General features: G+C 51.7%; 1 protein-coding gene across 4 annotated transcripts; it reads right to left on the reverse strand.

The window, feature by feature from the left end:
• Positions 1 to 11,128: 11,128 nt before the first annotated feature.
• LOC121151444 (huntingtin-interacting protein 1) lies at positions 11,129 to 111,940 on the reverse strand. Of its 4 annotated transcripts, none has more exons than XM_040972820.1 (31): positions 111,810 to 111,940; positions 40,186 to 40,249; positions 38,248 to 38,390; positions 38,017 to 38,073; positions 35,409 to 35,489; positions 34,552 to 34,628; positions 34,078 to 34,139; positions 33,067 to 33,207; positions 31,524 to 31,581; positions 27,570 to 27,645; positions 27,343 to 27,483; positions 26,910 to 27,007; positions 25,807 to 25,879; positions 24,863 to 25,046; positions 24,407 to 24,495; positions 23,629 to 23,721; positions 22,678 to 22,779; positions 22,355 to 22,498; positions 21,815 to 21,950; positions 20,845 to 20,931; positions 20,636 to 20,743; positions 20,419 to 20,555; positions 18,279 to 18,389; positions 17,529 to 17,587; positions 17,198 to 17,291; positions 15,904 to 16,004; positions 15,189 to 15,294; positions 14,468 to 14,591; positions 14,240 to 14,301; positions 13,334 to 13,442; positions 11,129 to 12,737 (listed from the first exon to the last, which is right to left on the reverse strand). In XM_040972820.1, exons 1-31 carry the CDS (start codon positions 111,927 to 111,929, stop codon positions 12,685 to 12,687), a joined length of 3,090 nt encoding a protein of 1,029 aa, XP_040828754.1. In that variant the 5' UTR covers positions 111,930 to 111,940; the 3' UTR covers positions 11,129 to 12,684. The 4 variants fall into 4 exon arrangements, with proteins under 4 accessions (XP_040828754.1, XP_040828753.1, XP_040828755.1 ...); XM_040972819.1 differs by having other exon boundaries at positions 23,605 to 23,721; XM_040972821.1 differs by lacking the exon at positions 111,810 to 111,940 and adding an exon at positions 44,498 to 44,515 and having other exon boundaries at positions 23,605 to 23,721.
• Between the last annotated feature and the right edge of the window lie 30,125 nt (positions 111,941 to 142,065).

A 142,065-nucleotide genomic window follows, 5' to 3' on the forward strand; every position in this document is an offset into this window, starting at 1 on the left:
CATCACTGCCCACATTCCACAAGCCTATTGATCACAGAGCGAGCGACCCGGCTCCAGCCGTAATGCAACGAGCGAGGGAGAATTTCTGGATGACCGTAAAATACCCACCCTCACTATCTACCCAAACAAACAAACAAACAAACAAACAACCAAAAAAAACCCCACCACACCCTACCTCCTGTCACAGGCCAAAAACTGACTTGAAGTGGAATATTCGTTAAAGCTCAAACTGTAGGGGCTGGCAAGGTGGAGTCAGGCTAATCCTATACCCGTGGTCACTGGTTCGCGTCACAGCTGCTCCACTTCTCATCCAGCGCTTTGTTAATAGACCGGGAAGGCAGTAGAGTATGAGCTAAGGCATTGGGCCCCTGCACCTGTGTGGAACACCCAGAAGGAGCTCCTGGCTCCTGGCTTCAGATCAGCTCAGCTCCAGCTGTCGTGGCCATTTGGGAAGTGAACAAATGGATGGAAGATTCTTCTCTGCCTCTCAAATAAACATAATTTTTTTTTTAAAAAAAAAGAGAAATAATTCATGACAAAGAACAGTCTGAAGGGATGGCATGGACTCAGCAATGGGGGTGGGTTACCAGCGAAGCTTTCCAGAAAGGCCTCTGTTGTTACTTGTATAACAGCAGGGCCAGAGAGCTGGCTTCCGCTCGTGGTCGGAACACAGACACGCGCCTTATTGTACCTGTTGCTTGTAACTGTGCTTCTACTACAACAGTGCAACTTAGTAGGTGTGTCAGGTGTGCCCCAGCAGGCAGTTGGGGCAGAGGGGTCGAGGAGCCAAGACTAACTCTTTGTTCTGGAGAAGCAGGTGGCTTATCGTTCAGAAGGACGCTATTGTGCCACTTGCCACTAGAGGGCAGCCTGTTCATAACGGCACGCAGGATACCTAGGCTCCAACAGCGGAATACCAGCAGCAGCCAAGCAGTGTCCTGGGCTACAGAACACCACACTGCCTAAGGCTTGTGTTTATTCTAAGATTGTTAACGCACTTGTGCAACGGGTTGAGCTTGTGTTTGGGCCTCCCAGACTCCTATTTCAGGCAATACTTCGTAAGTAGACAGTGTGGCAGGGCAAGCATTTGGGGTACAGCAGTTAAGACGCTGCTTTGTACATCCATGTCCTGTAAGGGTGCCTGGTTTGGTGTCCCTGGTTCTACACCCTGGTTCTACACCCAATTCCAGCAAGTGTGCTTCCTGTGAGACTGCAGGTAAATGTTTAAGCACGTGACTTTCTCAATGTGGAAGACCCGGATGGAGTTCCTGGCTTCTGGCTTCAGCTTAGCCCAGTCCCAGCTATTGGGGCCAGGGGAGGGGGTGGCATTTTGGATGTTATTGGACCCCAGGCATTTAGGGCTGAGATGATCTGAAACCAGGGGTCAGGAATCTCCTCAGGAACACGGAGGCAGGGTCCCAAGGCTTTGAGTTATCCTCAACTGCTTTCCTAGGCTACAAGCCGGGAGCTTGATGAGAACCAGGGCATCCAGGATGCAAACTGGCACTCACATGAGATGCCAGCACCACAGACAGAGGATTATTTACTATGCCACAGTGCCAGACCCAAGGCAGCTTAGCTTGAAGAGGAAGCAATGCAAGAGAAAGAGCTGGAAGGACATACATAGCTGTTCTTGATCCAGTCTGGGAATCTCACGGTGTCATTTCTCAGCTTACTGGTTAAAATCACAGAGTTGAACATGGGCTCAAGCAACAGGGATGCCCCACCCCCCCACTGCACGATGGAAGAAGCTTCCAGACCCTATCAACAAACATACAGGGCAGGGGGTTGCTGTGGTCAGTTTTAGAGGCTGCGTTGTGGGCGGTCATGAGAGACTGAGAAGTATAATTGACAGGTGTAAGGTGGGAGCCCGGGAAGAGGCTAGTGGGACCCAGTCACAGGGCACAAAGGACACATCATAGAGGAGGAGGAGAGGGAGGAGACAGAGGGGCTGATGCCCCAAACTCCAGGTCATGCCTGCCGTGCAGGCAGGAGCCCCCGAAGACAGCACAGCCTTCTGTCAGCAATGACTTAACATCGGGAAGACAGGAGTGATACTGGGCAAAGCCACTCTGAACCCAGCGTGAGCCATGAGAAACTTGTCCAGGCTGGCCCTTCCCTGGTGGCCCCAGGTCAGGAGACACACAAGATCAATCTGCCCGATCGATCTTCCTCTGGGTAAAGGACGGGGACAAGGGACATGGTGACTAGACCATGGCCACCTCTGCCTCTCATCAGAGTTCCAGGCAGCCGTGGGTACAGAGAAGGTGTGAGGAACAGCAACAACCCCACGGGGACCCAGCAGACCATGCAGGTGGATGGGATGATGTTTAGTCGCTGGCACTTGGGTATCACCACCCTCTCTCCCTCCATCCTCAGCTGGGATAGGGAGTGGGTGGAATTTCCGTTTTCAGGTTATACGTTGGGCTGAACCAGGCCCGGTGCAGTGGCCTAGCGGCTAAAGTCCTCACCTTGCATGCACCAGGATCCCATATGGGCACCAGTTTTAATCCTGGCAGCCCAGCTTCCCATCCAGCTCCCTGCTTGTGGCCTGGGAAAGCAATCGAGGACGGCCCAAAGCCTTGGGACCCTGCACCCATGTGGGAGACATGGGAGAAGCTCCTGGCTCCTGGCTTCGAATCATTTCAGCTCTGGCCATGGCAGCCACTTGGGGAATCTACTTGCACCTGGAAGGAAGGTCTTCCTTTCTGTCTCTCTGTAAATCTGCATTTGCTATAAAAAGACAAATCTTTTTAAAAATAATAAAAAGAACTTTTTTTTTTAGAAGTTTTCATCTTTAGAATTATTACAAATATCCAGACCTTGAGGGCTGGACTGGGGGGACTTCGCTGGGAGACCAGATGGCTGCAGGATCTTATCTCTTGGGATTACTGGGGTCACGTGCTTCTGTAGTCAGACAGACGACCCAGATTCTGGGGGGCCACTCAGCTGCCTGCCTGCCTGACTCGCGCACATCCTGCTTGCTCGCTCCTTGTCTTCTGAGACACAGCCTGATGCCGCCCCTCCGTGAAGCCAGACATGCTGGGTGCAGGATGCTGTCCTCGTGTTTGTATGACATTTGCAGCCACGGATTGAGTTCAATTATGCGTGAACTGCTGCCACTCCAGTCTAGGGCCTCTCTGAAAGTGTAGAGGGCAACCCCTTCTCTTCCTCCCTTTACCTGGGGGTGGTGGACAGGAAGCACTCAGTGTAGACTAGCTTCCATCTCGAGCAAGGAAGCCACAGGAGTCAGCTAGGAGACCCCTGATGGTCCGGGCAAAACTTGGCCAGAGACCAAGGCTGTGCCAGGGGGAGGGCTATAAAACATGCCAGGCTGGGCCTGGTGCAATAGCTCAATTGGCTATTCCTCCCCTTGCAAAGTGCCAAGATCCCATGTGGGTGCCAGTTTATGTTCTGGTTGCTCCGCTTCCATTCCAGCTCCCTGCTTGTGGCCTGGGAAAGCCCAAAGGAGGACGGGCCAAAGCCTTGGGACCCTGCACCCACATGGCAGATCTGGAAGAAGCTCCTGGTTCCTGGCTTCAGATCTGTTCAGTCTGATTGTGGTCATTTTAGAATGAACCAGTGGATGGAAGATCTTTTTGTCTCTTCTTCTCTCTATAAATCTGCTTTTCCAATAAACAAATGAAACAAAAACCAAAAATAGTATGCGATGTCCATCTACTATACAATGCCACTTTAATACAAGCCAGAGGCGGTACCCACTCGTCTATCCAATCTTCCCTGTAGTCCTGCAGCTAGCAAGCAAGGAGAGAAATGGCCTGAGGCTGGCTGCAGGGAGAACGTGGCCCAAGTGAAGGGCCTCGCCGAGGATCTGGTGAGGCAGATGGGGAGCCAGTTTGGGAATCAGAGGTGGCTAACCGGCAGGCAGGCTAACGGGCAGGCAGACATCTTCACTGCCTGATGTACGGCGGGACCATGAGGCAGGATGCATGAAAGAGGTGCCATGTTCATTACCCACATTTCAGATGGGTTGCTGCGAAGCTGATCAGCTTGTGGTCCAGCTTCCTGCCAATCTGTGTGTGTAGAGGCAGCAGGAGATGGCTGAAGTACTGGGTTCCTGTCACCCACGTGGGAGACATAGATTGAATTCTGGGCTCTTGGCATCAGCCGAGGCTAAGCTTGGTGGAAGTGAAACAGCAAACTGAAAAATCTCTCTATTGCTCTGGCTTTCGAATAAAAATAAATAAAAATTTAAAGCTCTCAGGCCTGGCGGTGTGGCCTAACGGCTAAAGTCCTTGCCTTGAACGCGCCCATATGGGATCCCATATGGGTGCCAGTTCTAATCCTGGCAGCTCCACTTCCCATCCAGCTCCCTGCTTGTGGCCTGGGAAAGCAGTCGAGGATGGCACAAAGCCTTGGGACCCTGCACCCATGTGGGATACCCGGAAGAAGTTCCTGGATCCTAGCTTCGGATCGGCATAGCATTGGCCATTGCGCTCACTTGGGGAGTGAATCATCAGACAGAAGATCTTCCTCTCTGTCTCTCCTCCTCTCTGTATATCTGACTGTCCAATAAATAAATAAATCTTTACAAATTAAAAAAAAATTTAAAGCTCTTTTGTTCATTTAAAACATTTTTTGGGCTATTTATTTTGGAAGGCCAAAATACATATCTCCCATTCACTTTTTTTTTTTTAAGATTTTATTTATTTTTATTGGAAAGGCAGATATACAGAGAGGAGAGACAGAGAGGAAGATCTTTTGTCCGATGGGTCACTCCCCAAGTGACCACAATGGCCGGTGCTGCCCCGATCTGAAGCCAAGAGCCAGGAGCCAGGAGCTCTTCTGGATCTCCCATGCACGGGTGCAGGGTTCCAAGGCTTTGGACCGTCCCCGACTGCTTTCCCAGGCCACAGGCAGGGAGCTGGATGGGAAGCGGGACTGACAGAAGGAGGGCTGCAAGCTGTGTGCTGAACTGAGCTTTAGTGAATTACAGCAGGCTGGGATAGTGCTGCGAGCATGTTAACAATGGACTTGATTCTCAAAGCAAAACCAACAAAAATGTCAATTCTGAATCGGAACAGTTGAGTGCCTGCTGAAAGAGATTTAAATGGGAAATGGCCCCTCACAGCATAATACTTACAGGGTTCAGGATAAAATTAAACAAACAAACACCCACATATACACACAAAAAAACATTCCTCATACGGGAAGAAACAGAAAAAAAAAAACTCAATTAAGCAAAGATAATCAGAAGACGCCAACACCAGGATAATAGAGATCTTGGAGTTATTGAATAAGGATTTTAGGGCATAAAAATGCCACTAAATACCTGTGCGCATCCTTACAGCCAACTGAAAACATACTTGCATAGAAGAAGACATAAAAAAAGAAGCAAAGCGACATTTCACAACTACTGATGATAAGTAACAGAGTAAGAAACTCTCTGGTAAGAAACTCAGCAGAGAATGCAGACACACACCCAAAGGGTCTTGAGACTTGAATACAGACCAGCGGAAATGATCCACTCCGAACGTCAAAGGAAAAACAAACAAACCAGAAAACGGAGGAGTCGGTGCTGGTGGGACGATAAGGCAGGTAGTTAGCAGGAAGCAGAGCAGGCATCCCTGGAGCAGCCTCCTTTGCTGCAGGCCACCGCAGCCCCTTGTTTGGTTACACTTTGTCTTTTTGTTAAATTTCATCATGATGGGGGAACACCCAAGGGGTACTTCAGAAAGTCTGTGGGGAAACTTTTTGTGGAAGCAAAGATATTTTGAGATCTGTTCAGTTTCCCCCTAAGACACAATTCCCAAAAGGGCTTACAACTTCTGTAACTGTCATTCTCTTCTGCTCATTCGGGTGTGTTTGATGGTGTGGATCTGACCTCACCAAGAGCTTGGATGCTGCTCGCCTCAGCTGAGCATTCCCACGCGGATGTCGCTGGGTGGGGGATGTCCCTCAGGTGTGTACTCTTTGTTGCTTTTCATCTACTGATTTTTCCGTTAACCTGTGCAGGTAATTTTTTGTTGTTGGTGTTGTTTCCTAGCAACCCTCCTGTTGCCCCTCATAGACCATTCCATGGACTGAGATCTTGCGTAGATTTTTTCAATTGTGTTAATGTACTTTTTGAGACTGACATTTCTGGCTTGATCCTCCTTCTATTTTTTTTTTTTTTGATTGGTATTCTCCTTTTGTTCACCTGTTCTTTTCCTGATTTTCCGGGAGTCTCTGTTCATGGTGGACAGATCTGAGAAGGGAGCTGGCATGGCGGCTCGCATCCCACACAGGGACCGATCGCTGTGCTGGCTGCTGTACTTCCCATCCGGTTCCCTGCTTATGGTCTGGGAGAAGCAGAAGAGATGACTCAAGTGCCTCCTAGGCCCTGTCACCCTGACGGGACATCCAGATGAAGCTCCTGCTGGATCAGCCCTGACTGTTGAAGCCACTTGGGAAGTGAAATTAGTGGATGCAAGACCCCTCCCTCTCTCTCCTCTCAGTCACTCTCTGATTTTCAAATACATCAGTTAAAAAAAAAAAAAAAAAAAAAGTGAAGCCTGGCTCAGTGGCCTAGTGGCTGAATTCCTCACCTTGAACACACCAGGATCCCATATGGGCGACAGTTATAATCCTGGCAGCCCTGCTTGCCATCCAGCTCCCTGGTTTTGGCCTTGGAAAGCAGTCGAGGATGGCCCAAAGCTTTGCGATCCTTGCACCCACGTGGGAGACCTGGAAGAGGATCTGGGCTCCTGGCTTTGGATCAGCTCAGCTCCGGCCATTGCGGCCGCTTGAGGAGTGAATCATCAAACGGAAGATCTGTCCGTCTGTCTCTTCTCCTTTCTGTATATCTGCTTTTTCAATTAAAATAAATCTTAAAAAAAAAATTGAAAGCAAGGATCAAGAACTTCACTGCCATTCTAACAAGTCTTTGGATGATAATTGGGAACTGGCGAAAGTTTTCCACCAAGTAAATAATCTATTTATAAATGTTTTGCGAAGATTGGGTTGATCAAAATCAGTCAACTGGAACTGGCCTGGTGTCATAGCACGCTAATCCACTGTATACAAGTGCTGGGATCCCATATGGGTGCAGGTTCGCATCCTGGCTGCTCCACTTTCTATCCAGCTTCTTGTTACTGCTCCTGGGAAAGCAGCAGTGGATGGTCCAAGTGTGCGGTGCTGAGCTGAGGGCCAGAAAGCAGGGAAAGAGAGTCCCAGCTCGGGTGGCAAAGTGAGTAGAGGGACTTGCTGGTTGGTGGGGCCTCCTGCTGGGACTGGTGTCCCTAATGGCAGCCTTGGCCTGACAGAACCAAACCCGGGCACCACGAGAGGCCTGGTGGGTCTCCCGCAGAGGGGAGGGCTCTTACCTGGACGCGGCCCCCGCAGGCGGTGCTGAGGGTGACAAGGTGGTCCTGAGCCCGAAGCCCCTGCCCCGGGCTCCCTGGGCAGCCCGGGCCGCGGATCTGATGGGTGCCAGGGCTTCAGAACCAACAGGAGGTGGTATCTGGTGCTGTGGGCGGCCGCGAGCGCGGGTGCCACGTCACTGAGGGTGCCACGTCACTGAGGGTGCCACGTCACTGAGGGCGTCTCATGGGAGGAGGCGCGCGAGCCCCCGGTTGCCGGGGAAACGGGGCGGGGCGCTTCCCTACACTAAGTTCTGTCCCAAGTGGAGCAGGTGCCCTTGGGGTCATGACTGCCAACAGGGTTCTGGCACTCACAGGTACCAGGATTTTGATGGGCCCTGTGGGGACAGAGCGGCCCCAAAAAGCCTTCCTCCCCGACCTCACGTACGTCCCTTCAAGATCTTCTTTAGCTCTGCAAGCTGCTGCCTCCGTCGTCTTTTATTTATTTACAAAAGATTATAGATAAGGGCCCAGCGCGGTAGCATGTTGGCTGAAGTCCCTGCCTTGCACGTGCCAGGATCCCATATGGGCACTAGTTCTAATCCTGGTAGAACTAGTTCTAATCCAACCAGCTCCCTGCTTGTGGCCTGGGAAAGCAGTATGAGGATGGCCCAAAGCTTTGGGGCCCTGCACCCACAAGGGGGACCTGGAAGAAGCTCTGGACTCCTGGCTTCAGATTGGTGAACCCTGACACTTAAGTTGAGCACTACTGCCCATCCTCCTGTCTAGGATGGTTCAAGCCTGCTTAGCTCAGTGAATCTCTGCTAATGCCTATTGAAGCCCTAATCCTCAGGGTGACGGCAGCCGGAGGTGTGGTCTGCGGAAGGCAATAGATCATAAGATGTAAGAGGATTAGTCCCTTTATTAAACCATGATACAGGCCTAGTGTGGTAACCTAATGCCTAAAGTCCTTGCCTTGTATGCGCCTGGATACCATATGGGCACTGGTTGGTGTCATGGTGGCCCCACTTCCCAGCCAGCTCCCTGCCTATAGCCTGGGAAAGCAGTAGAGGAAGACCCAAAGCCTTGGGACCCTGCACCCACGTGGGAGACCTGGAGTAAGTTCCTGGTTCCCAGCTTCGGATTGGCACAGCACTGGCTGTTGTGCTCACTTGGGGAGTGAATCATCGGACAGAAGATGTTCCTCTCTGACTTTGTAATAAAAATAAATCAATCTTTAAAAAAAGAAACCATGATAGGGGTATCATGGTATAGTGAGTTAGGCCTCTCTGCCTGCATTGCCAACATTCCAGATGGACACTAAGTCACATGCCAGCTGCTCTGCTTCCAATCCAGCTCCCTTCTAATGCAACTGGGGAAGCAGCTGAAGATGATCTGTTTGGGACCCTGCACCCATGTGACTACTGGGTTCAGATTGGCCCATCATTAGCCATTGTGGCCATGAGGAGAGAACCAGCAAGTGGACATCTGTCTCCTTTCTCCGTCCGTCTCTGCATTTCAAATAAAAATAAATCTTTTCTTTTTTTAGATTTACTTATTTTTATTGGAAAGTTAGATATATAGATAGGAGAGATAGGAAGATCTTCCGTCCAATGATTCATTCCTCAAGTGAGTGCAACGGCCGGTACTGCGCCTATCCAAAGCCAGGAGCCAGGAACTTCCTTCCGGATCTCCCATAGAGGAGCAGGGTCCCAAACAGGGAGCTGGATGGGAAGTGGAGCTTCCAGGATTAGAACTGGCGCGTTTAAGGCAAGGACCTTAACCATTACGCTATTGCGCTGGGCCCAAGTCTCAGTATTTTTATGCAGTTTTTCTGACTCACCAGGCTAGAACTGGGGCCCATATGTGATGCCAGTGCTGTAAGAAGGGGCGTTAGTCTGTTAAGCCCCGGTGCTTGCCCTTGTCATTCAGCTTTTTGAATCGATCTTCCAAGCACCAGTAAACGTTTCTGAGCTCTCTCCTCCCCAAGGAAGCCGAGCTAAGTGATCCCGTGAACCTTGGGGATATTAAATCAAGCCTTTGAGTCCCTCTGGCCAGTCAACTAGCAAGACTCTTCTCCATGGCCAGGCTGAGATATTTATTTGAAAAAAAAAAATTGAAAACACAGAAGCACTGTATTATATATACAAAGAGAAAGGTCCAACCACCGTAATAAAAGTTTTGTCAGAAGAAAGTGAAGGCCAGTGGCTACCTGTCTGTGAAGGCAGGTGCTGGGCAAGAAGTTGAAAACCATAGGAACTCTGGGAATGGAAGAGCGAGGGGCAGAAGGTGAACACTAGAACAGAAACCAAGGTAACCCCCACCGTGCAAGCCTCAGTGGCCAAGTCCGTGTTGTCTGTGTCATCCCCGGGGATCTTATCACGCCTCCTCGGCTGGCCCCCACGAGTGGTCACCAGATCAAGTTAGGGCCTTTAAGCCTGAGGTAGTTGAGGGTCACTTGAAAGACAAATCTAGAAAAATCTACTCTCTGAACTGGTGTCCACCCAAGTGTTCCACGGTGTCTCGGCTGCTGGGGTTGGGGGGCAGGCAGGCGGTGGGTGGCTGCCCCCCATGTCTGGTCCAGCTGTGACATCAAAGGACATAGTAGCACATGCCTGGCCCTGCTCACGGGGCCAAGGTTAGGTGAAGAAAGGGTGCCACCCCGCTGGCGAGCTGTTGGGGCTGAAGGCTGAGCCCGGGAAGCAGGCAGGGCTTCCAGAGACTTGGAGAGGTCACAGAAGGGGGTGGAGCGCTGAGCAGATAGTTCTCAATAGAGCAGCTTGAGGTGGAGCCAGTGGACCCTGGTCTTGCACCAAGCAACTAGCCAAAGGGTGGAAGTTTGCCAGGGTGCAGCTGGCAGCCAGCTGCCCCTCCTCTGCCTCCTTAGGCACAAAAGGCCAAGGTAGGTGGATCTGACACAACTTGCACCTGCCATCCCTGCATCACCTGGCATAAACCCCCACCAAAGTTGGTCTTCCTCCCCTCCTTGCCATACACACACACACAGCTATCCTTGCTCTAACAGAATAAAAAGTAACATGGTTTTTTAACTAAACTGTGAATTCTGTTGTTGCCCTCTTTTGTCACGACCCGTGCATGCCTTCGGTCACCAACGATGAGAGGCGTGAACTTTCTTCAGTCACCGTCCCTGCCTGGGGACCCGATGATAAAGCTGTTACATTTCTAGTTCCTACCATGCCATCTTCTGTTGTCATTCCAGGGATCCCACACGAATGATTACATGGGCAGTTTAGACACCAGCCAAGGCCCAGATGCTTGCATTCTGGGTTAAGAATGGAGAGGTGTCCGTCTCCTCTGAGCTGGCCACGAAGGCCACCCCCTCCTGCTGCCTTTGTGAGCAACTGTGTCTCCTTGCTCAGGCTAAGCCCAGGAAAAGTTTACTGAAGGGTATGTATGGGGGGGAGGGGATAATCTGGCTTCTAATTGGGAGTATTATTTCTTCAGAGACTCCATCTGGTTAAGATTCAACATGTTAGGTATCTGGCCCCGATCCCTCCTCACTGGTCACCATGGCCATGACTCATGTTGTGCGTTAATTGGCACGGCCAGGCCAAGGATGCCTCACGCTTCTCCTTGAGACAGACTCAGGCGAAGCTCAAAGACTGTCCAGAGTCTACACTGTGGACGCCTCCTCAGCCTGGTCTCCAGGGTTTCCATGTGTGCACACGGTCATCGGAGTTCCTGGGAGAAAGTTCTGCGGGTGCTTCACTTAGAAAATGCAGAGAGAGAGAGAGAGAGACAGAGAAAGTGGGAGTGGGGGTGAGAGGATGGGGGCAGGGGTAATCGATTCACAGTGATCAGACAGAAGTCTCCTAATGAGTTCTGTGGCGAGACGGACCACTGTTCCAGGAGAAGCTGGCTGCGGCCAGGAGCTGCTACTACAGATGGAGAAGGAAGACGCTGTTGGTTTGTTTCTGAGCTCAGAAGGGCACTTAAATGTTGGGGTCTGTCTCGGGAGAGTGGCAAAGTGCTGGCAAGGCTGCCTGTGTGAAGGAGGCTGCCCCTGTGCTCTCTGTCCTCTATCGGGTCTGCAGGATAGCGGCGTGCTGGGGACACGTAGCTGGAAGGTTTCAGAGCTGGGGTTCCCCCTTTCTCGTTTCTAACGTTGAGGGGCAGGGAGGCAGCAGCAAGTCTGGGAGTGGCGTCCAGGGCCTCATGCTGGAGTCTTGAAGCTGATGTCATGGGACTTAATGCCAACCTTCCATGGCCACATCTGAGCTCCCGAGGGCTCCCAGTGTCTTTGACGTTGCAAGGAGGTGTAGTCATCAGTGGGCCAGCCCTGCCCCGCTCGCTGTCCAGCACAGGGGCCCCTCTGGAAGCCTGGAGCTGTCCAGGTTTGTCCATGGAACTGTCTTCCTTGGAGGGCGTTCTCACACATGCGCAGGGGCCAGGGAAGTGGCAGTCTCTTGTCCAGCTTGGGCACAGCCCCTGAAGAAGGCCTGGGTCGGGTGTGTGGCTCCGTCTACCCCCGTCACTCAGAAAGTGGACAGGGTGGTGCGGAGGCTATGGGGACTCAAGGCACTCGCTCGCTCGGTTTCGGCCTTTTGCAGGAAGCTGCCGCCGACCCTCAGCGAGGGGCCTCGGCTGGCCGGTGCATGCTGGGCAGGACACCCAGCGTGGGAGGCCGCAGGGGAGCACCGAAGGGGACGCCCGGGCGCAGCACCGTGGCTGTTGACTGCTGTGGCCTTGGGAGGGAGGCTGTGGGGATACATCCTGGGTGAATCAGAGCTCCTGGGGTCAGGTGTGAGTGTGTGTGTGGGGGTGGGTAGTGTGGTTAGGGGGACACGTGGGTGAGTGAGCAATGTGTTTGACCCGGGCGAGGCCTTGGGAGCCATGGGGGTGAGGATGGCCATGGCCATGACTGCGGGCATGGGTGTTCTCAGCCAGGACACTCCCTGCTGTTCCCGACTGATTAGGTAGACTTGGCGCCCAGTGTGTCCTGGGTTGGGATCCACCAGCCCTCAGGAGCTCGCAAGTTTGTGCAAATGATGAAACGGAAAGGACTAAGAAGAAAAAAACCAAAAAACAAAAGAAAAAAAAAAAAAAAACCAGAAAAGGCATGAGCTCTTCCTGGCCATGCCATGCCATGCCACACCACTGCTGCTGCCACATCATCGAGGTCCAGGAGGACACCAGCCACTGTGGGGTTTGAACTCCGACCACAGTGGGGGCCCACGTGACCACCTCTTGTTCCCTGGCTGCCTTGGACAGTGGGGGAGCAGGGAGAGAAAGAAGAGGGTGCAGGGAGCCTTTTGAGGGACAGGGAGCAGACGTGGACTGGGGACAAGGGACAATGACACCCACACCCACACAGAGATGGGTCACAGGATTTACGCTCTGACGGATGGGGCACTGTGCAGGTCTAGGCTTTCTCGCTCCCGGCTTCTTGTAGGGAAGGTGGAGTTGCTTCCGATTCTAAAAGGACAGAGACAGATGATGTCGTATAACACTGCCTGTGTGGATGATAGCTTAGCTAAAGCTGCTTTCCAGATTTGGTCAAGTCCAATGAAAGCCAAGAAATTCTTGGACGTGTGGACAAGCAGCGTATGTGTATACACACACACACACACACAGAGAGCCTCTGGCTGATGGCAGGTGTAATAATCCACTCTAAGCCAAGCCTTTTGATTGGGTCCCGGGTGGCTTGAGACTGGCACAACTTTGTAATTCACCTGCCCATCCTTTAGACACATCACTGCTGCCTGCTACTCAGTCACAACTCAACTCCATGCTGGCCAGACAGCAGCCTTCCCCGGCAATGGCCAGGGTTGGGCGAGAGAACCAGCCAGGTGAACCAGGCCTTTGGGGGGAGCCCATGTAGTGGGGTGAAGGGCAAATCCATCACACGCTATCTATCTAGGTCTCACAGGTGACAGTGACAACTTTTGCCTTCCTCTTCATCTACCCAACAGCAACCCGTGGGTCCCTGGCTCTGTTCTGTTGGCAAAGTGCCTGGCCATGCCACTTCCTCTCCTGGCTGCAAGCTGAGCTGGCCCTTGGGGTCACCTTACCTTCTTCCCAGCCTTCAGTGACCCCTGCAAGTTCATAGTGCTTTTTCCGCAGCTCTCCCAGCCTCTGGCGTTCCTTCTGCAAGTCATTTTCTAGCTCCAGCACCCTGACCTGTTGGAGGGGAGGGGAAAGCGGAGATAGAATGTTCTATACATCAGCTCTCTGATGCTTTTACAAGGTCAAACCTAGGAGGTGACCAGCTCCTGGAACCTCCCAAATGCTGAGCTTTAGAAATCCTTTCTCTTTGTGGTGTCAGTTGCTCAGGCGTTTTGTCATTAATACAAAACAAGCTGACTGAGGTATGCCAAGGATGATGCAAATGGGACGGAGACATGAAATGGGCCTGAGACACAGACATCGTCAGGGCCCACAGGCCAGGTGTGAGGAGGTGATGGGGGTGTAGGCTGGGGAGAAGTACCTGCTGCTGCTTTCAGACAGGTAGTATTTAAAGCCAAGAGTGTTTGAAATGCCTATATCTCAAGTCAGCATGTTGGGTTTTTCCATTTTCCATCCAGCTTCCCGCCCTGCCCTAGGAGACAGCAGGCAATGGCTCAAGTACTTAGGTGAGACCTGGATGGAGTATCCTGGTTCCTGGCCTTAGCCCAGCACAGCCCTGGCTATTACGGACATTTGCAGCAGGGTAGTAAACAGGGAAGAACTCTGTCTCTTTGCTTTTCCAATCCCACTAAGTTCTTGGCTTGCTGGGATATCTTGATGACACTTAGAGCCCTGCTAGGACCCAGTCCTTTACCCAGCCTTCCACAATCAGTCCTGAGCTGCTGGGTGTTCTGGGCTCATCCCGGACCAAGGTCTCTCTCTCTCTCTCTGGCTTCCCTCACAAGAATCAGACTGGGGGCCTACGTCTAAGCCCTGGAGACCAGTAAGACCTCGAGGTGCACAGTCCTCACCTGTGAGTCCATCTCCTGGCGTTTGATTTGCGTCAGCGTCATGCAGGAGAAGTCCATGCTGTCTGCGAGGGGACAAAGGAGAAGACCTTGACCCAGAGTGTCCCGGGCAAGGGACCCGGCGGGAAGGAAGGAGGGAGTCAGAGCAGGGGTGGGGGTGTGGAAAGGGAGAGGCGGCTCCTCAAGTTGGTGTAGCTGTTTCTCTGGAGGGGGAACAGTGGGTGAGCCTACCTATTTCCTCGATTTGGGATTTGCCAGCGATGGTGGAGGCCACGACCCCAGCGGTAGCCTGGTTCACTCCCCGAGATGCCTGCTGCAGCTTGGCAAGGTTGGGGCTGTCCTTGTCGGCTTTTACCTGCCAGGATAGAGCAGACTTGGGTCTCCTGCCCTGGCCAGGGCAGCAACAGGGACGGAGGTGCTGTATTGGGTGGCTCTCGACAACCACGTGGGTTACCCACCAACATCTCAGACATGGCTGCCTATGGGATCAGCTCCTGGCATGTCTATAACCAAACCAACAGTCCTGGCTCATCTGCTGGGAGGTCCCCCCAATTTCAGCAGCGCTCTTTGCTCATCTGGAGCAGAGCACGAAAGGGCACTTGTCGTTGTCATTGGGGTGCAGTGTGGCTGTGGGCTTTGCTGGAGGCCACTGTTCAAGTTCCGAGACTCAGGAGGGAGGGGTAGATGCAGGCTGTGCAAGGGGAGCCAGGTTAGGTGACCTGGGGACCCAGCTCCACGAATCCCAACTGGTGAGGACGCTCTTTTCATGACGTCAATGTATGAGAAGACTTTTTTTTTTTTTAAATCCGGACCCAACCATCTTGTTGTCACTAGAAGTCCAATACGCTATCCATTGCGCCACAGAGCCACCTGACCCAACCATCTTGACCCTTGGCATCAGCTGGGCTGTCCCAGGTTACCCCAGCTCTTAGAGTCCAACACAAGGTCCTACCTTGGATGCAGCGACCAGCTGGGCTGTGCTAGCAGCAATTTCACGTGAACACACCATGAGCTCCTCAAATTTTCCTTTGCCTTGTACCACGAGATCGGCTGCATCCCTGACAGAAAAGGACACGGACAAGGTCAGACAAGTCATGAGCCAGTCCAGAACAAGATCATAACAGATCCCAATCTGAACAAGGTGTCATAGGCAGGTCATGACCTTGCTCCTGGGCCAGGTCACACACAGACCCCACTTTTATTTATTTAAAATTATTATTTTATTTTAAAATTATTATTTTATTTTATATTATTATTTTATTTTGATAACCTTTATATAGTTCATTAGGGCACAAAGGGGCAAGGGCTATAGGAAAGTGGGTAAGACCATTGTTTCCACATTCTTTCTTTTTTTCTGTATCTGGGGTAAGGGTGGAGGTAAAGGGAGAAGCCCCACCCAGCCTCCCACTCATCCCAGGGTCTCTGAGGTGGGGCTTGTTCCAAGGGAACTCTTCAAGTGGTAGACCCCACTTTTAGACCCTCCTGACGTCCCTGGAAGGTGACAACGCCTGTAGCATCTATGTCGCTGCAGCTTGGCTCTGGGACTTACAGACCTACTGACTTCCTTAGCAATTGTCCCTTTCTGGGGACTATACGGGGACGATGTCCCCCATAGCCACACCCTGGGGTGGGTGAAGGGAAGTGGGGTGAGGAAGGGGACCCCTTACACCATGACGGTGGCTCCCCAGCCTACAGCCTTGGAGGCGGAGATGAGACCTTCCGTCCAGCGGGAGTTCTTGGCGTAGAATTCCTTTGGGGAGGCGGTACCCTGGGAGGTGACAGGGAGGGGGCGATGGTCACCTTTCCCGGAGGGCTCTGGTCAAACCACAACATGAGCTCTCCCAGGAACTCTCAGGGGTCATGGGCACAACCAGCCCATTGCACAGCGGAGAAAGCGGCAGACATGCTGCCCCCGAGGTCGCACTCCAACTATAGGGCAGTCCATCCTAGGATTCTCCCTAAGCTTGGCAGCATTTTCTTTCTCTTAAAATATTTATTTAGAATGTAGTTATACACACACACACACACACACACACACACACAGGTATTCCACCCACTGTGTCACACCCTAAAATGGTGACAATGATGGCTGGTCTGAAGCCAGGAGCTGCTTCAGTACAGGAAGCCCAAGTCCTTGGGCCATCCTCCACTGTTCCCTCAGGCACATTAGCAGGGAGCTGGATCGGAGGTGGAGCAGCCAGGATTTGAACCACTGGCCCATACGGGATAGTGTTGTTGTGGGTTGCAGCTTTTCTTGCTACACCACAGCACTGGCCCAGGTTGGCAGTGTTTCTACTCCCCTAAAGCCTTCCCATAGTTAAGTCCTCCTTTTCTGGGCACTCCCCAAACTGTGTATTTAACAAATCCCTGTTCCACATTATTTTGGGGGGAGAATAAAACATACAGTAGGACAACTGCTTGCACTATCATTTGCACTGCATGTGGTATAAGCCACTGAGAAAAGATTTCAAGTTTATATGAGGCGATTGGCTTTGTGGAGCGACAGGTTAAGCTGTCGCCTGCAGCGCTCACATCCTGTTCTGCACACCCACGTGGGAGACCTGGATGGAGTTCTAGAATTCTGGCCTTGTCCTGACTCAACCCTGGCTGTTGAGGCCATTTAGGGAGGGAACCAGCAAAACAGAAGATTTCTTTCTCTCTCTTTCCCCATTTCTCTCCCTCTCTCTGTCACTCTGTTTTTCAAAAAATTTTTTTTTTCTTTCAATAATGGGCTGCTCAGCTGTGGTCATAGCGTGGTCCACTGGCCCCTGGGGAGTTAGTGGAGCTCAGTAGACCTGACAAGTGACAGAGGCAAAGGGCAGCTCATCCGTGGTGGGTGCCCAGGACCAGACACTATCTCTGCCAGAGCCTAGGGACATGGAGGGGACTCTCACGATCCGGGTGGGGCCTATACCCAATGTCCGTGGTTCCCACAGGCGGGTCCAGCCTGCGTGGGCTTACCCGGCCACTCTCCACGATCTCTCTCTGGAGGTCCTTTGAGGCCACAATCAGGACCTGGATGGCTTGCATGAGGCTGGTACAGGAGCCGAGGATCCTGCAGGGTGTGGGGTGGGGAGCAAAGGAGGTGGTCAGGGCTGCCAACACCCAGAGCCAGTGCTGTCGAATGTGATGGCGACCTCACTGTCACTATGGACACTGTCACCAGATGGTCACCCAGCCCTGGTCCTTCCCGGGTTCTGCTCTGACCCCCTGGGCGTGTGTGCACAGGACACAGCCCCAGGTCCAGAATATAGCTTATGCCCAAGCAGGTGCCACTGTGGCACAGACTAACCTCTCGTTCACCTCCAACTTGACCCCCGTGTCTCCCGCGCGGGATTTGCTGAGCATTTCCTGTTTGAAAAATACAACGAAACATAAAACGGTTTTCAAAATGCACTGAGAGGCCTGTATCTGTGTGGATGCATCAGGCAGGGGCGGCAGGTGGTAGTCTCTGCAGCCTCACTCCCTGGGCTTGTATGCCCAGTAGGAACCCCGACAGCTACAACCTGGTGGGGTCCCAGAGACAGCGATGTCTCGGGTCTTCTCGCCCCCCCAAAGGAGCACCCTGGGGCCTTTCCAGTGGTGACCACTGAGCCTTCTAGGCATGACCCACCATCATTGATGAGGGGCGTAGGGAAAATCAGAGGTGTGCACGGCCATGTTGGACCCTAGTGCCAGGCCTCTGGGGTGGGGTATGGCTGCCGCTACCACTGTGGAAGCAGCATCAGGATGGCATCCAAGTGAAGCCATTTTAGTGGCAGGGCCGGGGCTAAGACGGGGACTCCGAGCATGCCAACATCAGGAGGGGCTGATCCTGAGACCACTTATCTCCTTCTCTGAGGGTCCTTCCCTTTCCAGCCCCCTGAGAGGTGCTGCTGAGTTTGGGATTTGGTCTCATTTCTGGGGTTAGTGGGCAGTAAAGTGTAGGGGGTTGTCCTTAGCCTTGATAAATGACTGGGACAGGTGCAATGGGGTGTGTGGCCGCCCAAGCATAGCTCTAAGAACTGGTGGCAGTGTGCCAACCCCCACCCTGGCAGCCTACCTCTATTCTAGCCGTGGCTGCCTCAATGGCAGCGGAAGTGGTGGCCATCTCCTTGTCCACCAGGTCCCCGAGTTCCTCCTGCTTGATGTCCAGGCCCCTGGGGAGGAGCTCCTGTCAAGAGATTCACAAAGGTGGAATTGACCACTTGACCATCTGGCCCGGCCCTGTTGGTGCACCTGTTGCCCTTACAGGATGGCAAGCAGGAAAGGAGGAAGGCCCACATCACTCCTCGTCCTGCCCTCCTGGTTGCAGGAAGCCAAACCCTAACCCTCACCATAGCCTTAACCCTACCTCACTGCCTAACCTTGCCAGGTCACTGAGCCACAGCTGCTGGGACCCTAACCCCACATGTGTACCATGTTGGCTGCATTTGCTCCATGGAAAGCACTTTTAACAACTTGATCAAATACAGACAATGTTGTTTCCAGTAAGTTACTGCTCTGGCAGCATAGGTGAGGAGCTGTACTGCTGGTGCAGGCCACAGTGTGGTATTTGAACTTGGGTCTGATGGATGGCAAAGCTCATAGATTTAAAGATTTATTTTTTATTATTTTTTCATTGGAAAGGCGGATATACAGAGAGGAGAGACAGAGAGGAAGATCTTCCATCCGATGATTCACTCCCCAAGTGAGCGCAACGGGCCGATACTATGCCGATCCAAAGCCAGGAGCCTCTTCCGGGTCTCCCACGCGGGTGCAGGTTCCCAAAGCTTTAGGCCGTCCTCCACTGCTTTCCCAGGCCACAGGCAGGGAGCTGGAAGGGAAGCGGGGCTGCCGGGACTAGAACCGGCGCCCATATGGGATCCCGGGCGTGCAAGGCGAGGACCTTTAACCACTTGCGCCACCGCGCCGGGCCCAAAGCTCATAGATTTAAAAAAAAATGTTTTGGGCCTGGTGTGGTAGTCTAGTGGCTAAAGTCCTTGCCTTACACGTACTGAGATCCCATGTGGGTGCAGATTCTAATCCTGATGGCCCCACTTCCCATCCAGCTCCCTGCTTGCGATCTGGGAAAACAGCAGAGGCTGGCTCAGGGCCTTGGGACCCTACACCCACGTGGGAGATCCAGAAGAGGCTCCTGGCTTTGTATTAGTTCAGCTCTAGCCATTGAGGCCACTTGGGTAGTGAATCAGCCTACAGAAGATTTGTCTCTTTTTCTCCCTGTATATCTGACTTTCTAATAAAAATAAACCTTAAGAAAAAAAAAGGTTTGATTTCTTTGAAAGCCAGAGTGATACAGAAAGAGATGGTTCATCTGCTGGGTCACTCCCCAGATGACTGCCACAGTTGGGGCTGCGCCAGGCTGTCAGGAGCCTCGACCTGCATCTGCGTGTCCCACATGGGAGGCAGGGGCTCAAACGTATGTGCTGTCTTCCACTGCTTTTGCAGGTGCCGAGTCTGTGCTACCTGACAGGTATTCTCAGGGCTGTGATGTGCTGCAGTGGGTTAAGCTGCTAACTGGGAGGTCAGCATCCCACACAGGCACAGGTTTGAGTCCCGGCTGCTCTGCTTCTCAGCCTGCTTCTTGCTAATGCACCTGGGCAAGCAGTGGAAGATGGTCCAAGCCCTTGGGTTCCTGCCACTCCTGTGGGGACCCAGGGTAAGATCCTGGCTCTTGGCTTCAGCCTGGCCAAGACTTGACTGTGATAGCCACATGAAAGGTTAACCAGATAGAAGATCTCTCCCTCTCTGGTTTTCCTTCCTCACTGTAACTCTGCTTTTCAAATACATAAATAAATCTTACAGAAGAGGAGAAACCATTAGTCTTATTTGTCCTTCCCATAGATTACATGTGTTGGCTGTACCTAAATGATACCTAATCCAACTCTTATTCTATAGGATGCAATCACTGCATTTTTATTGAATGATGAAGTATTTGCTTATTTCCAGTTCTAGGTGTCATCCATCTAACCAGATTAAAAAGTCCCGGGAGACAAGAAGATGGTTTTCTTACCCTTATATCACCCCCAGTGTAGTGGAAAATGCACAGCCAGCCACTTTGCAATTAACTGTAGAATTAAGCAAACTGCAAACCCCTTCAGAAAAATCTGATTTTCACACTCCTCCCTCCCTGCCCCAGCTTTACTCTTCCTAAAATCAAGTTACAGCTTTCCAAAACAATCCCTTTCCTCAGCTGAACGCACCTCGCCAATGGCCTTGATCTTGTTCAGGCAGTTCCTCATGGCTGTGGGATCAGCGCTGTCAAGTGTTCCCTCCGCCTCTAGGGCGCCCAGGTACAGGAGGGTCTCCTTGCCATACTGTTTGCAGGCCTCGGTCAGCGCTGCAGGTGCAAGGAGATGGCGGTGTTGAGGGGTCACCTGCCACCCTCCTTTCTAACCTCCCCATGTCTGGTACACTCACAGTCAGCAGGTTCTGGCGGGGCGCGGAGGCAAGTGGTGCTACCGTGGGTGATGGTGTCGCTGGTCAAGTGTGCCAGCAGGGTGATGGAGTGCAGGAACCCACTGATATCTGCCAGGAGTTGAGAGAAGAGCTGCCATTATTTCTGCATCTGGACCCTGCCTGGCTGTCACTCATGCGTCACAGCCCATCCCTTCCTCCTCCTCCCTCACCTTCTGGGCAGGCCAGATACTGGCTCCGGCTTTTTTCCAGCTCTTCAGAGCAGCTGCAAGCAGACTTGACCGTGGACAGAAGGTGCTCTGGAAAGACAGGGTAGAGTCAGAGCCAGGGTCCTGTGGTTGGTGGAGCTGCCCCAGGTGGGAGGTGCTGACCTAATGAATTGTTTTTATTCCACAGGGAATTGTTTTTATTCGAGACTGGGACGGAATGTGGCTAACTCCATGGATGCTTCGATCAGGTCAGTCTGCTGCGTGGGTCTGCCTGTGGCCCACAGCCTCACTGCTCACGACTGCCCATGGCAGGACACCTGGGCTTCCCTGGGAAGTCCATTACTACCCTGGAACTCAGACCCTTGGCTCCCCTCAGCCTGCTCCCGCACCCCTGCTCTCTGCACACAGGTCAAACCCTGCGCGCTGTGCCCCTGTCTATAGGCGCTGAAGTCCCACTTGCCCTGCCCAGGTACGACCTGCTGTGGTGCCACTGCATGCCACTGTGCTGTATTATGTCTACTTCCTCATCACATAGCAGGGAATCATGGGTGACCCTCCCACTCCACCCCACTGTCCCCTCCCAACGTGGCATCGCTGTGTGGATGAGCTGGGTCAGACATTGGGCACCCTAGGAAGTACTGGTGGAGGTGAGGATTCCATTGTTTCTTCTTCTTGGTCCTGACCTTTCTCCCACACCCCCCAAGAGTTTGGAAGTGAGCCATCCCAAGCCATGTCCCCAAGTTTACAAACCCTCACAGCCTGGATGTTCTCCCACCTCCCAGTTCTTTCCATCACAGAACACTCCCGGGGTACCCGCTCACCTGCTCAGCACACCCCCATGCCTCTAGACTCACACACCCAGGATGGGGGGAAATGAACATGGCGATTTTTTTTTTCAGCCTCTCTCGGTGATTGTGTATTTGAGCTGCCTCCCTGCCGAGGTGTGCCTCTGCTCACACCTGGATGAGGGTACCTGCAGACCCGGCGCAGCTGACGAGCGTGGGTTCCTCGAGTTGGCTCAAGGCCTCCTGGATCACCTGCTCGGCAGCCTTCCGCGACCCTTCCAGAAGCATCCTCCGTTGGTCCTTGGCAAAATGGCACACGGCTTCCTGGGAAGGGATCCCCAGGCAGGTGACAGCTTGCTACAACCCCCACCCACCCAGGGAGTCCTGAATGGGGCTCCCTGTGACCCACCCTGAGCTGCACCTGTTGCTGAATAGTCCCAGGCTTTAACCTGAGGTCACCAGCTGCATGCTGCTCACCACCAGGAGGCCATGGGGCTGGGCCGTGATTACCCTGGGAGACAATGCCAGGGGCCGCCCTTGCTTTCTTCTTCTTGGCTTTATGGGTGAGGCAAAAGCAGCAGCCTGGCACTTGGAGTGTGGCTCATTGAATGCGCTAGGCCTCTAACCCTTCACTTCCATCCCCTTTTCTCCTGCCTCCACGTGGACCCTGAGTCCTATTGGGTGTGAGTTTGCACGGGGCTTAGAGGGTCTGGATGCCCACCACTTGCCTTTGCACTGGCCAGTTGGAGCTGGGTTTTTTCCAGCTGTTCCCTTAGTGCAGAGAATTCCTCCTCCCGCTGCATGGCGGCGCTTGCCAAGCTGTCCCGCTCCTCCTGCAGGTCTGCAATCTGCCCTACCCATTTGGCTTCTGACTGCAGTAGTGGGGAGAAAGAGGAAAAAGAAGGTGATGCTGGGGGACGGGGCAGAGCTGTACCCTCCCTAGAGCTCCAAACCCCACGCCCGGCTTGCAGAGGCCAGGAGCAGGTGCTGTCTCCCTGACCTTCCCCACTAGGGAGGTGTGATCCCAGCTGGGGGAAGTGTAGCTGCTCACCTGGGCTGCAGCCTCTAGGCTGCCTTGGAGGACTTGCAGCTCTTGCTTGCTGGTGGTGAGTTCCTGCTTCAAGTTCTCCAGAAGTTCCTGTTGCTCTTGCGTCTGAAGGAAGAAAAGTGGGAGGCCAGTGTCACAGGCATGCGAAAAACAGGTGCAAAAAGTCCCCTTGAGCATGGGGCCGGTTTGTGTCCTGGCTGTTCCACTTCCCATCCAGCTCCCTGCTTGTGGCCTGGGAGAGCAGTGGAGGATGGCCCAGGGCCTCGGGCTCCTGCAGCCACAGTGGGAGAAGTTCCTGGCTTCAGAATGGCTTAGTTCTGGACATTGTGACCATTAGGGAAGTGATCCTCCATCAACTGGTTCATCCCCCAAACATTCACAAAAGCCAGGAGCCTGAAACTCCACTGGAGCATCCTAGATGGGGTCAAAACACTTGAACCACCCTCTCTTGCTGCATCTCAGGATGAACTGCCAGGATTGGAAGTGGAGGAGCCAGGACTTGAACCAGTGCCTGGTGTGGGATGCAGCTTACCCTGCAGCTAAGCCATGCCCATCTGGTGACAGATGTACGTTTGATTCTGGATCAGAGACAAGTGCGACAGGTGCTCTGCCGAGTGTACGGCTTTCGCGGTGTCCTCGCCCAGCCTCCACCCTGCCCCGTCCCTACTGGCCACACGTCTATAGGTCACACAACCCTTCCGTTGCTGTCCATGTGTTTTATTCTTCTGCTTCAGCTCCCCTTGACACTCACTTCACCCATGGTTCCCCTCATGCCTTCCTGACCCCTAACTCGCGTGTGCACCTGCTGCTGGGTTCCAGGTACTCTTTTGGCCTGTGCCGGAGGAGGCGACAGAGGTCTTTGTGCCAGGCAGTGCCTGTGAACTGCTTCCAGTGGGTAACTCCCCTCGATGGGTTTCTCCTGCCACTCACCTTCTGCTGGGTCTGGTCACTGACGCGCTCAAAGGAATCCTCCAGTTCCTTCTTCTCTCGTTCCAGATCCACCTGTGCTTGTCTGGCCACAGACACCTGTTTGGTCACCTCTGCATTCTGGAAGAAGACAGCAGTATCTAGGATGGGATTCTCTCTGACGTAAAGGATACGTTGCTTCTCGAACAGGCAGCCTGCGTGTATGCCCCCCGGAGTCACACACAGGAATCACTTTCATTCTTAGAAGAAAGCTGGGATCACGTGCCAAAATTGTGATTCTTGAGTCTGGGAGTCTGTTAGGAAAATTCTAGGGACAGGGACTGACAATGTGGCAGAGAGTTAAACTGACCTATTATGACGCTAGCATCACACGGTACAGGTTCAAGTCCCGGTTGCTCCACTTTCCATCTAGCTCCCTGCTCATGCACTTGGGAAAGCGGCAGAATACAGCCCAAGTGCTTAGCTCTCTGTACCCATGAGGGAAACCCAGAGGAAGATCTAACCTCCTGGCTTTGGCCTGGCCCAGCCCTGGCCACCGTAGCCATTTGTGAAGTAAACGAGTGAACGGAAGATCTCTTTTCCCTTTTGCACTGTAACTTTCCAATAAATAAGTAAATCTCCAAAATACATACAATGAAACAGTAAGGATGGGGGGGATGATCTGCAATGGAACTCAAGCTAGAGGGGAAGGGGTGCCACAGGAAGAATCTGGAAAAGCAGGGGTTCCTAAAAAAATGGAGGCAACCCTCGGAGGCCGGGGCTGCCACTGCTGTGGTGATGTGGGGTTGAGGGTCTGGGGTCCTACCTTACGCAGCAGGTCAGCATGATTCTGAACCAGCTCGCTGTACTTCTCCTTGAGCTTGCTGTATCGCTGCTCATTGGCCTGGGCCTTCCCTGCATGGTCAAGGGTCAAGGTGAGGGGGTACACCCTGACTAGGACCCCCTGCCAACCCCTCCACCATGCCAGGGGCTCCAGAAGATTTTTGTTTATTTGTTCGTCCCTTCTTCCCTCCCTCCCTCCCTTCCCACAATTGCACAGATCTTCTCAATCAGAAACCCCACTTAGGAGCTGGCATGGCGGCAAAGCTAGTTAAGCTGCTGCTGCCAGAGCCATCATCCCATATAAGTGCACCAGTTGGTACCCTGCCTACTCTGCTTGCTTCTTATCAAGCTTCCTGCTAATGCGCCTGGGAAGGTGCTCCCTTGGCCCCGCAGGGCTTTGTGCCCGCCCCCATGGCCGCCGCCCTGGGAAGCCTCTCACTTTCAATCTCTGTCAGGCTGCGCTGGGCTTTCTCCGTGTCCTCACGCTGCTTCTTGAGCTCGTCCAGCTCGGCCCGGAGGAACTCGCTGTCGTCGGCTGCCTGCCGCCGCAGGTGCCGCTGCTCGGCCAGCTCGGCCTCTAGCTCGCTGACACGGCCCTTCAGCTGCAGCAGGGCCCGCTGGCTCTGCAGGTGGGGGATACACACAGGTGTCCAGCACAGCCTGGGGAGGTCTCTTACTGTCCCCAGCATGCCAGCTATCAGCACCTCATGACAGCTGAGCCTTGCTTTCTGGCCATAACAGAGGAGCAGCGCAGGAAGAGCCTGGTTCCAGTTCCAGTGGCCAGGATGGGGGTAGGCAATGGCTGGGCTGCAGGAAGCACGGGAGGCCATGAGGGGTGCCTGAACTGTGGGCCTCTGGTGAGCCATGGCACTAAGGACTGTGTGGTCCTGGGTATGGCCCCAGCTACTACCACCAGGGCCAGGAGCCATTCTTCTCAGGGCCGTGTCAGAAGTGGCCTCTCTCACCGTGACCCCAAACTAGCAGTGACCCTTGCTGGAGTCTGGCTGAGCTGCTTGGGGGAGGTAGATGCCATATAAACTCATTATAGGGGTCGGTGCTGTGGCACAGCCAGTAAAGCTGCTGCTAAATCACTAGCATCCCATACAGGTGTTGGTTCGAGTACCAGCTGCTCCACTTCTGATCTAGCTCCCTGCTAACGCTCCTGGCCTGGGACCACAGTGAAAGACGGTCCAAGTGTTTGGGCCCCCTGTGATCATGGAGGGTGTAAAGAAGCTCCTGGCTCCTGGCTTCAGCTCAGTCCATCCCTGGCTGCTGTGATCAGCTTCTTCTGGCATTGGCATTCCTATTCATTAACCTGCCTTCGGCCGTGAAGGCAATCCGACATCCCCATCCTGTGTCAGGGAAGTGAGTGCTGAGGCGTACCTCTGCCTTTGTGTTTTCCAGCTGGGCCTTGAGCCCGCTGATCTCTCGGTAGAGCCGCTCGATCAAGTGGTCCCTGTGAAGAGAAGCTGAGCAAGTTAATGAGCCATGGGTAACCTCTGGGACCCCCGTGGGAGGAAGTGAACACCTGGGTGGCGGGCAGGACAGGAAAGGGGGAGAACTGAGGCTAAGAGCAGACACTCGATCCCCCAGGGGATCCACATCACGGATTCACCCAACTGTGGGTCAAAATACTCAAAAAAAAAAAAAAAAGTTTCTATCCTATTGAACACGTGCAGGCCAATTTCTCATCATTTCCCAAACAATATGGCCAAACAGCTATGCACGTGGTATCAGTAGTGAGCCAGGGGCTGGCGTGTTTGCTCACTTGGCTACTCTTTTGCCTGCAAGCACAGACATCCCATGTGGGCACCAGTTCATGTCCCAGTTGTTCCATTTCTGATCCAGCTCCCCGTTTATGGCCTGGGAGGGCAATGGAGGGTAGCTCAAGTCCTAGACCCCAAAGAGGCTGTGTGGGAGACCCCAAAGAGGCCCCTGGCTTTGGTCAGTTCAGCTCTGGACATTGTGTTGCAGCTATTTTGGGAGGGAAGCAGTGGATGGAGAATCTTTCAAATTAAAAAAAAAAAATCTTAAAAAAAAAAAAAAGATCTAGACACAATTTAAAGTAGCCAGAAGAGTGTATATGAGTTGACTCTGGGGTCCTGCAGTGACTGTACCCTAAGTGTTCTCAGGCACTAAATCTTGAAGCAGCTACTACTTCCTGTCTGGGATATAAGAGGCCAGACATGGCTTTATCTAAGAAGCCCAAGCATCATCCAGAATGCCTGTGGGGGCTGAGCATTTGGCACAGCAGTTAAGTGGCAATACCCGCCCACACCCTCTCCCCACATCTAATGCCTGGTCCCAGTCCTGGCTTCATTTCTGACTTCAGCTTCCTGCCTTCGCATACCCCATGGGGTCAGCAGGTGTTAGGCTGCAGCCTGGACGACCTCACCGCCTTTCTACATTTCAAATGTAAGATGAAGATGAACACACTCATTCCTGCACTGTGGGGTGGAGCACAGCAGCCCTCAGTCGGGACTCACCTGTCATCCTTGCTCACGCCGTTCTGACTGTTGAAATTGAAGGGCCCACTGCTGAACGAGCTGCCGAAGATGTCATCGAACTTGTTGTCAAATAAATTCTGCAAGGGTCGGGGTGGGGGTGGGGGAAGGAAGTAACACGTGAAGGAGTGCAGGGAACACTACAAGAGGGTGCAGGGGACTGACAGGTGAGAAAGGCTGCCCCCCTCTTCATCTTGACCTGGCTCAGTCCCGTGTGTGTGTGTGTGTGTGTGTGTGTGTGCGCGCATGGGGCAGGAAGCATGGGGCAGGGTCCTGGGTCCAGGCTGGTGCTTTGTTAAGAGGAAGACGGAACTGCTTAGAGCCAGGATGCCCGGGCCTGGCCTCTTCCATGCTCTCCTCTGTAGCAGGGGAGGAGAACTGGGCTCTTCTTCCCAAGCCCTGCTGTGAGCCTCACCTGTTGGGAGGCATCCATGTCCATGAGGTCGTCCTTCTCCAACACAGGCTCGCTGTCGGGGGATGAGGCCTCGGCAGGGATGACCACCACGGGACTGATGTGTTCCGACAGGGCCGAGGCGCGTAGGAAATTGGGTGGGTTCTGGGGGAGAGCAGAGGGCCCATATCCTTACATGGTTACTGGGGACACCTGTGTGCGTGGGGCATGGTGCCCATGGGGCTTCTTACCTCGGGCAGCTGCGGGATCTGAATGAGCCTCTTGAAGTACTGCAGATTGCTGGAGCGGTAGAAGAGGTCTTTCAACCTACGGGTGGTGGTGGTGGTGGGATGGGAGCAGAGTCTGAGGGCCGCGAGGTGGTACCAGCCCCACAGTGGGGACAGAGCAGCCCACCACCTGCTTCCCACCCCCTATCCAGGGGGTGGCCCAAAGGTTCAGGTTGTCAAGGAGATGGCTGCCCAACCCTGCTGTGGCACTGGAGACTCCATTGTGATGCTGCAGACAAGTGTGGCTCAAAGCCAAGTGCCCAGTGTATCTGGTGGCGAGGAAGATCCGCTAATTCCCCATCACTGGATAACGATGTTATTGGGAGATTCATCTTTCTGTGGCAACCTTTTTTTTTGCCCCCTTTCAGTCAAGGGCTGTTTAGGTAAATAACACCATTTGTGGGCCATCCGATATGATCAACTGGGGAGAAAAAAAATGAACCTGCTGCTTCAGATTTATTGAAACAGACTGGAAGCTTCTGGAAGGCAGGGACTGAGTCTTGCCAAGCTTCAGGTACCATCAGACCAGGCACACAGGGATACCCAGTATCTGCTGGAGACTAAGAATCTACACTGTACCCTTCTCTTGTATGAACATAAGCAAGAAGGAACTAATGCTTTCTTTCCTCATTCCCTGAATCTTAACTTTGAACTGAAACCCGGAAGATCAAGAACGGTGATAATATTCAGATTACACAAGGGCTCTTCAAAATGTTCATAGAGGGTGCCCGACACTGTGGCACAGTAGCCTGAACCTCTGCCTGTGGTGCCAACATCTCATAAGGGAGCTGATGTTAGTAGTCTCAGCTGCTCCACTTCCCGTTCAGTTCCCTGCTAACGCGCCTGGGAAAGCAGCAGAGGACAGCCCATGTCCTGTGGCCCTGGCATCCCTGTGGGAGACCCAGAAGCAGTTCCAGGCTCCTGGCTTCAGACTGTCTCAGATCTGGCCGCTGTGGCCATTTGCAGAGTGAAGCAGTGGATGGAGGTTCTTTATGTCGGTCCTCTTTCTGCAAACAGAAAACTGAAGAAATCTTTAAAGCCACTGGGACAGTGAATCAGAGGATGGAAGATCTCTCTCTTTCCTCTTTGTTTTTTTTTTTTTTTTGTCTTTTTTTTAATTGCAAAGCCAGATATACAGAGAGGAGGAGAGACAGAAAGGAAGATCTTCTGCCCAATGATTCACTCCCTAAGTGAGCGCAACAGCTGGAGCTGAACTGATTTGAAGTTAGGAGCTAGGAATTTCTTCTGGGTCTCCCACACGGGTGCAGGGTCCCAAGGCTTTGGGCCCATCCTCAACTGCTTTCCCAGGCCACAAGCAGGGAGCTGAATGGGAAGTGGGGTAGTTGGGATTAGAACCGGCACCCATATGGGATTCTGGTGTGTTCAAGGTGAGGACTTTAGCCACTAAGCCACTGCGTCAGGCCCTAAAAGATTTATTTTTAAATTTTTATTAGAAAGTTGGGATCTATAGACAGGAGGAGAGACAGAGAGGAAGCTCTTCTGTCTACTGATTTACTCCTCAACTGGCTTCAACAACTGGAGCTGCGCTGATCCAAAGCCAGGAACCAGGAACTTCTTCTGGGTCTCTATGTGGGTGCAGGGTCCCAAGGCTTTGGGCCGTCCTCGACTATTTTCCCAGGCCACAAGTAGGGAGAGGGAAGGGAAGTGGAGCAGCTAAGACACGAACTGATGTCCATATAGGATCCCGGTGCAACAGGTGGAGGCTTAGCCTACTATGCCTGATGCTGGCCCTTGCATGAACTTTCCAAAGACCCCTTCAAATGCATGGATTGCAAAATTTTTTTTTTTGGTACCAAAATTAATTATCTTTTTGAAAAATAAATTTATTTATTTAAAATAAAGAGAAAGGGAAGAAAGATTTGCTGGCTTCCTTCTCAAGTGGCCCCAGGAGCTAGCCAGGAGCCCAGAGCTTTATATCCTGGTGGCTCACGTGGGTGGGAGGCAGGGACTCTGCTGGTTGGGCCATGCTCTGCTGCTTTCCCAGACCACAAGCAGGGAGCTGCAGTGGAGGTGGAGTTCAAACCAGCGCTGCATGATGAGATGCCGGTTTCACGAGCAGTGGTTTAACCTGCTCAGCCACAAAGCCTGGTCCAAATCCATCCATCCCTTAAATCTCGCTGTTCACAAACTTCCTGCAGCCGCTATGCATACTAGAGAAGGGAGAGCACTCCGCAATTTTACATCACCTCGTGGAAGGGCAGGATTTTCCGCACAAGTTTTGCTCAACAAGCCAAATAAATCCCCGAGGCTCAGGTCTGTGGCTGCAACAACGGGGCCACATTGCCTGACTCTGAGCAGAGGATGGGGTCTGGGGGTGGGAGGACAGCTGGATCTGCACGGAAGAGCAGGCAAGGCAAGCTACTTATGCATGGAAATGTTTTTATAAGCAAGAAGAGAACCCCAAACCCGGAAGGAAATACAATCAGCTGACTGTGCATTCTCCTCTGGGCCTGTGCCAAGGGCACCAGGCTCCACCACAACAGAAAGCCAACTGCAATTTAACATTCCAGGAAACTTGCCCCAGGGCCTGTCTCCTCAGATTTCATGGCCCATTGATCGCAGGATCGCCCTTGGGCTGCACAAGCAGAACTAGGCAATGGGGAGGTCAGCATCCCCCTGGCCTTGGTCCTGGGAAATGTTCCAGAACATTTTTCTTCTCAGCCACGCAGGCTTCTCCTCCTCTCCTGCCAGCAGACAGCTGACTTCTTTGGGCCAATCAGAATTTTCCCAGGTCCCTAGGTACAAGCCTTCCTTCCCTACACGCTGTCGCAGCTGAGGCACTCGGAAAGGTCTCATAATGGACAAGATAAGACTGGAAGGAATGGGTGCTCAGAACTCTGAATGAAACAAATGGGGTGCTGGGATCAAGGTTTCAGGGTGGGGGGTGGTGGTGAAGCAGGTTAAGTCACCACTTGGCGACACTGGTAACCCACATTGGTGCACACCAGTTCAAGTCCTGGCTGCTCTGCGTAGGATCCAGCTCCGTGTTAAGGCACTGGGGAGAGCAGTGGAGGATGACCCACATGGGAAGCCCGGATGCAGTTGCGGGCTCTTAGCTTTGACCTGGCTCAGACTGTTGTAGACGTTTGGGAAGTGAACCAGTGGGATGGAAGATGTCTCTCTCTCTCTCTCTCTCTCTCTCTCTCTCTCGTTTTCTGTAGCTCTATCTTTGAAATAAATTTTGGGGGAAAAAATTTCGGGGTTGGGATGCGGGCAGGAGGAACAGGAAGTGGAGAAAAAAGGCTTGGCTTCATGTGGGGCTGAGTCTGAATTTCTGACGCAGAAAGATGAGCTGGAGCTGGCTGCGCTGGAACAGTATCCAAAGGAGAGGGAAGAGCAAGTGTTAGGGGCCTGATGGAGGAAGGCGGTGGGTGCAATGCAGGCCCCAGAGACGACCCGTCAGTGATGGTGGTGAGGCTGGAGATAGTGGGCCAGCCAGGGGCACTTAGGGCCTTAAAGACCCCAGAAAAGAGCTTAGATTTAATCCTGAGCGTCTTCCAAGCTGGGGTGACTGGTCATCAGCTGGGACATTGGCAGCCCACACCAGGGTCACTGGATCCAAATCCTGACTCCTGCTCCCTGTTCATGTAAGCCTTGGGAGGCGGTAGGTAGCTGGGTCTCAGTACCATGAATTCCTGGCTCAGGGTGTTACCTTCAGCCCAGCCCTGGCTGTCTTGGGCAGTTGGGGAAAGAGGCAGTGGAAAGAGGGGAGCTCTCATCTGTCTGTTTCTCTGCCTCTGGAGTCTATGGAAACTTAAAAAGATTTTGAGCAATGGGTGTGTTGTACAAGGTTGCAGTATCTGCAGGGGCCTGTAGGGGGCAATAGTGGATGTCCGGAGATTCTGGTGAACCCTTGAAGGGTAGTGGGGCACCCCTTCTGTCACGTGAGCCACTTACTTTGTGAACTGCTCCATGAAGCGGTCCCGGTGGCCCTGAAGGGTGTCAGCTGGGAGACCTGGAAGGAAACAGGGGAAATAAAGTGAGCCAGGGGGCAGACCAGAGGGGCAGGCGTACAACAGGAAGCCACTGGAGGGGAGGAGACCAGATTTCCTGAGGCCTGTGGCCAGCCTACTAGGGGTCCTTGTTGGCCTACACTTGTCCTTTAAGACCTGGTAATCACTGAGCTGCACCCAACAGAAGGGTGGGAGTCCTAATATTTCCAGAACCTTCCATTTCCTCTCCTGGTTTTTGTTGTGGGGAAGGGGGCAGCATTGTGGTGCAGAAGATTAAGATGCTTTTTGGGATCCCATACTTGGATTAGGTGTCAGTTATTCCACTTTCCATGCAGCTCCCTATTAAGGCTCCTGGGAAGGCAGTGGAGAATGGCCCAGGCGCCTGAGTCCCTGCCATCCACCGGGAGACCCAGACGGAGTTCCGAGTTCCTGGTTTTGGCCTGATCTTAACCCAGGCTACTGTGGGCACTTAGGGGGAAGTGAACCAGCTGATGGAAGATCTCTCTCTCTCCCTCCCTTCCTCTCCATCGCTCTGCCTTTCCAATGAGTGGCTGCTTGTTCTCACCTTTAAACCCAGGCACACAATTACCTGCCTCTTGTCCTAACTCTAAGTGGCAGGTGCTGTTGACCTTGGTATCTTAAGACACAAGTATGTCCATGGCCAGTGCACCTGATTGGCGCAGCACCGGCCTGTTGCGCTCACTTGGGGAGTGAATTATCAGACGGAAGATCTTCCTCTCTATCTCTCCTCCTCTCTGTATCTGACTTTGTAATAAAAATAAAATAAATCTTTAAAAAATCCCATCTGGGGCCTGGCGTGGTGGCCTAGCAGCTAAACTCCTCACCTTGAAAGCACCAGGATCCCATATGGGTGCCAGTTCTCACACTGGCAGCTCCGTTTCCCACCCAGCTCCCTGCTTGTGGCCTGGGAAAGCAGCCAAGGACAGTCCAAGCCTTGGGACCCTGCACACACGTGGGAGACCTGGTGGAAGTTCCTGGCTCCTGATTTTGGATCGGCGCAGCACTGGCCGTTGCAGTCACTTGGGGAGTAAATCAGTGGACGGAAGATCTTCCTCTCTGTATATCTGACTTTGCAATAAAAATAAATAAATCTTTATAAAATCCCATGTGTACAAAGGGTCTGTGTTGAAAGATGGTCTGGAAAACTGTGTGAGCTGACATGGGGGTGTTCTCTGTGTGGTTTGGGAAACCTGCAATGAATGGTGGCTAGCTACAGCCAGCTGTGGGCGGACAGGGACAGCCTGGCACCTAGCCAGGACAAGCCAGGTGTCTAACTGGGCATGTGCAAGTGAGGCCCCTCGTCTCCTACATTCTCACCCCAGACCCTCCCCGGGGTCTTTTGCAACAGAAGCAGAAAGTCAAGCGCATGAGCAGGCCTGTGCCTTTCCAGAGCACCCAATTGGCCTGCGAGGCTCACGGATGAGGGGTCCCCCTTACACACACCGTGTCCGGCCCCTCACACTCACAGGAGTGGAGCTTGAAGAGCAGCTTGACCGTGTAGTCGTAGAGGTGGCTGCAGTCCAGGATGACCTGGATGAGTGGCGCAAGGCGGCACTGCCCGGCTGTTGTCACGGACACGGAGCGCGACATGTCCAAGGAGTTGAACACTGAGGAGAGAGGCAGAGAGGCTGGGCAGGGACAGGCAAGCCCTGGCCAAGGCTCCCCTGACCTGGGCGAGCACAGCCTCTTGAGAGACCTCCAATCCACAGGGAATGATGGTCCTGAAGAGGGAGTGGCTGGTCCAGCACACCGACACAGGATGCTAACATACTGGCACCTATTTCTCTAACAGACCCCATGCTCAACTGTTCGCTCAAAGCAGTAAGCAATGAACTTGTCACTCCAGAACATGCCTTGTCTGGGGGTTGGACCAGAACAGGCTGCACAAATGAACACAGCAAAAGAGGCTGCAGTCAAGGTCAAGGTCGCCGCCCCAAGGCCAGACCCTGCATAGCCCAGTGCTGAGAAGCCAAGAGCTTGTGTGTGAACCCATCCTGTGAGCACTCACTCCCCAGGCCTAATGGTAAGAAAGCTGCTTCTCACATGGCCCCTCAGGGAGGGTGTGGGGAGGCAGAGGGAGAGGAAGCTGGGGGCTTATCAGAGGGTCCGGTAGAGGAGAGGGGATGCTCTTTAACTCCCAGGAGAGGGGAGCCTGGCATGGGAAGCCAACCTGGACAGTGCAGCAGGATTTCATGGGCTACTCATGTGGACTTGGGAGCCAATCAAGTCTACCACCGGCCTTTCCCCAGCGAAGGGGATGTGCCAAAAGCCTGGCTGGGGGTCAGCAGGGACCACCAAAAATACCCAAGAGCTCCAGCCACTCCCTCAAGGTGGTAGCTGAAAGGGCCAAACCAGGGCACGGACATCTCCCAGCCCCTTGTGCCACCCAGTGTGTAGGCAGGGGAGGGCTGGACCAAATGTGAATCGCCCTGGGGACTGACCTGAGAGCCTGGTGAGAAGGGAGGGAAGCCACTCACCGGTTTGAAAGAGGTTGAGTTCACACTCCAGGTAGTCAAACATCTCCACTGTTAACTGGAAACTGCATCCAAGAGGAGACAGCTTACACATCACAGTCCACGGTTGGCTGCTCACTTGTCCCTGCCCACGCGCCAAACTGCGGATTCCTCCCCATGCACACACATGTGCATACGTGTGTGTCTAAATGCACAGTCACACTCACACATGCATGGGCGCCAGCCCCCACCCCAAATGCATATCTGAAGGCCAAGACGAAGCATCCTGAGTGGCAGGAGAAAGCCAAGCCCTGGGAGGGAGACTGAGGGTAGCCATGGGCATGGGACAGCTGGCCAAGGGTCTCGATGAGGCCCAGCATGAGGTGGCTCCTGGGCCAGCCCTTCAGAGGTTGTAGAGCAGTCCCCACCTCGGCCCTCGCCTTCCCAGCAAGCATTTCCTCCCCACCCTGCCTGGAGCACAGGGGCCAGTTCGCTCACAAGTTGTTCACGTCACTTTCTCCAGCCTCGTCCAGCTGCCGATCACTCATCTGAAGGTTGCCTGGGAACCTGGGATTCTGGAAGGGAGGTAGAGAAACGATGCATTTTTCTTAAGAGTTCAGCTAAGTCAACAGCAAGTATGCTGCCTGCTTGGGGCCCTGGGCCACTTCGAGCTGGATTTGCTTGGGCAGCTTCTACTCCTAGGAGCAGGCCCCCAGACCTCACACACTGCAGACCCTTGAGTGGGCCATAGGAACGACCCCCTGATGCCTGTCCCCTAATTTGAAGGCTCTGCTTCATCCCTGGAATGTTCCATAGCTGTTCTCCCCTGGTACAATGGGACCTGTGGGGGGCGATGCGGGGAGATAGCCAGCTTGGGGCTCTCTGCTGTCCCATCACTACCTCATCACTACCTAAAGCCACTACTGTGGATTCAAGAGGGCCAATCCATTCTCACATCAGCACCAAAAACTCAGTAACAGGAGACTACTGCACCCCGGGGCTGGGAGTCATTAACTCTCCATCCTCTGCTTTGTGTACAAGCAGAAGGAACCTGCCATAGGAGGTGGCCCAGGAGCCCCTTGTTTTTGCTGTAGCTTGCACCGACAGCAGCCGGTCTCCAGGTGGGATCCTGGCACCAGTTGTAGCAGTATACACCCCGCTCAGGAGCACCTGCTGGAAATGCACAGCCCCAGAGCCCACTTTCCAGTGTGAGGCTCTGCAGGCAGGGCCCGATGGGTGGCATTGTCCTAAGCTCCCCCTAGCAGGTGACTGTCACTGGGCGGGAAAGCGGGAAGCCGTGGGTGGACTATCTTTCTTAGGAAGCCTGCAGATCAACCCTGATGGGCAAGACTCACTTTGGTGTGAAACTCCATCTTGGTTCTCAGCAGTTTGAGGTAGACGCTGCACAGCTGTCCGTAGCCCTCACTCAGGTGGCCCTTACAGGAAGGGGGGGAGGGGAAGAGAGAGAGTCAGCACCAATGCCAGCCCGGGTGGTACCTGCTGCCACCACTCCTCCCATAAGAAATCTCTTCTGGGGGTACGGCGCCGTGGCCTAACGGCTAAAGTCCTCGCCTTGAACGCCCTGGGATCCCATATGGGCACTGGTTCTAATCATGGCAGCTCTACTTCCCATCCAGCTCCCTGCTTGTAGCCTGGGAAAGCAGTCAAGGACAGCCTAAAGCTTTGGGACCCTGCACCCGTGTGGGATGCCCGAAAGAAGTTTCTGGCTCCTGGCTTCGGATCAGCACAGCATCGGCCGTTGCGCTCACTTGGGGAGTGAATCATCGGATGGAAGATCTTCCTCTCTGTCTCTCCTCTCTGTATATCTGACTTTCCAATAAATAAATAAGTCTTTAAATAGATTTTCTTAAAAAGTTATTTTTTCCCTAGTGTTATAAAGCAGTATGATAAAAAAGAGAGAAGAAACAGAACAAGACCTGTGAGTTTACTACCCAAATGGCCACGAGCCAGGCTGAAGTCAGGAGCCAGGGGCTTATTCTAGTCACTCACGTGGGTGCAGGTGCCCAAAGACTTGAGCCATTCTCTACTGCTTTCCCAGGCCGTATGCAGGGAGCTGGGTGGGAAGTGGAGCAGGTGAAGGATTGAACCAACACCCACAGGGGATACTGGTGCCGCAGGTGGACTCATAGCTTGCTATGCCACAATGTCATCCCTGCTGGGTTATTTTTAAAGAGCAGTTTTATGGTCACAGCAAAACTGAAGGACAAAGAATCTCAAACACTAACTCTCCTGTACTCCCAACACCCTGTACCTTGGTGGTATACCTGTTATACCTGCTGTGCCTAAGCTGATGCCACACATCAACACCCACAGTGCCCAGCAGCGGTCGTTACTGGTGGTGCACATTCTGCAGGTTTTGACAAACACGTAACTATCGTATCACATGGGATAGCTGCACTGGCCCAAAAATCCACACTGCTCCATCTTTATTTTTACTCTAAAAATGTTTTTGAAAGGTAGTGGCACAGAAAGGCAGAACTAATTCTGCTTTCAAATAAACAAAAAGTAAACTTCAAAATACTCACGTAAAGAAAATAAAAAGATACATTTCCAGGAAAATACAGAAAAGTTAAAAGAGAAAGCTGTAACAGGTCATTAAAAAAAGAGAGATCTATACCTTTGAAAGGCAGAGTTGCAGAGAGAATCAGAGACAGAAAGGCAGAGTGTGCGAGCAAGCTTCCACCTGCCAGTTCACTCCCCAAAAGGCTACCATGGCCGGGGCTGGGCCAAGTGGAAGCCAGGAGCCAGGAACTCCATCCAAGCCTCCTTCGTGGGTGGCAGGTACTCAGGCACTTGGACCAATTTCCTCTACTGCTTTCCCAGTGGGAACAGAAATGGAGCAGCTAGGACTAGAACCAGCTGTCCTATGGGATGCTGGTATCACGGGTGGCTGCTTCACATGTGGTACCCTACAAACAGGTGATGGCTGCCAAAAGGGACAAACCCCTTCAGCAATCACAGAGAAAGCTTCCTGGGGTGCAGCTGGGAGGTTTTTCCAGCTTTGCCCACACCCTGAGGACGAGCTGCCTGTCTCCCAGTGAGCAGGCACTGCCTCACCTGAGGCAGGCAGAAGGGACCACAGCATTGCTACTGATCTGTGAGGACAGAATAAGGTGAGAGTTCCAGGAAGTAGGCTCACGTAGTGGTTCCCAACTGCTGGAGGCAAAAAGGGCCTATCAGACTCCACCTGAGCAGAGTCTTCAAAACGCAGATTCCCCGACCCATATCATGGCCATGGGAATCTAGAAAGGTTTGCAGACACCCTTTTTTGGGACTTGGGTGTTGCTCTCCATTTCTCATCTCTCCCTAAGGCAGAGGGCATCCCTAGCCAGGGAAGAAAAGGCACTGGCATTAAGAACTAAAGACATGAGGCTGGCACTGCAGTACAAGACACTGGTATCCCATTAGATCAGACAGGCGGCTTGAGTCTTAGCTGCTTCGCTCCTAATCTAGCTTCCTGCTGGTGCACCAGGGAAAGTCATCATAGGATGACAAGTGTGTGGGCCCCTGCACTCACATGGGAAGACCCAAACCATGGCTGTTTGGGGTGTGCACCAACAGATGTTTCTCCCTCTGGTGACAGCCTTTCATAAAAATAAGATAATCAGGAAATATATGAAAAAGGATGAATAAAATTATTTTTTTCTCCAAGAACTGGAAACGTTCATTCTTAGGGCAATCCCAGAGCTGCCTGGAGGAGGGGTGAAATGGAGATGGAGGCCATTCCTTGTGAGGGACCCCAGTGCCCCAGCATGAGGTTGGCTCCACACAGAAGCCTCTACGGCCTTGGACTGTCCCGTGGCTCCTGGGGGACCGAGGAAGGCAGGGTAGTGGATGTCATCCCATGGTGGCTGGGGGCTGGTGTGTGGGGTAGTATCTTTAGCCTCTCTGGGATGCTCGATCTCTGGTGGTGGTGGGGTATAGGGAGGAGCCCAAACTCACCCACATCCTGCTCATGTCACTCAGCTCATTCTTGTATCTCAGGGAGTCCTTGAGGACCTGCGGATGGACAGAGTAACTGGTAGGGCCACACGTCAGCTGAGCTTGGCGGGTGGTGGTAGTGGTGGTGGGGTGTGGGTGTGTTGTGGGGTGTCAGTCTCTTACTAGGAGCAAAGAGGTCAGGAGGACAGGTGGGGGATGGCCAGCAGCCACTGGGGCCAGGGTGGAACTCACGTGTGGGTGCCCGTCCCGTAGGAGTTTGTGGAATACATGGCAGAACTTCCAGCACAGCACGGCGTTGCTGGACAGTGGCAGGCGGTTCACGACAGACCAGAAGGCCTGTGCCCCCTTCTCGTGGTGGGTCCCCAGGATGCATGGTAAGCAGGGAGTCAAGGAAAACAGGGATCCCTGGGCCCGCCTCCCAGTCTGCACTGGGGCAGCCCACAGCTGGCCACCCATCATTTGCAGCTAAGAAAACCAAGAGTCCAGCCTTTGTTCTGGCAAATGCTACGGGGTGTCGGGGAGCAGACGGCAATGCAGTGCCACAATCTAATAAAACCTCCTTAACTGGCCCATTTCCCTGGGGATGGCACAGCCTCTGCAGCTTCTTCAGAGAGTGTGTGTGTGTGTGTGTGTGTGTGTGTGTGTGTGTGTGTGTGTGCGCCTGCACATGCTGCATGGGCAGGTCCTGCAGCTTTTTTTTTTTTAAGATTTATTTATTTTTATTAGAAAGCCAAATATATAGAGAGACAAAGGAGGAGAGACAGAGAGGAGTATCTTCCGTCTGCTGGTTCAATTCCCAGGTGGCTGCAATGGCTGGAACTGAGCCAATCCAAAGGTAGGAGCCCAGAGCTTCTACTGGGTCTCCCACACGGGTGCAGGGTCTCAAGGCTTTGGGCCATCCTCAAGTGCTTTCCCAGGTCACAAGCAGGGAGCTGGATGGGAAGCAGGACTGTCTGTTATTAAACATGGGAGGGCTGCTTCAGCCTGGGGACCCCAAAAGCCAACATGTTGACTCTCTGGTTTCCTCTCTTAGGGAACACTTTCTTTTATTAAAGATTTATTTCATGTCTTTGAAAGGCAGTGGCCGCAACATCCAGGACTAGGCCAGGAGCTTGGCGCTTTATCTGGGTTTCCCATGCAGGTGGCATGGGGCCCCAACACTTGGGCACAGCAGCAGAAAGCTGGACTAGAAACAGAGCAGCTGGGATTCAAACTGGCGCCTTCACTGGAGGCTGGAGTTGAAGGTAGCACTTTAACCTACTGAGCCACAGTGCTGGTCTGCCTCCAGCTCTCCAGCCCTGATGCTGTTGCTGTGACAGCAGCAACCTCGGGCTCCAAAGTCCTTTCCATAAACCCTAGGTGACGGCCCAGCGCGGTGGTCTAAAGTCCCATGGGGCACCAGTTCTAATCCCGGCAGCCCCACTTCCCATCCAGCTCCCTACTTATGGCTTGGGAAAGCAGTCAAGGACAGCACAACGCTTTGGGACTCTGTGGGAGACCCAGAAGAGCTCCTGGCTTTGGATTGGTGCAGCTCCGGCCATTGTGGTCACTTGGAGAGTGAATCATTGGACGGAAGATCTTCCTCTCCATCTTTCCTCCTCTCTGTATATATCCAATTTTGCAATTAAAAATAAACAAACAAACAAAACCTAGGTGACTTGGGCACCCACCAGTTTCCTGTGTACATCCTGGCCTTGTCAGGGTGCACCTTCCTTTTCCTGCACCTCAAACTCCATAGGCTCTGGGACCACATGGTGAACCCAGAGATGGGCCTTCTAGTTGGTGACTCTTGCCCTCCCTCATCCAGTCCAAGATCTGCATCCTCTCCTCTGGGATGCACGCTGCACCTGCTCACAGGTCATGGAGCACCTGCCAAGGCATGCGTGGAGACTTCTGTATTTATACTCAGAGAACGGGGAGATCTAGCTCATGCCCCCTGGGGTTAAGGATGGGGGACAGTATACCCCAGTGGGTTTGGCCAGCCCTGGTCTTGGAAGCCACGGTCAATGGAAGCTGCTCATAGACACCTGGTCCAGGTAGGTGGGCGTTCCACTTTCTACAGCTGAGCCAGGCAGCCTGGCTGTGACCTTTGTGTCTCCGTGTGTCCCCTACCACCCACGATGTGACCTCCCCCAGGGCCGGCTTTCTGAGCAGCACACGAAAGGATATTTCTGGCGTGTTTTTCCTTTACCGCCACTTCCTGTGCGTTAATGGCCTTATTGATGCTGACGGTCTGAAAAACAAGAGGTGGGGGGAGGGGCGGGAGGAAGAGATGAATGAGTCTCTGAGCCAAGGGGCCACCCCACACCCCCTTCCCCTCATCCAATGAACCTCAGGCTTGGCAACCCCCTCCACACCTCCGCAGTGACCCTAACTGGACGTGTGCCTCTGCCAGTGCCCAGCTGGGGGCAGAGGTGGGCAGTGCTGGGGGGCAGGGGCAGCTGGCCCAGGCTGCCTGGCAGTGTTTTTGCCCAGCTGCTGTGCCTGCCTGCCACTCATTCACTTGGCACAACAACACGGCAATTAAAGCCTGCACAAAGGGGCGCTTTTCAGCCCAGGGAAACATTATTCCTGGGCATGGAGGGCGGGGGAAGCAGGAGGAAGAGCTGCCTGGGGCGAGAGTTGCTGTGGGCCGAGGGCATGCGGCCCAGTCTCTGTTCTCTGGGACCCTTTCCCTGGGGGGCCTTTGGTGGGGGGTATGGAAGGGGTAGGGCTGGCCACAGTGGCTCTTCAATTCCAATTTCCCACTCACAAATCCCCCTTCACATCCGACGATGTGAAAAATATGCATGCCTTCTCAGTCATTCTGTTACAGCTCTCTTAATTCAGTAAGGTGTACACATACACACACACACACAGAATGCACAAACACACACACCCATGATCCTAATACATCAGCTGCTTGATCAAACACAGCTGCTTGCCGTTTCCCTTCCACTGATGTCATTGTACCCTTGTCCCATGCTAACAACCTGTTCATACTACACACACGCATGCACATGGAAGGGATTAATCTTGCCACTGCTCCACGGGATTGGCAGATACAGACATTTCCGCATACCAGTTTTTCTCACTTGATATATCACAGAATATTCTTCCAACACATTATAAAACTCTAGTTAATCCTTTAAAAAGACAGCATGCTATCTGATGGCGTGGGTGGACATGATTGACACAAGAATCCCTGCACTTACAGGCTACTGGTTTATTTCCAGGGTGCGTGTGTGTGTGATGTTTAAAGCCACCGTTTGAAAAAGCAAAGTGACAGAGAGAAAGAGAACATCATCTAATTGGTTCACTCCCCAACTGGAAGGCAGGAAGCTGGAATTCCAACCATGTCTCCCACATGGGTACCAGGAGCCTCAATACTTGGTCATCCTCCACTGCTCTCCCAGGTACATTAAGAGGGAGCTGGATGGGAAGTGGGGCAGCAGGGACTTGATCCAGTGCTCATATGGGATGCTGGCATGGCACTGTGGGCTGTGGCTTAACCTGCTGTACCACAAAGCTGGCTTCAACAAATGCTTGGTAGTGGATGCCTTCATTTTTTTATGATGGAAAAATGTCAACCAATAGGAAGATCCCCTGTACAGACTCAATGGTTCCGAGCATCAACAGTGTGAACTTGGCCACGCACACTTTCCGTGGGTGAGGGGCTGGCTGGCACACGCTGCCTTCGAACAGCCAGACGATGGGTGATGAGAGGTCTCCAGAATGTCCACGCAAGGTACGTTTTCATGAAGGAACAATGTGACCTTCAAGATTTGAATGATAAACTTTTAATTCTATTTTTCCATAGAATTTTTGAATTACCCACATATTTTAGGCACTGCAGGCCACATGGTCTCCATGGAAACTAGTGAACTCTCCCACTGCATACTAAGCAGAGGCTTAAATAAATGAGGGCAACTGCATGCCCAGCAATGTTTTATTTTTAAACCCAGGTGGAGGTTTCATTCTATTCTGCAGCTGTAGTTGGCTAACCCTGATCCCTCCTCTATACCACCAGCTCTTATTTCTGAAATTTTTCTTTAAAAAATTTTTTTGATTAATTTTAAAAAATTTATTTGAAAGGCAGAGAGACCAAAGAAGAGAGAAGAAAGATCTTCCATCTGTTGGTTTACTTTGCCCCTAACAGCCAGGGCTTGGCTGAGCCATAGCCAGGGGCCTGGAACTTAAATCCAGGTCACTTAAGAGTAGTGGGGACTCAGGTACTTAGGCTGCCTCCCAGGATGTGAACGAGCAGGTTGCTGGATGTGAAACGGAGCTAGGACTCGAACCTAGGCACTCTGATATGAGACGTAAGTATCTGAGCAGCATCTTAACCACCATGCCACACACCTACCCTCTTGATACCAGACATCACATAATCTTAACAGCATGTCAAAGCTGGGCGGTGGTGAGACAGACTAAATGCTCAGCCTGGCTTTCATGGCTTTCAGATCTCTTCCCATTTGTAGGCAGTTCAGGATCAGCTGGATGGGGAAGGATACTGGGGGGGGGGGGAAGCGGTGCTGGGGGCGCTGATGGGAACTGGGGAGCCACTGAAGGTTCCAGGGCAGGTGAGATGTGTTGCAATACTCTGGAATGGAGACGAGGCCCCTTGCCAGTGTCCTGGCAATAGGTACGTAAGGAAAGCATGGGATGCTGTCTGCACAGGTGTCAAGAGCCATCACCTCTCCTTACAGCCCAGAACCGACAGCAAGAGCCTGGGCGAACCTAGGGGTAGGAAAGAAGCTGCTGTTTGCAGGCCGAGGGATGTTTCCAGAACATAAGCTCCCTGCTGAGCCCAGTGTCCTGCTGCTATTGTGATATCCTGTGCCTGCAGTACTGCCTCTCCACGCCATTCCTTGATCCCAGGCATCTTCCCAGCTTCCTGTACCCTGAGTCCTGCCCCCTCTGCATGGCACGGGCCAAACTTGCATTAAGCCTTACCAAACTAGTCAACTATCTATTTTTTTTTTAAAAGGAACTCAAATTCCTCCTGATACGTTTGCAATTCACACAAGCACACTTGCAAGTGCTTGTGGAAACATGGAATGAAAAGGTAAGTATTTTAGTATCACCCCCCGCAAAAGAAAACTTTTGCAAAATTCACACATAACTTTTCAGTATCCCATTTTCCATGAACTTTTAAAGACCCCTTCGTTGTCGTGATAGGAATACACATACTGGATTTCAGAAAACATTTGCCCCCAGATACACTTATCTTCCCAGTTCCATTATCTGCAAACCATTTAAAACATCTGTGTCCCGCACAGCCCTCTCATCCCAGCAAGATTAAAACCCCAAGGGCAGACACCTGCCTTCTCCTCACCCGTCCTGGATTCTAAGTCAGAGAGGGGGAGGTATAGGGTCAAGCCCTAATCAATAATCAGGCATCTCTCCCCAGGCCAGCTCCTTGGGATGAGCAGCAGGTGCAGGAGCTGCATTCGGAGACTTTCCGCTCCTTCTCCCAACCTGAGTGGGGTCTGAATTGACCCTGGAGCATCTATAGGCTGAGGTGGAGGCTGGGAGGTGGGAAGACCCAGGACAGAGGGAGGGCACAAGGTCGCAGCTGAGGGTCTCACCTCTGGAGGGGGCCCCAGGTTAGAGGACATCCTCTACGAACAGGTAGTTCTCCAGATGCAGTCCCACAAGCCCCCAGGGAGCAGCACTCTCTGACCCCGCTGGCCCTGGCGTCTGCGACGATGATGGGTTCCGGAGAGCCAATTATCAGCAGGTGCCACAGGAAGGGCATCCTCCTCCCTCCCCTTCCCTCCCTGTTCCTGGGGGCTGTGGCCAATGGGAACACTGCAGGCTGTGGGGGCCAGCTGCGCAGAGTCCGGTCATGCACACAGCCCTTGGCGGGAGCCCAGCTCCTAGGCCTGCCAAGGCCGGGGCTGGCTGGTAAAAAAGGTTCCGGGGCGGGGGCAGCAGGAGTGGATGTACCCAGAGTGTCGGGGGAGGCAGGGGTAGATGGGAGGTGGCGGTAGCTAGGCTGAACAGGGCCAGGGGCAGGAGGAGGCTATGTGGAGGCCATGGAGGGACATCCTGAGTACAGGCAGGGCAGAGGGGGAGAGGAACAAGCAAGACAGGAAGAAATGAAAGAACTGTGGAGAGCATGCATACTGCTGTGGCTTGGGATGTGGCTTGTCGCTCTGGGACTCACGGTGATGTTGGGTGGTGTAGGGAGGCGAGGCCTTAAAGAGGGGTTAAGAATGCATAGAAGGTTAAGCCTCTGCCTGTGTGCCTGCATTCTATGTGGGCGCTAGTTCAAGTCCTGTCTGCTCTACTTCCCATCCAGCTCTCTGTCTGGGAAAGCAATGGAGGATGGACCAGAAGACCTTGGGAGCCTGCATCCGCATTGAGAACATAGAGGAAGCTCCTGGCTCCTGACTTTGGATTGGCCCAACTCAGGCCATCGTGTCCATTTGGGGAGGGAACCAGCAGATGGAAAGTTCAGAAGATTAAAGCATTGTGGTGCAGTAGGTTAAACCACTACTTGGGACACCCACATCACATATTGCAATACCAGTCCAAGCCCTGTCTACTCCATGCTTCTTTGTGACCCATTCCCTGTTCATGACTTGGAAGGCAGTGAGCTTAAGCAGTTGGGCCCCTGCTGCTCCTGTGGGAAGCCTGGATGGTGTTCCTGGCTCCTGGCGTCGGCCTGGCTCAGCCCTGGCTGTTGCAAGCATTTGGGAAGTAAACCAGTGGACAGAAGGATCTTTCTCCTGCTCTGTGTGTGTGTGACTCTGCTTTCCAAGTAAGAAAATAAACCTTTTGTTTAAATATGTAGATTTTGCATGGCCCCTAGCAGAGCTGCAGGATCAATCTAAGTGGAGGACATGGTGCAACTGGGCAGCACCCGCCGAAGCATTCGTGGCAGAGAGAGGTGGTGTGTTCTCATGGTGGGACATCATTCAGCCTCAAAAAGGCAGGCAAGTGAGTTGTGCAGCAGTGCGCAGGAATCCCGAGGTCACACGTGACACACATGACACACGTGAGTGTGTGTACAGTTCTACTTCTATGAGTGCCCAGACAAGTCACACTCCCAGGGACAGAAGGAAGGGTGGGCGCCAGAGTCCCAGAGAGACATACCAACATGGCGAGCGTGCCATGGAGCCTCAGGCTAAGTGACTGTCGTGGCAGACGCTGGGATGCACCTACAGCAACTCCTGGAGCCATGTGTGGCCTGGTGGCTAAGATGCCAATCAGACACATCTCCCACATCTGAGTCCTTGGGTTCAATGCTCAAATCTGGCTCCCGAGCCCAGCTCCCTGCTGCTCCTGGGCATGCTGGGACGTAGCAGGTGCAGGCTCAGGTACTTGAGTTCCTGACACCCTCGAAGAAGCTAGAAGAAGCTCTTGGCTTCAGATGGCCCAGTACTGGGCATTTTGGCCATTTGGGGAGTGAACCAACAGATGGAAGATCTCTCTCTGACTCTCTCTCTAATTCCGCCTTTCAAATACAAATAAATAAAAAACCAAATAAAATAATCTTTAAAGGCAACAAATATTTTTATAAAAGAGATCAAGATTTCTTGCCTTAGCAAGAAACTGCCACTTGGTGTGCGGCGAAACTGGGAAGAGCCAGGAATGGTTCAGCTCATCTTCAGAGAACAACTGTGTGGTCTGAATGCTGGGTCCCCCAAGTCCCAGCTGAAACCTTGTTCCTGACGCAGCAGTAACTAGGAGTGGAGTGGTCAGGAGGTTAGGGCACCAGGGTCCCCAGGAGTTTGGGATCTTAGCAAAGGCCATGGTGGGAAGCTGAAAGCGAGCCCTCACCAGAGGCCAGCTGCTGTCACTTTGTTCAAGGACTCCCAGTGTCCCCAGCCCAGCCTACTTTCTGCTGTCTGTAAGGATGGGAAGAGGGTCAGGCTGGGCATGAAAATCAGATCCATCAGAGGTAAAACTGATGGAAATGAGACGAAGGGACGGTATGGGATCCCCAAGAGGAACTGGGGAAGGAGGAGGACCCCAGAGCAGCAGGTGGAAGTTAGGGGCTCCAGCCAAGTCAGGTGGGAGTGTGGGCCGAGAAGGGCAGCCCAAGAGGCAGAAAGGGAATCCACTGGTGGCTCTGGGCAAGTTAAGTATGTGAAACTACAATGCGCAGGCTGCTGTGTCCGACATCACTGCCCTACAAGAGCGAGGATGTCCCTCTCCAGTCACCTGGGCAGGAGAAGCAGGCATGAGCTTGAGGGAGCAGGGTCAGGGGACAGTGGCCAGTCCCTTCTGCACTGGGACAACCAACCTTCCTGCCTGATGCCCAAGGCTAGGGCTGTTCACATTGGGCAGCCAATTAGCTCCTCCTTGTCTAGACAGGAGGAGGGAGGCCAAGGCTACAGGTGAAGGTGGTATCTTTCAGGATGGGACTGTCAAGGTCCTGCTTTTGCCACAAACATCTTGCTTTCTTCCTCTGAAGCCATCCCTGCTGCCCAGAAAGCACTAGAAGCCCTATCTCTCTCTCACCCATCCCTTTCTCCAGTTTTACTTCTTCTCAGTATATTTGAAAGGCAGAGGAAAAGATGAGCTGGCTCGCTCCCCACCTGCCAGCAACTATAAGGCCTGATCCAGGCTGGAGCCAGGAACCAGGAATGCACTCTGGGTCTCCCTCCCATGTGGCAGGCAGGGACCTGATCCCTTGAGCCATCACCTGCTGCCTCCAGAAGCTGAAATTGGAAGTGGAGGCAGGACTCAAACCAGTCTCTCTGATACGGGAAGTGGACAACTGTGTCTCCTTTCTGCCTGTCATTCCCAGGCCCATGTCTCCTCTTCCGTCCTGTGGAGGGACACCTCCCCGGACCCCACTCCCCACAGTCCCCAATGCCATGGCAGTTCCAAATCCTTCTAGGTCAACTCTTGTTCCCTGGCCATTCTTTCTTGTTGTAAAAAGGAGAGACAGAGAAAGATCTTCCATCTTCTGGTTTACTCCCCAAATGGCTGCAATAGCAAAGGCTGAGCCAGGAGCCAGAAGCTCCTCCAGGGTCCCAAGACTTTGGACCATTCTACTGCTTTCCCAGGCCACAAGTAGAGAAATGGAAGGGAAGTGGAGCAGCTGGGACTAGAACTGGCACCCCTGCGGGATGATGGTGTTTCCAGCAGAGGATTAGCCAATTGAACTAATATGCTGGCCCCTCCTTAACCTCTCTTACACTCCAGTCATCTCTGCCACTGTGTAGGGGTGACTGACCTCGGAAAGGGTCCCAGGCCATCTCTGCTGCCCACTACTCCCATGTGCCGGGAAAAGGAAAGCATCTGTCCCCCTGGCCTTGAGCATCTGTCACAGAATCCCCTTCCACCACCAGTCTGACCCACCACAACCCCAGGCAAAGGTCACCCTCTTGCTGGCATTTCCGGCTCCACCCTAATTGCCCGTGTTTCCCGTTGACTTGGGCAGCCTGGCATTTCATGCGGTTCCTCTTCCAGATGCCAGCTGTCTCACCCCAGGAGATGTTGTGCCAATCTCAGGTGTCCTCGTTAGGTCTCTAGAAGGTTCCAGAATGTGGGGCATAGGGTAGGACCTCGGATACCAGGTCTCAGGGTAAAAGAAGAGCCTAGCCGGCCCCCACCCCCACCCCTACCTCAGGGCTGTCTCACAGGAAGCCATACTTCCGCTCACCCTGCCAAGTCCCCACCACCACCGCATGGCCCAAGTTGCAAGGTCAAGTTCACAGGGGGTTGCACTTTAGAGGTTCGGTCACCATGGCTGCTCTTAGACACACCCTGACCCTTCCCCTTAGCCAGGCTGGAGTGTCCCTTGGTCAATGCCCCTTGTCAGTGCTTCCAGAAACAGTGCTTGCACAGCTGGTCTGCAAGCACTGCAAACTCTGGCTTGGGTCCTCCCTCAAACCACCAGTCTTGCCCAACTTCCTCTCCCACCCCCTCCCCTGCACCGCACACACAAAGCCACGTCACTCTGGACGGCTCCCCCCCAGCTGTGTCCACGTGAGGTCAGTTTCCTCCCCTCTGTCAGCGCTTACAGTAACCTAGCTCCCACCAGCTTCAGACACAAGGGTAGCTGGTGCCCAGGAGGTTGAAAACACCCAATCCAGCTGTTTCATAGAGCCAAGTCAGCAGGGCAACTCGTAGGTGTGTGACTTGATGTCGAGAGGCACTTGCCATACTCCAGTGATGCCAAGGCCATTGCCTCTCCTTCCCAATGCACTTCATTTCCCTATGTCTTGTTCAGTTTCCTTAGTCAACATTCCCATCTCAGGCCTCTTTCACCACAGAGCCAGCCCCTTACAATCAACCCCAAAGAAAGCTCCACTGTCCCAGCTCAGGAACCCCACAGCCCCTGAGCTCCTTAACTTCCGAGCACAGCTTCAGCAACCCCCTTCTCCCCTGGAGCCTCTGGATGCAGGCTGTACTCTGCACCCACTATGGCCTCTTTTCCCCAGAAATGCAGTTGGATCAGCAGATCCATGCACACAGTGGGGGTAGTCAAAGACCTTAGAAAACCAAGAGTCCCTGAGCTCCAAAAAGCACAGTGATTGCAGGACACGTAAGCTTTCTGATTTTTTTTTCCTGGAAAATTCTGGATTGATATGAAGGGCAAATTAGGAGAGTATATTCATCTTACAAAAGATGCTGGCACCCTGATTTCTTTAAATAGCAAGCTCCGCTGGCACCTTGAAAATAGGATTCCATTGACACAAGCGTGATTTATACCAAAGCACATCTGTTACAGAGAGCTCAGAAAAAAACAGTTCTCTTGCCATGTAATGGCCAATGGCAGAGCTGGTCCCAGGAACAGACAGGCACCTGCCTGGGTTTTCACAGTGGATGGTGGGTCTTACTCTGTCGGTTTCTGACTGTGGTTATGGTCCTTCTTGGCTTTCCTAGAAGGACTGTAGCCACATGGGAGGGTTGAGGGCAGCAAGAATCTCCCAGCATTCCCTTTGTTGTTAAGGGTGTGACCGACAAAGAGGCCAATAGCTGGAAGGAAGTGGGTCAAAGTTTTATGGTTTCCTTTGATTTTTTTTTTAAAGTTTATTGATTTGAGGGTCCAGTGTGGTAGTCTAGTGGCTAAAGTCCTTGCCATGCATGCACCAGGATCCCATATGGGTGCCAGTTATAATTCTGGCTGTTCTACTTCCCATCCAGCTTCCTGCCTGTGGCCTAGGAAAGCAGCTGAGGATGGCCCAAAGCCTTGGAACCCTGCACCTATGTGGGAGACCTGGTAGAGGCTCCTGGCTCCTGATCTGCTCAACTCTGGCTGTTGTGGTCACATGGGGAGTTAACCAGTGGATGGAAGATCTTTCTGTCTCTCATTCTCTTTGTATATCTGTCTTTGCAATACAAATAAATAAATCTTAAAAGAAAAAAAGTGTACTGACTTGAAAGGCAGAAAGAGAGAGATCTCCTCTGGTTTAGACCTCTGGTCTGCTGGTTTACTCCTCAAACACCTGCAACAGGCACAGTTGGGCCAGGCTGCAGTCAGCAGCTCTGTCCAGGTCTCCTATGTGAGGGGCTGGGACCTAAGGGTTTGGGTCACCTCCACTGCTTTCCTAGGAACATTGGCAGTGAGCAGGATTGGAAGCGGAGTTGGGGACGCTAACTCAGGCAACTGTTTAACCTACTGTGCCAGTGGGCCTGCCTCCTTATTTCAAATGGCCACAGGATTTGCCCACAGTGTGGCCGGAGGGAGTAGCTGGGGCCAGGGTCTGGCGCATGGGAGCAGGATCCCAATAACTAGGTGGGTTCACTGCTGAGAGCTGGGCAAGCTGTCTTCAGGCTGCGAACAGGGGGTACCCATGATGCTGTGAGCCTTGAGAGGCCCAGGCAGGTGCAACCTGAAGCCAGGAGTTAAGTTAGCCTCTGTTCCTCGGCCCTAGCCAAGACCTCCCCATCCCCTCACCAGGCCTTTCCCTTGGACCAGCTCGTCTTCCTCATGGCTCCTCTAGCTTTCAGAGGGCTTGGAGCCCAAAGGGATCAATTCCCAAATCCATTTGGGCCACTGCCAAGGAGCTGCAGAGTTCAGATCAGAACGAGGGGGGAAAAAAAGTGGTGAGGGATGCAGGCTCTGATTATCCCAGAAGGGCCACTTCCTGCTCTGACACTGGCAGAAGTAAGCAGGGAGAGGATGTGGGCCCTTGCTAATCCTGCAGGTGATTGCACCACGTTCGTGGGGGGCTGTGATGTGACTTCCCCAGAACCCACAGCTGCCCGGAACTCTCCCTTCCGGCTCCTATGGTGGGTGTTGGGGGGGAAGAAGAAGGGGACAACCCTTCCCTTGGCAGGGGGTGGGGGAGGGGAAGAGAGGAAGAGTGGCAAGACTCGCAAGTGGGAGAGTCATCCATCACATCGCAAGATCTCTCTTGAGAAAGCACAGCTCCCAACCCTTCCGGAAACACAGCAGGGCTCTCGGCTGACCAGGCGGTCGAGGGCCTAGGATCTGGAGGCTGCTGGACTTTGCGGTTTCTGAGTCACTGCAAATGCTTTCCCCAAACACGAGCCCCTCCCCCTCCTCACCCAGAAGAACTATACCCCCTCTCTTAGAATCATCTCAGTCCATTAACATCCCGCCCTCCCGGTGGTGAGTCACCTGTTCTATTCCTTCCCTTGGCTCACCCAGCAGACACAGGCAGAGCACCTGCGTGGTGGGTGTCACTTTCACACTTGCCCATCATGCTGAGATGAGTAAGATGCCAGCCTGGATTCAAGATGGAGTACAGAGGGGGAAGCGGGGAGGGGGGAGTAGCGGGCGGCTGCAGGTGTTCAGTGAATGGAAGCTGGGGGTGCATCTAGCCTAAGCTGAAGGGGCAGTGTGACAGGCTCTTGCGGGAGAGGATCTAGGACAATCAGGACAGGGATGAGGCTAGAGCGCGGGAGAACCTGGTGGTGTTGACCATCCTCTGAAATCAAGGTGCGTGGAGCAATGCGCCTCCCCACTGCAGTAGGGACTTTGCAGAGGTGACTAATGGCTCTCCTAGGGCCACCCACCCATCCCTTCCACTGTTTGTCACTTGAAGACACAGGGAGAAAGTGCCCTGTACAGAACAGGCACCTCCTGACACCCAATCTGCTGGCATGGTCATGTGGGACTTCCTGGTGTCCAAAAGCTACAGGAAGTACATTTTGCTTGTCTATGAATCACACAGGCTTAGGTTTGCTGTTCTTTAAGACTTTTTTATTTATTTATGGGATAGGCAGATTTACAGAGAAGGAGTGACAGAAAGATCTTCCATCCGTTGGTTCACTCCCCAAATGGCCAGAGCTGAGACGATCCGAAGACAGGAGCCTGGAGGTTCCTCCAGGACTCCCAAGCAGATGCAGCATCCCAAGGTTTTGGGCTGCCCTCTACTGCTTTCCCTGGCCACAGGCCACAAGCAGGGAGCTGGTTGGGAAGTGGAGCAGCTGGGACATGAACCGACGGCCATATATGATGCCGGGGCTTGGAGGTAGACGATCAGACATTTAAACCAATGTGCTGGTCCCAGGTTTGCTGTATCACAGCAGGGACGACGGAGATGGGGCCACAGCCTGGCCAGCCTGGTTGTACAGGGTTACAGGGTTGAAAGGGCGATGGCTTTTTTCTGTCTTCACCAGCAGCTCCACACACACAGCAGTAAGAAGCTATGTCTGCAAGCTCGACCCTGGAGGCCTATGTCCTTCAAGAGTAAAGAAGCAGGCATGGTAGGATTCTTAGCTGTGGGTGCCAGAATCTTATTCTCCAAGCAGAAAATGTCCCCATGGGGCCGGTACTTTAGGGAAGCTGTCACCTGCAATGGCGGAGTCCCACTTCAGAGCCCCGGATTGAGACCGCTGGCTGCTCTGTGTCCGAGGCGGCTCCCTGCTAATGTGCCTGGTGACGGTTCCAATGTTGTAGCCTCCTGCCAACCTTGTGGGAGACCCAGATGGAGTTCCTTGGCCTCATCATGGGAGCCATTTGGGGAGTGAAGCAGCAGATGGAAGTTCTTGCGCGCTCTCTCTTTCCCTTTCAAGTAAGAAGCGCGCACTTCCGTTACTCTTAGACATGCCAGTTAAATTCTTACTCCAAGTAGAAAATGCACCCGTACTGGTTATAATCTGCAACGCGAGCTAATGTGCACTGAGGGCCTATGTTTTCCATCCTCAGGAACTCCTGCCCCTGCTGACAGCCCTGGAAGGAAGGGTTCGAGGGTCCTCATCTACACAAGGCAAACCCTAGCCCAGGGAACCTCAAGAACCCACCCAGGCAAGGGGGTGATGGGGTCAGATTTTGAAGCCCACATCTGTGCCCATGTACTCTTTGCTAAGACTGTGGTCAGATCTACAACATAAAGAGAGCTCCAAATCCAAAAAACTCTATGATGCCCTGATCCTGTTTCGTTTCAGGAGGTGCGTACTTATGTATGTGTACAAGCTTGGCTCAATCCGATGAAAGTCTGGCTGCTTCTGACCTACATCAACAGCACTCTCTCAGAGTTCGACCTCCCGCATGTACATGCAGAGAAGAGTCTAGAAGGATCTACCCCAAACTGTCAGCAACTGCGACCTTTATTTTCCTTACAGCTTTTCAGACCCTTGGACAAACAGCAGGAGTTTAACCCATTTTCCCATGGCAGATTCCCACGATATTAAATGTGCTCACAGCAGCGAAGCCCCAGCCCCATGAGTGGCAACCTCTCAGGAGGTCCAGGCACTCACAGCAGTCTTTCTCAGAAGGGAAAGGACACAGTGGAAGCCCAGGGCCTGCCTCTGGCGGCTCATGCTGTTCCCCCATCCCAATTCTGGCTGCTCTTCCTGGGGTGTGGTGCCGTTCCAGGGCAGAAGGAAGATGCAGGGGGAAGGGGCCATGAGAGCCAGATTGGGCACTCTGAGTACTGAGTCAGCACCCCAAAGGAGCACCACTACTCTGCTCCTGTGTCTGGGAAAGCAGTGGAAGGTGGTCCAAGTCCCTGTCATCCACATGGGAGACCTGGGTGGAGTGCCAGGCTCTTGACTTTGGCCAGGTCCAGCTCTGGCTGTTGCAGTCATTTGGAGAATGAACCAGTGGATGGAAACTCTGGGCCACTCTGTTTTTTTCAATAAACTCACTCTCAGCATGGCCATTTATCTCCACTGTATCCTTGCAGGTATAATTCCTTTCTTTCTTTTTAAGATTTATTTATTTGAAAGGCAGACTTTTACAAACAGAGAAGGAAACAGAGAGAGGTTTTCCATCCACTGGTTCGCTCCCCCAAATGGCCACAATGGCTCAAGCTGGGCCAATCCAAAACTAGGGGTCAGGAGCTTCTTTCCCATATGGGTGCACATTCTGAAGGCCCTGGGCCATTGTCTGTTGCTTTCCCAGGCTATAATGAGGGAGTTGGATGGAAAATGGAGCATCTAGGACTTGAACCAACACCCATATGGAATTCCAGTGTCACATGCCGAGTATTAACCTATTACACCACTGTGCCAGTCCCAACCTTTTCTCTTTTACCTACTCTGAGCCTGGCAGAGGATCCCTGTGGCCCCAGTTGTCTGCTAACATGGACACAATTTCACACATCTGGACAGTGGCCAGAAAGGACCCCAGGAGTACCCATTGGGAGTGTTCTTGCCCAGGGCTGGGGCCTGAGTAGTTGCCAGTGGCGACAGGGAGAGGGAGGCAGTGCTTTCCAGCCCGGAAGATTCCAGCAAGAGGAAGCTATTTTAAGATTCCAGAACACAAGGCTGAACTGACTGCTCCACAGACAGCTCAGGATAGCAAGTGAATGAAGCGTTCATTGCAAAAAAAAAAAAAAAATCCAACCCACAGATGCAGCTCCCACGCTTATCCCAGGGCAGCCCACCTCCAAGCATCAGGACCAGGAGGCGGTGTCGACATGCTAGAAGTTGCTTGTGGTCCCTTCAGAGACACACTGGATATTTTTAACACAGCCCTTACACCTGTGTCTCCTCTTCCCCCTCCTCTTCTGGCCTTGCTCCTTAACAAACCTACTCAATAGGAGCTGTCCATTCCAACTGGCACCTGGCATCACCCTCCCAGCTGGGGTGCCTTCTCCTTCTGCACTGTAATCACTCATTCAGTCAGCACCTACTGGGTACCAGATACACCTGTCACAGGAATTGCTGCTCCCCCTCTTCAAGCACAGCTCTTCCCAGAAGCGCTTTTGAGAGGATGTGTCAGGATTTAGGCAGCCAGCGCTATGGCACTGTGAGTGAAGCCACTGACTGTGATGCTGGCATTCCTTTTGAGCGCCATTCAAGTCCTGGCTGCTGTTCCACTTTCGATCCAGCTCCCTGCTAATGAGTTGGAAAGCAGCAGAGGATGGGTCCCCTGCAACCCACATGGGAGACTTGGATGGAGTTTCTGGTTCCTGGTTTCAGCCTGGTCCAACCCTGGCCATTGTGGCCATGTGGGGAGTACATCAGCAGATGGAAGATTCTCTCTCTCCCATTTTCCGCAACTCTGCTTTTCAAATAAATAATATATTTTTTTAATGGCACAGGGAAGAGAGATCTTGCATACACTGGTTCACTTCCCAAATGGCTGCAATGAACTGTGATTGGTCCAGTCCAAAGTGAAGAAGCCTGGAATTCTATACAGGTCTCCCTTCCGTGTGGCAAGGACCCAAATGCTTGGGCCATCCTCCGCTGCTTTCCCAGGGGCATTACAGGGAGCTGGATGGGAACTGGAGCAGTCAGGATGCATGCTCATATGGATGCTGACCCTCAGATAGTATCTCACCTCATTCTCAGTGCAGGACCCAAGAAAATGATGCTGTTAACAAGGTGTTGAGGTTCTCAGGGCTTGGCCAGGTGGGTTAATGCTGAGCTCAAAGGACTGGGTTAACACTTTTGGGAGGGAGTCCTCACTCTCGCGGGTCTGGATGAGTTGTAAACAGCAGTGTGTTGGCTCAGAGGCTAAATCCTCACTATGCAAGTGCCAGTCCCATATGGGTGTCAGTTCATGTCCCAGCTGCTTCACTTTCCAACCAGCTCCCTGCTTCCGGCCTGGGAAGGCAGTAGAGGATGGCCCAAAGCCCTGGAACCCTGCACCCACATGGGAGATTCGGAAGAAGCTCCTGGCTCCCGACTTCTTGCTGGCCCAGCTCCAGCCATGGCAGCTATTTAAGGGGGTGAACCAATAGATGCATATCACTCCTGTATCTCTACCTCTTCACAAATATGACCTGCTTTTCCGATAAAAACATAAACAAATCTTAAAGAAAAAAAAAAAGGGCAGGCTGCTGCAAAGCGTCACTGCCTCTTGTGTGCTGTCCCTTTTGTCCATGTCACCTCACAGCGCGAGGCTCTCACCGGAAGCTGAGTAGGTGCCAGCACTGCACCCTCCGTCCTCCCAGAGTCTCCAGCTGCTGCAGTAGCCATAGGACGAAGACAAGCTTTCCACTTTGTGAAATCCTTTCCCAATCAAAGGCGCATTAGTGCCCCGGGGATGCTGCAGGAGACCTGGCGGGGAGGGGGCCATTCGGGGCTCCAGGCCAGCATGAATGATGTCTGGCTCCTAGAATCCTTGGGCTTAGGGACACCAGCTGCCTGGCCCTGTGCCTGTCTGGCTTTGGATGGAGGCAGGCAAGAAAGAGGAGACCCAGTTGGGAGAGAGGAAACAGCCCCAGATGTGCTCCCCAGCATCGCCAGTACCTCACAGGGGATACTGGGACGTTAAATCCTTGCTTCTCAAGGCCACTCTAAGAAGTAACTCCAGGCCCTCAGTTTCGTCCATGACAGACACCTGCTCACCTGTGGCTGTGCTCAGTGCAGCTCACAAATGTCCCACTTTGGCCTCTTCCCCCATAAACCTTTGGGCACAGGATGACTCAGCAGCCCTAGGTCCTGAACATGCCCTAATATGTAACCACACCCACCCAGGGGCCTGCGCAGACTGCAGATGTTCCAACAGAGATCTGATTGAAACTTAGCTTCCTCTTGTTGGTCAGTGACCACAGCAGTCCTACAGCAAATCAAAACTCGCTTCTCTGGGACCAGCACAGTAGCGCAGTGGCTAGAGTCTTCACCTTGCACACTGGGATCCCATATGGGTCCTAGTTTATATCCTGGTGGCTCCACTTCCCAACCAGCTCCCTGCTTGTGGCCTGGGAAAGCAGTCGAGAATGGTCCAAAGCCTTGGGATGCTGCATGGAGACCAGGAAGAAGCTCCTGACTCCTGGCTTTGGATAGGCTCAGCTCTGGCTGTGGTGGCCACTTGGGGAGTGGACCAGCAGATGGAAGATCTTTCTCCTTATATCCTCTTCTATCTGTAAATCTGCCTTTCTAATACAAATAAATAAATCTTAAGAAACAAAAATCTCATATCTCCTAAGAGAGAAGGCACATTTCCTTCTCCACACGTGACCTCGACATGCGGGGGGATTGACTGGGAAGTCACCTGACCTGTGATGCTCTACACAGTTCTGCATGCCACAGCGTGTGTTATTGTGTGTGCGCACAAAAGGCCAGGTCCCTTGAGCTCACTTCTCTGCCATTTCCCCTTTGTTGGCCCAGCTAAAGCTCAGCTGTGGCACTCATGGTTCCCTAAATGCTGAGTGCAGAGCCAGAGCCTGCAGGTGCAAGGACTGGGCCCAAGGCCAAGGCCAATCTAGGATGTCATCCCTCCTCCTGGGTCCCCGAGTAGCTGTTAAAATGCTCTTCTCCCTCACCACAGCTGGCTCTGAGCAAGTCTGACCCCCCTCACTTTGGGGGGCTTCGTGCAGGAGGAGGATTAACACACGCTTCCTCTTGCTTCTGACACGCCCCCCCAGGCACATTCTTTAGGTCATAGGTTCAAAACTCATACACAGCTTATGGGTGCGAATGACAACATCCTTTTTCCCTTGCCAAGACTCCCATCTGCATAGGCACCCATCTGAAGCAATGTGCAGTCTCTGATGCAGGCAGTCACATGTGAAAACACAGCACGAGCCTTCCCCAGCCCTCGAAGAGACCAAGACTTGGATCCGGGACTCTTAGAAACTCCCGCCCTTCACAAAGTGCCCAGAGGGTGCAGCTAGAGCTGGTGATGCCAGCATCCCGGAGGAGTTCCGGTTAGAATCCCAGCAGCTCTACTTCTGATTGGGCTCCCTGTTGATGCACCTGGGAAAGTAGGATGGCACCCGTGTGGGAGACCAGAACTCCTGGCTTCAGCCTGACCCAGTCCATGCTACTGCAGACATCTGGGGAATAAACCAGAGAATGGAAGACAGCGCTCTGCCTCTCAAATCAGTAAGCCAATCCTCACCTTGAAATTAATTATTATTATTCTATATTTTGTTATAGGAAGGCCAACAGACTGAGTGACAAATATCCTTTACCGACTCGGGTGCCTGTGTGTGCCTGAACCACTGTTTGCTATCATACATAGAACACACATTTTCTGATTGGTTTCATTCTCTCCAGAGCCAGCTGTGACCCACTACCTGGATTTTTTGACCCAGGGGTACCTATACTGCTCTGGTCTTGCCGAGCCTGGTACCTGTGTCCTGATGCCAGCTGCTGCTGAGTCTCCAGCTGAGTGCCCAGGCAGGACCTCCTTTCTAAGCAGATAGTAGCGGATGTGGGCAACGCATGGTTCCTCTACCGTGCTGCACAGCACTCCTCCAGCTGGGCCCCCCATCCCTCCTTCCAGCCCTGCAACAAGTATACCCACAAGGCTGGTGGCAGCAGCAGTGGGGGTTTCCTCGGCCCCACCATCACCGATACCTGTGACACCTTCTCTCCCTCTCCCATTAGCCTTCTGGGTGACCCAGGTGTTGCACATCTGGGGACAAGGCCATGTGAGAACATACTTCTAAGCCGGCTGTAGGTGATCTACAGCGCCCAGACCCCACTCCCCCACCCTAGGCAGACAACAGTGCCCCCTCCCTGAAACTGCTTCTCCAGGGGACCTGGGAGCTAAAGGTACCTACCTTGGCTCATCTTTTTTTTTTTTTTAAAAAGATTTATTTATTTGAAAGGCAGAGTTTCATACAGCTCTAGCTGCTGGTTCACTCCCCCAAAATGACGACAACGGCTAGAGCACAGCCTGTCTAAAGCCAGGAGTTTCTTTCAGGTCTCCCACGTAGGTGGCAGGGCCTGCACACTTGGGCCATCCTCTGCTGTTCCCCTAGACACATCAGCAGGGAGCTGGATGGAAGTGGAGCAGCCGGGAGTGCAACCAGCGTGCAGCTGGGATGCTGGGACTCAACCCACTACACCACAGTACTAGCCCTCCAGTGCAGCTTTTTAAATTGACCATTCTAGAATCCAGTCTTCCAAATTTTTCTCCTTAACTCATCATGGTTTATTTGGTTATCATTTTTTAAACAAGATTTATTTATCTGAAAGGCAGCTGGACAGGGAAGGGCAGAGAAAGACTTTCCATCTGCTAGTTCACTCCCCAAACGATCACAATGGTCTCCCATGACAGAGCTGGGAACAAGCTCTTGCACCATCCTCTGCTGCTTTCCCAGGAGCCTCAGCAGGGAGCCGGATGGGAAGCAGAGCAGCCGGGACTCAGACCAGCCCTGGGATGTGGGATGTTGGCAACACAGGTGGTAACTTCACCTGCTGCACCATACCTGCCCACAACTATTATTGATCTTGTTGCCATGGTGTTTATTTCAGTTGTCAGGAGGACTGGGTTCAAATCCTGACTCCCTGATGTGGGACCCTGAAACTCACTCTTCTGGATGTGGCTTTTTTTTTTTTTGTAGACTCTGCCACAGCATTTCTGGAGAAATTAGAATATCATGTAGAGAACAGGTACAAAACGCTTTTGAGAGGCTAGCACTGTGGCTCAGCAGCTTAAGCCCTCACCTGATGATGCCAGTGTCCCATATGAGTACCGGCTGGACTCCCAGATGCTCCCCTTCTGATCCAGCTGCATGCGGGAGGAGCAGTGAGGATGGCCTCAGCACACAGGTCCCCGCCACCTGTGAGGGAGGCCAGATAAGAGTCCCTGGCTTCTGGCTGCTTGGGGAGTAAACCAGCAGATAGAGGATCTTTCTACGGAACTCTGCCTTTCAAACAAATAACACTAATTTTTAAAATAAGGAAAATGCTTTGTACACTCCCAACACAAGGCACATGTAAATAAAAAATACACGTCTACCCAGCACTCGTGTGTCCTTTTGTAAGAACTGGCAGCATTGGGGCTGTGCTGTGGTGTGGCAGGTAAAACTACTGCCTGAAATGCTAGTATTCCATATGTGCACTGGTTCCAGTCCCAGCTGCTCCACTTCCAGCCCAGCTCCCTGCTAATGTACCTGGGAAACCAGCTGAAGGCAATCTAAGTGTTTGGGATTCTGCTGTCACATGGGAGATGTAGAAGCAGCTCCTAGTTCCAGCCTTGGGTATGCCCCAGCTGTAGCTGTTACGGTCATTTGGAGAGTGAGCCAGCAGATAGAAGATCTCTCTCTCCATTTCTAGCTGTGACTTTCAAATATATGAAATAAATCTTTAAAAATTAATTTATTTTTGGGCCTGGCGCTGTGGCCTAGCAGCTAAAGTCCTTGCCTTGAACATGCCGGGATCCCATATGGACACCGGTTCTAGTCCTGGTCACCCTGCTTCCCATCCAGCTCCCTGCTTGTGGCCTGGGAAAGCAGTCGAGGATGGCTCAAAACCTTGGGAACCCTGCACCGCGTGGGAGATCTGGAACGGTTCCTGGCTTCTGGGCTTTGGACTGGTGCAGCACCAGCTGTTGTGGTCACTTGGGGAGTGAGTCATTGGATCGAAGATATTTCTCTGTCTCTCCTCCTCTCTGCATATCTGACTTTGCAGTAGAAATAAATAAATCTTTAACAAAAAATTATTTTTATTGGAAATTCACATTTTACAAAAGAGAGACAAAAGGCTCTTCCATCCGCTGGTTCACTCCAGTGGCTGCAACAGCTGCAGCTGAGCCAATCCGAAGTCAGGAGCCAGGAGCTTCTTCCAGGTCTCCCATGCGGGTGCAGGGTCCCAAGGCTTTGGGCCGTCCTCTACTGCTTTCCCAGGCCACAAGCAGGGAGCTGGATGGGAAGTGGAGCAGTCAGGATACGAACAGGCGCCCGTATGGGATCCTGACACAAACACACACATTGCTTAGGTTTCCACTTTTACACTCCCACAGCTACAGGAGGACAACCCCCTCCTCCAGGGAGAGGGAGGTCTGATAGATCCTGATGCAAGAACTTTAGCCACTAGGCTACTGCACTGAGACCTCAAATACACAAAATAAATCTTTAAAAGACTCGCCAGGGCCTGACATGTTAGTGTAGCGGCTAAAGTCCTCACCTTGCATGTGCTGGGATCCCAAATGGGTGCTGGTTCTAATCCCAGTGATCCCGCTTCCTGTGCAGTTCCCTGCTTGTGGCCTGGGAAAGCAGTATAAGGACAGCCCAAAGCCTTGGGACCCTTCATCTGCGTGGGTGACCCGGAAGAGGTTCCAGGCTCTGGGCTTCAGATCAGCTAAGCTCTGGCCGTTGTAGCGCTTGGGGAGTGAATCAATGCATAGAAGATCTTCCTCTCCGTCTTTCCTCCTCTCTGTACATCTGACTTTCCAATTAAAAAAAAAATCTTAAAAAAAAACTACAGTGTTCAGAGCATCACTGCCCCCTCCCCTAAAAGGCATCTGTACTTCATCAGGGTTACCCAGCTGGCTGTCCCTAGGGCACATATCTGATGTCATCAAAAATTCATAGTGACACCAGCTGGCAAATCCACTGATGCCGACCATTTGTGCTCCCATTCAGAACGATAAGGCGACCTAGGAGAGCAGGGATGGTCCTGAGAGCAGCCACCCAAATGGCCACTCCTGCCCCTTCCCGCTCTTCAGGCCCACCAAGAAATTAAACAGCGATGGCAGCAGGATTGGAGCAGGGAGGGGGCAATGGGTAACCACAGTGACCCAGGATCAGGCCAGTTTTAAGATCATCAGGTCAGAGGGGGACCAGCATGGACGGCATGGCCATCCACCTCGGGTCCTGCGTCCAACCTTTGCCAGGATCCCCTGAATTGGCAGGCTCCCAGCCGCAGAGGTTACGGAAGACTCCTGTAGCCAGAGAGGCGGCTCAACACCACTGCTTTCTCCTCCGGCCAAGCCCTAGCTGGTGCTGAGCTCCGTCTAGAACACGGGTGACCTGCCGGGCCAGCCTGTGGGTGAGATCTCCCCAGCTGGAGAGATACCTGATGGTGAGTCCGCAGCTCCAGCCCCCTGCTGCAGCGGGAAGCAGGTGGTAGCTGACTCCCTGGGGGTGGGTCAGGTTCTTGCTCCAACAGGCCAGAGTCTGTGTTCTCTCTGGACGGCTGCAGACAACCATTTCTGGGCTGGGCTCCACGCCCGGAGTGGTAAGGAGGATCTAACATCCCTTTTGTTTGCATCCCAAGTCATAGAGGAAAGAGTGGTCTGGGCTAGACATCCCAATTACTGCTCAAGGCCTTCTGGGCTCCTCACCCCTGCCAACCTGGATACTTCTTAATCCCAAACCTGGGTCCCAGACAACTGCCCTACTCCTCCCCCAGGGGGCTGTGTCCATTCTTCCTGCAATGACTCAGCCTGTGAGAGATGGCTGGGGGGGTGGGGGGGTCTTGTGCTGCTGCCCCTACTTGACTGGCACTGCAGTCCCCTCTCAGACCACCCCTGCCAGGCCCTCTAGAGGAAAAGCATCATCAGGCCAGATGACAGAAGCCTTAGGTCCAATTGCTGGCTCCTTCACCTGGCCCACGCGTGTGCACCTGACGGTGTTGGATAAAGGCTGCTGAATCGCCGAGGGCTGGAGAGAGGTGGGTGGGAGTGTCTCAAGTGTCCTTTTCAGGGCAGGCTTTGGAAGGCACACCTGACAGTGCAGGGCCAGGAGGGTGAGCAGGTGTGGCAGCCATCCCTTTTCAAGCCCCCCAAGCACAGCCCAGAGAGGCAACAGCCTGGTCCTGCTCAGACACCTCTAGGAAACAGCCAGCCACACACACACACACACACACACACACACACACACACGCTGCTTGGGTTTTCACTTTTACACTCCCACAGCTATAGGAAGACACCCCTTCTCTTCCTCCAGGGAGAGGGGGGTCTGATAGATGTCCAAAGAGATCCAAGCTTCCACAGCACACACAGGGCCTGGCAAGGCCTGGATGGCCTGATGAGAGGGGCGCCCACCCCAGGGGCAGCATGAGACTGACTCCCCCCCACCCCACCCAGGCCCCCAGCCAAGGACCTACGCACTGGTACTGCCTGGAGAAACTCGCTGACCTGGTGCTTCATCTCTGGCACCTCCCCTCCCCCCCGTTCTGGGGAGGGAGTGGAAGTGGGGTAGAGCTGGCCATGAGTGGGCCTGTTGGCTACATTCCAGGGCAACCCTGGGGGGCCCGTGGTCACCCCTCAATTTCCACTACAGAGTGGAGCCGGGGAGAGCCCTGGGAGAACCTGCGGTTTCCAGGCCTCCCACGGCTCCCTGGGGACACCCCCTTCAGAAGCCTCCAACTCACGTCCTGCCACCTGCCCCGGCTGCTCCTCTCCACAGCGAGTCCTTCAGCTCCTGCCACTTGGGGGGAGGGAGGCTGCAGACCCCAGCCCCACCTCTAGAGGAACCGCGAAAGGCCACATGGCTCCCTAGCCCACCCAGGCCGGGGTCTCCCTGTGACCAATCTGAAGCAGCCCCCTTGCACGTCTGGGGTCCAACCCGGGACCGCGCACCCGCCCTCCGTACCCACCTGTGCCTCCCAGCCCACTGACCGGCCCTCCAGCTTTCCCCGCGGATCTCGGGAACCCAGCAGCGGGTTGGGGAGCTCCGGAGGGGGCCGGGCCCGGTTCTCTTCCACGCCCCCACGGCGGATTCCCCAGTTTGGGCTGCGAACCCCACGCACGGTCCCTGTCCCCCCGGGGGGGGTGGGGTTCTCCTCGGGCGAGATCTCCGGGACAGCCCCGGGCGGCAGCACGGCGGGAAGCCAGGAACCCCCAATCGGGCCCGGGCAGCCGCCTCCAGACTCCTGGCCCGGTTCCCCTCCTCCGGCTCACCCGGAGTTGGGGCCAACAGGCAGGATCAACAACCCAGAAACTTTCAATGGAAGGCGCCCAGAGGGAGGGCACGGGGAGGCCGGGCTGAGCCCCGGCGCTCACTCACCATCTTGCTTGCATCCATGACCGCAGCTGCGGCCGCTCCACCCCAGGGACTCAGCTGCCCCCGGCGGCGCTGGCCCCCCACCCCCGGCTAGTTCCGCCCCGAGGGGTCCATGTGGCGGGGAGGGTGCCGGCGGGGGTGGGGACTCCCCACGCGTACCAAACCGGGAAGACGGCGGTGGCGGCTGCACCGAAGCTGGACCCGGGGAGGGAAAGGGGGAGGGGAGTCAGGGGGAGGGGGCCGGGCGCAGAGCCGCAGCGCGCGCCGGGGAAGGGGGAGGCGCGGCCCCGTGGCAGCGACGGCCCGGGAGCGCGCCCGGTCCCCCGTGGCCCGGGAAACCCCGAGAGCGGTGGGGGGCCACCGAGGGGCGCGCGTTCCCAAGGGCTGGAGCCTGCAGCCCCGGGCGCCCAGTGGCTCAGGCGTGATTTGAATAACAAAGGTCCCCCCTTTCCACCCCCACCTCGGGCTGCAGCTGGGGTAGCCGAACCCGGGTGGGTGGGTGTGTGTGTGTTTCGGGGAGGGGCGAGATGCAAGACCCTCGGGCAGACGGTGGGTGGGGAGGGAAGGGGGCGGGGCGGGGGCGCGGCTGCAGACATTCCAGCGGGGGCAGGGGGTCCGCCCGGGCCCCTCCCCACTTGACTTCTCCGGACAAAGGAGGAATTCAAAGCCAGTTGTTTGCCTCCTGCGGCTAATCCCCTAGGGGCCGCCCAAATGAGTCAGGGGTCTCCAAACAGATGGGCAAATGGGAGGCGGCAGGAGCAGGTATCCCCCGGGGAGCCTCCTCCCTCCTCCAAATCCCCCTCCCCGCCACAACCGCAATACACCTAGTGAGAATCCGCCTGCCAGCTCTTCCCCCAAGTGACCAGCGAGGGAGCTGGGCTGCCTGTTTCCAAAGCTGTCTGCTCCCAGCTCAGCTATAGGGCTCCCTGCTCGCATTCGGGCATCCTTCATCATACTGGGAGTCTGCCTTCCAGAGAAAATTCTGGAAGGGCCATTCTCTACAGGGCCACATGCGGTCTTCCTGGCAGGTGCCTCCTCAGAATCATAAACCCATTTCTATTGTTTAAAAAACTATATATAGTGCAAGCCTGGAGCACGGCTCAGGACAGGGATGTTCGAGCCCAAAAGAATTTCCCATGATGCACTGGGGAAGCCCTGCAGGTGGAGCATCACTGTCCAGTACTTAAAAGTCCTGGCAGGGGAACAGGTGGCCTGGCAGGCCAGCTGCTGCCGAGCTGGGTGCTGCCCTCTGCACTTGCAGGGAGAGGTCACAGTATGAAGTGCCCAGTCCTGGTTCCAGGGCCTGCTGGGCTGATAGGACACAGGGTCATCCTAACACTGGGACCCTCTTTGTCTTTAGCAGTCTCGGAAGGTGTGGGTGCCAATGTGGCTGTGAAGCAGGAACCCTGCTAGTTCTGCTGCTGCTTGTTGTTTGGAGTGAGTGTGATTGCCAGGAGGTGTGGGGTCACCCAACTCAGGGTAGGTATGCCTTTTTTGAATAAATTGCGTAGAATAAGAGAGGAAGTGCTGGAGGCTTCCTCAAGTGCCTTACCATAGCAGCACAGGTCAATCTGTGTGTTTTGGTAGAGACTGACACCTACTGGGAGACTGTGGTTCTGCAGCCCAGCCCTACAAATCCGAGACTATATCCTCCAAGAGTTGGATCAGAAGTGGAGCAGCAGGGAACCGGCATCGGCTCTCACATGGGATGCTGCAGCTGCAGGCGGCAGACACTTACCCTGTTGCAGCACAGCACCAGCACCATGTTTTAATTTTTTAAAAAGGATTTACTTACCTATTATAAAAGCAGAGTTACAGAGAAAGAAGGAAAAAACAGAGAAACAGATAGACCTTCCAATCACTGATTCATTCCCCAAGTAGCTACAACAACTGGGAGGCTGGTCCAGGCTGAAGTCAGTAACCAGGAGCTTCCTCCGAGTCTCCCACGTGGGTGCAGAGGCTGCTAGGATTTGAATAAGTGCCCATGTGGGATGCCAGCACAACTTGCTGAGCCCCAACACCAACTCTGGTGTTTTATGCAGAAACCAGTCACGTGACACACAGGAAGTGTGTTCAGAAAACTGCATCATCAGGTGGCAATGCAAAAACACTGCAGAGTGAACCTAAATTAAGGCAGCCAAAACACCACTGGGCAATGCTGTCCTCTGGGACCACCGTCGGCTGCCATGCGTGGGGTATGCGGCAGCGGTGGTGGTGAAGGTAGGGCATGGAGGCACTACACTGAGACTTCGAGTTGAATCCTGCTTCCACTACGTTCCTCTCTCTCTGAATTTCTACTTTCTCATCTCCCAAAATGGGCTGACATGTGGTCCAGCTGCCAGGACTGCCGGCAGGAATACCAGGGCACACTGACCGTCCAGCACGGCGGGAAGCCAGCTGGACCCAGCATCTGGTTCTTTGAGGTTTTGTCCCTACCAAGTCCTCAATGGATTTCTTTGCAGAGGTGAAATTGAGGGCTGGCTAGTAGGCTAGGCCTTCTTAGCCTGCAGCACCATTCTCTCACACAAGCGCCAGTTTCAGTCCCAGTAGCTCCACTTTCCACCCAGCTCCCTGTTAATTCACCTGGGAAAGTAGCAGAAGAAGACCCAAGTGCATAGACCCCCTGCATTCACATGGGAAACCCGGAAGAAACTCCTGGCTTTGAATCAGCTCAGCTCCAGCTGTTGTGGCCACCTGGGGGGAGTGAACCAGCAGCTGGAAGATCTTTGTCTCTCCTTTTTTCTGTAAATCTACCTTTCCAATAAAATAAATCCTTGGGGAAAAAAAAGTCTAAGATGACAGAGCCACTTGAAGACTGAAAGGTCAGAAAATTAACAGGCCTTACAGGGAACAAGAGGCATCTCCGTGGCCAGCCATGCCCAACTGAACTGCATGCGAGGTCAGCCAGGAAGTTAGTGGCTGAAGGAGTCCCCATGGAAGCCTCCCCTCCGGGATTTGTGTCCCTGGCACCCAGGGCAGCACATTCACCTTGGGGCCCAAGAACCCCTGTTTCAACTTCAGAGAGAAAAAGGAAAACCTCCCTCCGCCTCTTTCTAAACTCAGACACTCCTGTGTAGGACTTGAGGATTTTCTTTAGAGAGAGAGGAACAGATTTTCCATCTGCTGGTTCACTCCCCCCAACTGACCACAATGGTGGGGATTGGCCAGGCTGAAGCCAGAAGCCACAGAATTCCATCCCAGTCTCCCACCTGGGTGGCAGGGGTCTGAGCACTTGGGCCACCCTCTGCTGCTCTTCCAGGTGCATGAGCAGAGAGCTGGAAGGGAAGCAGAGCAGCTGGGACTTGAACCTGCACACTGATTTGTGATGTGAGCATCCCAGGTGGCAGCTTAACTAACTACACCACAACACCTTTCCCTGGCACCAGCCAAGATTACACTCTGAAGTTCAGAAAGAAAGGCAAAGCCTCAGGGCATTCAAGAGGACATCATCTAGAGCCTCTGATCACCTGCATAGGCCACTGGGAGGCCAGGTGGGCGCTCCTGGGGGAGGGGCTGATGGCCGACCATGCTGATGGCTCCTACCAAGTGCCAGGTACCCAGGATAAGCACTGCGTCTTTTGGTCCCCTGGACATTTTGTATGGTGAGCACTATTTTTGCTCTCCCTCTTTCATAGATGAGGCGTGCTTTATACAAGGGCCCTACAGCTAAGCTGACCTCACAGCTAAGCTGAGTGGGTGTATTTCAGAGTGGTCTCTCCTGCACCTCCGCCCGTCAATGTGCAGGATTGGCAGCCAGGCTAAGATCTCACTGGTGTGTGCTTCCATTTGCAGGGGTCATCTTTTTCATCACTTTAAAGACGCCTGTGTGTGCCGGGAACGTGTAGGGTTTGGCTGCCTTCTCTTCCTTCCTGGAAGTGATCAGCATCAATTCCCAGAGCCCAGGGCTCCTGGGATTGGAAGGCATACAGGGCTCAGCAGCTGGGCTCTGACCTTGTGAGCTGTTGCATTACTGGCTCAGCCAGGGTGGGGGTGCAAGGAGGGCCTCCCCCAGGAGCTCAACTGTCTCCCTTTCAAAGAGCACACAAAACACGCCTGAGCTTTAGAGATGCCTCATCCTGACCCGGTGACTCCTCAGCCCGAGACGGAAGTGAAAGCTGACTACGAATAAAACACCAGGTGGAAAGATAATGATTTTAGAAGGCACAGGAAACTGTGGCGATGAATGAGAGGCTGCGGGTGATAGAGAAGTGATGGAGAAGGCACAGCCACAATAAAGAATGTGCTAAGGGACTCCACGGCCACTAGGCGGCGCTCATATCTCTTGCTAGGTTACGGATACCCTGGCTTCCAGTGCAACGCTTTCAGATGAACTGCTGGGAAATCTTAGCCTTGGACTTGAATTGTATAGAGAGTCCTAGGTATTGGCTTTCAATACTTAAAACTCCTGTGGCAGGAACCTATCAGCAGGACCCAGATGCTGGTGACACCATGACAGTAAAATTTGAGTTGAGCAGTCCTCCAGGGAGGTCCCAGCACATGGGGGTCCATGTGCCAGCTGTTTTGGCCGCCCCCAGGGAGACACAGACCTAGCTGAGGTGTCACAGCTGTCTTGCAAGAGCTTCATTCTGGGAAGGCACTGAAGGGTCAGGTCGCCTATCACTCATTTGATCTACATCTGTTTCTCCCTCATTTCATTTTTATCTGAAAGGCAGAGAGAGAAAGAAAGAGAGATCTTCCACTGGCAGTTCACTCCCCAAATGTCCATAACAGCCAGGACTGGGTCCAGAGAAAGCCAGAAGCCAGGAGCCTGGACATGTCCTCTGAGTCTCCCACATGGGTGGCAGGGACCCAAGGACTTAAGCCATCGCCTGTTGTCTCCTGGGGTGGGCATTTGCAAGACACTGGCATCAGAGGCATGCTCACAGCTGTGCCAAACGGCCGCCCTGTGCTCAGCCCTGAGCTGATGGAGCCACGTGCTGGGCCTGTGACAACTCCTGGTTCCCCTGCAGACAGGCCACAGTGATGGGCCACCAGTGTCCCTGTTAAAGGCCACATGGAGAAGACCTAGCTACCGGAGTACGGACAAAGCCACCCTGCCTTAAAGCCTCAGCAGTGTCCGTGCTGTGCCAACTGCGTGGCCCACAGGGACCAGGACGCTCATGTGCTGTGTGCTAGCAACTGGGCTCCCGCTGTCCCGTCTGCTCCTCCCCAGCCTTGGACGTGAAGTTGAGACAACAAGCAGGTGCGGAAGATGGGGTACCACGCTTCAGTGCGGGAGGTAAAAAGGAGCCTGGAGCCTGTATGACTTCATGCCCCTCCCCCCCCGGGGACTGGGAGGAGGTGGGGTGGCTAAGAGGGACCAGGGAGAGACAGGACCAGGCCCTGGGTATGCAGTTGTGTTGCTTTGACACCTGCTGGAGGAGGTGCGAGGGCATGGCAGATCAGTCAGGTAAGAGCCCAGGTCTGGAGTCACCTGTGTGTGTATGGGGTGGGGGGGCGGTGCAGAGGGAGTGCCGGGAAGGACAGGGCCACTCAGGAGGTTTATTTAGTCACCAGGATGACATCACCATGAGGTCAGGCAGGGGTGGAGAGAATAGCTCTCCAAGAAGGGACCCTGGGCTGTGGGAGCTTTGCTTGTCAACCCTTAGGGACCTGAAGTGTATATGTTCTCACACTGATCCTTCCATTGTTTGCATTTATATACTTATTTCCATCTATTTGAATGGGAGATTGAGAGCGAGAGCGAGATCTTCGGTCTACCAGATAACTCTACAAAAGCCTACAACAGCCAGGATGATGCAAGCTGAAGCCAGGGGCCTGGAACTGCATCCAGGTCTCCTGCCTGGCTGGCAAGTGGGTCCCCTCACTTCCTGTCTCCTCCCATTAGCAGGAAGCTGGGCTGGAAGCAGTGTGCTTAGGACTAGAATTCGTACTTGTGGCGTAAGCATCCCAAGAGAAGCTCAAGAGCAAACAGGAGGGATGGATGGAGGAATCAGAGCTCATCACGGCTGCTGTGGCTGCCCTGCTGGGATCGCCTGGGAGCTAGGGTGCTGATGAAACAGGGCTGGGACCAGCCCAGGAACCAGAACTTGAAAGCCTTCCTCCCCGAAATAACCACGTGATGTGCAGCCAAGACCGCGAACAATCGGCTGCTAGGAAGCAGGAACCAGCCGCTGCCCAAGGTCTCAGTCAAAGCCAAGGGGGCGCAGGAGATGAGGAAGTATGGCACTGCCCTTCCTGCCCCTCCTATGCTGGGGATTTCCGGGCTCCCACCTGGAATTTTCCATGTCTTGGCCAAAGGCTCAGCACAAGCAGAGACCTTAGGACCCTCTGCCCCTAGCTGTGGATGGCTCTTCCCTCTGACCCCACCACCTTGCTCCCCCCACTGCAGTGTGCACGTGACATCACCAGGAGAGACTCTAGGCACAGCTGCTGCGCCATACAGAGATCCTAGCCCAGACCTGGAACCTGCATCCACACAGTGAGACCGACTCCCAGGGCAGGCAGACCTCCCATTCACTGATTCACTCCCCGAATCCCCGCAACAACTGGGCAGGATCCCAGACAGGAAGCTGAAAACTCAACCCAGAGGGCCAGCTTCTGGAACTACCATCACCTGCTGCCTCTCAGGGTGAGCACCACAAGAAACCGAAGCAGGCCTTGAACCCAGCCAATCCCATCCCGACATGGATGGCCCAAGGGGCGCACCCTGCACAGCTGGGCTGAACGCCCCGCCCCAGAACCCCGCTGTTAAGAGTGCTGGCTCTTGGTAGCCAAGCTCTGTTGGCTTCTGGCACTGTTCCAGGCAGCCTACCCAGGGGATCCAGCAAGGGTGAGGCTTGGGGGCACCCAGAAAGATGGCACCCACTCAAGCAGCCTCCTCTCGGTGCCCCTGCCCACCCAGTTCCCTCCCTGCAGGCCGGCACTCCCCCATCCCTGCAGCAGGAGGCAGTGAGGCTAATTCCTTGTGATTATAGCCTTGCAGGAGCCAGCAGGGCCCAGCTGCCCAGCAGTGGCCACTGACAGCCGGCCTTGGGGGTGGAGAGAGAGAAAAAAAAAAGGAAAGAGAGGAAGAAAACAGAGCTTTCCCCTCCCTAACCGCCACACCCCCCCAACAACAACAAAAAAAACCCTCAACTTGATCCTGGGTTATTTTTAGGCACTTATTCATCCCACATATTTCTTTTTTCTAAAAGAGCCACACACAGGCTGGGAAGAGCAGTCAGCAAGAGGTAGCTGCTCAGAGGTGGATGGGGATGGTGGTGGGGCAGCCAGCGGCACGTGTGGGCCCGTGGACTGCCTAACAGGGAGGCTGAACCGGCTGTAGCCACCCTAGGGCCAACGTCCCAGCATGCCGAGGGCAGAGTGGAGAGGCTGCCTGGAAACAGGCGTTTGCAGCAGAGTCTTCAAGTTCAAAGTCCTCCCTCCACCCTCCAGTGCTTACTTGCTGTGAGGCCTTGGGCAAGTCATAGGAGCCTCTGAGCCGGAACCCTGGCTCCAATCCTCACAATGTGTGGCACATCTGTGTGCCTCATTTTCCCCTATCTATAGCACGAAGCTAACCGTAGCCACCTCTTAGGGGTTACCTTGAGCCTGAATGAGTTAAACACGTGTGAGGCCTTCAGCAAATGGCCTCTTGCTATGAAAGTGCAATTCACATTGATTATTACCATCAGGAGTCACCGGCACTTCAAAGAGCGCATGAGACTCGGAGACTGGCGTAGCGGCTCAGTGGCCCTACGAGCTGCCACCTGCGACAACAACCTCCTCTATCAGAGTCCTGGCTGCTCCACTTCTGATCCAGCAACCTGCTAACGCACTTCGGAAGGCAGCAGAAGCTGGACCAAGTGCTTACTTGTAACCCACTTGGGAGAGCTGGATGGAGCTCCGGGCTCCTGGCCTCAGCCTGAGCCAAAGCGGCCATTTGGAGAGCGAGCATGGAAGATCTCTCTTTCCCTATCTCTGTCTCCTGCTCTCTCTGTAACTCTGCCTTCCAAGGAAAATAAACAGACAGGTAAGGACAGCCCAAAAGACATACTTAGTTCCTGACGTGGGAAGGGGGCGAAAGGACAGAACTTCACAGTCCCAACCCAACACCTGCCTTGGAAGGGGCTTTGCTTCTGTCCAGGTGTGAATGCCAACACCCTGTGAACAGAGCAGATCAGCTCTGGGGAGCGGGGCACACAGCATGCTAATGCCCAGCAAAGCCCCCACCCAGCCCAGCAACTCCCAGCGTGTGCTGGGTGACAGTGGATCTCCCAGGCTGGCGTAAGGGTGTGTCTGCACCTGCGGCTACAATGTCCTTTCTAGAATGGAAAGAGGGCTCTCCCCAGTGCAGGTGGGCATCGACCAATCACTGGCAGGACGTGGGACAGGGAGAGGCCTGACTGCAAGGCAGAGAGGGAGGACGGGGTTAGACACCCCAATCCCACCCTTGGACTTGAATCCAATCCCAACCTGGGCTTTCCTGGGGCTGACAGACAGCTTAGGGATCACTCAACAGCACGGGCCAGTCACCCTCTCCCTCGAACCCTGACAGCTACCCCTTCAAGCATGGGCATGACTGGGGTCTTCCTCAGGCTGCCACCCTCCAGCCTGTGTCCTGCCCCTCCAGCCCTTGGCAGCCTTCATGCCCCTTTCTCTATTTCTCTCTCCCTGACAGGGAAACATACACAGATGACTTCTTCGGCAGCATGCCCACCCAGGCTCCGCGGGCCTCTCCTGATCCTGTGCTCCGTGCCCGTCTCTGGCAATGGTGGGACTGCTGGGGCCGGCTGGCCCTTTAAAAGAGCAGGGACCTGGCTGACTGCCCGGGTCAAGTGCTTCTTCCAAAAAGCTTCAAGTGAGGTCCCCAAAGCAAGAGGAAAATTCCGCCATCCCTAAGTTTACTGTCACTGGAGGTGACCATGGAGCGGTCTCCCCTAGCTGCTGCTTCCTGCCCCTTCCCACACTTTCAGTTATCCAGGGCCAACTGCAGTCCCGAAAATAGTGAATGGAAAATTCCAGACATGAATAACTCTTCTTTTGAAGTAACTCTGACTACAGTGTATTGGCTAGAATTGTTCTATTTTATTGGTAGCTATCATTGTTCGTCTCTCACAGTTTCCAAAGATTAAACTCTAGAGGGCCAGCGTGAGGTGGGTAAAATCATTGGCAAAACATTGGCATTCCACATTGGGGTACCAGTCGGAATTCTGGCTGCTCTACTTCCCATCCAGCTCCCCGCCGATGCACCTGGGAGGGGGGGCAATGATGGCCCAAGTGCTTGGGTCTCTGCCATCCATGTGGGAGACCAGAATAAAGTTCCTGGCTCCTGCCTTTGGGTTAACCCAGATCTGGTTGTTGTAGTCACTTGGAGAATGAACCAGTAGATATAAGACTGTCTCTCTCTCCCTCTTTTTCCCTCCTTTGCCACTGTGTCTTTCAAATGAATCCACAGATCTTTTTCAGAAAGTAAACTTACTCATAGCTGTGTGACGTCATGGAGGAAAACACACAGTGCACCTAGGTTTTGGTACTACTGGTGTTTTAGGCATCTACTTGGGGTCTTGGGCCACATGCCCCCAGGGATGGGGTGGGTAACCAGTGCATGAGGAATGAGTGGCTCCTGAAAGGGGTCCAAGCTGATGTCACTTTCTAGCAAAAAGGCTTGGGTTTAACCCACAGGCGTCAATGGAAATGCTCTGGGTAACCCAGGTTTGGGAAAACACCGACGTTGACCTCAATAAGCTGGGGAATTCCTAGTCCTCCTCCCCTGGGCTGGGGAACCTCAGTTCTACCAACCCCTGGCCAGGGTGCCTTGAGTCAGACTTGCCCTCGCACGTCCAGCCCTGCCATTCCCCCACAAACATACAAGTTGTGAAATTTGAGAGGTATGTTTCGTTCTGGGAGCTTCAGTTTCTCCATCTGTAGAATGGGTACAAAGCCGCTGCTCTCCCAGGAGGCTGCTACACATGAACAGACACCTCAGGGAAACTCACGGCTTGTAAAACCACTGGAGCCACCCAGAGACCCCTCTACTGCCAAGTGCTATTACTCACTAGTAAAATCTGCCCCCGTGGGCAGAGCAGCTTTCCTTGCCAGCTCTGGCCCTGGAAACTCTGCTGGACCTCCTGCTCCTAGCCTCCGTGTGACCCAGACCGTGGCCCCGTCCTCCCTGGGCCCTGAAACCATCAAGGGTGGCAGAGGAATGGAAGGAAGATGATTCCCCGTCCGTGTTCAGCCAGGTCACTGGCCCCGGATGTGTGTACTTGGTGACACTGAGCTTCTGGGCCACCCTGGAGGGCTCCTGGGCTGGGGCAGGAGGCACCGATCATCCCAGATGAGCAGGCACATGTTTCCCAGGTGGGCCAGCGGGCATAGGGCCACTGCCAGTTGGATCCGATGTGAGGGCTGGGTGGCATCGACCCCTGGACTCCTGCACACACTCGGAGGGCCACCCACAGCCAGAAGAGCATTGTGAATCTTCTCTTTCTCCCCTCCTTTCACACATACACTGAGGTATACTATACAGCCACTGAAAAGACCACAGTGGGCTTCAAATGCAAACAGAGAAAAAGCTTAAATATAAACCAAACTCTACACCCTAGGTCACTCCCAGAGGGGGCGATCAGCCAGCTTGCCAGTCTCTGCCTCCCTTCTGAAAGGGTCCTGGGGGACAGAACACACATCTGTCCAGCACCAGGGTTGAGTTCTGCATGTGGCCACTGAGGAGTCGCCAGGACCAAGAGAAGGACTTGGAAAGTTCTATAGGTGGCTCCATATCGAGGGCAGGGGAGCAAGGGTTCTGCTGGGCTGGATCATTTGTCGGCCTGCAGTGAGGATCCAGGGAGGGAAGGACGCAGAAAATAAAAGCGCTAGAAACAGCAGGAGAGTAAGACCAGGCCAGATTATGTGAGAGTCAAGGTGAGGATTCCACGCCGGTGGTCCTTGGTGGGCTGGGGCCCCATCAGGTGCAGTTAGCCTGTCTTCAAACCATAACTAGAGGCTCTCTGACTTCTGGTCACTCAAAGAGGATCCTATAAGGTCAAACCTACACATGGCTGTCCCCAAACCCCGTAACCTGATCTCTCCTGGGTTCCAGGATCCTCTGCCCTGGAGTTCATTGTGTGGCACTTGTTGCCTGGCCGAGTCAGAGAAGGGCAGCCCCATCTTTAATCCTTAAGGTAAGTCGAGTGCACGAGGTCACACAAGGTCACATGAAGCCCAAGGCTCAAAGCAGGGAGCAGGATCAGATCCACTGTCCACAACGATGCTTGGGAATTGGGTCGTCAGCAAGTTACTATGATTAATGGGGGAAAAAGAAAGTTAACTGAGCATAGTCACCCGAATGGACAAGCACCAGAAATACTCTGTTGAAAATAGACTTTCTGGAAAGGACGTCTCTTGGCAATGTACCCTGCGAATCTGAATCAACAGCAAGTATCCCACTTGGTTTATGGAATAATAGCGGAAAGAACATGAGATCCTCAAGACCTGTGTTCCAGCTGCTTAGGGGAGTGTGACCTCCTCCGTATGAGTATGGGAATAACCAAACCTGCCTGCAAGGGTGTGGTAGAGGCCACTGGAACAGTTCAAATCTATTAAGCTAACACAATATATTCTGTGTTTTACTGCTTTACTAATACATCAGCCTAAATCCAATTCCAAGTTAAACTGAGCCTGTACAGGCTGTACAATACCATGCTAATTCTTGACTCACTGGTCACTTTGATGGCAAAAAAACTGACATGCCAAACCTGAAAGTGGCCACGGGCTAAATTACTGAGCCACGATGATCATGAGACTGTCCCACAGCTCCCCATGTTTCCATTCAAAGACCACCATCGGGCACCTGTCCAGGATCGCTTCCATTTAAGATCCCACTCCAGGCTCCCCTGACCTCCTAGATAAGCCAGGGCCCTGTCCTCAGCTTGTCCGTTGGAAGCTTCCAGGCCTCTGCCTCTCCTGGCTCATGGCTCTTCCAGGAACAAATTGAAAGTCCGTCCCATTTCCTAAGATGCACCCACACATTCCCTGCTCCCCTCTGGTCTCAACATTGGGAAGACCAGACATCGGAAGGTGTCCTTCTTCCAGTCGAGGCTATCGGGTTTCCACAGGGTTTCTGGCCATTGGCCAGCACCATGTTTGCAGCCACCACCCAGTGTCCACTCTTGGCCAATCACTGCCTGTTATCTCTATGCAGCTATATGCAGTGAGAACACTCCCCCAGCACCACTGAGATATCACTCAAACGTCACATAGACAGAACTCACATCTAGTAGTTCAGATGCTCTTTAAGACATCCATACCCCAAGTGGGAGTCCCTGGGCTGGGCTCCCAGCTCCAACTACAGCTCTGGACTCCCGCTTCCTGCCAGTGAAGATCCTTGGCTTCTTGCACCCCTTTGGGATTTCCCAGCTTCAGCAGCTCCCCTCCCCAGATCATCACTGCAGGCATCACAGGCGAAGTCATTGGATTGGAGCCCTTACTGTCTCTTGAAGAAATTAGTTTAGACAGAATACTTTATAGTGGTTTTTCATCTATATTCACAAAAGATTGTACAACCATCCTCCCCAGGGTCAAATTCCAGAATGTCTTCATTCTCCAGAAGGAAGCCCAAGTCTGCAAGCAGCAGTCACTCCTTGGAGCAGTTACTGCTCGCCCACATTCTCTTAAGGACCGGTTATTCCCTTGGCGTGGCCTCACACACCATGCGGTCTAGCTTCTTTCACTTGGGGTAGGACTTTCAGTGTTCCACCACTGTTGGTTAACGGTGAGGACATCACTCTTGTTTCTATTTTCTTTTTTTATAATTGTGGTAACATACAAATATCACAACACGTATCATCTTACCCTTCCCCCAAACCCCCGTCACTGTAAGGTTTGCTTTGGTTGGCTGGGAAAGTCCAGGGCTGGGGAGTCATCACGGAAAACCAGCAGAGAGTTCTGTGGGGGTTACAGAGTCATGCAGTTGTGCAAACGTCACATTTCTAGACCTCTCTTCTAAGTGAAATCTGTCTTTTGTGACTAGCTTATCTCATTTAGCGTGACGTCCTGGAGTCTAATCCATGTAGTGGCAGGTGTTGGAATTCCCTCCGTTTACAAAGTTGGACCTGACTTCACTGCAAGGCTATATTGTACTTTGTCAATCCATTCACTTGTCGATGGACACTTGGGCTGCTTCCAGGTTTTAGCTGATGTGAGCAATGCCACTGTGAACATGGGTGCACCAGTATCTCTTAGATCTTTTCAAGTTCTTCAGGACTTATACTCAGGGATGGCACTGCCTCATCAAATGGTAATTCTATTTTTAAATGTTTAGAGGAACTAACATACTGTTTTCCATCATGGCTGTACTCCTGGACATTACTAGCAAAACTATATCAAGGGTTCCAGTTTCCCCAAACACTAACATTTGGCTTTGTTTTTAGAAACTTTATTTTTGCTTAAATTTTTATTTATTTGAAAGGGACAGGGGGAGGAAGAGGAAGAGCTCAGGGAAGAGAAAAGGAGAGAGAGAGAGAGATCATCCATTTGCTGGTATACCTCCCATATGGCTGTAACAGACAGTTAGTTCTAGGTCAAGTCAATGCCAGGAATCAGGAACTCCATCCTGGTCTTCCATGTGAAAGGCAAGGGCCCAAGTGCTTGAGTCATCTGCTGTCTTCCCAGGCATTAGACAGAAAATGAGGCAGCCAGGACTTGAACTGGCACTCTGGTGATGAGGAAGATTAATCCATCATGCCTTTAATTTCTTTTCTTGTTAAATTGTCTGGCTCGAATCCTGAGCATAATCTTACATAGAAGTGCTGAGAACAGACAGACATCCTTGTTCTGTTCTGATCTTTTTTTTTTTTTTTAAAGATTTATTTTTATTATTTTTTATTGGAAAGGCGGATATACAGAGAGGAGAGACAGAGAGGAAGATCTTCCATCCGATGATTCACTCCCCAAGTGAGCCGCAACGGGCCGATACTATGCCGATCCGAAGCCAGGAGCCTCTTCCGGGTCTCCCACGCGGGTGCAGGGTCCCAAAGCTTTGGGCCGTCCTCAACTGCTTTCCCAGGCCACAGGCAGGGAGCTGGAAGGGAAGCGGGGCTGCCGGGACTAGAACCGGCGCCCATATGGGATCCCGGGCGTGCAAGGCGAGGACTTAACCACTTGCGCCACCGCGCCGGGCCCCGTTCTGTTCTGATCTTAGAAAACAGTCTTAGACTGTAAAGCATGACAGCTGTGGGTTTTTCATAGGATGTCCTAGAGCTTCTCAAAGAATATCTTATTCATTTTGAAGGACAATTTTACCAAATATGGAATTCTTGGATGACACTTATTTTTTACTCATTCAAAAAGATGAATGAATAAAAAAAATTTAGGAAATCAGCTGTTGAGCTTATGGGGGCTCCCTTGTAAGTGATGAGTTGCTTTTTTTGTGTTGTTTACTCTTGGTCTTTGTCTACTGTTTCTCTGATTATGTTTTGTCTTGGGGTGTATTTCTTTGAATTCATCTTACTTGGAATTCACCGAGTTTCTTAGATACATACATTGACAATTTTGTTGATGTTCACATGACACATAAGTTGATGTGCCTGTTGGTGTCTCCGGGGCCTCTGAAATATTTTCTATTTACCTTTTTATTTATCTTCCTATTCCTCAGACTTGATCATCTCAATTCTCCTATACGTCTTAGCTGGTTCATTTTTTTTTTCTTTCTGCTTAAATTAGCTATTGAGGTCTTCCTTTAAACTTTCTGTTTCAGTGAGTGTACTTTTTTATTCTCCCCATCTTTTTGCTCCCTTTTTATCATTTCTGTTTATGGATCATCTCTATTTGAGATCCTGCTTTCGCATGTTCTATTCATTCTTTAGAATTGGTTTCCTCCTCTAGTTCTCTGTAGGTATATAAAGTTGGTTAAAATATGTAATATAACTGACTTCTGGGCTTCCTTGGGAGTGGTTTCTAGTGATTTTTTTCCCACATATGGATACATTTTTGTTTCTCTGCATGCTTCCTAATTTCTGTTGGAAACTGGTCATTCCCAATAGTATCAGGTGTGGCCATCAGATTCCACCCTCTCTGGTGGGGTTCCCACTCACCGTAGATGTGGTTATTTTCTTGGGTGACTTTCCTGACAATTATGCAAAAGTCTGTATTCTTTGCCACATGTGGCCACTGAAATCTCCACTCAGTGAAACCCAGTGACCACCAGCTAATGATTGGACAACAAGTTCCTTGTTGAGTCATCAATCTGGGCCCAGTGGCGTGGCCTAGCAGCTAAAGTCCTCACCTTGAACGCGCCAGGATCCCATATGGGCGCCGGTTCCAATCCCGGCAGCTCCACTTCCTATCCAGCTCCCTGCTTGTGGCCTGGGAAAGCAGCTGAGGATGGCCCAAAGACTTGGGATCCTACACCCGTGTGGGAGACCAGGAGATTCTAGGTTCCTCATTTCGGACTGGCTTGGCTCCGGCTGTTGCAGCCACTTGGGGAATGAATTAACGGATGGAAGATCTGTGTCTCCTTATCTCTGTATATCTGACTTTCCAATAAAAATAAATTAAAAAAAAAAAAAAAAAAAGAAACCGAGCCCTGTGGTGTGGCCTAGTGGCTAAAGTCCTCACCTTGAATGCGCCAGAATCCCATATGGGCGCTGGTTCTAATCCCGGCAGTTCTACTTCCCATCCAGCTCTGTTTGTGGCCTGGGAAAGCAGCTGAGGACGGCCCAAAGCCTTGGGACCCTGCACCCACATGGGAGACCTGGAAAAAGTTCCTGGTTTCTTCCCCCTCCCAGGTGCACTTCCTCTGCCCACAGTGAGCCACTCTGGAGCAGCCCCAGGGCCTGTGGAGTCAGAGGCCCAGAGGGGCACCCACTATGCTGGTCTGCAGAGGTGAGGCTGTTAGGGACCCTTGGAGATGCTTCAGGGGCTGAACAGCTATTGCAAGGTGGCCACGTGCAGGCTGGAGGAGAAAGGGGCCGTCCCTCCAGATGATGACATTTGGGACACCAAACTCCACCTGTCAGCCTCCCTCCCCGCCCACCTGTAAGCCACCCCATCACCCCCAGCCCAGTCCTGGGTCTGGCCCCAAGCCTTCCACCAGCAGCTGCCTTCCTCCCTCCAAGCCTCCCTGGGTAGCCTTTGATCTTCTCACCCCGCCAGCCACCACCGACAGCTGCACCAGGGCTGTGGGCGGGAGGCACATCACCTCAGGTCTCCCAATAGCTACCCCACTTCAATCACCCAGTCCGCAGCGGAGGATGGTCCTGTATCGGGTGACAGGCAGAGGACAACTGCGGCCTGCTGACCAGCTCTCTACAAGGCCTCCCTTTGTCCTCTCCAAGGACCCCTGGATCGGCTTCACGCCACAGCCTCAGAACACTTGTCCTCGCGTAGACAGCACACAGTGACCCAGCCCAGCAGGACATGAGAGCAAGAGTGCAGAGGGAAGAGGGCCTGGAAAACTCGTTCCTGCCCGATCCCCCAACTCAACATGGAAAACGGTTACTGCGTCTGTACGTTCCCACACATACAAGCAGATGTGCATCTGTATCCACACATGCATGTATCATGTAAATAAAAGTGCCGGCCATGCCTTGGCATACAGGGGCTGTAAGTCTTCTCCAAGTCCTGTTTGTGGAAACTGCGAGAACTAATAGATATGGTAAAGTAGCTGGCAGTGGAGGAAGTTGACTGGGCAGGCTGTGGCGGGCGCCCCAGGGAGGCCAGCAGGAGCCTTGGCTGTCTCACCGTGCCCACATGGAGAGCAGCACACACTGGCAGGTTTTATCTGATCTTGGATGTGAACTTGGGCTGAACGGCTTCCCCATCTTCTCTAGGGATCTGCTGATACTGTAGGAAAATAGTGTTGAAATGAGTGCCATGCCAATGCCTCTACAAGGGGCCAAGTGGAAAGCTACAATTGGGTTTCCATTCTTGTTCAGTTTTCTGTTGTCCTTGGCGCCAATCACTCCTTTGTTGTTTGATGTGCGCAATGTCCTTTGTGTAACACAGTCTTGCCCCCCTGCCCCCGCCCTCTGCAAACTCTCTATTGTGTAGGACACTGTGTGAAGTGTCTTGTGCCTAGGAGTTGGGGGGGTGGTGCCCCCTTAGGCGCCCAGGGCACACTTCTCCTGCAGCCTGTTCAGGTCCATCTTTCAGCCACAACAGACACAACCTTTTGACTTCTTGTAGTTTGAATACAGCTTGGCTCCCCTTTCGCACTTTGGCGGTCCTTTGGCTGGGTCTGTGAACTATTACACCATGAAAATCAGTTTTCCCAAGGATGCAGAATGCAAAACGACACCTGGTACCCTGATCCAAATACACTCTTCACACAATTCCTGCGCCCTGACCCCCCAGGCAGTTATCAAAGGCATTTGGAGGCAGAACCCTGAGGAGGTGCCTGCCTGCCACGGGCTCTGCTTCATGCACAGAGACATTCATGGGTTGGTGGGTTACTCCCTGATGCACCTGCTACTTCCCTACATGTGACACCTTCTGCCACCTCATGATCCAGCAGGGAGACTGGTACTAGGCCCTTGGGCTTTGCAGCCACTAGAACTGGGGGACAAAGTAAGCCCCTCTTCTTTATAAATAATCTGCTCTCAGGTACTGTATTATAGTAACAGAAACTGGATTAAGCCACTTGAGAGCAGGTTGGGGTGCCTAAGAACCAGCATCCCCCAGGTTCAGCAGGAAGCTCAAGTTGGGCACTGGTGCTGGGTATTGAACCCAGGCACTGTGGTGTAGAACACAGGCATCCTAACCCGCGCCTGAGCCAGTACACCACTTGTGGACACTCTCAGGGCTGCCATCCACCACGATGTGACACAATCAGAGGACCCTCCCCAGAGCTGAGGCCAAGCTGTGTGCACTTTTGGCAACCAACACTGTAAACAAGCAAACCTCCTTCTAAGTTGCCACCTGGTCCTGCATGCTTTGTTATGACAACAGAAAATGGATTAATACTGAAGGGCTGTCAACACACACCAGAAGTCAGAGGAATAAAGGAAGAAGCTAGCCTGGCTGAGAGGTCAACTTTGACCTTCTGGCCTCCTGTGGCCTCTAGATTTCTGTGGTACACCCATTCAGCAGTCAGCAGGCTCACGTGGATTTTTAGTATCACAGGCATTAACGATGATTTTCCTGTCCTGTTTTTGACTCTTTAAACCTCAGACGCTCTCCTTTTCCCAAAGTGCTTCCTGGGTGCAGGTGAGGCCAGCATCCTGTATTGGGGGTGTCAGTTGGAGTCCTGGCTACGTCACTTCTCATCCAGCTCCCAGCTCCTGTGACTGGGAAAACAACAGTTATGACCCAAGTGCTTGGGTCCCTGCACCCACATGGGAGACCTGCAAGAAGCTCCTGGCTTCCTCCTGGCTCAGTCCTAGCTCTTGCAGCTGTTGCGAGAATAAACCAACGGATGGAAGATTTCTCTCTCTGCCTTACATATGTATTTAAAGCTTCCATCTACCTTGTTTGATGATTTTTCGTTTAGTTTGCTTTGATTGTTTCAATGGTCTGATTTTTCCTCCCTGAAACTCAATGCTCTAACCTCTCGGCATGCATGTGGTAAGAATCACATTCTCTTCTCAGCCCTGCCCGATTTCTCAAATGACTTCACAATGCCACCAGTTTGTAAGGTCACCTTGATGTCATAATCAATTTTCATGTGGATGACAGCCCAGCTTCTGGGCTACTGATTCGATCTACTGATTGCTTTATTTTTAAGTCATGGATGGAAGTCACTGCTTTAATCACTGAAATGTGTTCTGATACTTGAGAAAGCAACTCTCCTCCTGATGCCATCACAGAAACTTTTTTTTTTAAAAAGATTTATTTTTTTATTGGAAAAGCAGATATACAGAGAGGAGAGACAGAGAGGAAGATCTTCACTCCCCAAGTGAGCGCAACGGCCGATGCTATGCTGATCCGAAGCCAGGAGCCTCTTCCGGGTCTCCCACGCGGGTACAGGGTCCCAAAGCCCTGGGCCGTTCTCGACTGCTCTCCCGGGCCACAGGCAGGGAGCTGGAAGGGAAGCAGGGCTGCCGGGATAAGAACCAGCGCCCATATGGGATCCCGGGCGTGCAAGGTGAGGACCTTAACCACTTGCGCCACCGCGCCGGGCCCTGCCATCACAGAAACTTAAAGTCACTCTTACCAATGATTCCAGACTGACTTTTAGATGTTTGCAAGTTCCAACAGAAGCCCCTCGGGGGCCTTCATTACTAATGGCATTGGTTTGAGTTACTCAGTATCACAGCAAATTTCTCTGTTTCCACCCAGAGATGAACTGTGGCGCTCTGTTAATTCTGCCCGCCTCACCTCTCTCATCAGATCCATTCTAAAATGAAAAGAAGTCTTTATCCTTTACCCTATTTTGTAGTGATAGCTCCCAGCATTAGAGTAAAAAGCAGTTAGGGGCCAACACTATGGCACAGTGGATAAAGCTGCCACCTGCAGAGCTGATACCCCATATGGGCACCAGTTCAATTCCCAGTGCCACTAGTTCTGATTCAATCTACTGCTAATGTCCCTAGAAAGGCAGCAGAAGATGGCCCAAGTGCTTTGGAGTTGGCAACCCAGAAGAAGCTTCTGGTTTCCAGCATTGGTCTGACCCAGCCCTGGCCATTGAAATCCTCTGGGGAGCGAACCAACGGATGGAGGATCTCTCTCCCTCACTCTGACTCTGTTAACTCTGCCTTTCAAGAAAACAAGTCTAGGGCCCAGCGCAGTAGCCTAGCAGCTAAAGTCCTTGCCTTAAATGCTCTGGGATTCCATATGGGTGCCGGTTCTAATCCTGGCAGTCCCACTTCCCATTCAGCTCTGTGCTTGTGGCCTGGGAAAGCAGTCAAGGACAGCCCAGAGCCTTGGGACCTTGCACCTGTGTCGTGGAAGAAGCTCCTGGCTTTTGGCTTTGGATCAGCTCAGGCCATTGTGGCCACTTGAAGAGGAAATCATCAGATAGAGGATCTTCCTCTCTGTCTCTCCTCCTCTATGTACATCTGCCTTTCCAATAAAAACAGATAAATTAAAAAAAGAAAGAAAAGAAATCTTTTAGAAAAACAAAAGCAACCAATATTTAGAAGGTCCATTGGATGTCACTTTTTGCATAAGATTTATTTGATTGAAAGAGGCAGAGATCTTCCATCTGCATTTTCATAAGCCTCACCTCACTAAGTTCCTACTGCATGAGTCAGTGCCCAACCATCCGATGTTCACGTGCCTGGGGAGAAACTGAGGCACAGAAAGATGAGGAATTAGGCCAAGATCATGGTGGCAGCTCTGCCTTTCTGGAGCCCCTGGGCTTATCCAAAGATCAACAGTTTCACTGCTGAGTTGTGAAAAGGAATGAGGAAGCCCTTTACGCACTGATACAAACAAACAAACAAAAAAGATAACTAAGATACTTGGCTAAGAGCAAAAAGCAAAACTCTAAATTCCCAATCCACAAGGGACTGGGGAGAGGGAGCTATTACAGTATATTTGTATTTCCTTGTACATTAAAATAAAGCACTCATCAAGGGACACGAGAGATGAGCGAGTGAGTGGTTCTCTCTCGGGGTTGAGTAGGAATTAGGACATCGGAGATGGGAGCGGGAACACGCCTTTTCATTGTGCATGGATGTGGGGAGAATCAAGTGCATTATTACCTATAAAAAAATTCAACACTTTGATTTTGTTTTAATATCCAAGCAAACACATAGCAAATTCTCAGTAGCTACCCTGAATGAACTTGTGGAGATTGCAGAGATCGCTCTCAAGTTGTTTTCATTCGATTATTTGAAATGGGCAGGGGAGAAGGACACAGACAGGAATTGCCATCCGTTGGTTTACTCCCCAGACACCAGCAACTTCCGGGGCTGGTTCAGGCCAAAGTCAGGAGCCAGTAACTCAAGCCAAGTCTTCCATGGAGGTAACCGGGACCCAACTCCGCCTCCCAGAATGCACATTAGCAGGGAGATGGACATCAGCAACAGAGCCGGGACTTTGTCCACACACTGGATTACGCGCGCAAGCTCTCACCCAGTGTGAGAATCGCTAAGCCATACGCCTGTCCCAGGATTTTTATGGTCTTGCTGCTGTGGTGCTTTGGATCTGTTTTCTGTCATAGCCTATTCAAGTTGGTTGTTGATAACCAGGACAAATAACGAAATATTACTGCTTTTTATACATCACACGCCCAGCATGTTTATTCCTTGCACTGCGTGTTGATTCTAAGACTCTCCCCACAGACACCGCCCCCCCTTCATTCCACTGGGCTTCCAGCAGCCGGGAGCAGGAGCCCAGGCTTACTCCATAAATGAGTGTAGTAGACAGGAAGTTGAGTGATGATGAGGATGGCCAGCGCTGTGGTGAAGGGCAGAGGGAGTTCTCCATATAAAGACATTGCATTCCAACTGCTGAAAAAACATGGCAGGGGCCAAACAAAACAAGCCTGCCAAGGAATCCAGCGCCGGGACGCCAGTGTGCCGCCCCTAGGACTCATGCTCTCCCCTGCCCTTGCCCTCCATGACCCTGCCCCTGGGCCTCCTCCAGGCCCACCTGTCCCTGAGACCAGCTCTCTTGAGTGACCAGAGTAAGCAGATGGAAAGCTACAGTGTTAATTAGGACTCCCTTTGTCAGCAGCTCCAGACGCTTCTGCCTTCGCAGGCTCTTTCCGCCCTGTCTGCTATCCTCTGCTTACTCTCTCTGAGTAGTGGGATGCAGGATGCACTTATGGTGATCATTTGGCCCACCTTCTCTTCTTGGGGGGGTCCAGAAGCAACTTGAACTTGGCTGTCCAAGTAGAGGTCATCCCTGACTCCTGGCATTGCAGGCAGCATCTGAGCTCCACCACCTGACACTGGCAAAGCACCCTCTCAGACGCACTTGCTGGGAGCTTACCACCCAGTCACGGTCGCAGCAGACACAAGACACGGGACACTCTCCCAGGACTTTGGTGACTCAGGTGGGAACACAAAGACTTTCATCTCTACAGTAAGAATTTCTGGGATCCTCTCTATGAGAACCCACAGGTTCTCTTCATTAAAAAAAAAAATTCCCACATATGGCTGCCCACATTTTTTTCCCCTTAAGTTCTGTTTTATTTGTATGAGAAAGGTAGAGTTACAGAGAGAGGGAGAGACAAAGCCCTTCCATTTGCTGGTTCACTTCTCAAATGGCCACAAAGGCCAGAGTTGAGTCAATCCAAAACCCAAAATCCAGGAGCTTCTTCCAGGTCTCCCATTTGGGTGATGGGGTCTAAGGCCTTGGGCCATCCTCTGCTGCTTTCCCAGGCATTTGCAGAATGCTGCATCAAAAATAGAGCAGCTGGAACATGAACTAGCACCCATATGGGATGCTGGCATGACAGGTGGAAGTTTAGCATCAGCTCCCACATTTAAGTTCCTTAAAAATAATGTTTTAAAGATTTATTTATTTTCATTGGAAAGTCAGATATACAGAGAGAAGAAGAGAGAGAGAAGATCTTCCCTCTGCTGATTCAATCCTTAAGTGACCACAATTGTCACCACTTGGACAAAAGCCTCAGAATATGTACACATTGAGACTCTGGGTTGGTGAGGTGGTGGCTCCTCATCCCTGGGATGTCATGATGGTGGAAAGTCATGAATGGTTTCTCTCTTTGGTTTCTCTCCTCCCCCCAGGAACAGACAAAATTTGGAAGCAATGAATTCACCCATTTTTCCCTAAACCTCGATCCTTCCCACCCTGATCAACCATGTAATCATTATTTAAATAATAAAATTTATTAAAAAAAAAAAAAAAAGAACAGGGTTCCAGGGCTGGGCAGCCTGACACATGCCAGTGGGCCTCACCTGGCTTCTCTGGCTGCTCCAGCACATGGTGGGAAGCAGTGGGACACACATATACATGAATGAGGTGGCTCACAAGGGCAGCTGCACTCTGGGCACTCACCCAGCCTCATGAGGGGAGACCTCATTTCTCCAGGAAAGGCATTAATCTCACTCAGTACTCAGTCTCTCCCCCCACAATAACAAATTCCAAGCTGAGTTGAGGGGGAGGTGCAGGGCTAGTGGGGGCAGTGGGCACAGGTAGAGGTCTGGGGCACCCACACCACAGGCTGGCTCCTGGGAGTGTGGTCTTGTTGTTGAGCTTTACAAGTTCTCCTTTTATTTTAGATATTCATCTTTTCCTTGATCTGTAATTTGCAAGCACTTCCTTCTATGTTGTGGATTTCCTCTTCATTCTGTTGCAGGTGTCTCTGGATGCCCAACATGTGGTAATTTTCATGAAGTCCGATGTGCCTGTGTTTGCTGTTGTCCGGGCCTTTGGTTGTCATACACACAAAATCACTGTTGAATCCAATGTCCCGAAGCTTTTCCCCATTTTCGTCTGAGACTTCATAGCTTTAGGTCTTGCATTGAGCTCCTGCTTGGATTGACTTGATTTCTTGCAATGGTATTGCATAATGACACACCTTCTTTTATACGTGGATAGCCAGAATTCCCAGGTCACGGGGAATATGGAAAATCTCATCTTTTCTCCCACTGAATGGTCCTGGCATCAAGTAAAAAATACTTGCTTGTGTACATGAGGATTTATTTCTGGACTTTTTTCAAATCCATTCCAATGTGTTCCGTGTCTCTGTCTTCACACTAGCACCACACTGTTTAGAGTCCTTATGGCTGAGGAGTCATTTTTGAAGATGGGAGCCCTCCATCTTTTTCATTTTCTATCAAGTTAGATTTGCTGATTCTGGATATGCTGCAATTCTTATACAATTTTAAAAGATGTATTTATTTATTTATTTATTTATTTATTTATTAAAAAGGCAGAGATATAAAGATGAAAGAGACAGACAGAATCCACTGGTTCACTCCTCAAGTGGCTGTAATGACCACAGCTGACCCAAACCCAAGCCAGGAACCAGGGGCTTCTTCCAGGTCTCCCATTTGGGTTCAGGGTCCCAAAGCTTTGGGGCCATACTCCACTGCTTTCCCAGGTCACAAGTAGAAGGTTGCATTGGAATTAGAGCAGCCAGGACATGAACCAGCACCCATATGAGATGCTTGTGTTTGATTGAGGGAGGAGATTAGACAATTGAGCCATTGCGCCAGCCCCTAAGTTGGGATTTTCATGTGGATGGCATTAAATCCACTCTTGATAGTAACAATATCAACATTAATCTTCCAACATATGAACATGGGATATATTTCCACATATTAATATTTTCTTTCAATTCTTTCAGAAACTTCTTAGAGTACTCATCCTATAAGTATTTGGCTTCCTTGGTTATATAAATTCCTAAATATTTCATTCTCTTCAGTGCTCTTGGACATAGAACTGCTGTCATAATTTTCTCTGAGGATCACAGAGCAGTGACTAATTTCTATGTGTTGATTCTGCATCATGTTACTGGGCTCAATTTGACTATTCCTGGCTGGGAAGTGGAGCACCCGGGACATGAACTGGTGCCCATATGGGATCCTGATACTTACAAGGTGAGGCTTTAACCACTGAACTAATGTGCTGGACCCGGATACCAGTTATTGTTTTTCTCTAGGAATGCCAGAAATGCTGACAAGGAGAGTGAATACAGGAATCTTTGTTTTGTCCTTGATTTTATAGCAAAAGCTTTCATGATATGGATTCTTCACATAAAACTTTTATTATGTTGAGAAGGTTTTCCTTTAATCCTAGTGTATTGGGTATTTTTTTCCCCATCATGAAAAGGTATTCGATTTTGTCAAATTCTTTTTCTGTAATAATTGAGACAATCACATACATTTTCTTTCTTCATACTGTTAAGGTAGCATGTTCCATTGATCTATGTTAAATTATCCTTGCATTTCAGTAGAAGATCCACTTGGCCATTGTGTAGAATTCTTTTGTGTGTAGCTGAATTACATCTGATAGATTTTGTTGTTGTTGTTGAGGATTTTTGTATAAATGTTCATAAGGAGTATTGGTGTAGAGTCTTCTCTTTTTTTGTAGTCTCTGTCTGGCTTAGTATTAAGGTAACGCTGGCTTCACAGAATCAGCTAGAAAGAGTCTCCCTATTTTGTTTTAAATATGAAGGTAATTGGTGTTATCTCTTTTTAAGAGGTGAAGTGTTAATATCAGTAAGACCAGAAATTAGTGAAATGTTTGATTAAAGGAGATTTTGGTTGAAGTAAACATTCCAGACACACAGGAGCTAGCATTGTGGTGCAGTACATTAAGCTGCTGCTCGAGACACGCACATCCCAAATCACAGTCAGCTCAAGTCTTGGCTATTCTACTCTCCATAAGCTACCTGCTAATGTGCCTGGCCAGGCAGTGGAAGAAGGCCAAAGTGCTTGGGCCTCTGCACTCACATGGGATACCAGGAAGGAATTCCTGGCCTGTCACTTCAGCTTGGCCTAGCCCAGGCTGTTGTGGATTTGGGGGGAAATGAACCAGGAGATGGGAGATATCTCTGTGTTTATGTCTGTCTCCCTCTTTCGCTCTTTCTTTCAAATAAATCTTCAAGTAGCATTTCAGAGGTACATAAATGGCACAGTAAAAAAAATAAGCGAAAGGCCTGGCGTGACTGCTCAGTGGCTAAAGTCCTTGCCTTGCATGTGCCGGGATCCCACATGGGCCATCATTCGGGTCCCGGATGCTCCACTTCCCATCTAGCTCCCTGCTTGCACCCTGGGAAAAACACCCACGTGGGAGACCTGGAAGAAGCTCCTGGCTCCTGCCTTCAGATCAGCTCAGCTCTGGCCATTGCAGCCTTTTGAGGATTAAATCAGCAGATGGAAGATATTTCTCTCTGTAAAATATGATCTGCCTTTCCAACAAAAATGAAGAAATACTTTAACAAATAATAAGCTAAAATGGAAGTGGATACTTTGGCACACTGAGTTAAGCTACCCCTTAGGAAGTCTGTATCTCCCACCCAAGTGTCTGGATGGAGTCCCCCTTGCACTTGCGACCCTCTTTCCTAATGTGAACCTTGGGAGGTAGCCCAAGGACTTGGGTTCCTCTAGTGGGAGTCTTGGATGGGGTTTCTGGCTCCTGGCTTTAACCCGGCACAACTCCAGCTGTTGTGGGCAACTGGGGAATAAATCAACAGATGTAAGATCTCTCTCTCCCTCTTGCTCCTCCTTCCTCTATGTCACTCATCCAAAATAAACAAACTGCTTAAACAATTCTAAACTTACTCCTGAGTAACAGAGTCACACCAAACATTTTAAAGGCCTTGTTTTCATGCTTCTCCCTACCTTATTTTTTTTTTTGCCTCTGGAACTCCCTAGTAGCCTTTGGTCCCCCTACCACAACCACACACTATTTGGGGCAGTACCCTGCCAGGGAGGGACCAGAACTGCCTCAAACCTCCTCTCCTCTCGTGCTCCACGTGGAAGGTGAACACAGCATGTCCTGCATCACCTGGAACTTCCTCCCAAAGGACTTAGGAGTTAGCAAGGCTTTAAGATGCCCGCCCACGTTATGGACATATCTGCAAACTTGAAGTTGGAACGCTCAGCAAAGTACCAGCGTTACACTGTCAAGGGTTGCTAATGCTGATATGACACCAACTCATGATGTTGACCTATGGGTCACCATACAAGCACCTGGTTCTAACTGTGTGTGTGTGTGTGTGTGAGTGAGTGAGTGAGAGAGAGCGCACTGAGTGCTCACACGGGGTGCTTCTTACATGAAAGAACTGCTTGGTTTCTGTCGCAAAAGCATAAACTCACCCCCCAAGTCAGTTCACAAGAGGCTCCACAATTGTCCAGTTTATAGACCACAAGGGACATTTGCGATAAAAAAAAAAAAAAGCACCATCCAGCAACTTTTGTACCCACAGGGGAGTGGGGAAAGGGGTGTGCTAGTGCAGGCTAAGCCACCACCAGCAATATTAGCATCCCATATGAATGCTGGGTCAAGTCCCAGCTGATTTACTTCCTATCCAAATATCCCTGGAGAAGGCCCAGGTGTTGGGGTCCTGCCACCCATGTGGAGAGACCCAGAGGAAGTTCCTGACTTCTGGCTTTGACCTGGCCCGGCCCTGGCCATTGTGGCCACCTGGGGAGTAAACCAGAGAATGAAAGATCTCTCTCCCTACCCCTCATCTCTGTAACTCTGCCTTTTGAATAAATAAACTTGAAGGAAAAAAAATGTCATTCTCTTTGGATACTATCCAGGTTGTCCGAGACTAGCTGGGGCCCACAGAGAGCAAGGGGATGCCCTCTCCACCTGCCCCGCAGAAGGCTCGGGAAGCTCTCAAGGTCAGCTCGAGTAGACTTCAGTCTAGAGCCGTCTGGACCTTGAGCTGCTTCCCTGGCCTCTGTGTGTGCAGCTTCAGTTTTGACAGTAAAAATCCCAGTTCCCAGTTTTGTCACCTGTTGCTTGTCAGCTATTCCCTCAGGGAGACAGTGACGCTGGGAGACAGCTGCAGGAGGCTTGGGTGGGGAGGTGAACCGCCCCCAGGAACTCTCCCCTGGGCACAGCTCCTCTGAGGTGGTCGTCCAGGCCTTGGGGCTGAAGGGAGAAAACTCAGGTACTAACTGTCTGACACCAGGAAGCCCAGCAGCGGGCTGCCTGACGGTGCTGGAGGGATGGGCGGTGATCCTGGAATGAAGGTGTTGACAGCGCACTTGCACTTGGCTCGGCCAGCAGGAGCCTGGAGGAGGACCGCCCCTCTCTGCTCTCTTCCGGATCGCCAAGACAACGGCGTGCCTCTCTGCCCCTGCCCGGTGTGCTCGGACACCACGTCAGCCCCTTGGCCCTTTAGCTCTCTGTGCTGGGAGGCTATATTTAGTGACTATTTGGCCCTCAACAAGTGCCTCACTTCCTGTGGCCAAAAGTTCTCGGCCACGCTGCTGCTGCCGCCACCGAAAAGAGCCAGGAGAATTCAGAGCCTCTGACACACCACCGGAGGGCTTAGGAGGCCGACAGCTCCCTTGGAGCTCCCTTGGCAGAGGTGACTGTCTCCCCATCCCCAACAGCAGGGAAAGCATCCAAAAAGGTGTTTGTTCTGACGTTCCCAAGGTCATACTGCAAAACAGCATGACGTGGTGATTGGCCGCCAGACACGGGAGACCTCCTTTGACCATTCACTCACTCAAGCATTCATTCATTCTCTCCCTCATTCAGGCATGCAGTCACTTACTCAAACTCACTTTTTCATTCATGCATTCTCTCAGTTCATTCATTCCCTCACGTGCTCTCAGAGGGTTAGTGTTGTGGCACAGTGGCTTCAAGTCTTGGCTGCTCTGCTTTCAATCCAGCTCCCTGCTAACGGTCCTAGGAAAGCAACAGAAGATGGCCCTAGTACCTAGGCCCTGGACACCCACCTGAGAGACCCAGATGCAGTTCCAGATTCCTCGCTTTGGCCATGGCCCGGCTCTGGTTATTGTAGCTATTTAGGGTGTGAGCCAGCAGATTTAAGCATTCTCTCTCTCGCTCTGTGTGTGTGTGTATGCGTCCCTGTCACTCTTTTTTTTTTTTTTTTTTAAGGTTTCTTTTTTTATTGGATAGTCAGATGTACAGAGGAGGAGAGACATAGAGGAAGAACTTTCATCTGCTGATTCACACCCCAAGCGGCCACAATGGCTGGAGCTGAGCCAATCCGAAGCCAGGGGCCTGGAGCCTCCTTCAGGTCCCCGACACGGGTGCTGGGTTCCAGAGCCTCAGGCAGTCCTTGACTGCTTTCCCAATCAGGGAGCTAGATGGGAAGCAGGGCTGCCAGGATTAGAACTGGCAGCCATATGGGATCCTGGCGCATGCGAGGCGAGGGCTTTAGCCACTAGGCCATTGTGCCACATCCAGATTTCTTTTTATTTTTACTGGAAATTCAGATATACAGAGAGGAGGAGAGACAGAGAGGAAGATTTTTTGTCTGCTGATTCAATCCCCAAGCAACCATAATGGTCAGAGCTGAGCTGATTTAAAGCCAAGAGCCAGAAGCTTCTTCCAGGTCTCCCACACAGGCACAGAGCGCCAAAGCTTTGGGTAGTTCTTGACTGCTTTTCCAGGTCACAAGCAGGGAGCTGGATGGGAAGTGGGGCCACTGAGATTAGAACCAGCACCCACATTGGATCCCAGTAAGTGCAAGGCAAGGACTTTAGCCACTAGGCTACCGCATTGGGTCCTGCCACTCTCCTTTTAAGTAAATAAAATAAATCCTTAAATATATTCACTCACTCATTCATTCACTCACTCATTTATTCACTTACTCATTCATTCAGTCATCGCACAGCCTCAGTGGACCCTGGGACCTATAGGAGCTCTAAGCCACCAGGAAACAAGACTAGCAAACATCTTCCCAGAAAGGGTCGTTGGGTGGGCACAAGAAAGTGGTACCACAGACAGCCTGGTGGGGGATAGGTAGGGTTAGGGGAGGTGTCAGAGGCAGGGAACAGGCCATCTGCTCCAGACCCAGTCATTCTGCCCAGACACTCACACAGTGGCCCCTGTCCCAGGGGAGGTGCTTCTCCAGTCTCCACGAGCTAGGAAGGAACCAAACCAGGCTGTACCTATGGCTGCCCAGTCTCCCCTTACCACCTTGCCCTGCCCCCCCACCCCACTCAGGGCGAGGCCTACAACAGCTTCTGCTCAGCAGGTTCTGTTCCACTTCCACCTGCATACCCTTGGCCCCGGCAGCAGCTCCCCTTTCGAGCAGGTACTTCCTCCATCCTGACCCTGAACAGACCACTCTGCCCTTCCTTCCCCGTGTGTGTTGGGGGCAGTGCGGGGGTGCACTGGAGTCTCCAGGAATGAAAGGGCGAACACACGTGGCTCTCACTGAGGGTTTGCCAGGCAACATGCCACATTTTTTTACCCCCCCCACCTTTTTTTTTTAGCATTTTAGTTGGAAGATAATTTTAGACTTTCAGAAGACTGACGAAAATAGTCCTGAGTTCCCGTACACCCTTCGCCCAGCTTCCTCTTCTATTAACTCACATCTTACATAAGCCTAGACAGTCATCAAAAGTGAGACATTCACACTGGCACGCAGCTACCGACTTCCTCCTTGCCCCTGGCTCATCCCTCACCTCCCCCCCACTGTCCTCCCCAGGCCCCTGGCACAGTCCTTGCCTCCCTGCCAGATTGCTGGTGTGACTCTAACAAGCTGCAGCCTCTGATTCCATCCTGTTTCCTAGAGAAGAGTCACCTGCCTAGGGTCCACCCCAGGAGCCAGTGCCCAGTGTCCCAAGTTCCACGAACTTTCTGCAGCACCCTCGCACTAGGGAATGCCTGTGGCTTTCGCCAGTTTCTCCATAACTGTGATCTTTAGGATCCCACCTAAGTCACAACGAGGAGGAACATCTCTCTTCCGGTCTTTCTCAGTGCCTCTGCCTCCCCTGGCATTTCATAACCTCAACACTGTTAAACAGCCCCGGTCAGCAGAGGCCAGTTGAGGGTCTGATCTTTGACAGTGTGATAGGATGCTGCTGAGATGCTGCATCCCACGTTAAAGCTCCATTCCCAGCTTAATTCTCTGCTTCCAGTCCAGCTTCCTGCTGATGCGCACCGTGGGAGGCAGCAGGGAATAGTTGAAGTATCTGAATCTCCGCCACCCATCTGGGAGGCCTGGATGGAGTTCCAAGCTCCTGGCTCCAGCCCGGTCCAGCACTGTCTGGTCCATGACAGGCTCTAGGGGTATGAACCAGCAGATGAAGGATCTTTTCACTATTTTTCCATTTTCTTGCCTTTCGACTAAATGAGAAACAAATACTGTTCTCTGATTCGTGAATGAGGGTTTCCTAGCAGGTCCTGAAGCTGGTCTGCCCCAAACCCTGGGACCTGGGGAGGGAATAGTGCTTGCAAATCTACCCCTGAGAGTGAAGATTCACTCTCAGCACTCCACCATCATTTCCCATGACAAAAGGCTTTCTAAATATAATAGACTAGAGCTCAGAAGAGATGAAAATAAAACAAGAGTTTTTAGAACTGCCAGGCTCTGAGCTGCCCCCACAGCAAGGCAGGAAGGAGATGCCCAGAATCCCAGCATCATCCCTGGGAGACACCTGCTGTCTCCCCAGGCATTTCTCCTCCCTAAAAGCTGCCAAGCCAGCCCGGTTCATTTGGCCCGGGCCTCTGTCTCTAACCAGATCCCTGGTACGCTCCATGACATCAGATCCCCTGACGTCACAGACTGTCCTCTACAAATGTTACAGATAACTCACCCACAGATTGGCCCAAACTCTTCATCGCCCCACAGACATGCTTAACCCGCTCGGTCTTTTGGCTCAGACACGTGTTAGCTATCTCCCACAGTGCCTGGTGCAGCACCCAGTCATTTGCCCTGTAATTGCTCTCTAGGTCGGAGATTTGGCAAGAAAGTTCCAGACAGCGGTAATCATCACCAGGCTATGTCATCTTCCTCTGACACAGATCCTGTCCATTGACTTTCACACTTGACCCCAGGGTGAGAAGGACACGATGAATATCAAATACACTGTTTCCATAGGGTGCCCATACACACACTGCAGAGAGAACCACGGATCAATGCATGATAAACAGAAACTCCAGCAAATACTCAAAGGCAACAGGCTGATTTGAGGATAACCAAAATGTGTGAAGCAAAAGACAAACCAATAGCCAAACTTACACCGGGAACTTGGCTGCCTTTAGCATGCTCAGAGTCACGGTAACTTCAAGCTGACGCTGAAAATATGTGCTTATTTTGGGAGCAGGGAAACATAGGTCTAAGTGCATGCTACACCTTTCTCTTCCACCATGGCGGGTTACAAGATCACTCACACAGATGAGTGGTTACAAGAATCAGCTGGGAGCTGTGCAAGCTAAGCCACCGCCTGTGATACAAGCATCTCACTTGGGTGTCAGTTCAAGTCTCAGCTATCTCACTTCCTATCCAACTTCCTGATAGTGTGGCTGGGAAAGCAGCAGAAGATGGCCCAAATGCTTGGGCCCCTGCCACCCGCTTGGGAGACCCTGATGAATTTCCTAACTCCTGATTCAGCCTGGCTCAGCCCTTGATACAGCCATCGACGGAGTGAACCAGAAGATGGAAGCTCTTGTTTTGTCTGTCTCCCTCTCTCTATAATTCTGCCTTTCCAATAAAAATGCGTATTTCTTTTAAAAATTCACTGGAGGCTTATGGGAAGCAGAAAACAGGGTAAGAGGAAAAGGAATATGGAAATATAATCACGTGACTTTTATAACTACTCATATGTTTAACTTAAATGAAAACAAAATCCACAGCAAAAACTTCTGGACCACACAGCTAGTAAGAGGCGGAGCCACAACGCCAACCCCACCTCCAGTCTCCTGACCCGGAGCTAGCGTTCTCCTTGGCCACAGGTACCCCGGCTCCAGCCTTTGCTTCTATCCTTCCATCACAATAGTTGTTAGCCCTGTGCCACAACAGTGCCGCAGTGTCCTTCTTGAGGCTACAGATCCAGCGGTGCATGAGTCCCTCCCAACACACAGTTCTTCCACAACCTAGGGTAGAAGGGGGTGGGGGCAGGGCAGGGATGTGCAGGGCACGGCTGAGGCTGGCCTCCTGAGCTGAGCGAGGTCTTATCCTTTCCCGACCCTCCACTTCCTCTAGCAAGCTGGCCTGCATCAGAACCTGTAGCTCAGGACACACCAGCAGCCAAGGTCAGTGCTGAAGCCAGGGCAGACAACAGGAAGATGTTGTTTATGTACCGGCTCCAGGTTCCAAGTTTATTTTAAAAAAAATCTAAAGGTTTAAATTTAGCCCGTGGCTGCCAGCTTAGTCACCTACGGAAGCCTGTCTTACAGCCCTTCCAGTTCCGACGTTCTCTACGTCAAACAAGGTATACTGCACATGCGTCTCACACACACACACACACACTCCGGGGTGGTCTCTGACTCAGCATCAAGAAGTTTTTTCTGCAAAACGTTTTTTCTGTTGTCTTACACTAAATTAGAGCGATGGATGAAGGTCAGGGTTACGTGTACGTAGGCTATAGCTGACAGCCCCAAGTCAAGTACAGAAGAAGGTGCCCGAGCACAAGAGACTGTAATGCGACTGACACAGAAGAAGATTCCCCTTAGAAAGGATGTACAACCAGGGTTACCCAGGAGGTAGAGTCTCCCAGTGGGGGACAAAAACTTTAGTGACCAGAGCTGTGAGGCACAAAAGCACATGGCAGGAGTTAGGACTCTACAAGAGCCACAGTTCAACACGGAGCGTAAACCGCTTCAGTCACTGTGTGGTCACAGAATGACTAATTCTCGGAGCCTCAGGGATAACGTCAACCAACCCCACCCATTTCACAGACAACAGAAGGAAGACCTCCAAGGGGATATGACCATGGCAGGACATAGGAAACCATGGCTTGGGGAAGCCAGGCTTCCTGGTTCCTAAGTCAGGGCTCTGGCAGCTCAACGCTGTGACACAGCCAAGCCCAGTAGCTCCAGGATGCTCCACACCACTGTGAACCTGGACAGTGTCAGCACGGGACAAGCCCCTGGGGCAAGGCCACTCAGTTCACCCTACCTCTGCTGCCTGTCCTTTTGAAATATATACATATATGCACATATATATATACATATATGTATTTTTTTTAACTTGAAAGATGGAGTAACATGGAGAGAGAGAGAAACAAAAAGAGATCTTCTATTTGCTGATTCATTCTCCAAATGACACAACAGTTAGGGCAGGACCAGACTGAAACCAGGAGCCAGGAACTCCATCTGGGTGGCAGGGATACAAGCACACCTTCCTCTGCTATTCTGAGAGCATTAACAGGGAGCAGCAGGGACTGGAACTGGCATTCCAATACGGGCTGCTTACCACACTGTGGCACGACTCCTGCTTCCTGTCTGTGGGCCATCTCACTCCAGCAGACACGCCATCATGATCTGACAGCTCCAGTGGGATTTTCCCATCTGCCTTTTAACAGACAGCTCAGTACCTGATCAAAACACCATTTTTGTTTAAAGGTTAAGTAAATTATATCCGTGATCCTCAAACTTGGAGCTGGACCAAAGAACTCCACGGCCCAGCAGGAAAGAATGTTTGGAACAGGCTGCTGGACTGTTTTTCCAGGATAAAACTTCTGTGAACCAGCGCCAAGCGTGGAAATTCAGTGTTTGGTCTCTGGCTGCCAATGGCAGGAATGAAAGAACAAGGACCCCTTTGGGCCTGGAAGGCTGGCCTCACCATGGGGCATACGTTACCTGTTACCTTGTTAGCTTCCCAGTGCTGCTGTAACACATGACCGTAAACTCAGAAGCTTAAAACATTACCCATTTATTATTTCACGGTTCCGTGGGTTCCCCCAGGCCAACACGGTCTCAGCTGAACTTGGGAGTCGGCAGGGTTCCCTTCCTTCCTGAAGATTCTGGGAAGAGTTCAGTTCCAAAGTCATGTAGAAAATTTAATGCCTTAAGACACCAATCCCAAGCTGCCTATCCAGTCAGGGACGTTTAGCTGCTAAAAGCTTCCTGCTGGTGGCTGGACGTGGGCTGTATCTCACACCCACCAAGGACAACGGAGCGCCAGCTGGAGTCTCCATCGCTCCACTTCTGATCCAGCTTCCCACTCACGCACTCAGAAGGCAGCAGAGGATGGCCCAAGAAATGGCCCCCTGCCACCCTCCCATCCTTGCCATGGGGCCTTCACCTGTAAGCACAGAGTCCAAGCTGGCCCTCTGTTTTCAGGTACGTGTGTCCTCGGATGTGGGCTCATCCGATTATCTGAGCCACTTCCCTCTCCTTGGGTCCTTAACGCCATCTGTGAAGTAACTTCTACCATGGAACACCAGAGTCCCAGGTTCCAGTGCTGGAACCTAAGCTACTACAAAGCATGAATCCGCAAGTCCGCCAGGGCCGCAAACAAAGGCTTCCCTCTCTGCTATGGCCCTTCCTGCTGAATCCTCTCTTCTTCAAGTGCAGTCAACAGTACCCAGCTAGTGCTGTCGACACTTCTCTTTTGCTCCAATACAGAACAGATCAAATATGCTCATGTAAGTGCTGGCACCAGCCTCAGGGTGGAAACTGGCTCTGCCATTTTGTTTTGTTTTGTTTTCCTGCTACAGCATTAATCAAAGGGAATCATGGGTATTATCGGTTTTCCCAATCAATACTGGTGAGGACAGTTAGCTCAGTGCTGAAGACCCCCACATCCTACCTGGAAGGACCTGAGCTTGATTCCTGGCTCCTGGCTCCAGCTTCCTGCTAATGCAGACCCTAGGAGGGAGCTATCACTTCATCTTTCCAATAAATAAATCTCTGTGTGTGTGTGTGTGTGTGTGTGTATATATTTTTAATTTTGCACTTGAGGTAGAAAGAGGGGTTGTGTCTGGCAGGTGCTAAGGGGTTTGATGGGCCCGGACCATAGAAAGGGTCTTGGTATGGTGTTAAGTCTAAAAAGACTGGGCTCTGGGCCATGTCAAGAGCTTGAGTTGCAGCTTAGAATAAAGTAGAGCAGGATTGTTGTTCTGTTTTGTTTTTTTACTGTGAAGAGTTGCAGGCAATTGGCATTTGACAAGAGAACTCTAACAGCCTAGGATAGGGGAAATCTGAGGGCAGGGACTGTGGGAGGGAGGCAGGAAGGCCAACTGGGCTATGCAATAAACAGTGTGGGTGAGAAATGGGGCCTGAACTAGGGCAGAGACAGTGGGGTAGAAAGCAAGTGAGGAGACAGAACCAATGTGGCTGGGGGACTAGTCATGGGTGTGCAGGACAGCGGGGTGTCACAGATGATCAGGGGAATACTGCAGGTTGGATGAGCTGGACTGGCTTATAACTGAGAACCCCCCAACTTGAGAAGAGTAGAGGTGGAGTCCTGATTCACTTCTAGACACAGAGAGAGCTCATCAACCACTCAGAACTGGGGACCCCAAAAGCCAGTCGATGCTCATTCAATTCTCAAAGTATTCTATCATTCTTTCCACAAACTTCTTACAACGGGTGAGGCTTGGAGGGCCAGACATGTGCAGCTTGGAAAACCAAAGTCACAGCAATAGACAGGATACTACAGGAATGCCTGCCACTTCCCAAGCCCAGACCAGGCAAAGCCCCAGTGCTGACCAGCCATCCCCAGGGCAGCCACCTGCATCTGGCCTGGAAAAGGAACTGTGAAGTTCATGCCAGAGGACCAGGCAAGATGAGAGGAAAGGAGAGCCCAGGCTGGTCCCACAGGTCACAATGCCAGCTACAGACCTCCACCATGCACCATCGGGAGAAGGCCAAGGTGTTCTGCCAGGCTTCTGGACCACCATGGCTCTGTGACTCACAGTTGGACCTGTGACTCGTGAACCAAGCTCCCGTGCATCCTTTGGGCCTTGGGAAGCAATCTTACCTTGATAGCTTTTTTGTTTTGTTATTTTTTTTTAATCCCAGCTGAGCTGATGCAAGGCTTTCTGCTAGCTAGAGCAACAACAGCTGGAGCAGCTGGAGAACGCACCTGCCATGAAGAAAGGTGGACCATGGACAGCAGTAGAGGGCCAATGTACTAAAAGCTGGCTAATGAGCAGTCCTAACTGCCAGGCTACCTGTTCCAGCAGCAGCGTGGGGAGGCAGCTGCTTGTACATGCTCTGTCCATGAAGGAAATGCTCTCTCTAGGGAAGGCGGTTGCTGACAGTGTCCTCAAACGAAGCACAGACAGGGAAGGGACAGGAGCATGGCAGGAGAGTGGGGAGTTTTTTTGTATTTTGCATAAAATTGGAAAACTAAACAGAATCAAAACATTCAACCTAATGGTTCCTCACAAACTGCCACCCAGGCTCCTAAGAGAACAGCTGGCAACCCTGTGCCCACCCTCCAACCACTTGTCTCCTCTAGACCTTTTACTGGGTTTCTGTGACAATCACTTCCTTTTTTTTTTTTTTAATGGTTTTTACAATCTAGGGAAACACTTTTAACTGCTGTTTTCATTTTGCCTTTTTTTCTGAACCTAATATATAAAATGGAAGCAGAGAACTAGGTGCAGTGGCTCAATTGCCTAAATCCCCTTTCAAGCGCCAGGACCCCATATGGGTGCTAGTTCATGTTCCAGATGCTCCATTCCCATCCAGCTCCCTGCTTGTGGCCTAAGAAAGCAGTTGAGGACAGCCCAAAGCCTTGGGACCCTGCACCGGGTATGGGAGACCCAGAGGAGGCTCCTGGCTTTGCATCAGCTCAGCTCTCTCTAGCTGTTGAGGCTACTTGGGGAGTGAACCAGTGGATAGAAGATCTTTCTCTCTGTCTCTCCTACTCTCTATAAATCTGCCTTTTCAATAAAATAAATATTTTTAAAGTAAATAAATAAAATGGGAGCATAGAGAAAGTCTCTTTTGTATCTGCCTTTTTTCTTCTCTCACTCAACATCATGCCTATTAGCCCCCTGCACGCTGTTCAACAGAACTAGAATTCACCTTTTCACGGGTGTATAGTTTTCCAATGAAAGGCAATATTGCCATTTGGATAGGCACCTATTGTCAAGACACTTCGAGGCCACTCCCAGGTTGGGACTTCTTGTCAACTATGAGGGCAACTGTGTTATCTTTGGCACACATGTGTGCATGCCCATGCAGCTAGCCAGTGGGGCTGCTGCAACACCAAGCACACTCTTAGGATAATGCTAATTTGTGTGCTGATGGCTGCACCAGCTTACAGTCTCATCGGCACAAGTCTTTTTCCACTGTCCCACGTCCTTGTCACATCTTGGCACTGTCAGTGAGCTGCTCATCTTGGTGCCAGCCTCCCGATGGGCATGGAGTAGAAGCTCACTAGAATGCTAACCTGCACTGTCCCGATTCCTAATGACATTGCACACTGCCTTGTTCATATAATTACTGGTCAATTGCTTGCCTTTCTTCATAGGGTATTTCCTGATGTTTCTATTGTCTTTAAAAAAAAAAACACTATTTATTCATTTGAAAAAAGAAAAAAAAAACAACAGAGTGATAGATAGAGGGAAAGACAGAGTAAGAGAGAAAAATCTTCCAACTGGGGTAGTTCACTCCCCAAATGGCCACAGCAGCCAGGGCTGGGTCAGGCTGAGGCCAGGAGCCTGGAACTCCTTCTGGATCTCATGCTTGGGTAGCGGAGCCCAAGCACTTGGGCCATCCTGCACTGTCTTCCCAGGCACATTAGTGGGAAGTTGGATCAGAAGTGGAGCAGCTGGAACTTGAACCAGTGCTCATATGGAATGGTGCTGTCACAGCAGCAGCTTAACCCACTGCACCACAACACCAGTCCCAGTCTTTTGGTGGTGGTGTTGTTACTTATCTTACTTATTACATATTCTGGATTAATATGGATATAGGCCCTTTGGCAGTTCCATGTGTTGCAAAATTTTCCTTCTGCGAGAAATTTTTCTAAAGCTCAAAGAACTCCACTGGAAAAGACTTAAAATAAATAAATAAATCTGTATGCTTGATACAACACTTCAGGTTCAAACCTCAACTCTGGTTCTCCCAGTCTGGCTCCTTAACTCTGGGCCGTGATGTCCCTACCTGAAAGCCGACCACAGTCACCCACTGCTCGCTTGTTCTGCGGCTTTCAAAATGGTTCTGGGCCAGCAGGGGCAGCTGCCATGAAATCCGAAGGCAGCAGCCACCCTGTCTTCCGGCCGTCCCTGGCCAGCTTCCTAAGCTGTCTTGTAGCGCTACTAGCAGAGGAGGTGGCAACAGCTTTCTCATCCAAGAAAATACGCCCCACTCTCTACTGCCATCTGAGCCAACGGACATGTTGGAGTCCCAGGCTCTCTCCCCTCACCAGTGCCAGACTGTACGGCCCAGGAGTTGAGACCACGGCTCCACCCTGCCTGTCTTTGCTGGGCAGGAAAACAGGAAGTGACCTCCACCCTGCAGGGAGGTGGGGCTACCAAGCTGCCTTCCCTGAGTGGGCATTCCTCCAAGCCATTAACCTCAGCTTGGTGCAGCAACCACAGCCCAAGGCACTGGTGTGCTCACACTGCCCCAATGGATCTGGTTCATCGAACAGTCCTTAACAATGCCAGATAAGTAAGACAATCAGTGCCCAAAGAGGGCAGGGAACATGCCCCGCCCCTGTCTAAATGAGGGGCAGCATCAATAGCTAGAGAACTCCAGGTCTCTGGGGGGTTCCCCACACAGAATGCCTTGGGAAAGTACTGGTAAAGAGAGAAATTGAGGCCCCGGCAGCATGGCCTAGCGGCTAGAGTCCTCACCTTGAATGCGCCGGGATCCCATATGGGCGCCGGTTCTAATCCCGGCAGCCCCGCTTCCCATCCAGCTCCCTGCTTCTGGCCTGGGAAAGCAGTTGAGGACGGTCCAGAGCTTTGGGACCCTGCACCCACGTGGGAGACCTGGAAGAGGTTCCTAGTTCCCAGCTTCGGATCGGCGCATCACCGGCCATTGCAGCTCACTTGGGGAGTGAATCATCGGACGGAAGATCTTCCTCTCTGTCTCTCCTCCTCTCTGTATATCTGACTTTGTAATAAAAATGAATAAATCTTAAAAAAAAAAAAAGGGGGAGAGAAGTTGAGGACCCAGCATGGTAGCCTAGTGGCTAAAGTCCTCTCCTTCCATGCACTGGGATCCCATATGGGTGCAGGTTCTAATCCCAGCAGACCCTGCTTCCCATCCAGCTCCCTGATTGAGGCCAGAGAAAGCAGTTAAGGACAGCCCAAAGCCTTGGGACCCTGCTTCCTCGTGGGAGACCCAGAAGAAGCTCCCAGCTCCTGGCTTTGGATGGGTTCAGCTCCGGCCATTGCGGCCACTTGGGGAGTGAATCACTGGATGGAAGATCTTCCTCTCTGTCTCTCCTCCTCTGTATATTTGACTTTGTAATATATGCATGTCCTCTCATGCCATAAACAGGGAAGTTGAGCAGCCAGGACATGAACCAGCGCCCGTGTGGGATGCTGGCACTGGTGGGTGGAGGATTAGCCAGTTGAACCATTATGCCAGAGCAGCATTTGGGTTCTTAACCCCCATTTGGAGGGCCTGGTCTGATTCCCCAACTACTGGCTTTAGCCCAGCTCAGTTCCAGCCACTGAAGGCATTTGAGAAGCAAACCAGCTTATGCGAGCTCTCTCTTTCGTGTCTCTCTGCCTCTCAAAATAAACAAATAAATAAAATACTAGGAAACTAGAAGTGCCTAGTGAAATTTTGTGCCACCTCTTCATTTTGTAGCAAGAAATTGCACCACAGAGAAAGGTTCTTCCACTCAGGCTTGCAATGTTGGGATAGCTGCATAAGCATCCTGGGGGTTAGGCCCGACTCCAAGCCAGAAATCCATCTACACGCCTTATACACCCAACACACACAACCGGAAGGCAATTTTGTGTAATATTTTTAATAATTAAATAATTAAAGTTCATGGTGTGGAACTTTCCACTTGCTTGCGACGTCCAGTCAGTGCTCATAAAGTGTCAACAGAGAGCCTTTTGGGTATTAGATTTTCAGATCAGGAATACTCAACCTGTACTTGCACTTGGCCTAACACCCCAACACTCCACCCCCAGCTGCTCCCTCCAGCACTACATGTGCCACATCTGGGAATGCAGGACACTAGCCCTATGCCCCCCCATTCAGGCAACATCTTTCAGCTCCAAAAAGTTCTCACTGAGTCAAAAAAGAAGCTCCGGCAAGTTCAAGGCCATGTCTTAGAAGCACTTAGACAAGGTTGACCAATTTACAGAAACTCAGACCATTAACTTTGAGCCCTTATTCTGGATCCCTCCTGAATGAGTGTCGTCCCCCCGCCCCCTCAGCCTTGGCTCCTGGGGAGTCCCCTGGGCAAGTTTCCCCTGTACCTTGCGCACAGAGGCTTGCCTCCCTCACCACCACCAGGTGTGCCCATGGTAGGAATTAAACATTGGAGAAATCAAAGGAAACAGAGGGAGTACCTCCACCATAAGTACTTGAGACAGGCCCACCAAGCAGTGACCTGCCCACAGAGCCTAAGCCTCCAGCTCTTCAGGCTTAGCCAGGCACTGGTGCCTGCCTCCTAGAAAGACAGGTGAGACCCAGAGCCTATCCTGGAGAGTGTAGCAGCTGGAGGGAGGCCAAGCTTGAGCTTGGGGGAAATGGAAGGACACCCGCATAAGCCAGGGGCCCCCTTCCTCAAACACATGACCCATCTGGGTCCAAATTACAAGAACTGGCTATTAAGTACAAGGTAGACAAGGACAGGGACTGAGGGTACCGTGTTGGTGCCATATCATGCAATTTATCCTAGGGACCCAGGGAAAATTCTCATTAAAAATAAAAGGGGGGGGGGGAATAGAGAAGTTGTTTTACGCTTTAGAGGGGCAGCCAGCCACCCACATCGGGCAGGGCAGATGGGGTGACCAGGAGGCAGGCAAGAAGTAGGAAGGGCAGGAACAGGGGGACAGAGAGAAGCAAGGGCTTATCCACTACAGGAGCATCCCAGGGGTGGAACCCGAAGCACCAGGCTATGCGGGAGACCGGAGAAGGGGATGGAGGGCTCAATAATGACACCACAATACTGAGTGGTGGAGCCTGGTGACAGCCCCCAGTGGGGAAGGGGTATGGTGTGAAAGGAGGGGGTTGTCCAGGGTCAGATGTTTTCAGAGAAGTGGCCACACAGGCCGGGGAGTCCCTAGGGAGATGTGGGGAGCCAGAAGCAGGGAGGTGTGGGGTAGCCAAGAAAAGCGGGCAAGAGGCAAAAAAGTGGGATGAGGCCAGTGCCTTGGGAACCTCAGGCCTCAAGGAAAGGGAAGGAAGAACAGGGTGAGTGGGTGTGAGACAGGGACGGAAGGGCTCAGGGAAAGCACAGGCACAAAGCCAGGCTCTGGGACCAGGACCCCTGGAAGTCTCACTATCCCTCATCTGTAAAATAGGGATTGGTGAGCACCCCCAGTCCGAAAAAGTGCTCCCAGGGCTGAAGTGCCCTGAGTGCCAACAGTGGAAAATTCCACATCTTGACCTCTTGGGATGGGTCACGGTCAAAATAAAAACACAGTAAAAATAGTGTATAAAATGAATTCCTGGTGAGGTGTAGACATGGCATGGGTGACAGATAAATAAGTCTTGTGTTTAGACTTGGGGCCCATCCCTAAGCTATCTCACTATGTATGTGCAAAAACAAAAACAAAAACAAAAACAAAACAAAACAAAACAAACAAAACAGAAACAAATGCAAACTGAAATCCAAAACCCTTCTGGTCCCAAGCATTTTCCATAAAGGACAGACTTAACTGGTACATTGTATCCATTTGTTGCAAGGACTGAACAAGCTGCTTGTATAATTACTGCCCACAGGAAGTGGGGAGTCAATTGTTGCCTCTTAATGGCTACTTGGAAAACTAGAAAGGTGCAAGGCCAGGGACCCCAAGAAAGTTCTCAGCTTCCTTCCCAGGCCTTCCATCCCAACTAAGGGAGCAAGAAGAGCAGCACAGCAACTTGAATCCAAAAAGTCATCTACGCTTCTAAGAACATCAGCCTCCCCTCTGCAAGCAGGGGAGCTGCTCAGATCTCCCCTCAGCTAAGCGTGTACTTTGCATCTCTGGTCCACATGCAGGAGGGTAAGGCGAGTCCCAAGGTCAAGGCTCAAAGTGCTATTCCACCTAGTTCTGACTATTGTAGTTTTCCAAAACCAAGCCCAGCAGACAGGAAGCAGATCAGAGCCATCTTGGTTCAGAGGGGTACAACCTGCACAGGCAGAACCAGACCAGAGCTATATGGTGTCAAGGCTACAGACACGCATTAGGACCCCCACAGTCACCATCCTGACTGGCTGTGGGCAGGAGCCTGGGGCTTCTAGAACAACCCTACAACTTCATTGTTCATTCTCAGGCTGAACCTCTGCGCAAGATTCCGAGCAAGAGAGCAAAAGCGTTCCCATGTTCAACAAAGAGGGAAGCAGATAGCTATCTGATGGTGGGACCCAAGCTCCCCTGCAGACTTCCTGCACAACCCTGGACTGTCTTTAACGGAACCATGGCTTACATCAGCTAGCACACTCCTGGCATCCAACAGGCTCATAAGAACCATTCATTTCTGTCCTTGTCTACAATCTGCATCCCCAACACAAAACACATACAGACCCTGTTAATTTTGGTCCAGTCCACTGGAACTTTGTAAGAATCTATTCTTCTGGGGGCCCAGCGGCATGGCCTAGCAGCTAAAGTCCTCGCCTTGAACGTGCCGGGATCCCATATGGGCGCCGGTTCTAATCCCGGCAGCTCCACTTCCCATCCAGCTCCCTGCTTGTGGCCTGAGAAAGCAGTCAAGGATGGCCCAGAGCATTGGGACCCTGCACCTGTGTGGGGAGACCTGGAAGAGGTTCCTGGTTCCCGACTTTGGATCAGCTTAGCGCTCACTTGGGGAGTGAATCATCGGACGGAAGATCTTCCTCTCTGTCTCTCCTCCTCTCTGTCTCTCCGCCTTTCCAATAAAAATAAATAAATAAATAAATAAATTTTTAAAGAGTCTACTCTTCTGTATTTCCACAGCCCCAACTTCCACCACCCAGCCACCAGTGCTGCTCCCACAGTAGCAAGCCTGGTCCCATAGCTGTTCTGGCTAAGAGACAGGCTTGGATGCAGCCAGTCTGGGTGATTTGGCTGTGACTCAGGGCCCTCCTGACTTGATGTGAGGACAGTGTTAAGCGCAAGAAGTCTGAGAATTGGAATCCATAGTCCTGGTTTAGAATTGTGACCCCCTTTGCTTCCTCACCCCAAAAGGATGACCCCAGGTAAATCAGCAAGCCCACTGAGTCATGACGTCACAAAATGAAGATGATAATACGTGGGCATCTTTAAAAAAAAAGAGTTATTTATTTTTACTGGAAAGTCAGATATTTAGAAAGGATGAGAGACAGAGAGGAAGATCTTCCTTCCTCCCCAAGCGGCTGCAATGGCTGGAGCTGAGCCAATCTGAAACCTGGAGCCAGGAGCTTCTTCCGGGTCTCCCACCCAGGTGCAGGGTCCCAAAGCTTTGGGCCATTCTCAACTGCTTTCCCAGGCCACAAACAGGGAGCTGGATGGGAAGTGGGGCTGCCGGGATTAGAACCGGTGCCCATTTGGGATCGCAGCACGTTCAAGGCGAGGACTTTTAGCCACTACACTATCATGCTGGGCCCAATACCCGGGCATCTTACAGCCCTACTAAGGAATAGCCACAGGCTTCGGGCACTGTCAAGCATTCCAGACAAACATTTAACATCACCACAGCAGTTGTCCAAGGGTGAAGAACTCCTTTCCATTTTCCTAACACCTGGAGGGTGCTTGTGATGTGCTGAGTGGGACACCCAGAATCTGGCTGTGGCCTTGTCTGGGCCAGCAAACAAGCCAGTGGTCCCTACATGATGCAAGGATGAAACTGACAGAAGCGGAGAGGAGGACAAATTTCCAGAAAGAGACTGGCAAGGACAAGCAAGCCAGAATGAGTGGAGGGTACAGGTGTTGAGGCACAGGAAGACTGGCAAAACAGACCTTCGGGACGTAATTGTGGCACAGTGCTTTAAGCTGCTGCCTACAACCCTGGCATTCCATGTGAGCGCCAGTTCAACTCCTGACTGCTCCACTTCTAAATCAATTCTTTGCTAATGAACCTGGGAAAGCTTGGGTCACCCACATGGGTTAACCGGAAGTCTTGGCTTCAGCCTGGGTAAGCCCTGGCTCTTAAAACCATTTGGAGAATGAACCAATAGACGGAAAATTCTCTCTTTCCTTCTTTTTTCTGTCAATTGTCTTTCGAACAATAAAAAAAAAATACATCTTTAAAAACAACAAAAGCTCAATCAGAGCCCTTTCTTTGATAGTTAAGGCACAGGGCTTCCAGCCAGACAGGAGAAGGAGGAAGCTCCGAGCAGTGCAGCAGAAGAGCAGGTAATTACACATGTCGCCCAGGGCCCACGGCTGACTTGTCCGCCCAGGCCCAGGGCCTTGTTGCTGCTGCTGCTGCTGGTATAACCAGCAACTGTCTACCCTTGACTGTAGCTTCTTCACCACTGACCAGGAGCCTCAGGCAGCAGAGGGGACTGACAGGCAAAGAGTGACACACAGTGCCATCTTCAAGTTCACAGCTGACTGCAGGCCACACAGAGAGAGAAGACAGTCCAATGAGCCAGAGTCCCCTGTTTGGCTTTTTAAAGATTTATTTTATTTTTATTGGAAAGACAGATCAGATTTATGATGAGCCAGAGAAAGATCTTCTGTCTGCTGGTTAACTCCCCAAGTGGCCTCAATGGCCAGAGCTGAGCTAATCCAGAGCCAGGAGCTAGCAGCTCTTCCAGGTCTCCCACACGGGTGCAGGGTCCCAAGGCCTTGAGCCATCCTCTACTTCTTTCCCAGGCCACAAGCAGGGAGCTGGATGGGAAGTGGAGCAGCCAGGAGCACCAATATGGGATCCTGGCGTTTGCAAAGTGAGGATTAGTCAGTGAGCCATGGCACCTGGCCCTCAAGCCACTTATAAACAATGCTACAGAATCCACAGTAAATGTACACACACCCTCCTATGCACTTTGTATCATCCCTCTAGATGATCTGTAACACCTTAACAATAGGATGGAAGTGCTATTGTCACACTGTATTATTCAGAGATCAAGAATATGTCTGGAGGTGTTCCATAAGGTTGCTTTTTTTTTTTCCCTTGACTGTTGGTGACTAGCCATTCACTGGATCTGAGCATCTGGAGAGGGCAGACCATAGGAGATGACAAGCACCAGGTGGCTGGTGAGCCATTGTCAGAAGTGACAGTAGCCTGTTTCCACCTCAGCCAATCCATGTGGCCTCCGTCCACTCTAGAAGTTTCCCTACCTTCAGCATTTCTCTTTGCCACTCCGAATCCCAGGAATGTCCCATCCCCACCTCTCTGGCTGCAAATGCTAACTCATGCTCCAAGGCGTGGCTGGGTCGCTAGTGAGGGCTCCCAGCCCTTTCCCACCCGCACAGCCGGCCCTGCATCCGGCAGCGGTCCAGGCAGCTCTTGGTAATTATCCTCTAGCTCAGGAGCCAGGGAGGCTGTCCCCTGGAGTGCGAGTTCCACTTCTGCCCTCCACCATCTCTTTTTCCTCATCCAGATTATAATCATCAGGCCTGGGATCTTGCTGCAGGCTCATAGATGCCTTTGCTCATGTGACTTCAGCCACCCCCTGCCCATAAACCTGTGGCAGGACACATTATCTTTTACAATAAGGAAAATGATAGACAAATTGCTAGAGGCCACACGTGGCGTGCACGAGCACCTGCTGTAAAACTCAAGCATCGTCTGGCTCCGGTATCAATGAGATGCTCAAGACTCAAAGACAAAAAAGCAAGGCAGGGCCCGGCGCGGTGGCCTAGCGGCTAAAGTCCTCGCCTTGAATGTGCCAGGATTCCTTATGGGTGCTGGTTCTAATCACAAGCAGCTCTACTTCCCATCCAGCTCCCTGCTTGTGGCCTGGGAAAGCAGTCGAGGAAGGCCCAAAGCTTTGGGACCCTACACCCACGTGGGAAACCTTGAGGAAAGTTCCTGGTTTCCGGCTTCAGATTGGCACAACACCGGCCATTGCGGTCACTTGGGAAGTTGATCATCGGATGGAAGACCTTCTTCTCTGTCTCTCCTACTCTCAGTATATCTGACTTGGCAATAAAAATAAAAATAAATCTTAAATTAAAAAAGCAAGGCATAACCTAAAAGGAGGAGGGACCCATCCAGCTGTGTGACCTCTGCCCAGTTATTTAATTTCTCTGGGCTTCTATGGCCTCATTGTCAAGTGTGGCTGATCCCCCACCTCATCCATGCCCAATGCCCATCAAGATTACAGAAGGCAATACAATGAAGTGGTTAGAATGGTGTCAAGCACTATAATTAGGAGCAATTACTATTATGACTTGGCTGATTCTCATAGTCTCTTAGCTCATTAGACGTATTTTTTTTTTCTTCCCTAACACACTTTTCTACCACATAATACACGTAGATAGGTAGTCATGGAGCAAAATAAATGTTTGTCGACTGACTAATGCCAGGATTTAGGCCTGTTCTCATTTTCTTTTCTTCCCCCTCTTTTGCTCTCTGAAAGTGCTTAGCAAGCAAAAATTCTCTTTCCCAGTTCTTATCTCCACCACTTCACGTGTATTCACCAACCTCTCTCTCTCTTTCACACACACACACACACACAGAGTAAAATCAGGCCAATTACAAGTGTTCCATAGAACATAAAATACTGAAGAACACATCTCCTCATTGAGCTGCCCCTGGAGAGCTACGGGAGCAGCAGACACAGCTGGCATCTTGCACAAACCTAACTTCTATCACTATAATAAAGGTCAAAAGCTTGCAGTTTGCTTCTCTGTTGCCCCAGGTTGTTTTTTTTTTTTTTTCCCCAAGTGTTGGCTATTGTAGAAGCAAATGGGTTTTTCTAGAGGAACACCTGTTTGTTTTCCCTTTGCCTTAAAAAGCAAAACAAGAGGGCCCGGCGCGGTGGCGCAAGTGGTTAAGTCCTCGCCTTGCACGCCCGGATCCCATATGGGCGCCGGTTCTAATCCCGGCAGCCCCGCTTCCCTTCCAGCTCCCTGCCTGTGGCCCGGGAAAGCAGTCGAGGACGGCCCAAAGCTTTGGGAACCTGCACCCGCGTGGGAGACCCGGAAGAGGCTCCTGGCTTCGGATCGGCATAGTATCGGCCCGTTGCGCTCACTTGGGGAGTGAATCATCGGACGGAAGACCTTCCTCTCTGTCTCTCCTCTCTGTATATCCGCCTTTCCAATAGAAAAATAATAAAAATAAATCTTTAAAAAAAAAAAAAAAAAAAAAAAAAAGCAAAACAAGAACCCAAGGCTGCTGCTTGGACAAGAGACCAGGAAGCTTCAGGTCACCAAGCAGGAAACACCCAAGAACGTGTGTGACACACAAAAAAACTTTGTGCAATCGTCCTGATGGTCAAATATCGGCAGTGAAGAGTGGGACTCCAGCCCAGCTTGGGACTTGGAGCACCCACAGCCACCTCCCCACAGCTTCTCTCCCAGGACAGCCCAACTCCATCTTCTCTGATCATTAAGAACAGGGAACCAACGGATCTGCTCACAACTTCAGCCATGGAAACGGAAAAAGAAACCCCGCTACTCTGAGAAACGAACCTTCCCAAGCCATGCACCCCAAACATGCCTGCTTTATTTAATTCAATCGATCCACCAGGCAGTGAGACTCAGAGGTCAAAATGGATTGTGGCTTTTTGTTGATGGCACTGAGGAATTTTGGCTTCCAGCCCCGGCCAGGCAGGACAAATAGGGCAGTCAGGCTCTTAGCCATCAGGCCCAAACTGGGGAGGGGACGAGGAATAAAGACAAAATCTCTCGGGTCAGGACTCTACTTCAGCCAGCCCTGACCAACAGGGTCCATCAGGCCCAGCAACCAGTTCCTGTCCCCGACTTCACTGTCCCTTCTCCGGCCCCTAGTCCCATTCCTGGCTGGGCCGCACTTGGTCTTTCCCACATTCCTTCTCACCCTGCAGATCTCATCCAATCTCAGGCGGACAGCTGAGACTGCTGAGAGCCAAGTTTATGAGGCCCCTGGGAATGGGGTGCGCTGGGGTGGGAGGTGCAAATGATGAGAGCTGCAACTGAGAGGCGCAAGAGGGGTTCTCTCCCCATCCTTCAACTGCCCAGCCCGGCGGCGCCACAGTCGTCACGGTCTTTAAGTGTCCCCCCACGCGCTTCCCTTGCCTAGGCGCACCCTTTCCATTTGGCAATCCTTTTTGGGGTTCCTTTCTTTCCCGCCTGCCCCCATGGAAGCCACTGTGTGGTCCCCTCTCTGTCCAGCTCCCTTCTCCAAGCCCGCCCATCCTCTCCCCCTTGCCCTTCGTGTCTTACTTCCCCGGGGCCACTTGGGGTACCCCGCAGGTCCCCCACCTGGCCACCCAGGATCTCAAATCTGTGCGCGCTTCAGATGCATCTTGCTCGCGGCCGCCGCCTTGTCCCGGCCTCTCCTGGGCCTCCAAGCCCGCGACTCTGGCCCAAGCAGCTCCCGGACACTGCGTCTCTCCAGGTGTCCCAGGGATGCGCCGGGATCCCCGCTCCTCACCTGAGTCCGCTCGAAGCTCTCGCGCTCCGCCGCCTCCAGCCCCGCGCCGACCCCGCGCCGGCTTAGCACCTTGGGCAACGGGTTGGGCACCTGCTTCATGGAGCTGGCCATCCGGTCCATGTCGCCGAGAGGAGCAAGAAGTCAAGGGCCCCTCGGCCGCCCCGGGATCCCCACGGCGCCGCCCGCCCCGCCCTACCCGCGGGGATCCGGCGCTAACGGGACGACTTCCACCTCCTATTGGCTGAGAGAGCTGCCGGTCTCCTAGAAGCGCCGCCCAACCTCGAGAGGCTTCCCCCACCCCCCCAGCCCACCCCCGCCCGCCCCCTCCGGAGACCCGAGTTTGCTCCTCCCTGCGGTGTCCCTCAGGCGCGTCTTGATTGGCTGGGAAGCCTGTCTATCACTATCCGCCGAGGAGACGAGGCGGGGCCTGGGCGGGCTGTCCGGACCTGCCCTCGCTCGCCCCGCCCCCGGCGGCCCGGCGCGCCGCCCGCCTCTCCCCTCCCCCAGCCGGCTGTCCCCGCGCGCCCGGAGTCGCCGCCTCAGGCGCCCGGTTCCCGGGGCTGGGCGGGCCGGGAAGCCGCGCGCCTCCACCGGGAACGCTGGCTCGCCCGGGACTAGCGTGTTTACTCGTGTGGTACTTAAGCGCGGCTGGCGGACCGGGCCGGCTCGGGCCCCGGGAAAGGGGCTGCCTGAGGCCAGGCTGGGCAGAGGAGGTCCCGCTTCGGCGGCGGCGGTCCCATTCCCCCCCACCCCACTCCACCCCCGAATCCTGACCCTTCCCGCCCTTCTGTGGCGATGGCGGAGCCTAGGCTCCGGAGAACGGTCCGGTTCTCCGCTTCTAGTGTGGCCGGCGGTCAATTGGTTCTTGGTCCCCGAGTCGCCCTTCCAATCTCCGGCTCTGACGGGGCGACTTAGAAGCTTTGCGTGAGACTCTCCATTCGGGTGAATAAGATTTCTTTTTTTAAAAAGAAAACAAAAAACTCCGAATGCTGAATGCGTGACAACTTGAAGCAGGAGACAATTTGGGGGAAGGGGGCGGGTCCTAGTGCATTTTTCTTTCTTTTTTTATTTCTAAATAAAAAGCGTTGGTTAATAAGCCACATTCAGTGGAGAACTGAAGGAGGGGGCATGCATTTGTTTGCAGGAGCTAACGGGATGTACATTTTCAGGGGAGGAGGCTGGGGGTTGGAGGCTTTCGTTCCCACGAGTGTTGACCGGGTTTCGGGGACCGGGTGGGAAGGAAGCCTAGGAGGGAGGCCCCTGCAGACAGGGAAACATGATGTGGGGGCCTTGAATAGAAGGGAAGAGGAGACTGTTACCTTGTAAGGAGTTTGAGGGTCTGATATCACCTTGCACCTGCTGGGATGCAATCCTTGTGTCACCTTATTTCCTGACTGCGTTGCCTGTCAGGAGGCACCGGGAGTTGACAGGAACTGAGTAGGGAAACACCACCCTGTGGATGCTGACTGGGGAACTGGAAACCTCGGTTCTAGAGCCAAGTGCACACGCTAGGGAGACTCAAAAAGTTTGTGCTTGGAAAGCGGAATTGAAAAGTAACTCTACTTGGATGCAAGAAGAAAGCTGACGTCTATGCATCCTTTTTTCATCAAAGGCGCTTTCTGTGAACTGATTGGGGCAGCCCAACCTCCCGCTCTGGAAAAAGCTTTGACGGGCAAGTGGGTGGGTGGGAACAAGAACCTGGGGAGAAGTGGGCGGGGCCAGGGTTTGGAGGGGAGAGCCATCTCTGGATCCCTCTGAAGGTACCTTGGTGGATTTTGCACTGGTGGGAGAAAAAGACAGTAGGTGGGGGTGATGAGTGGGATTTGTGAGGGCGTGTTTTCAACTTGTGCCCTGTAAAGCTTTGCCATTCAGAGATCCAACAGTTTAGGAAGAGACTGGATAGGAAGATGTGACCTAGTTAGGAAAATCCACGAGGGTGAGTAGCACACCTGGGCTTGTTGAAAAGCTATTCGCATCCTAGATCTGAGGGGAGAGGGGGCTGTAATTTTGGGAAAGGGAGCATCAGGCACCTGCCGCCTGTCCAGGGTTGTGTCCTTGGGTAAAAACCACAGTGGCCTGGCGTGGAAGAAGCTGAAGGCTGGAGACCCTAGTCTGTCTCTCTCTCTCTCTCTCACTTCCACTGATATCCTGCTAGTGGCTCGCATTGGGCAAAGCCACTAGAAGGGAGGATGAAGGTGACGCTGCAGGACTGCCCTATCCCCTCCCTCCCCACATACATTGGGGTACAGCATGAAGCTTCGTGCTGAGGATCCAGCTAAGGAGTGATTTATGACCCTTTGCCCAGACTTTATGGCATCTGTAAACACAGGTCCTTTAAATGGGGATTAAGGGATCAGCCAAGTTCTTATTAGAATAAACTAGAATAGGAATTTGTGGTTCAGAGGCACCCTGTGCGGGAAAGACTCAGGCAAGTTCCCTTCCTCTGTGAAAGTCAGTGAGGGAAAGTCGGTATCTCTGGCTTGCCATTGGCAACAAAGCCCTTGGCTAAGGCTTGGGGGAGATACACCTCACAGGGCTCTGCCAGCTGCAGTGTCCCCACAAAACCTCACCACCTCCGAGGTACTGATGTATTGTCTCCTGCCCTTTACAGTTCATGCCCAAGGCCCCAAGCCCAGCGCCCAGGTGACTACCAAGCTGCCTGTTGCCATAGTGGGTGAGTTTGCACTTTTCAGAATTTTATATAAATGATCTCATACATGATGTGTTCTTGTTTTTCATTCTAACTTTTCCCACTAAGAGTACATGTTCTGTAATGCATCCATGAGGTCACGTGTGTTCTTCCATAGCTTGTTCATTTTTATTGCCCAGCAGTATTAGAGAGTATGGATAACTCCCCAGTTTGTTTATTCATGAACCAGTCAAGGGCCATTTGTGCTGTTGCTGATTTTTGACTGTTCAGAAAAGCCGCTATAAGACAGGTATGTCTTTGTATGAACGTATGCTTTGATTTCTTGTGGGAAGATATCTAAGATGGTGATGTCTGGGTTTGGGGTTAAATGGATGGGTAACTTTGCCAGAAGTTGCTGGATTGATTGTCGTCTGGCACGGCTGTATCATGCAGCTGTCCCGGTTGCTGCTTCTGCATGTCAGCACTTGGCATGGTCAGTCTTTGGTTGGGTGAGTGTGTATAATGACATTTCACTGCTAAGTTGGCATTTTCTTTGGAACTAATCATGTTAAATGTTGTTTCATAGGTTTCTATGACAGCTGTGTGTTCTCTTTGACAAAGTATGTCTTTTGTCCATTTTTTAGAGTGATTTTATTTTTATATGTTTATTATGCATATAATATTAATATATTTTTATTTTATTTATTGGAAAGACAGATTTACAGAGAAAAAGAGAAACAGAGAGAAAGATTGTGCATCTGCTAATGCACTCCCCAAATGGCCTCACTAACCAGATCTGAGCCAACCCAAAGCCAGAAGCCAGGAACCTCTTCCACGTCTCCCATGTGGATACAAGGTCCAAAGGCTTTGAGCCTTCCTCCACTGCTTTCCCAGGCCACAAGCAGGGAGCTGGATTGGAAGTGGAGCAATCAGGTCTCAAACCATCACCCGTATAGGATGCTGGTGCTTGAAGGCAGGGTATTATCCTGATGAGCCATTGCACCAGCCCCCTTGCCCTTTATTCATTTTTAAAGCCTTTCTCTCGAAATGCTACAGACTTTCAGAAGAGTTACAAGTGAACACAAAGAGTTTCTAGGTACCTCTCACCTAGTTTGTTTAAATTTAACTCTCCTATCACCAGTGGTCCAGTTATGAAAACAACCATCAACACTGATACAATACTGTTGTTTAACTGCTAGGCTTTCTTGGGATTTCCTGTGCAAAGATGCCTTTGTGCATAGCCAAGATCCTTCTTTGTTCTCAGTTGTGCAGTCCCCTTATTCTCCTTTTCCTCAGCCTCTCCGAACTTTCACACTGGTGACTAGTACTGGCCCAATATTTGAGAAGACATCCCTCAATTTAGGCTTAAGGTTGATGTTATGAATTTTTGCTATAATACCCCAGAAGTGATAATCCCCTCTGAGCCTGTTCTCTTAGGAGCTACATACTATCCACATATTTTTCTTTCCAGTAATATTAAGCACAGTCACTTGGACAAGGTGCTCTCTGCTGTGTTTTCACTCTTCTCAGCTTTGTAAGAATGAGCTTTGTTCAGGACCCAAGACGACAGACAGACAGAAGCAGGGAGACAGCACCAAGTGGCCCAGCTAGTGAACCAGGGCCAAGAATCTGCAGGGAAACTTGATCTCACCCTGTGCTATCAGAATAATGCCATTGACCAAGATGGGGAGTATGTGCAGAGAAAGAGAACAGATCCTCTGTGAACAGCACCAGGTTTCAAGGGGCACACAGACATGTCCATCAGGCAGCTGGAACATCAGCAGGGCCATCACCATTGCTGAGGTGCCAGTGAGCAGAACCCTCATGGAGATGGCAGGTGAGGCTGTGACTGGGTCAGAGAGAAGACAACCCAGGACAGAGGTGTGGAGCCAGCCACAGACCAGGAGATGACACCTCAAAATGAGCATCCAATAAAGCACTGTCTGCAGTAGATCAGGCATACATGTTCAGTTTTACCTATTTTCCCCCTTTTGTGAGGAAGGGAAAGTACTTGCCCACTCCCATCCATTGATTCACTCTCCCAAAATTTGCAAAGGCTGGAGCTGGAGCCAGGAACTCAAACCATTTTTTCCCATGGAGGTAGCAGGGACCCGGTTACCTGCGCCATCACCTGCTGCTTCCCAGGGCCTGTGCTGCTGCAAAGCTGGGGTCCGAAGAAGAGATCCACTCAGATACAGCACACAACGTCTCAATAGGCAGGGCAAACACATGCCCCAGTTTACCTGGTTTAAATTATTCATACAGGTCAAGCCAATGGAGGCACAGGTGCATGGTGCCCGAGGCTGAGTCAGGGATGGACAAGGATAGGGATCTGAGGCCCAGTTCCATTGGTTAGGTTTTATTTTAGCCATGATAGCAAACATACCAAAAAGGGAAAGTAGAGGAGACTGAGAAACTATGGAAAAGCCGAAAGCAGACAGACTGTAGTGTCCTCAAAGCCCAGCAGGAGAGCAGTGAGTGACAGAGGGACCTGAGGAGAGTCAGAGGCTGTAGAGCCCAGGGGACAGAACCCTATGCTTTGGGGGAAAGCTTGAGTCATGGTCTCCATGACGCGAAGTTCAAGGGTAGCCAAGGCCACGCTCAGGTGTAACTATCAGCTGGAAGCACTCATAGTGGTGCTAAAGGCCATTCCACTCTTGCTTACAGTAATACAGAGAAGGGATGCAGACTTGACCCTGGTCCAGGGGAGAGATGCTGGGATGGTACCACAGTTAGAACCTCTGGCTATCCCTCCCCAGCACCATCATGGGCAGCGCTGCTGTCCCCCAGCTATGGTGCATGACAGCAGGCACAGAGGGAAGCCAGCCAGGGAAGACCCTTAAGTACAGAGTTTTTAAGATGACTTCATCCTGTAGACATAGTGGCTGCTTATGTGGCCAACCTTTAGTGTCCAGTCCCCCCAGGAGCCAAGCTGAGACCACGTGGTCCAAAGCAAGGTTGGCCATGTGGGACTTAAATGAAGCCACCCAAAGAACTGGAGCTCTCTGCTAATTTTTTTAAGGACTGTTTAAAAAAAAAAGATTTATTTTTATTGCAAAGTCAGATATATAGAGGAGAAGAGACAGAGAGTAAGATCTTCTGTCCAATGTTTCACTCCCCAAGTGACGGCAATGGCCAGAGCTGCACCGATCTGATACCAGGAGCCTGGAGCTCTTCCAGGTCTCCCACATGGGTACAGGGTCCCAAGGTTTTGGGCCATCCTCAACTGCTTTCCAAGGCCACAAGCAGGGAGCTAGATGGAAAGCAGGGCTGTCAGGATTAGAACCAGCGCCTGTATGGGATCCTGGCATGTTCAAGGTGAGGACTTTAGTTGCTAGGCCACTGCACTGGTTCCTCCCCCACCTTTTTTTTTTTTTCTGAAGGACACTGAAGGAGAGAGAGATCTTCCATCTACTAGTGGCAGGAACAGTTGGATCCGAGCTTATCCGAAGCCAGGAGCCAGGAGCTTCTGGGTCTTCCATGTGGATTCAGGGGCCCAGGCTCTTGGGTTATTTTCCACTGCTTTCCCAGGCCATCAGCAGGGAGCTAGAATGGAAGTAGAATAAACGGGACTAGAATCAGGGCCCATCTGAGATACCAGTATAGCAGGTAGAAGTTTAGTGTTCTGCACCGCTGTGCCAGCTCCTGCTTGCTATCTATTTTTCTCAGTCAGAAGGAAATTAACTGTCTTCTCATAAAGATATTCTTCAGCCAAGGGGGACACCTGCATGGCAGGGCACTAAGAGCTCCTGCCAGTAGCCACGCGAGTGACAGAACCATCTTATAGGTATGAGGAACAAGGCCACTTGAGAAACCTTAAGCCAGAAATACCTAGCCCAGCTATGCAGGGACTTCACAAAAGACGGTGGGAAAGTTGAATTCACAGATGAGGTTGTTTTGGTGCAAAGAGAAAAAAAGTGCATTTTAAAAAGATAATCGTTTTCCATTCATTTTAAAGAGACCCTGCTCTTCCACTCTTCCTAGTCCCAAATTCCTGACCCACAGAAACTGTGAGATGACAGATGTCATTTCAGTGACAAAAGGTAAACAGTCCAGTGCAGAAGCCACCCTAAAAGTCTTGGGTTCAAAACTATGGGAGGGACCCATCCGGTGATCTCTTGGTTAAGAGTCAGAATTGTGGGAGAGAACCTCCAGCTCTCAGAGCTTGAGTCTGATGGACAATATAACGTGGGGAAGGACTGTATGCCTCTGTGTGTGTGGGTGCGTGCACACGCAGCTTTGTCTGCTTTTAGAATATTTATTTATTTGTAAGGCTGGTGATAAAGAAGAAGAGAGAGAGATCTGCCACCAGTTTGTTCATTCCCTCCAAAATAGCTGCCATGGCTCCAGGTTGGATCAGGCAAAAGTCAGAGACCAGAACAGAGACCGAAGTGCGTGGGCCATCCTCCACTGCTTTCCCAGACATCTTAGCAGGGAGCTGGGAGGGAAATGGAGCAGCCGGGACTTCAAGCAGTGTTCATATGCAATGCTGGTGTCTCCCGCATTGTGCCGTGATGCCAGCCTCAGTTCACGATCTCCATGGGCAGCACTTCCACCAAGACTGGCCCTGTCCAAGAAAGGTGCCACTAGGAAAACAAGGAGGTGCAAGTGTGGGTGTCTGCTGTTTCTACTTAAGAAAGACAGGTCTGTTTTCACCTTTTATTTGAAAGAGTGTGTGAGAGAGTAAAGCTTCTGTTTACTGACTTATTCCCCAAATACCCCCAAGAGCCAAGTCTGGGCCAGGTGACAGCCTGGGGTCAGAAATTCCATCATATCCCGCATGACCCGGGTACTGAAGTCATTCCCTGTTTTTTCTTGTGGTTACATCAGTAAGAAGCTAGATCACAAGTGGAGGCGGGACTCAAAATTAGGGGCTTGGATGCAGGATGCAGATGTTCTAAGCGTGAGGCTGACCACTGCTCCAGAATATACTTTTTTTTTTTTTTTTTTACAATTTGAGATGCAGAGAGAAAAGGCACGCTCCCCCATTGGATTCACCTCCCAAATATGTACAAAGGCTAATGTGGGGACAAGCGCAAGCTGGGAGTTGAGGACTGAAATGAGACCTGCCACATGGGTGGCAGGAGCACAGTCACTTGAGCTATGACAGCTGCCTCCTGGAGTATGTGCTAGCACAAAGCCACTGTCAGGAGCCAAAGCCAGGGCTCGAACCCAGGAGCTGCCAGGTGGCACATGGGTGTCTTAGTCACCAGGCTAAAAGGTCCACCCCAGAAACAGGGCTGCTTCTTGACAGAGCAACAACCAATGTGCCAGTGAGAGCTGCTGGCTTCTGTTCTAGGGGAGCAACTTCTGCCCTCTCCTAGGGGAGCCTCAGGCATCTGTAGCAGACAAGAAAAGGGGGTCAGCTCTGGAACTTTCCCAGCACCAAGTGTCCCGGGCAGCCGGCCATTTCCTTCTCAGTGGAGTGAAGCTGTACAGTCCAGGAAAGTACAGCCACCCTGGGGCCGTGTGCCAGAATCACTGCTAACGACATACTAATCACTTAACCTCTTTGACCCTCCACTTCCTCATCTGGAAAATGGGGGTTTGACTAACTCCTACTCTACATTAGAGGAAATGACAGTGTGATGACCCGTCTCAGTACAGTTTCTGCTGCTATGACAGAACGTCACAGACAGGGTAATTTACAAAGAAAAGAAGCTTCTTTTTCCTGCTGCTGGCTTCTGGCAAAGGCCTCCCTGTTGCTGTATGGACCAAAGACAGGTGTGTGTGTCTGTGTGTGTGTGTGTAGTTCCTGTGTTTGTGCTTCTGAGCTGATCATGTGAGCCTCCCTCCACACATATGTTCCACCATCAGACATTGGATTTATGAAGCTGGCTGATCTGAGAATGTGAATCTCCAAAATGTAAGCTGAAGTAAAGCTAAAAAACTCCTCTCAGGGAACCAATTTGGTGTTGCTTGTAATGTCTGTATCCATATGGGTGCCCCAGCAGCTCCACTGCCAATTCAGCTCTCTGTTCATGTGCCTGGGAAGGCAGCTGAAGATGGTCCAAATGTGTGAGCCCCTGTACCCATTGGGGGAGACCTAGATGAAGCTCCTGGCTCATTACTCGGGCCCAGCCCAGCCCAGCCCAGCCCAGCCCCTGGCCTTTGTGGCCATTTAAGGAGTGAACTAGCAGATGGAAGATTGCTCATTTGCCTTTTCTCCCTCTGTAACTCTGTCTTTCAAATATTCTTTTTAAAGGATAAGGATCAAAACCTTGGCTCAACAGGCTAATTCTCCACCTTCAAGCACCAGCATCTTATATCGGCACTGGTTCATGTCCAGGCTGCTCCACTTCTAATCTAACTCTGTGCTTATAGACTGAGAAAGCAGCAAAGGATGGCTTTGGATCAGATCAGATCAGCTCTGGCCATTGCAGTCATTTGGGGAATAAACCAGTGGAAGATCTCTCTGTCTTTCTGTTTCTCCTCTCTGTAAATTTGCCTTTAAAAAAAAAAAATCTTTAAAAAAGGAAAAACAAAAAAGACACAAGTGTTTCTCTGTGTGTTGGTTTTTTGTTTATTTGTTTGTTTGTTTTTCAATCTGAGAAGCTGACAGCTTGACAGCGATTCCCCCACCTGCTGGCTCACACACGGAGTACTTAGAGGAGCCAGTCTGGGTGATTGAATCCAGGGCCTCTTCAGGAGTAGTAGAGGTCCTGCTATTTAAGCCTGCACCACTGCCTCTTTCCTGGTACACATCTTCAGGAAGCTGGACTGGAGAGTAGAGTAGGACTGACGCTTGAATCCAGGCACTGTAGATATGGGGTGTGGGCATCCCAAAGCGTGGCTCAACCGCTGCGTCAAACACCTGCCCCTCTCCTAGATATTTTAGTTGAAGTAACGAAGAGCTGACTAATGCACCCTTTCTGCAGTCATTCCTACGTCACTGGCTACACCATCTGGCTCCTTGGATTGTCATGCCATTAACTGACCGCCCTTCCTGGTGGTATGATCATTCAGGTGCTTCGCCCTCTGGGGGTCTTGCCATCCCTGGCAGGACCACCCCTCTCTGGATAGCTCATTCCCAGGGGTAGTCAACAAACCACATGCAGGCATGCCTCTGGTGTGCAGGCCAGCCAGCACAGAGTCCACGCTCCCAGCCACTTCTGCTCCTGGGCTGTTGCTCTTCCGGACCACCATCCCCAGGCCCTCACCGCCCCAGGGCCAGGGGGTGGACAGCAAAGGACATCTCTTACACTCCAGCATCTGCTGGCATGATTTCAACTAGGTAACCCTAAACCTGCTTAGCAGCCTCATCTCTTCCTTCCCTCCTCTCACTCCCTGCCTCCTGTGTGTGCCCTGCCCCGTGGCATGAGGTACCCCTTCCCTTAGGACTCAGGAGTGAGTATAAACACAAGCAGTCATCTCCTTGTTGGCTGGCCTGGCCATGTCTGAGTAATATGAAGCTACTTCCTGTTCTAGCAACTTCCCGGCTCTCAGCCTCTCTGACAGCACTGCTTCCATCTTTACTCCTGGCGATTCCCACCTGCACATGGATAATCCTCCCCTACTGCCTTCTCAGTCCTTATGCTCCGCCCAACATCAGCTCTGTATTCCCAAGCCCATACCCACCTCATTGTTGCCCATCCTTCATTTTGTTTTTGTTTATTTGAAATAATCAGAGACACAGAGACAGAAATGTTCACTGCCTAATGACTATAGTGACCATGGGTGGGCCATGCTGAAGAAAGGAGCCTAGAGCTTCTTCCAGGTCTCCCACGTGGGCGCAGGAGTCCAAGCACTTGGGCCATCCTCTGCTGCTTTCCCAGGCCCATTAGCAGGAAGTTGAATGGGAAATGGAAGAGCCAGGACGTGAATAGGCAACCATATGGGACACTGACTCTACTGTGCCACAACACTGGCCATCAAATACCACCTTTCAGTGAGGCTTGTTCTGATCACCCACTAAAATTGCAAACCGTTACCTACTGCCCATCACTGCCCAGGCCACTTTCCTGGCTCTGTTTCGTAGCCATGTTTGTTATTAGTAGAGAAAGAACCCATCCGCAGGCTCATGCCCCCAGAAGCCTGCAGGTGCTGGACCAGGCTGAAGCCAGAAGTTCAGAACTCAGTCCACCTCTCGCATGTGGATGGCAGGGACCGATGACCTGAGCCATCATTGCTGCCTCCCAGGGTGCACCTGAGCAGGAAGCTGGGCTGAAGAACCAGGGCTGAGACCCAAACCCAGCTGTCAGCTATGAGATGTGGCTGCCACAGCCACTCTCTTCCTTACCAGTGATCTTTCTTGCTTATTGTCTGTGTCCCTCACTAACATGTGATTTCATGAGAAGATAAGCATTTTTGGTTTCTTATTCACATCTGTATGTTCAGCCTCTAAAAGATGGCTTTGTATATAAGTGCTCAGTAAATAGTTAATGAATGCGCCCCGGTGTCATAGCCTAGTGGCTAAAGTCCTCGCTTTGCATGTGCTGGGATCCCATAAGAGGACAGTTTGTGTCCCGGCGGCTCCACTTCCCTTTCAGTTCCCTGCTTGTAGCCTGAGAGAGCAGTAAAGGATCGTCCAAGGCCTTGGGAGCCTGCATCCAAGTAGGAGACCTGGAAGAAACTCTTGGCTTCAGATCAGATTGTCTCTGGCCATTGTGGCCACTTGGGGAGTAAACCAGTAGATGAAAGATCTTTCTCTCTGTCTCTCATCCTTCTCTCTATAAATCTGTCTTTCAAATAAAAATAAATTCATCTAAAACAAATAAATTAATGAATAGATAGATTATTACCACCAAAGTAGCCTGAGCGCTACTTGTCCAATTCATCTCAGTAATAAAAACAGTGAGGTGAGGATGCATAGTGGTTAAGTCACTGTTTGGGATACCCACCTCCCCTGCGCAAGTACCCAGTTAGTGTCCCAACTACTGCACGTCCTGGAAGGTGGAAGATCATGGCTCAAGCACATAGCTCTCTGCTACCCAGATAGGATACCAGGATGGAGTTCCATGCTCCTGGCACAGTCCTGGCTGCTGCAGGCATTTGGGGAACACATCAGTAAATGGAAAATCTCTCTGTGTGTCTCTCCAGTAACATAAATGAGCTAAAAATAACTACAAGTTAACAACAACAGCAATTAGAGGGGACAGAGTTGGGGGGTAGCAGGTAAAGCCACTGCCTGCAAAGCCAGCATCGCATCTGACCTCTTGTCCGCATCCAAGCTGTTCCACTTTCTATCCAAGTCCCTGCTCTTGTGCCTGGGAAAAGCAGTGGAAGATGGCCTAAGTGTGTGGGTGCTTGCAGCGCCCATGGGGGACACAGATGAAACTTGGCTCCTTGGCTTGATCCAACCAAGAATATTGCAGTCTTCCAGAGAGTAAACCAGTGGATAGGAGCTCTCGCTCTTTCTCTTTCTAACAGATTTCATTAATCACTTCCTGTGGGTCAGGCACAGTGCTGAGAGCTCTGTCTGCATTATCTCACGTAGCCTGCAACACAGCCCAATGAGTTTGGCGTCATGACAGTCTCCGTGTGCTGCTAAGGAATGCGGGACTCATGGGGTGTTCAGGTTCAGGAATTTATCTCAGATCACACAGCTGATAAATGCATCCCAGCCCAGGCTGTCAATGGTCCCTGAAGATGACATCTGCAGAAGGCTGTATGTGCAACACATTTGCATGCAGAAGGAATTGTCATTTCCTAGAACACAGAGACCCAAGAAGGGCCGGTGACCTGCTTGGTGCTTAGCCAAGTGCCCGGGATTTGCTGGGCTTGTCGATTGGGAGGAGGTGAGGGGGTGGGTGGAGCAGACAAAGCAGTTGCCCGGCTCCTCTGGAGCAGACAGCTGCCAAGTCAGCCGCCACTGCCTCCCTGCCTGCGCCGTCTCAGCTCCAAAGCACTCTGTGACTACCCGTGTGCCCCAGGAGAGCCTTAATGGAGCCATGGAGGCACCGTTTCCGCTGAAACAGTGGATTCCTAATGGAAGATACAAGGTCATTACCGAGCAGAAGCAGGGATATAGAGGTCAGAAAGTCAGGTGGACCAGCTTCTGATGGGCCAGCCACATCCTTGCCAATCCTTAGCTCGTATCTCCCCAGCTACAGCATCTCTCTTCTCTCCACGTATCCCCCATGTCTACAGTCTATGCTTCCATGCCTCAGTGACAGGAAGCCTGCCTTACCTGGGTTGCTCATGTGCAGTTCCCATCCCACCACAGGGCACACTGTGGTTCATCCATGAGGGTAGCTGAGGAATCTGGTTAGTTGAGGCAAAGCCTCCCTTTGATTCCGAGACACTGCTGCCTCCCCGCTCCCACCCCCACTCCGCGTCTCCTGAGAGCCACTGCTTGTAGAAGTGTTTTTCTCTCATTTTCTCCTGCCACACATTGCAAATTTATTGTGTGTCAGACACTGGCACAGGCACTGTATCCGAGAAGCATTAGGTGATTCATAACGGAAGCGGAGAAGTTTAGCATGGAACCAAAGTATGTGGATGAGCCCTGGAGAGGAACCAGGAGGAAGAGGAGGTGGCCTTGGAATTTGAGCTCTGGGTGACTCAAAAATTCATCTCTCTTCATCACATGGTCCATGCCTGTGTGAGGTCTTCCACATGTCTCAGGTGGCTAATACAGTGGGCCCTCTGCCTTTAACTCTATCATGATAAAAACACATGTAACATAAAACTGACTATTTTATTTCAACCATTTATAAATGTACACTTCAGGGGCATTAAGTGGGTTCTTAATACTGTGTGACATCAGCGGAGTTTACCTTCCAAAGGTTTCCATTGTCCCAAACAAGAATACCAGTAAAAACCCCATACCCCCATCTGCCTCCCTCCAGCCCCTGGTGGTCTCACCTGTACTTCCTGTCTCCGTAAACCTGCCTGTTCTAGATGCCACCTGCTCAAACAGGCAGGCAGTGTTTGTCCTGGTGCGTCTGGCTTGAAGCTCCATGTAGCATCATATCCTCAGGTTTTACCCAGATAGCAGAGGGCACCCACGTGTGCCTTCCTTTTTTTTCAAGATTTATTTACTTTTATGATAAAGGCAGACATACAGAGAGGAGGAGACTCAGAGAGGAAGCTCTTTCATCCACTGATTCACTCCCAAGTGGCTACAATGGCCGGAGCTGAGCTGATCCAAAGCCAGGAGCCTCTTCTAGGTCTCTCACGTGGGTTCAGGGTCCCAAGGCTTTGGGCCATCCTCAACTGCTTCCCCAGGCCACAAGCAGGGAGCTGGATGGGAAGTGGGGCTGTAGGATTAGAACCAGTGCCCATGTGGGATCCTGGTGTGTGCAAGGTGAGGACTTTAGCCACTAGGCTACTGCGCCGAGCCCATGTATACCATTCCAGGGCTTTATCCTGTGACTTTGGCTAGCATAGCTAGTGCCGCCATGAACACAGGCGTATCCCTATTTGGATTGTGGCCTCCAGTCTGTTCTCCACGGAGGTATCAGAAATAGCCTCTTAAAAAAAAAGATTTCATTATTTTTATTGAAAGGTGGATATACAGAGAGGAGGAGAGACAGAGAAGAAGATCCTCTGTCCGATGGTTCACTCCCCAAGTGACCGCAACAGCTGGAGCTGAGCCAATCTGAAGCCAGGAGCCAGGAGCTCTTCCGGGTATCCCACGCTAGTGCAGGGTCCCAAGGCTTTGGGCTGTCCTCAACTGCTTTCCCAGGCCACAAGCAGGGAGCTGGATGGGAAGTGGGGCTGTAGGATTAGAACCAGCGCCCATGTGGGATCCTGGTGTGTGCAAGGCGAGGACTTTAACCACTACACTATTATGCCAGGCCCAGAAACAGCCTCTTACGAAGCAGATCCAATCATTGACTCCCCATGGTGCCCACACTTCAGTCCAGACACCTTAGCATGGCGTACAAGACTTCCCAGGGTTCTTACTGTCAGCTGCCCACTGATCCCTGCTCTGCTCTGTCCCTCCCTGTCCTCCAAGAGGGCTCCTGGTGGTTGTCCCTGTGCCCCCGCTGCTGCTTGCAATGTGCTGCTCCACTGCAAAGGCCCAGCTTCCAAACCCAGCCAACCTGGTCCCTGGGCTGCCTGACTCCCCTCCATGGGCTCCATCTCGATCCATTTTCTGTTGCTCTTACAGAATGCCCAAGGCTGCGAAGTGTGCAAAGTAAGGCAGTTCATGTGACTCGGACTCTGGCATCTGGAGGCTCCGAACAACACGGGGTTGGTGTCCTAGTGAGGCCCCTTTGCTTCAGGATAGTCTGGTGGGGAAACAGAGAGGTTGCTGGCTGCTGGCAGCGGGGCACGTGTGTGTGTGTGTGTGTGTGTGTGTGTGAGCAAGGTGACAAACACCAGGGAGAGCCCAGACTGGCTATTTTGATGGTGATCCACTCTGGGGGGAATCCGCTCACAGGCAATCCTGAGTCACTGCTTGGGAAAGTTTGAATCCATTCATGAGGACGGACCCCCATGATCTAAGGACCTGCCGTGGACCCCACCTCTGAAAGGTTCCCTCGTCCACGTTGGGACCGAGCTTCCAGCCCACGAACTTTCGGGAGACACTCAGACGACATGCAAACCACCTCAGGGCCTGAAGTCTTACACGGCTGACACTCATTAATTCAGTGATTCTGGGCAAATTTCTTAGCTTCTCTGAATTTTTTTTTTTTAATCTCCAAGATGTGTCATTGAAAGACAATTTTTAGAAAAGGGCAAAATCCTGGTTCTCAACCAGATATAAAAATGAACATGTGTTGAAGAATTCCTGTGACTCATGAGTAAACTAGGCAGACGTTACCACCAGTGCAAAAGGAAGAAGAGACACATGCACTGATCGGGGACGCGGATGAGTACCCAAACTCGTTTCTTCCCCCAAGAAGGGAGGAGATGCCATTGAACCTCTACGGTGCAGAACTCTGTGTGTCCAACCGTGACCATTTGGAGCTGTGTGAAAGAGCTTGGGCAGACTCAGAACCCCAGCAGGTGGAGGGAGGCTGTGTCGCATGGAACTTCAAGTGTGTTCTCTACTTGTCCTTGGGCCTCACGACGGCCCCCTGGTGACCGAGCGAGGCCTGGCAGCTGCACTTGTAAAAGGGGCCTTTGGGTGCAACCAGCAAGGATGTTCCGCCTCCTTGGCATTTTGTTGCCAAGCAAATAGTTCAGTCACAAAGCGCGGTGAACGTGGAAGCTGCACTCCCTGAGTGACCACGTGGGCAAAGCCTGCTGCGATGGGTGTGCAGTCTGAATGGACATATGCTGAGATATGGGCTTTTTTTTTTTGGTTCGGCAGCCTAACTTAATGTATCTTGCCCAAATTTGAAACTTTGTACAAAAGATCTAGGATGTGCAAAAGGACAAAGGACCTTCCTCTCTGTCTCTCCTCCTCTCTGATTTTCCAATAAATAAAAAATAATAAATAAATCTTTTTTTTTAAGTTTTTTTTTTTTTAATCTACCATTCACTGCTTCACTCCCCAAGTGGGCACAACAGCTGGGCCTGAGCTGATCTAAAGCCAGGAGCCAAGAACTTCTTCCACATCTCACATGCGAGTGCAGGGTCCCAAGACTTTGGACCATCCTTGACTGCTTTCTTTGACTGTTTTCCCAGGCCACATGCAGGGAGCTAGATGGGAGTTGGGGCAGCCAAGACAAGAACTGGCGCACATAAGGGACGCCGATGCTTGAAGAAGGAGGATTAGCCACTGAGCCATCACACCAGGCCCCAGATTTTCATTTTCATGGTTGACTGGCAGGGCTCATGATACAATAAGCAATGGACAAAACATAGGAAGTGGATTAAGGGCAATGATTGTAGTCTGTATTTCACATTCCTCACAGATGCATGGCCCTAGCCCCACTATTTCTCAGTCACTAATTGTTCTTGAAAGGAGGCATAATTCTTTTTTTTTAAAAAAGATTTATTTATTTATTGGAAAGTCAGATATACAGAGAGGAAGATCTTCCGTCCGATGATTCACTCCCAAAGTGAGCGCAACGGCCGATGCTGTGCTGATCTGAAGGAATTTCTTCCAGGTCTCCCACATGGGTGCAGGTTCCCAAAGCTCTGAGCCGTCCTCGACTGCTTTCCCAGGCCACAAGCAGGGAGCTGGATGGGAAGTGGAGCTGCCGGGATTAGAACCGGCGCCCATATGGGAACCCGGGGCATTCAAGGCGAGGACTTTAGCCACTAGGCCACGCCGCCAGGCCCAAGGAGGCATAATTCTTTTCCTGCCTCCCAGGACTGATGCCCTGGGCTGAATGCAGCTGCTGAGTGATACTACAGAAACACTCCTCGTGTTTGGTCATATTATAGGACTGCACTATAACTTGTTGCCGTGTTAACTTTTCCATTATATCATAAAAATCTGAGGAGTAAGGGAGAATCTGCCATTTTCGGGGCCCTCGGGGCCCTAGTAGAGTGTGTAATACCGACTAAGTGAAAATGAATGATTATCCAACAAGTGGAAAGAAGAAAAAAGGAGTGGGAGGAGTCAGGCATGGCATGGACAGGGGTTCCTGTTGCTGCAATCAATTCTGCCTTAGCAAGCCCTGGTTGTCTTCCTGGGCCCAACCCCAACCTCCTTCTCTGGGCCTTCCATACACAGCCACCAGTGTGTGCGTTCCTGTCTGTCAGATGATGAATGCATACACCTTGGTTCACCGAGCGAATGTGGGGGCTCTGAGGAGCTCTGGACAGCTACCCTAACCTCCCTGCTTTACGGATGGAGACCCTGACACCCAGAGGTGCTGGCTCCCATCAAGCACACAGGCCTGCTATCTGGCAGGTAGTCTAAGATGCTCTGTTGTATGTCTCAGCTGTGCACCCTGGACTCAAGGTCTTCATTCATTTTCTGTTGCTGGAACAAAATACCTGAAAGCTCAGTACATGGCAAGAAAAAGTGGTACATTTCACTCACAGTTACATTAGCTCCAGCTGCTGAGCTCCAGAGAGGCTATGATGGTAGGTGCACTTGTGAGGGTCGTCATGTAGCAAGACCAGAAGGCAGAGACTGGGGGGTTGGAATCCTCGGTCTTAATGACAGCCCGGGAACTGCAAGAACGATAAAAGGCAGCACCCAAATGACATAATCACCTCTTACCAGGCCTCACCTCCCAAAGGAGCCACCATCTCGTTACAGGTTAAAAATTAGCCTGCCGTAAACTTATTGCATTTTGAGTCCCATGTACAGTTGCCTTGGCAGGGCTAGACCAAATGATTTTGCAGGCCTTGTAAGGCCTCTGAGTGAAACAGTCTCAATGTAAATGAGCTACACCTGCCAGTTAAAAGACACTGCCTGGCAGAGAGTATAGAGATGATCCAACTATATTCTCTCTGTAAAATAACTCCAACAATAAGGACTCAGCTTTTCACCCATGGACCTTTCTTCTGCCAAAGGCCATTTAGATATTTGTGGGCCGTACCAAATACTCAGCTTAAAAATTGGCATGCTATAGGTTTATTGGATTTTTGAGTCCCAGCTGTAGGAACCTTGGACCCCAGGGCAGGCTGTTATTCCCCATCTTAGGGGATGAACCACACCCTTCTGAAGACTGAGCTCCCTCTTCCTTTTCCTCCCCTCCTCCTCTTCCTGCCCCTCTCCCCCCAGTGGTGCCCTGTGATACTGTAACAGTAAGCTCTGCCAGAGAACTTTTCCATGAATGGACCAGTAGTAATTAAGGGAATCTTAGGAATTCTTAAAAGCTGGTAGGAGACTGTTGCCATCTTCTGGTAAGTATGTGACACTACAAATAAAAGTTCCTGGGCTTCCTTGGTTGGGGGAGGCTAAGCAAGGCTCCAGGACCACCCCAACCTGGAGGTTGGGTTTTTTGACCCACACAGATGCATGGCTGCGTGCTGCACTGGAGGAGGGACTTACGCGATGGGCCTGGAGGTTAGGTTTTTTTGACCCACACAGGCAGAGCTTGGGTGGAAGGAGCTTCCAGCAGCGTGGCTGCTGCTGGAAGTACCTGAGCTAAGTCAGACTCAATGCTTGGGGCCTTGGCCACGGCCACCACTACCATGCAGTAAGTGAGTCCTGGGCTTTAGGCAGCCAGCAGGCAGAGCCCAGCACCACTTGGCATGGTGACCACCCAGTAGTGAGCTCTAGGGTCTTTGTAATTGCTGTCTAGGGACATCCATGGATAAGACCACTGTGCATGTAGGTGAGGAAGGAATCTTGTGTGGCTCCCAGCAACGGGATCACTGAACTTGCAGGTAAGCAAGGGGACTGAGACCTTGAAGGGGAGAGTCCGTGAGATCTGTTTGGGTTAGACTGATTCACCAGGCCACATGGGAGTCCTGAGATGGACTGTTGAGCAGAACATCACTGACCGCCACACACCAATCCACACAAAAACTATGGCTGGGGGCCTGTCTGGCAGGGCTAGATCCCAGTACCTGACTGAGTGTACACTAACCAGCACATGAGAGAACCAGGTCCGGGGACAGATTCTGCAGGAGATAAATGGGCCCAAACCTGTGGAAATACAAGTTCCACTGGTTAGTTTAAGAGTTTGGGTGGTGATGGGCTGAGCTAAAAGTGACCATGGAACCCGCCAACACACTAGAGCTGGAAACAGACTGGGCAGGTCCAGGCTGCAGCAGCCGCACATGCATCCTAAAATAGGGTGTGAAGCAGACTGGGTTGCAACTTTCTCCAGCCCATACAAAGGCCAAGATGGAGTGTCAGGCTATACCAGGCAAGGGCCAGCACCTGCTGGAACATATGAGATCTGGGTCAGGGAGTGGGCTGAGTGGGGGAACCTGGGAAACTGCCTCATCGGGATCATAATTTCTACTGGTGAACAAGTGTTCCAGGCCTAGGTGTTGGGCAGCCTGAGCAACTCCAACTGTTGACTAATATATGGGTTAGTACTAGAGGGGGAAAGACCGGGCAGGGCCAAGCCAACCTTAGCTCACAAGCAAGAGTAGAAACCAGGCTGGAGCACAGGTCAAGCTCAGCTAGGTTGTCACACCTACCAGTTTACATGAGGCTGCAATGAGAGCAGATGGAGCAGGGCCAGGTTCCTGCTCTGCCAGTGAGTGGTGGGACTTGGGGTAGGCTGGGTCAGACCAGACTATAACATCCAAAGGCAAAGATCATGACAGGTGAGGGACTATACCAAGTTGGGTCAGAGCAACCACTGCCACATGCAAGATCTATAACTGGTGTCCCCTGGTTGGGGAGCTAAGGGGACACCCTGTTGGATTGTGGTTCCTGCTGGTAAGTGTGGGGCTGGAAAGGGAACCGTGTTCCCATCTGGACATGGCTGCAGTGTCCCTTGGCACAAGTGTGACCTGGGGCTGAGTGTACCAGATTCGGTTAGATCCCAGCACCTACTGGTGCTCATGAGAGCCAGGGCAAATGTAGGATGGGCTAGGCTAGATTTTTGCCCCTGCTGAGCTGGATGTGAGCTATGTCTGCGTGTGGACCAGGCTAGACTGGGCTGAAACACCCAACAATAATAACTGGAATGGGTTGAAGGCCCATCAGGAAAGGCCATCATACCTGCTAGGTCAGGAGGTAGACTGAGTAGGGCTGGCCCATGGACCCATTGGTGTGCACAAGATCTGGCATTGGGAGAGGTTCTGATGGAGGAGTCTGGGAAACTCCTCTCTGGACACAGTCCCTGTAGGTGAGTGCAAGAACCATAACAGGGAACAGACCAGGCCAGGCCAGGGAATGGTACCCAGCAGCATACATTTGGTACAGGTCAGGGGCATACCAGGTAGGGCCAGTTCACATTACCCGCTGGCGAGTCCAAGCATCAGAATGGAGTTTGGGTCAAGCCGGGTTTGGTCGCAACACATGCCAGTACACATGAGGGCTTTGGATTGGGTGCCGGCTGGGCTGGACTAGGCTTTAGCCCTCAACAACCTGAGCTGGAATTAGGGGATGGGCCGACTTGAGCCAGACTACAGCACCCACTGGCAAAAGCCAAGATGAGGCAGGCCATGCCAGACCGGGCTGCAATGCCCAACCAGCACATGCAAGACCCAGGGGGGAGGGGTCAAAGCTGGTAAGGGGGCAGCATGGGACTCCCCTGCTGGATCACCACTCCCACTGGAGAGCATGAGTTGGGATGTGGGCAGCTCAAACCTGGCAGAGCTACAACACCTGTTGGCCTCATGTGAGCTGGACCAGGGAAAAGCCAGGCTGGGATGACTACTCCTGCTGGTGCAAGCATAAGTCAGAATGGGTGTGGGTTGGGCTCTGCCACAACATCAGCTGTCAGATGCTGGCACGGGAGGCTAATTCTGTCCAGCCAGAGTACAAAACCACCTGGAGAGTGCATGATCTGGAGTAGGCCCAGTAGGGAAACAGTAGGAACCTCCCTCTTGGGTTGCCACTCAGTCTGGTAAGCATGAGAACCAGGACTGGGGCAGGCGTGGCTAGACAGAGAGTGACACCAGTCAGCAGGTATGTTCAGTGGGTTGGGTTGAACTAGGCTTCATTGCCCATTGACATGTATGAGAGCTGAATGGGATGTGGGACAGACTGGACCAGTCTGCTGTACATACTGACAAGCATGGAAACCAGGGCAGGGGGCGGGCCTGGTGGGGGTTATTGGGAGTCACCTCAACTAGGCTGCAGCTCCCACTGGTTTATGTGGCTAAGTATGTGCTGGGCAAGATTGGAATGGGCTCCAACACCTGTTGGTTTGTGTAGAAGATGGGGCTAGAGACAGAACTGACCCAGCATGTGCAACCACCAGCATGTGCATAAGCTGATTGGGGCGACAGATAGTGCTAGACCCTGTACTGGCAAGCACACACAAGAATCTGGCCTGGAATCACTTCAGACAGTTTATTTGGGGATCCCTCAATCAAACTGCCAGACTCAGAACCCCAACCATGGAGAGAATTGCAGGTTCCATGGTCTGATCATGACATGCGTGCATCAAAGCTGAGCCTCCTCAGTGGCTCAGATGGAGCAGTGGAGAGCATATCCAGGTGCACATGGAGGATATGGTAGTACATTGGAGCCTGCAGAGGATACCTGTTACCACAACAGAGGACAGAACAAATTGATCAACTATCCCAGCCAAGTGTTGGCAGTGAAAATCTGGGCAAGTAGAGACACTAAAGTGGACTGTGTCAGTGGATTTTGAAGAGATTTCATCATGCTTCGAATGGCGAGGTTGGCAGCAATTCAGAACAGTTGAACTATTGAAACCACTTGAGCAGTGTCCTTGGAGCATGCTCCACGTCAGGGACCTTGGGATGGTTGGGAGAGTGGGTGTGGCTTCTCCCTTTGTCTCTCCTCTTTTCTACTGAATCTGTGCAATGATAGACTTATACAGGCACCTGCCATCTGGTGGTGCTGTAAGCAAAACTGCAGAGAGGGAGAGAGAGAGGGTCCCGGGGAAAGTGGCTTCCGCTGGGGACACACTAGAAACCATTGAGGCCTCATGGCAAAAACAATCTTGACATTCTTACTGCATGGAAGAGAGATTTTTGCCATTTGGGGTCCGGTTTTGTAAACAGAATTTTAGCAGAGATTTCTAGAGCCTGGAGAGGGGATGGCCCAGCAGTTTGGAGGGTGGGTGGAAATTTGCCATTTTGAAAGGCTGCAGAGAGCTGGGGAGGCAGCGTAGCCAGTGTGCTCATTCAGTCATGTGGGTGATGGGAAATAGGCTGGGGGCCGGTCCAGCCAAGTACACATTGTCAGTGCCCCACCCTCATGCGCCCAGACTTTGTTGTTGCACTGGCATTTGCTGGCCCATGCTGCTCTTAGGCATGGCAGGCAGGAGGTGCTGAAGCATCAGTCCTCCTTCCCCCTCCGCCCATGCCGTCTCCCAGCAGCTGAGGACCGACAGGAGTAGCTGTGCCCTGGCCCCTTAGCTTGGGTTAACTCTGGGGTGGGGATTCCACAACATTATCCAGAGTTCCCCAAACTCGGGTTGATCACTTTCCCTGCCCTTTTTCACTTCCTTATTGCACGTTGGTGTTTCTTACAGATCCAAAGTTCTCACTTCAAGGCCTGTTTCGGGGGAAATGCAATTTATTTATTTATATTTTTAAAGATTTATTTTATTTTTATTGGAAAGTCATTATACAGAGAGGAAGGGAGACAGAGCAGAAGCTCTTCAATCCATTGATTCATATGCCAAGTGGTTGCCATGGTTGGAGCTGCACTGATCCAAAGCCAGGAGCCTCCTCCTGGTCTCCCATGCAGGTGCAGGGTCCCAAGATTTTGGGCCATCCTCTACTGCTTTCCCAGGCCACAAGCAGGAAACTGGATGGGAAGTGTGGCTGCCGGGATTAGAACTGGTGCCCATATTGGATCCCAGTGAGTGCAAGGCGAGGTCTTTAGCCACTAGGCTACTGCACCGGGCCTGGAAATGCAATTTAAAATGTCAGGTATGACCTGGGTAATAAGATTGGACTTTGAGTAGTGTTTCCTGAAAGCCAAGCCCTAAGAATTATAACTGTAGTGCTTCCCAAGATGCCACCTTCAGTCTTCTTTCCTGGATCTGAGCTGACAGGTGTGGGGGGGGCGGAGTTTGGAGAGCGGTGGTGAGCAGCTTGTAGCCAATCCCAATTGACTGAGTGCACACAGCTGTGGAGTGTGACCCACGAACCCAGGCATCTTAGTCTCAATTCTTATTTAGAATACCCATGCAACCAAATGGAATTCTCTGTTATCGTCTTTACTGTGTGACACATTTCCAAGATTCCTCCTTGCATCATTTCCTTTCTATTTAAAGAATGTTTGGACCCAGTGCAATGCTCAGTGGCTAAATCCTGGCCTTGCACGTGCCAGGATCCCATATGGCACTGGGTCATATCCCAGCTGCTCTACTTCTCATCCAGCTCCCTGCTTGTGGCCTGGGAATGGGAAAAGCAGTGGAGGATGGCCCAAAGCCTTGGGACGCTGTACCCTCATGGGAGACCCATAAGAAGCTCTTGGCTTCAGGTTGGCCCAGGTCCAGCCATTGCGGCCATTAGGGAGGTAAAGCAGCAGATAGAAGATCTTTTCTCTGTGTCTCTCTGTCTCTCCTTCTCTGTGTAAACCTACCTTTCCAATAAAAATAAGTAAATCTAAAAAAAAAAAAAAAGTGTTTTCATTGCCATTCTTTAAAAACAGAGGTGGAGAACCCATTTTGTTTTTCTGCCAAGGGCCATTGGGAATTTTTTTTTAGATTTATTTATTTTTATTGCAAAGTCAGATATATAGAGAGGAGGAGAGACAGAGAGGAAGATCTAACATCTGATGATTCACTCCTCAAGTGACCACAATGGCCAGAGCTGTGCCAATCTGAAACCAAGAGCCAGGAACCTCCTCCAGGTCTCCCACATGGGTGCAGAGTCCCAAGGCTTTGGGCCATCCTCCACTGCTTTCCCAGACCACAAGCAGGGAGCTGGATGGGAAGTGGGGCTGCAGGATTAGAATCTGCACCCATATGGGATCCCCACGAGTTCAAGGCAAGGACTTTAGCCACTAGACCACGGCGCCAGGCCCCATTTGGATATTTATAGTATCGTTCACAAGGTCATGAAAAAAATTGTCAGGTTAAAAATTAGCCTGCTGTAGACTTATTGCATTTTGAGTCCCATGTGCAGTTGTCTTGGCGGGGCTAGACCAAATGATTTTGCAGGCCTTGTAAGGCACTGAGCAAAGCAGTTTCACTGTAAATGAGCTACACCTGCCAGTTAAAAGACACCTTTCTGTTTTTCTGGGCAGGTGTCCCTCGGCTGTCAGCCTGGGCCTAGCAGCGTCCATGGGTCTAAGTTCAAAACATGGCAAAAATCAATCAGAAACATCCACAAAATGACCAAGTGTGTGGACTAGCATCTTCAATTCTGCATGAAAACACCAATGGGGGCCCAGCGTGATGGCTCAGTAGCTAAAACATCGCTTTGCACATGGCGGGATCCTATATGGGCACTAGTTCATGTCCCGGCTGCTCCACTTCCCATCCAGCTCCCTGGTTGTGGCCTGGGAAAACAATAGAGGATGGCCCAAAGCCTCGGGACCCATGTGGGAGACCCGGAAGAGATTCTTGGCTCCTGGCTTCAGATTGGCCCAGCTCTAGTCTTTAATACCATTTGGGAGGCAAACCAGTGGATGGGAGAGCTCTGTGTCTCCTTCCTCAATAGATCTATGCTTCACATGGAAATAAAGACAGTAAGATATTTATAAATTAAAATAAACAACTTACAGTAAGGAGGGGGGAAAGATGAGAGGAGATACAGCACACAATCAAAAGCAGGACTGGTTGTTTTAGTGTCAAAATAAATAGACTTCAGAGCCAAGAAAATTACGGGGGCACAGAGAGCAACCATTCAGACAGCTTATGTTAGGCAGCCCCAGCGTGTTAGCCTGGTGGCTAATGTCCTTACCTTGAATGCCCCAGGATCCCATATGGGCACTGGTTCATGTGAAGCTGGAGAAAGAACTGGAGGACTGAAGTGAGGAGTGACTTCTGAGGGACTTCCATCGATAAGGCCACTGTACTTCCAAGTAAGTGAGGAGGCTGAGACCGAGAAGTTTGGAGAGGGGAATGGGAGTACTTTAAAGAGTCAAACTGAAGTACCAGCACATGTGGAAGACCTGAGCTGGGCTAGTTAACATCAGCTACCACCAAATACCACTCAGTGGCACACACTAAGCTAGGGGCAGGGCTAGATCACAGTATCCACCAGTAAGAATCAGAAAAGGAGATGGGTAATGTTAGGCTGGGCCATGACACTAACCAGCACGCAGAAGAATCAGGTCTGGGGCCAAATTTTGTGCAGAGCTATGTGGGCCCACCCACGTGGGACTGCAGTTTCCACTGGTTTACTTGAAAGATGGGGTGGTGACAGGCTGAGCTAGGCATGACCTGGAACCCTCCAACACTCGTGGATACTGAGATTGGGTACAGACTGGTCCAAGCTACAGCACCTGCAGGCACATCCAAGAACAGGGAGTGGGGCAGGCCAGGCCACAACATTCACCAACTTATGCATAGGCTGGGACAGAGGGGGCAGACTATGCTGGGTAAGGGCCTCGTGTCTGCTGGCCCTGCCTGGGCCGTGCAATATCTGGATCTGGTGGGGGAACTTTAGAAACTCCCCTGGTGGGATGTAACTCCCACTGGTGAGCATGTGACTCAGACTCGGCAAGGTAGCTCCACCCATCAGCAAATATGTGGGTTGGTTCTGGAGAGGAGTGGTCTGGGCAGGGTCAGGCCAACCTTAGCTCACTGGCAAGTCCAGGAACCAGGCTGGAGTACAGGTCATGCTAGGCTATGCTATCACACCTACCAGTTTGCAAGAATCAGGGATGGGAGCAGACTGGGCAGGGCAAGGGTGCAGCACCCACCAGCAAGAGTTGGGACTGGGGATGGGGTGAGTCAGGCCAGGCTGCAGCATCCAATGGCAATGTGCTGGCAAGTACAGGAACCAGAGCTGGGGGCCAGCCCAGTGGGAGTTATTGGGGGTTGCTCTGACTGGGCTGACTGGTGCATGTGAAGGCCAACTGTGTGGTTAGCAAGGTTGGGCTGGGCTGCAGCACCCACTGGTTTGCGTAAGAGACTGCAGATAGATCTGAACTAGCAATTGCAACTGTCAATGTGTGGGTAGGCTGATGTGGATGACAGAATGAGCTGGACCTCTTACTGGCAAACATACACAAGTCAGGTCTGGGATCACCTCAGACGAGGTTTCTTTGAGGGTCCCTCCAACTAAACCCTGGACTCAGAACTCCAACTCTGGGGAGAGTGGCAGGACCTGTGATCTGACAGTGGAGTGATGTGTCAGGGCTGGGCTTTCTCAGTTGCTGAAGACAGTGTAGTGGACAGCATACCCAGATGCACAAGGAGGATTTGGCAGTCCATTGGAGCCTGTAGAGGACAGCTGGCACCATAGCAGTGGAAGCAGGACAAAACAAATTGCCCAAATACCCCAGCAAAACGCTGACAGCAGATATCTGGACAAATGGAGACTAAGGTGGACTGTATAAGCCAATGGACTTTGGAAGGATTTCTTCTTCTTTGGATCTGCGATATCCAACAGCATGTCAGAACTATCAAAACTACTTAAGCAGAAGCATGCTTGGAGCATGCTCGACATCAGGGCCCCTGGGTTGACACTGGGTTGCCGTTTCCCATCCCCAGGCATGAGGTGGTTGGGATGCTGGGTGTGACTTCTCTTACCTCATCCCTTCCCCCAGATACAAGAAGAAGGAAAAGACAGTGTGGAAATAATGGTCTCACCCACTTTGCCCTAATCCTTGACCCTCCCCACCCTAATCAATTATGTAAACATCATCCAAAAGAAAATTTAAAAAAAAAAGAAGAAGAAAGAAACCACACTGCAGAATTAAAACAGGAATAATAATAATAACAACAACAACAACAAATGAAGCAATTCTAGCAGACAACATGGGACGCCATCCAGCAAACCCACATGTATCTGTGCTTAGACTCTTGGAAGGAGCAAGCGGAGACAGGAAGGGGGAGGTCAAGGCAGAAAGCTTCCCGAAGCCAAAGGATGAAAGAACACCCACATCTAGGGAGTCCAAGGGACCCCAGATGGTTTGAACAAAAAGGGATGTTCACTGAAATGCGTATAATCAAATATCACAAGGCAAAGACAGAATTCTGAAAACAATAAGGGGGGAAAAAAGCCCTGCTGAATACAAGCAAACTCCAACAATGAGTTAAAAATAAATTAGGAAAATGACATTTAAAACAGCATTGAAGAAAGGAATAAGTTGAGCAAAGGAGGTGAAATAGCGGGACACTGGAAACTACAAAACGTTGGTGGAAAGAACTGAAGATCAAAATCAAAAGAGAGCTCATGCCCATGGATTGGAAGAACTAATATTTGCAGAAAAGCTCTTATTGTGGAAAAACTGCATACATTTGAAAAATGTTTGCAAATGAAAAATTATTTGTAAATGATCACTTTATTTTTCTTCAGACTTTTTTTTTGAAGATCCATTTATTTTTATTAGAAAGCCAGATTTATAGGGAGAAGGAGAGACAGAGAGAAAGATCTTCTGGCTCAGTGCCCAAGTGGAGCTGAGCTGTTTCAAACCCATATGAGATGCTGGTGCTGCGGGTGGAGGCTTAACATGCTACAACCACAGTGTCAGTCCCATTAATAAATTTTTAAAATGTGGAGGGCCCAGCATCATAGCCTAGTGGCTAAAGTCCTCGCCTTGCACATGCCAGGATCCCATATGGGCACTCGTTTGTGTCCTGGCTGTTCCACTTCCTATCCACCTCCCTGTTCGTGGCCTGGGAAAGAAGTGGAGGATGGCCAAAAGCCTCGGGACCCTGAACCCATATGGGAGACCCAGAAGAAGCTCCTGGCTCCCTGGCTTTGGATTGGCTCAGCACCGACCATTGTGGCTACTTGGGGAGTAAACCAGCAGATGGAAGATCTTTCTCTCTGTCTCTCCTTCACTCTGTAAATCTGACTTTCCAATAAAAATTTTAAAATCTGGACTGCACTGATTAGTATCCCCCCACCCTTCAACTTAGGTCCTCCCAGAACCTCAGAATATGATCTTACTTGGGATCTTGGCAGGTCTAGATTAGTGAAGACTCTGAATGCTTGCTTTACCAGAAAGTCATGTGGGGAGAGAGAAAGAGAGAGAGAGAGAGAAGGCTATGGAATGATAGATTCGAAACTGGAGACACATCGGTAAGGCCAAGAGCTCCAAAGAGTAACAGAAGCCCCAAGATCTGGGCGAAGCAGGATGCAATTCTTTCCTAGAGCCTGCACAGGGAATATGGCCCTGCTCACACCCTGACAGTGGACTTGGACCTTCAGAATGCTGAGACTCAATTTCTCTTTTTTCCTTCAGCCCCACCCCCCACCCCGCCGCACCCCTGCTGGAGATGGCTTATTACAGCAGCTTCAGGAAGCACCCAGCACTAATACCACACCTTGCTTGGAAAAAGGTAGCATTTCAGAATATATAAAGGACATCACAAATTCACAAGAAAAAAAAATCCTATTTTTAAAAAATGGCTAAGCCTTAAGATATTTAAAATACTTACTGGAAACCCACACAATAAATAAAAATAGGGCTTGGTTTTTATTAGTCATCAGAGGTAAAGTCACTAGTCAAATACCCAGCAGATGGGCTAAGATAAAAGACAGGAAACAACCAGAGTTTATGAGACTGTGACTCACAGGGGATGGCTGTGCTGATGGTAGGAGAGTGAGGTCAGTTAACAGGGGTAGATTCTGAAAGGTGCACCTTTGGGTGATGCCCTTCTTGGGTGAGTGTCATAGACGGTTCCTGGCCGACTAAGATGGCCAGAGTGTCGCTGAGCATTGTAACCTCACAGGACCTCACAGAGTTAGCGTACACCACTCATCGGGACCCATGGCCAAGCACATCACAGCAGCATTGCTGGTGGGAGTCCCAAACTGGGAGCCCGCCTGACCATCAGTGGGAGAGTGGGAGATTCATTGTGATGTGTGAGCAGGAAGGATGAACGACGGTGATAAAGTCATGGAGACTAGCTCGCACCTTGATGCCAAGCACAAAAAACGCACAGCACAGAGCAGTAATGTAAGAACCCACCCATATCAAGTACCACATAAGAAAACTCACCTCAGATGATGGGATGGTGACCGGAAGGGGGCCCAAGAAGGAATTCTTGGGGTGAGATAAACGAGCTATCTCAATCTGAGTGCTAGAATTCACCCGTTTACCCTCATGGAGATTACCTGGGCTATGCTCTCAGTATTTGCGGGCTTTTCCATTTGTGCACTCATGTGTCCATGGTTACAGTAAGGTTCCCTGAGATAGCAGAGCTAAAAAGTTTCTAGTCCCTGATGATGTTGTAGCTGCTGTAATGTTGTAATATAATGCATCACTCACATGTGTCATGCCAGCATAAACAACCTTAGCATGTGACCAACCAGAGCCAACCCTGTCACCAGAGCCAGCCTTGAGGCACAGTGGGTTAAGTTACCACCTGCAATGCCAGCATCTAATGTGGTCACCAGTTCAAATCCTGGCTGTTTCATTTCCAATCCAGCTCCCTGCTAACATGCCTGGGGAAAGCAGCAGAAGATGGCCCAAGTGCTTGGCTCCCTGTTACCCACGTGGGAGACTTGGATTGAGTTTGTTGGCTCCTAGCTTTGGTCTGACCCAGCCCTGGCTATTGTGGGCATTTGGGGGAATGCACCAGAGGATAGAAGATCTCTTTCTCTCTCTCCATCTCTCGTTCCAATTTTAGTATATATGCTTCCGAAGCAAGCACTCTCTCCATCTCTCAAATACATCTTATAATGTGTGGAAACATGGGCCTGATGCAAGGCATAATAGCTAAATTCTCACCTCGCAAGTGCTGGGATCCCATAGGGGTGCCTGTTCATGTCCTGGCTGCTCTACTTCCCATTCAGCTTTCTGCTTGTGCCCTGGGAAAGCTGTGGAGGATGGCCCAAAGCCTTGGGACCATGCAATACGTGGGAGATCCAGAAGAAGGTACTTGGCTCCTGACTTCGGATCAGCTCAGCTCTGACCATTGCAGCCACTTGGGGAGTGAAAGAGCAGATAAAGATCTTTCTCTCTCTCTCTAAATCTGATCTGCCTTTCCAATAAAAACAAAGCAATCTTTTTTTTTTTAAAGTGTAGAACATACAAGTATGTAGGGTACATAATGGCTGCTGGTTATACTAAATGATTCTGCCAACTGACTTATATATTTCCTATGGTACTTCTTATGGCTTTAGGAGAATACACTCCCACTTACT

The sequence above is a fragment of the Ochotona curzoniae genome, unplaced genomic scaffold, assembly GCF_017591425.1.
Source record: "Ochotona curzoniae isolate NIBS_2020 unplaced genomic scaffold, NIBS_Ocur_1.0 contig_2321, whole genome shotgun sequence".
NCBI lineage: Eukaryota > Metazoa > Chordata > Mammalia > Lagomorpha > Ochotonidae > Ochotona > Ochotona curzoniae.

Excerpts from the sequence above, each read along its gene's own strand:
- LOC121151444 (XM_040972819.1), bottom strand. The coding sequence starts at position 111,929 with ATGGACCGGATGGCCAGCTCCATGAAGCAGGTGCCCAACCCGTTGCCC. Across the intron at positions 23,722-24,406 it reads ATGCTGACCTGCTGCGTAAG|AATGCAGAGGTGACCAAACA; the intron begins GTAGGACCCCAG and ends GTCTTCTTCCAG. Across the intron at positions 22,780-23,604 it reads GTGACCAGACCCAGCAGAAG|ACGCAAGAGCAACAGGAACT; the intron begins GTGAGTGGCAGG and ends TTCTTCCTTCAG.